The 124945-nt window shown below is 39.0% G+C and overlaps 2 protein-coding genes across 2 annotated transcripts in view; both read right to left on the bottom strand.

Annotated features, from left to right (window-relative positions):
• Positions 1-18211: 18211 nt before the first annotated feature.
• On the bottom strand, positions 18212-103933 carry LOC142662675 (uncharacterized). The gene is made up of 17 exons (XM_075840887.1): positions 103858-103933; positions 100514-100870; positions 99437-99733; positions 97245-97274; positions 93480-93734; positions 92416-92530; positions 90309-90399; positions 81386-81553; positions 69985-70064; positions 67100-67155; positions 65798-66151; positions 64764-65063; positions 62583-62852; positions 58225-58494; positions 55630-55738; positions 20111-20255; positions 18212-18304 (listed from the first exon to the last, which is right to left on the bottom strand). The coding sequence occupies exons 1-17, from the start codon at positions 103931-103933 to the stop codon at positions 18212-18214; spliced, it is 3066 nt and encodes a 1021-aa protein (XP_075697002.1).
• An 8887-nt stretch (positions 103934-112820) lies between these two features.
• LOC142661617 (sialic acid-binding Ig-like lectin 16) overlaps positions 112821-124945 on the bottom strand; it is a 19791-nt gene continuing 7666 nt past the window's right edge. The window contains exons 4-12 of the mRNA XM_075839036.1: positions 124936-124945; positions 124628-124678; positions 122785-123039; positions 121775-121816; positions 120441-120689; positions 118302-118592; positions 117593-117695; positions 116083-116173; positions 112821-113073 (exon numbers count right to left, since the gene is read on the bottom strand). The exon at positions 124936-124945 is cut by the window's right edge and continues 20 nt beyond it. Coding sequence (XP_075695151.1) covers positions 112897-113073; positions 116083-116173; positions 117593-117695; positions 118302-118592; positions 120441-120689; positions 121775-121816; positions 122785-123039; positions 124628-124678; positions 124936-124945 — 1269 coding nt within the window. The 3' untranslated portion in view covers positions 112821-112896. The remainder of the gene's footprint in view (positions 113074-116082; positions 116174-117592; positions 117696-118301; positions 118593-120440; positions 120690-121774; positions 121817-122784; positions 123040-124627; positions 124679-124935) is intronic.

The raw sequence follows: 124945 nt of genomic DNA, 5'->3' as shown, positions 1-124945 counted from the left end.
AAAGATAGTTAATACTAGTAAACAACTTTCCAAAGTAGCCAAAATACTTTGATCCACTCATTATCTTAAGGGAGTACCCCTTTATTTTAGGATTAGTGACTGACATGATATGCCGATATCTTCTGTTTCCGGAAGACAATGCTGTGCTTCAATAGAACCAAAATTCTTCTCCAAGGAAACTCACCTGTAACATTTAGAAGAACGCTATTACTTGTAGTCACATTACTTTCAAAGCTGACTATACAGGTCAGTAAGAGTTGATTATCTTTAATTGATGGAACAAATATGACATTGGATCGATATGTGGTGGTGCCATCTCCATTGCTTATTGCGTCCATATACTCGGTCTTCATTTTAGCTTTTCCTTCCCATGTGATTAGCGGAGGTTTGCCAGAACATCTCCCGGGACTTGTACAAGTCAGTGTTACCTCCTCACCAGCAATTATCCTTCCCACGGGAGATATCTCCGGTTTATCGGATAACTCTACCAAAAATTAAAAAGAGATCAATGGGTTGTGATAATTATTAGAACATATTTATGTGTGTTTTCAGTCATCGGTACTCAAGGTTTGAAATATGCTGGAATCCCATTGTCTTACTATTCCACTAGATCAGGGGTCTCAAGCACGCGGGCCGCGGGCCGCATGCGGCCCCTGAGGCTGACATCTGCGGCCCGCGGGACACAGAGCCGCTAGTATCGGCTCTGCTCCGAGACTGGAATTCCCTGACATCGCTGTCCACATATGAACAGTGATGTCTGGGGCTTCCCCAGAGCCGGAGTCCCGAGCAGAGCGCTGGTGTCGGCTCTGATCCGGGACTCTGTGGAATTCCCTGACATCGCTGTCCACATATGAACAGCGATGTCTGGGGCTTCCCCAGAGCCGGAGTCCCGAGCAGAGCGCTGGTGTCGGCTCTGCTCCGGGACTCTATGGAATTCCCTGACATCGCTGCCCATATATGGACAGTGTGTCAGGGTCTTGCCCAGAGCGGAGCAGAGCGCTGGTGTCGGCTCTGCTCCGGTACTCTGTGGAATTCCCTGACATCGCTGTCCACATATGAACAGTGATGTCTGGGGCTTCCCCAGAGCCGGAGTCCCGAGCAGAGCGCTGGTGTCGGCTCTGCTCCCGGACTCTGTGGAATTCCCTGACATCGTTGACCATATGTGGACAGTGTGTCAGGGTCTTCCCCATAGCGGAGTCCCGGGCAGAGCACTAGTATAGGCTCTGCTCCGGGACGCTGCGGAATTCCCTGACATCGCTGCCCATATATGGACAGTGTGTCAGGGTCTTCCCCAGAGCGGAGTCCTGGGCAGAGCGCTATTATCGGCTCTGCTCCGGGACCCTGTGGAAGCCTCTGACATCGCTGTCCATACATCGACAATGATGTCAGGGGCTTCCCCAGAGCAGGAGTCCCAGTGATGTCAGGAGCACAGCTGGAGTCCCAGGAAGAGCCTACTAGCGCTCTGCCTGGGACTCCAGCTCTGGGCAAGCCCCTGACATCACTGGGGCAGCTGCTACAGAGGGCACTGGGGCAGCCTCTACAGAGGGCACTGGGGCAGCCTCTACAGAGGGCACTGGGGCAGCCTCTACAGAGGGTACTGGGGCAGCCTCTACAGAGGGTACTGTGGCAGCCTCTACAGAGGGTACTGTGGCAGCCTCTACAGAGGGTACTGTGGCAGCCTCTACAGAGGGCACTGTGGCAGCCCCTACAGAGGGCACTGTGGCAGCCTCTACAGAGGGCACTGTGGCAGCCTCTACAGAGGGCACTGTGGCGTTATCTACAAGTGGGTGTGTGGCAGTATCTGAAGAGGACACTGGCATTATCTAGGGGTGTGTTGCATTATCTACAGAGGGCACTGTGGCCTTATCTACAGAGGGCACTGTGGCCTTATCTACAGAGGGCACTGTGGCCTTATCTACAGAGGGCACTGTGGCCTTATCTACAGAGGGCACTGTGGCCTTTCTACAGAGGGCACTGCGGCCTTATCTACAGGGGGCACTGCGGCCTTATCTACAGGGGGCACTGCGGCCTTATCTACAGAGGGCACTGCGGCCTTATCTACAGAGGGCACTGCGGCCTTATCTACAGAGGGCACTGCGGCCTTATCTACAGAGGGCACTGCGGCCTTATCTACAGAGCGCACTGCAGCCTTATCTACAGAGGGCACTGCGGCAGCATCTACCGAGGGCACTGCGGCACTATCTAAAAAGGGGCTGCCCAATCTTGACGTGTGCTAACTGAGCCGCCGGACTGCATTTAGCGACACTTAAACTGGAAAGCTGGATTGTTGAAATAAGCACATGGAGAAATATCTCAAATTTTAAACCTAGCGCTATTATTATAGTAATGTAGTATTATTATTATTATTATTATTATTATTATTATAGTAATATAGTGTTATAGTAGTTCAAATAACTAATTGATTAACAATAATTTTGTATTGTATCACATTTGAAAGTAATGCGGCCCGTCAACTTCCCATTTTTTCTATATGCGGCCCACTTACCCGGCCGAGTTTGAGACCCCTGCACTAGATAGTATCTGATAGGTAAGAGCAGATCCTATTCTGGTTGACTTGGACAGATATTACATGGTCGCCCATTCATTTCAGTGGATGCCATATTATATTAAGTCTCCTCAGCTGTGGCCACTTTAGGGGAAGTGTAAGACCAGATTAAACTACTCCCGGCAGACCAGTTGTGATTAGCTGATCACCAGGACTGCTGGTTTTTGGAGAAGGGGTTGTCTTGATAAGATAAACCCTTTACATTGAATCACAATGTGGCAAAGACATGAACAATATGATTGTGTAAGCCACAAATGGACAAATGATATCCAAAAGAGGACTTTACATGCCCCATATCTCCAACACCAACTTTAGGTTGAAAACTAACTGGGATCAAAGTTCTTAAATGGTGGAAAGAAGGTCCATAGGGCTTATATGGTTCAAAATTGCATGAAGACCAATTGTTTTGGTGCAAGAAAGTTGGGCATGTTAAAGTGCCAATGACAGGTGGAAAAACAAAAAAAGAAGGGTAAGATTTAATAGTGGGAAAGGGGACAATACTGCAAAACAAGGGAGGCTTGGCTAGCTAATGGAAACGTGAGATGTTGGACATGAACGTGATTTAGAGAAAAAATCTCTAGGACTCACAGTGCTTTTTAGTTGGCATCCTATGATGAGCAGTTCTTTATAAATTACTTCATAGTATTATTGAGAAGGGTCATTAGGTATTCACTGGTGCATATATCCTTTATCCTTGATTGCAGGTCTAGGAGAGCGTGGAGAAGACTTCTTCTATAATAATGTTGTAAGACATATAAAATCCTTAAAGGGGTTGTCCACTACTGGACAACTGATGACCTATCCACAGGATAGGTCATCAGTGTATGATCGGTGAAGGTCTGACACCCGGACCCCGCAACGATCAGCTGCTCCGGCTTCCTCCGGGCACCGGACGTCCATGCAGATGGAAGCAGATGGCTTTGGTCACGAAATAGCGGACGAGCTGCAGTACTGCACCTCTGCTCCTATCCAAGTGAATAGGAGCAGAGTTCCTGTTCTGCAGCATGACTACTATGCAGTAGTCAGAGCCATCTGCTTCCGGCTCCGTACACTGCATACTGTGTAGTAACATCTGGCACCCGCAGGCACCCGGAGCAACTGATTGGTGCGGGGTCCAGGTGTCGGACCCGCACCGATAATATACTGATGACCTATCCGGTGGATAGGTCATAATTGTCCAGTAGTGGACATCCCCTTTAAGTATGTAGAGTAGTTTTTTTTTCCATCCAGGGTTCCTTGGACCCTGGTCAGGTGTTCCCGAGAACATAGCAGCAGCAAGACCTGCCACTTTGATAGTAAGGATGGCAAGCTGATTTCATCCTGCTCCTCAATGCTTGACAAAGTAGCCAACTAACCTCATGATGTTGCACTGGGATAGAATTATGGGATTCTTTACCTGCCTCTACAGCAAGTTATATTAATGAGAGCAGTGGTTCTCTGGAAGGTGAAACACTTTTCAGGGGTTCCCCTGAAAGTATTAATTATTGGCAATCACTAATCTAAAAGCCTGGAATAGGTTTCCAACAGGGGAAGATATGCCATATGTGCCACCTCTGCAGCTGCACAGGGTCCCTAGAAGGAATGGGGCTTTTTGCTACCTCAAAAGCAGCTAGTGGAATCCTACTGTATATTATATTGCATGAAAGGTACTGAGCTAATGAATTTCATGGCTCACAATTGCTGGTGAATTATCGGACATATTTAAAGGGGCCACTGTCTCATTTGAAAGCAAGGGACCACTTAAACTGTTCTTGCACAGGGTCCTACTGCCGCCTACGTCCATCCCTGGTTCCCAACATAATCCTAGGTTGAAGGGTTGGTGGGTATGTTATTGAATCAAGAAGTAGGTTTAGTATAGGTTTGATGACTATAATTAAGGATAGACCCCCTATCATAGACAGGTTGATTCATGGACCCCATTATGTTCAACATCCCATCTTTTTTTTTGGTTGTTTGTTTCTCGATAAAAGTCTGTTGTCAAATGTGTAGTAAGCTTGTTATTTTCCAAGGACTGAGAGACTAAGCAGTAAATCAGTAACTTAGGTAAGAGTGTTGGGTTGAGCGTCCATACTGGAGTGTGTACTGTCTAGCAATATGAGAAGATAACTTGACACAATGGACACGTTGAGATAATTTACTCACCTATCACTCTCACAAAGGTTCCGATTTCATTAAAGGTATATTTAATGTTTCCATCTTCAATTCTAAAAGTATAATAATCTGTATCTTGTTGTCTTGCATCGTTGATCATCAGAGAACATTGTCCTCTCCAAACATCTCCAGTAAGAAAGATCCTCTCTCCTTTATGCAGAACTTCAGAACTACTCTTAGAAGCCACGGATTTCATTGCCAAGACATTTCCTTTAAACCAGATTCCTCGGGTAAAACTGGAGAGAGTGTATATTGTTGGAAGTTTAAAAGTGCATGGAATATGCACACAGAGTCCTGTCTGGACTTCGACATTTCTTGGAGCATTTACATTGAATCCTGGTATAAACTGGGAGCTTACGTCTAGACAAGAGAAAAAAGCATTAAATACGTGTACAAAAAAATCCAAGAGGTTGTCCAGAAAATGCCAAAATTGCATTCACTTTTATTAGAAAGATCGAAGAGCATGATATTTGCCTCTGGAGAAGGTCTACTTACAGAATAGCTTCCCTAATAATAGCATTCCCCCAACAGCAGGATATCTGAATTTCCCAGAACTAGCCGTTCTATGGCGTACAAACTGTGTAAAAAGTGGTTTTCCCACTGTGATTACACTGTAGTAATGCTTATCTTTGTAGAAAATTACTAAAAGAGTATCTTTAGAACCCACGTCATATTCAACACAGATTCCCCTACTAAAGGGAAGACTCAGTAGAATAAAAACGGCTAAGAGAGTGTCTCTATAGATCACCTGATATTTAACACAAATTTCTAAAGGGAAGACTCAGTACAAATAAAAATAAATAAGAGTGTCAATTGAATCCACATATTTTTCACACTTTTTCACATTAAGAAAATATTCAATACAATGAAAACGACTTAAAGAGTGTCTCTAGACTCCAGTTTAATATCTACTCACCCTTCCACTTTAAAGGACAACTCAATACGATGAAAATAACTAAGAGAGTGTGCCTAGACTCTACTTTATAATAAACTCTCTTTTCCACAGTAGGTGAAAACTCAGTACAATGAAAATGACTAAGAGAGTGTCTTTACGATCACCTCCTATTCTACACACATTTCTAAAGGGAAGACTCAGTACAATATAAAAAAAAAGGCTACAAAATTGTTTTTAAAGACAACTTCATATTTAATACAGCTTTTTATACTAAAGGACACAATTAGTACAATAAAAATAACTAAGAGAGTGTCCATATAGATCACTTCATATTTAACACAAATTTCTAAATGGAATACTCTGTACAATAAAAATGAGTAAGAGAGTGTCAATTCACTCCACTTCATATTCTACTCACCTTTCAACTTTAAGATAATACTCAATACAAGGACAATGACTTAGAGAGTGTCTCCAGACTACAGTTTAATATTTACTAACCTTCCACTTTAAAAGAAGTCTTAATACAATGAAAATAACTAAGAGTGTCCCTAGACTCCACTTAATAATAAACTCTCCTTTCCACAGTAAGTGGAAACTCAGTACGAGGAAAATGACTAAGAGAGTGTCTCTACGACTACTTCCTATTCTGCACAAATTTCTAAAGGCAAGACTCAGTACAATAAAAAAAATGTTGAAGAAAGTGTTTTTAGAGCCAACTTAATATTTAACACAACTTCTTATACTAAAGGGGAATTCATTACAACAGAAAGACTCAATTGACTCCACTTCATATTCTACACACCTTTACACTATAAGAGAATATTTAATACAAGAAAAGGGTCTCTAGACTCCAGTTTATTATCTACTTACCTTTCCAGAACTCAATACGTTGAAAATAACTTAGAAAGTGTCTAAAACTCCATTTTATTATCTATTAACCTTCCATTTTAATGGAAGATGCAATACAATGATAATGACTAAGAGAGTGTCTCTTTTGATCATTTCATTTTCTACACAAATTTGTAAGGGGAATACTTAATATGATAACAATGACTAATAGAGTGTTTCTAGACTTTATTTCATAAACTACTCACCCTTCCACTATTACGTAACACTCATTAATGTAAAATTACTAAGATGGTGTCTTTGAACTCACCTTTCCATAGTAAAGGAAGAATCAGTATTATTGCTTTATAATGTAGACGGCAGTCAGCCATTGGTCCCATGTTGTAGTTGAGCACCGGGTAATAGTCTCTAAAATCAGTAAAATATTAGTAATCAACATTATTTCCATTAATCATCCAACACTGTGTAAGTAGTATACATTCTATAGCAGTCACATTTTATTAAACTTTCTGCATCATTGACTAAGAATTGCATAGATGTTCATGGAATAATTTTAAGGCTCTTATCTCTACTTTGATGGTGCCAATGACAGCAGGACCTTCACCAAACCTTCATAACATTATATCAATGTGATCACACATATTTAAAGCGGCAGAGTGCAAATATGAGATGCTTTACGACTTGGACTAGTCAGTAGTTAGCCACTTTAGCCATGCATTCGAGAGGACATGACTTTCAAGTACCTTAAATCTTAACTCTATACCTACCTTCAGTATTATTACACACCTACAAACACCAACAATATAATGGATGGAAAAACTGCAAACATCGAGTGGTAGTAACAAGCCCATGGGAGAGCTGTGCTGTCGTGTAGCTAACAATACGAAGATTACGTTTGGGACTAGCCACTTACTCAAGTTGTTCATAGGAGGTGCCATGACAGCACACAACCATATCAAACTCCAACTTTTACCATGGATGGGATAAATGGGAACACCAAGAGGGCAGTCTTGCTACTAAAAAAGCTTTGCTGCTACCTTTGGCCATAGGGAGGGATGAGCACTCCTGTATTTAACAATGAGAAGCCTAAGGCTTGGACTAGCCACCTACTTGAGTCATGCATTGACAATTCCATGTCACCACACTATCATATCAAATCCCAACACTTCTCAAGTATGGGACAATTCAAAACAAAAAGTGGGTAACCTTGCTACTACAGAAGCATTCCCTTCTGTGCCTGGACCATCGGAAATTGGGTGCCGTAGTATAACTAATAATGGGAAGCCTAAAGCTGAGCCCATCGCCTACTTGATCCATGAACTTGAAATATCATGACAGCAAACAATCACATTGAATCCCAACTCTTTCCATTTCGGGACAACTGGAAACTCCAAGTAGGTAGTTTTGCTACTACAGAAGTATTGCCAGCTCCCTTGGTCAATGGTCAAGATGACCTTTCATGTTTTTCCTTCACCATTTTTTTTTTGTGTCCTGCAACATGTAGGAAGTAGGGAGGGAGGGAGGGGTACATAAAATGCACTCGTTCCTTCACCCCTTTACTATTTTATAGATTAAAAAATAGATAAGAGACTCATGTCTTATTGGCTGATTGGCTCACTTGTGACCTCAATTCCCGCCCTTCAGCTTATAAGTTAGAGGTAACACACTAGGTTTTACTATGGAGCTCCCACTTAAACAATGCTGTCCATGTATAGAGTCTGCCCCGAACCCACTCATGTATTTATGTTATGAACCCTACGTCATGTTATGTCTTGCAGCTGTCTTGGTATAAGGAGAACAGCTTCTCTTCCATAGAGCACTACAGGTTTGGTATGGATGGGACTCTGTGAAGGCACACTAGGGTCAGAGAACTATTTTGGAATGTGGTGTACCTTTAAAAAAGGGGAATAACCTTAAAAATAAATGTTTTATTTTTTTTAGAGTGACAGTTTGTAAGTGATGGAGGAGGGAGACAGAAAGAGTGATGTGAGTGGGATGACCTGGAGAAGAAGAAAGAAGTCAGTACAGAGAAGATGGATTTGCCGAACGGGGCACCAGCCGCTGTTGCATATCCGGGCAAGGCAAGAGCTGCCAGATTGGATTGCTGGGTAGGGCCAAAGTTTCCAAGTGACTGATCCACCACAAAAAAAATTTGTATTGCTAGGCTGAATGGCGTTTTGTCAGCCACAAACAAAACAGAGATCCCCTGAACCACAAGTATAACTAGAAACCGGACCATAGCCAACATGGCGTCCATTGTTACCAGTTATATCAGAAACCGCTTAGTGAAGCCGTCAAGCTTATGTGCCAATTATTATAACCATGAAGATTGTGCCACTGTTGGAGTAAAGTTCTGTCATCTGAAGTTCTTGCTGCGCCATTTCCTCTACGTGACGGTTACCATCCTGAACCCTCTCCCACCTTTTACACATAAACTTGTCTGTATATGTTGTCATGTCTATCTCTTGTGTCATCGTCTCCCACCACAAAAAAATTGGAAAGGATTCAGATTAAAATTTCCAGAAATATGACGCAACTTCCTTCGTTTCTTCCTTTTTTATACTGTATGTAAAAAATATAAACTCCAATATTTCACATTGCGTTAGAGTGTGACGAAAACACATTGACAGCTGACAATATTACCTGCTGGAAAATATCTCTAACTCTGGAAAGAACTCATCCTCGGGCGGCTTTCACACGAGCAGAATATGGAAGCTTTATTGGGCCCGTTTTACGGACGCAATACCAGGACCTCCCACCGTGCATGAGAACCGGAGATAGAGCACAATAGAAGCCTATGATGCTTTAACTCCGGTTCCGGTGAGCTACGGGAGGTCTTGGCTTTGTGTCCATAATACGGGCGCAGACAAGGACCCGTATTAAGCTCGGGTGAAGCAGCCTTAAAGGGGTTTTCTGGTTTCAAATAACCAAAGCTTAAAGGGACCACAAAACGTTCGACAAACTTCTGACATGTCATAGTGACATGTCAGAAGTTTTGATTGGTGGGGGTCTGAGCACTGAGACCCTCACCAATCTCTAAATCAGAGCGGCAGAAGCGCTCAGCCGCTTTGTTTCTGTTGGGCTTTTTCCGGAAAGCCGATGTAGCGGAGTACGAGCTCATAGACTTTCTACTGAGCCCGTACTCCGATACTCGCCATATTCTGAGATTGAGCGTTGTCACGGCTTATTTTTTTGCAGGGCGAGCTGTAGTGTTTATTGGTACCATTTTGGGGTACATGCAACTTTTTGATCACATTTTTCCATTTTTCGGTGAGCTAAAGAGACCAAATAACTGTGTTTTTTATGGCGTTCACCGAGCGGGTTAAATAACATTATATTGTAATAGTTCAGACATTTACGGATGTGGCGACACCAGTTATGTTACCTTTTATTTTTTTTAGCATTTCTTTAGAAAAAAAATGGGAAAAGGAAGTTTTTTTTTACTTTTAATTTTAACGTATTTTAATGTTTGTTTTTTACTCCCCATAGGGGATTTGAACCCGCAACTGTTGGATCACTTAGATGATGATGAAGCCCTGCTGCTAAGTATGGAGCGAGCTCAGCCTGTGAGTCCGCTCCATACTGCCCCTTAATGGCTGCCATGTACATGAACGTTAGCTCACAGAGCATTGTCTAGACTGGAGACAACTATATCCACATTTCAGCTGATAGCAGGAGGAGCTTTATGTACAGGCTTGCTGCTTGTAAACAAGAGTGTTCTCATTCACTGACAGCAAACTATTATCATTAAAATGCCCTATATTTATTAAGCCGATTAGGCAATTTTTTGGTGAGAACATGCCTAAAAAAATTGCAAATCAGAGTGCAGGGAAGAGTGGGAATGGTTTTCAGATTTATTTAGAAGAAAGACAGAAATGTTTCACATTTTAGAGCTGATGAACAGACATAGATTTAAATTTCCGACTTTTAGACAGTCCAAAATGAACCAAATTTATTAAGTGGCGTTCTCCTTTAAATTTGACGCAAATCACGCCAACTAAATTTTTTCTTAGATTGGGGTTAGAAATGTGGGCGAAAGTATATTCGAAAATTCCGAGCACTGCAACTAATAAAGTGTAAATTTCACAAAAACCCCACGACAGGCAGTACAAAATGTAATGTATGGATTATCGCCCAGTCCCCTCTCATCAGTCTCCAGTAACACCAGTACCATGGCTAGAAAAGAGGGGGCCCAATAGCAAAGAACAGAATTGGGCCCCATGTTGCTGGATTTTGTCAACCAAGACAGAAGGGTTTGGTGTTTGCTTGCCCCTTCGGACCCTTTTTTTGCCCCTCAAGACCCTTTATAATGACCCTTGAGGCAATTCCATTCCCCCATGTTTGCTATACATGCACTTCTTCTGGAAAAAGGGGCACTCTGCAGGGTATTTCTTACCTGTGGTATTGCAGAAAATGAAGGTTGAATTCTTTGTCGTGATCTGCGGCTCTTGATATATTTCTTCACCACATGATCATACACCTCGGCCTCTCTCCTCCGCTCCCGTGACTTTCTCCTCTTACTTAGATTATCTCTGGTTATAAATGCACAGACTGGGCACAGAGTGGAAAGCAGAAGTGTCGCATCCTCAGCCCCTTCCATTATTGCAGTACAAGTGACTTAGTCATAAGGAGGGAAATATGAGGCAAGATAATAAATATTTATATCATTAAAACAAGATGAAAAACGTTGTCACGTGTAGTGGCCATTATAGGACACGTTGTCATGTGTAGTGGCCATTATAGGATACAATGTCATGTGTAGCGGCCATTATAGGATACATTGTCATGTGTAGTGGTCATTATAGGACACGTTATCATGTGTAGTGGTCATTATAGGATACGTTGTCATGTGTAGTGGTCATTATAGGATACATTGTCATGTGTAGTGGTCATTATAGGATACATTGTCATGTGTAGTGGTCATTATAGGATACATTGTCATGTGTAGTGGTCATTATAGGATACGTTGTCATGTGTAGTGGCCATTATAGGATACATTGTCATGTGTAGTGGCCATTATAGGATACATTGTCATGTGTAGTGGTCATTATAGGACACGTTGTCATGTGTAGTGGTCATTATAGGATACATTGTCATGTGTAGTGGCCATTATAGGATACATTGTCATGTGTAGTGGTCATTATAGGACACGTTGTCATGTGTAGTGGTCATTATAGGATACATTGTCATGTGTAGTGGCCATTATAGGATACGTTGTCATGTGTAGTGGTCATTATAGGATACATTGTCATGTGTAGTGGCCATTATAGGATACATTGTCATGTGTAGTGGTCATTATAGGACACGTTGTCATGTGTAGTGGTCATTATAGGATACATTGTCATGTGTAGTGGCCATTATAGGATACATTGTCATGTGTAGTGGCCATTATAGGATACATTGTCATGTGTAGTGGCCATTATAGGATACATTGTCATGTGTAGTGGTCATTATAGGACACGTTGTCATGTGTAGTGGTCATTATAGGACACGTTGTCATGTGTAGTGGTCATTATAGGATACGTTGTCATGTGTAGTGGCCATTATAGGATACAATGTCATGTGTAGTGGCCATTATAGGATACATTGTCATGTGTAGTGGCCATTATAGGATATGTTGTCATGTGTAGTGGCCATTATAGGATACATTGTCATGTGTAGTGGTCATTATAGGATACATTGTCATGTGTAGTGGCCATTATAGGATACGATGTCATGTGTAGTGGTCATTATAGGACATGTTGTCATGTGTAGTGGTCATTATAGGACACGTTGTCATGTGTAGTGGTCATTATAGGACACGTTGTCATGTGTAGTGGCCATTATAGGATACAATGTCATGTGTAGTGGCCATTATAGGATACATTGTCATGTGTAGTGGCCATTATAGGATATGTTGTCATGTGTAGTGGCCATTATAGGATACATTGTCATGTGTAGTGGTCATTATAGGATACAATGTCATGTGTAGTGGCCATTATAGGATATGTTGTCATGTGTAGTGGCCATTATAGGATACAATGTCATGTGTAGTGGCCATTATAGGATACATTGTCATGTGTAGTGGCCATTATAGGATACATTGTCATGTGTAGTGGCCATTATAGGATACATTGTCATGTGTAGTGGTCATTATAGGATACGATGTCATGTGTAGTGGTCATTATATGACACGTTGTCATGTGTAGTGGTCATTATAGGATACATTGTCATGTGTAGTGGTCATTATAGGATACGATGTCATGTGTAGTGGTCATTATAGGACACGTTATCATGTGTAGTGGTCATTATAGGATACGATGTCATGTGTAGTGGTCATTATAGGATACGATGTCATGTGTAGTGGTCATTATAGGATACGATGTCATGTGTAGTGGTCATTATAGGATATGTTGTCATGTGTAGTGGTCATTATAGGATACGTTGTCATGTATAGTGGTCATTATAGGACACGTTGTCATGTGTAGTGGTCATTATAGGACACGTTGTCATGTGTAGTGGTCATTATAGGACACGTTGTCATGTGTAGTGGTCATTATAGGATACATTGTCATGTGTAGTGGCCATTATAGGATACGATGTCATGTGTAGTGGCCATTATAGGATACATTGTCATGTGTAGTGGCCATTATAGGATACGATGTCATGTGTAGTGGTCATTATAGGATATGTTGTCATGTGTAGTTGTCATTATAGGATATGTTGTCATGTATAGTGGTCATTATAGGACACGTTGTCATGTGTAGTGGTCATTATAGGACACGTTGTCATGTGTAGTGGTCATTATAGGATACATTGTCATGTGTAGTGGCCATTATAGGATACGATGTCATGTGTAGTGGCCATTATAGGATACATTGTCATGTGTAGTGGCCATTATAGGATACGTTGTCATGTGTAGTGGCCATTATAGGATACATTGTCATGTGTAGTGGTCATTATAGGATACGATGTCATGTGTAGTGGTCATTATAGGACACGTTGTCATGTGTAGTGGTCATTATAGGATACGATGTCATGTGTAGTGGTCATTATAGGATACATTGTCATGTGTAGTGGCCATTATAGGATACGATGTCATGTGTAGTGGCCATTATAGGATACATTGTCATGTGTAGTGGCCATTATAGGATACGTTGTCATGTGTAGTGACCATTATAGGATACATTGTCATGTGTAGTGGTCATTATAGGATACGATGTCATGTGTAGTGGTCATTATAGGACACGTTGTCATGTGTAGTGGTCATTATAGGATACGATGTCATGTGTAGTGGTCATTATAGGATACGATGTCATGTGTAGTGGTCATTATAGGATACGATGTCATGTGTAGTGGTCATTATAGGATATGTTGTCATGTATAGTGGTCATTATAGGACACGTTGTCATGTGTAGTGGTCATTATAGGACACGTTGTCATGTGTAGTGGTCATTATAGGATACGTTGTCATGTGTAGTGGTCATTATAGGATACATTGTCATGTGTAGTGGCCATTATAGGATACGATGTCATGTGTAGTGGCCATTATAGGATACATTGTCATGTGTAGTGGCCATTATAGGATACGATGTCATGTGTAGTGGTCATTATAGGATATGTTGTCATGTGTAGTGGTCATTATAGGATACATTGTCATGTGTAGTGGCCATTATAGGATACATTGTCATGTGTAGTGGTCATTATAGGATACGTTGTCATGTGTAGTGGTCATTATAGGATACATTGTCATGTGTAGTGGCCATTATAGGATACGATGTCATGTGTAGTGGCCATTATAGGATACATTGTCATGTGTAGTGGCCATTATAGGATACGATGTCATGTGTAGTGGTCATTATAGGATATGTTGTCATGTGTAGTGGTCATTATAGGATACGTTGTCATGTATAGTGGTCATTATAGGACACGTTGTCATGTGTAGTGGTCATTATAGGACACGTTGTCATGTGTAGTGGTCATTATAGGATAAATTGTCATGTGTAGTGGCCATTATAGGATATGTTGTCATGTGTAGTGGCCATTATAGGATATGTTGTATATCTAGTGGTCGTTATAGGATACATTGTCACGTGTAGTGGTCATTATAGGATACATTGATATATGTAGTGGTCATTATAGGATATGTTGTCATGTGTAGTGGTCATTCTAGGATATGTTGTATATCTAGTAGTCATTATAGGATATGTTGTGATGTGTAGTGGTCATTATGGGATATGTTGTCATGTGTAGTGGTCATTATGGGATATGTTGTCATGTGTAGTGGTCATTATGGGATATGTTGTCATGTGTAGTGGTCATTATAGGATATGTTGTGATGTGTAGTGGTCATTATGGGATATTTTGTCATGTGTAGTGGTCATTATAGGATACGTTGTTATGTGTATATATCTATTTTGTATATATCTATGTTCTATTTATCCATCTGTACTGTATTTCAAAATACATGTCTATAACACAAAGTTGAAAATAATGAATTTATTAACCAAACTATATAAAGTGTCTTGATATTTAATGGCGCTTGTCACATATTATCAGAGCAAACAAACGTATACCAAGTTGACATACAATCCTGTCAACACTTTTTCGAATGAACTTTGTAGGATTTTGAATATAGCTCATGACAAAGGAATATTTCCTAAAAAGATCTTGGAAGGCTTAATTGTAAGATACCCTAAAATTCTGACACCGTATTTCCTTCCGAAAGTTCATAAAAACCTACTAGATCCACCTGGACGCCTGATAGAGTCAGGTATGGGAGAACACTGCGACCCAATTTGTATTTTTTTTTTTACTACTATTTAAAACCTATGGTTGAGTGTCTTCCTTCTTTTTCTAAGGATACAACTGATGTTTTGACAAGAATTGAAGGTATTTACCTTGATTCTGGCATGATTCTTGTTACAGCAGATGTAGAATCCCTGTACACAAGTATCAGATATAAAGATGATATCAACGCGGCTTGCCTCTTCCTGGGGATGACCAACTGGGACAGCCAAGTATGTGAACTCATAATAGACTTATTACAGTATGTCCTTACGCATAATTTTTTTGTGTTTAAGGATGTATTCTACTTACAAAAACAAGGCACTGCCATGGGGGCGGCGTGCGCGCCATGGTATGCAAACCTGTTTCTCGGTCTCTGGGAGGTTTTTTATGGTGACAGCGTCTACGCTGTCAATCATGTGCAGTGTTGGTTGAGCTACATTGATGACTTGTTGATGATATGGCAAGGTACAGAGGTGGAACCGCAGCATTTTATGCAGCAACTCAACATTAATAACTTCAACATTAAATTGGCAAACACCTCTGATATACAAAAAAAATATTTTCTGGATATTTCAACTGTGATTGATGAGAGAAGATGTTTACAAACCAATGTCTTAAGAAAAAAGACATATGTGAACTCTCTTCGGCGCATACCCCATCAACAATTAAGGCCGTCCCAGTTGATCAGTTCCTTAGGATGAGGCGAATCTGCTCCTCGGAAACATACTTTGAGGAACAATCAAGTGATTTGATAGATTCTGTGTGAGAGGCTACAGCAACAGATGTATCAAACAGGGATAAAGACGCGCTAAAACCAAAGAACTCAAATCATTATTGCACTCTTTTGTAAAGAAAAAAGCAGGTGATAATACCATTCGTTTTATCTCAACATACAATAACCAGTGGGAATCTATGAGATCTATTCTGAGGAGATATTGGCCAATATTACAAACTGAACCTACATTAAATGCAACCCTTCTCCCAAACACCTCAAATGGCAGCGAGAAGGTGTAAGAACCCCAAAGATATGTTAGTTAAAAGCCAATATGTTCAGAAACAACCCAACCCCTTCTCCACCAGAGGCCCAACTTGGGGCTGCTATCCATGTGGGGACTGTGTGTCTTGTGCTAATATTACACGCACAAATGTCTTTAAATCAATGGATGGTGGATGGGCGACTTTTAAAATCCAGCATTACGTCTCCTGCAGCACCACGTGCGTGATTTACTATGCAGTCTGTGGAGGCTCAAAAGTATATATAGGATTAACCTTAAGGCAACTGCGCACCAGAATTAGGATCATGTACGGGATATTATTGCTTTCAGGGCTTGGGGGATTGATAGGATACACTGCGGTGTCAGAGGCGGAGATGTGATGAAACTTTTGTCCCAGAAGGAATGTAAATGGATTATTACCCTTGGAACAATGGCCCCTTTAGTCTCAATGAAAAACTAAGTTTTGCCTCAATTTTGTAATTCCTCTGCCTTTCTTTTTAAAATATTTTAACTGTGTTTGTACTAATTTTTGTTTGTTTTCAGTTTATATTTTACATTTCCTCTTATTGCCCAATTGTGCTGATACTTCATATCTAAGCTGATCCTCAAATAGATTCGATATGATGACCAATGCTGTTCCTAAAAAACTCCTAACCCTGTTTTGGAGTATAACAAAAGATGTCTTATAGAATAGTGACTCAACTGTATATATATATATATATTTACATATATTTACTGAGTGTAACTTTTTTCACTTTATTTAATACACCTTTTAATTTGCATCACGTTTATTGTTTTATTTTGTTTTATTATATTTGTATCTATAACTCAATATTTATCACACTTATGACCATCATTTTTTATATTATGATGCCAACATACTGTATATAATATATACACTGCAAATACACTTTGTCACCAATTCAGTAATACTTTTTATGTTTACTGCTATTCACATTAATGATATTAAAAACAAAAAAAAATCTTTCTAATTCCATTCATTAGGAAAGAGGTAATTTATTTATTCCATCCTAGTCCTTGGTTTATATGGATAATGTATATATGGTGAATCTTGACTAATTCATATTCTCGCTGTGATTCTCCCAGGGTTAGCGCATGCGCGGTGACCTGTCTTGCGGAGTTCTTCTCCTGGCCGTCTTTCCTGACTGTTTGCGCATGGACGGCCGGGAGCTGCGCATGCGCGATGGTGTCTGACGGCCGGGATGTTGTTCTCGCGTGACTACGGGTCGCGCGCATTTGCCGTAGACCGGGTTTCTCATTGGTCTGGAAACCATCCCCTGACACCGCACGTTTGGCATTTAAACCTGTCACAAACACTTCATATGAACCCCTTGATAAAGCTACTTGTGAAACGCGTGTCAGGGCGCTTTCTAGGCACAGCTCCACCACACCTATGGGTAAGATATTGTTTGTATATCTTTATTCTTAGATGTATTCCTACCTTTTATAAGCATTACTTGCTCCCCATATACCCACAGGTGTTTTCACCTTATACCTCCTTTTTATTTGGATTTACCTCTATTTGGATTTACCTCTATCCTATTTTTGAATGCAATTACCACTTTGCATTGTTACAAACCCTTTTTTGGACAATACACTGGTTTTACATGTCCCCTTTGTATTCATTTCACTAATATCTATCCATTGCATTGATATTACATATGTGATTGCATATTTATGCCCTCATTAAGTGGTGTTGTTTCAAAACTATTTTTGTGTAGCCTATATACCGTTTTTTTGTGTTTGGAGCTCCCGTATATTTTAAACTTTTTAGTCTTTTTTCTACTAATATACATGACTCCGTGTCCTGTTATATACATTATCAGAGCGAGGTTGCCATGAAGAATGGCACATTATATGACTGCGCTGAACGATTCCTACAACTACAGAAGTGTAAGGACAAAAGTTGACTATACACAAAGTAACCAAAATGTTTAACTAAATGAGATCATACAACAATAAATGCAGTCAGCAGTTGGTATAGATCCTTTCTTCTTCTTCTTCTTCTTCTTCTTTTACATTGACGTAAATTTCTTCAGAATCTTCAATATTGGTTTTATTCTGCACAATAAAGATATTGGTGTTGGAAGAGTTAAGTTACAATAAACTTCAGAGAATCTAAAATATCGACATTTTATTTGGCATCTATAAAACTATTGGTGAGACGATCACCCCCCCCCCCTCCTCCATCATCTTTATCCACACAGGGCATCACCTCACTTCTTCAACCCTCTGAGGGATAATTCCTACATATCATATCTGCTGAGGTCTCTTCATCTTGTTGACTTCCATTCAATCCTATGCAATCCCTATCATTTCTCCATTGACCACAGCCCTCTTGAGTCAAACCATCTACTTGTCCATGTCTGGTCTAGACTTCCTGCAGAACATACCAAGCTCTCTGCTGTTATGAGCTCTCCATCTGGGGTTAATTAGGGATCGGTAGGGTCAGACTGGCCCACCAGAGTACAAGAGGATCCTCCGGTGAGCCCAGGCTTTAGTTCAATTATTGACCACAGAGGTCCAGCAGAAGACAACCCTGTTTGGAGATAACTTTGGAGCAATCACTTACCACTAGGGTCTATTTCTTATGGGATGATTCACCAATAACCTATTAGACATTATTGATGATACATCCTTTGTACAATAATACCAACAATGATTATGATGCAATTAAAAATGGATGTGTATATGTTTTGTGTAGATGCAACCCCTGCTTGTTCAGTGTCTGCACTGAGCTTTTCTGGTGATTTGCATTGCGGGAAGTGTTGTCTTTACACGAGATTCTGTACCATAATCCGCTGTAGGGAAAACTAACTGTCCAAAAGCTTACTGACTGTTTCTAATAACAACAAGGTGGAAAGGTTTTTTTTACAGTTAGAGTAGTCAAACTATGGAATTCCCTACCCCAAGATGTAGTGATTGCAGATACTATGTCAGCATTTAAAAAAAAAAAAGGCTAGCTGCTAGTTTACTGACGAATGGCATTGAGGATTATAATTAATCAAGCAATGAATGAAGGTTAATTAATAGGGAAAGGTTGAACTTGATGGACCTGTGTATTTTTTTTAACCTGCGTAACTTTGTAGCAAGCAGAATTATGAATACAGCTCTGGAATGCAAAACATATAACTCAGGATCAAGATAAGTAATATAATGCATTTGCCACGTTTCTCAACTTTTCAGATTATATGGATGTATTTAACCCCTTAATGACCAGCCTATTTTAGACCTTAATGACCAAGCCCTTTTTTTACGTTTCTCCATCGTCTTATTCAAAGAGATATAACTTTTTTATTTTTGCGTCGACATAGCTGTACAAGGTCTATTTTTTTGCGGGACAAGATGTACTTTTTAATAGCACCATTTTGGGGTAAATAGAGTTTATTGATTAACTTTAATAACTTTTTTTGGGGGGTAATAGAAAAAAAACTGCCATTTCGCCACACTTTTTTGCGTCCTACATTTACGCCGTTTACCGTGTGGTATAAATAACACAATAGCTTTATTCAGCGGGTTGTTGAGATTGCAACGATACCAAATTTGTATAGATTTTGTATGTTTTACTGCTTTTACACAGTGAAAACCCTTTTTTTCTAAATTATTTGTTGTTGCGTCTCCATATTTGAAGAGCCCCTCATCCCCATACATAGCTCCTCGTGACAGGAGCCAACGAGCGCCGATCAACCAGTTGTCTTGTTAATCGGTGCTCATCTATACGGCCTTCGTCGGGCCGTGTAATAGCACTTTTAGTTCTGCTAGATCTGTAGACTGATTTCATTCCTCATATCTTTATGCTATAGATAAGCATTAGGCTTCAATGTGTTAAACAAATGCTGAGTTACTAGAAGATAGGAAATACTTTACCTCAAACGAAACAGCCGCAAATACATGGTCAGGGTTTCTGTTTGCACATTTCCTAATCTTTCCATAATTGGTATTGCCAACAATGTTATATTCTGTATTATCCGTTATGTAGTTGTTTGGTTTCAATGTTTCCTTTTCCCTTGATCTAGAAAAAGTATAAGAACGTTAAATGGATGACTAAAGTATAATTTATAATATGCAGCATAGACTTCAGTCTATGAGTACCCCAAAAAATAGTGTCAGGGTGCCCAGATAAACAATGCCAGTATGCACAATAAACAGTTCAAGAGTATCCAGCCAAACAGTATCAGTAAGCCCAGCGTAATGTAGGCGCAGCCGTAATGAAGGAAGCGCATGACTAGGTGTTTGGGATTTTTAGGCTGCTATGTTTTGGCTACTAGGTTTTAGACTATGTTATAGGGATTGGAGGGCTAAGGAAAAGGGGCATGGGGCAAAATGTATCTATATGTGGTGGGTGGAGAGTAAAGTATATAAGTCCATGCGGGGAAGAGGCAGCCCTCTTTCCCGCTGGACAACAGGAGAAAAATTTGTCCTGTTATTACATTTAAAAAATATATATATATATATATTCATATTTTTCACTTACCTGATGGACGCGGCGATGGAGACCACGATGGCCAGGATCCGGGATGCAGCGATGCAGCACGGCGTGGGATGGCTGGATGCGCTGTTTGCCGGGGCTCTTCCTCCAGTTCCAGCGGCTGGAGAGGAGAGTGAGGGACGCAGCAGCAGGCTTTCCAGGCCTCAGGAGAGGCCTTCATCAGCAGAAACACCTCGGTCTGGTCGGCGCCGAGGGAGCCCCTCCAGGGACCCTCCTCCTCCTGCTGGCCCAGAGCTGCACCCTGGCGACGGGCCGCGGAGGTCTGGGAGGAATCCCATCACCATCAGGCGGGCAAGACCGGAGGTGACAGGAGGGGGGGGCCGCGGCGGCCATCTTCCTCCCTCCTGTCTGCAACGACAAGACCGGAAGTGGAGGCGGGACCGGAAGTGCACGCTGGACCGGAAGTACACGCTGGACCGGAAGTGCACGCTGGACCGGAAGTGACGGCTTTCTCCGGCGCCGATGTTCCTGGTGCCGGAGGAGCTCTTCAGACGTCCGGACATCAGACCCGATCCGGAGGAAGAGGCGGGCGGCCTCCAGATGGGGAGCGAGATCGCCTCCTGCTGGAGCAGGGAGGCGTGTGGCGGCGGCAGCGACCGGAAGGACCCGGGCAGCTTCGGTGAGCGACGCCGGGCCCCATCCGGACAAGGGGGGGCAGCGGTCTGCGAGACAAGTGACGAGCAGAAGATTTATTTTTGACAGCCCTGCCGATCCAGTCCTTCTGCAGGGCTGTCAAAAATAAATCTGTCAGTCTGAATATGTCGCGCCACCAGCGGGTGGCAGGATCGTGGACAAATATGTCGCGCCACCAGCGGGTGGCAGGACCGTGGACGGGCCGCGTTACGCTGGGCCTAGAGCTTCACCGACCAGAAGTGCGCGGAGCTACGGGGAGCGTGGGGTGCAGGAGCACCACTCCCCAGGATCGTCACGTTTAGAGGGATGCAGGAATATTTTATGAGAATTGTGCCAGGCGTAGAGCAGTCGCCAGCGAGGGTATGGGGCGCTGCTAGTGAGGCGTCTGCTAGTGCGGCGGGGAGTGCGGTTGCTAATGAGGCGATTTCTGGTGCAGCTGCGGCAGGGATTGCGGGTGTTAGTGAAGTGGCGCCGATTGTGGGTGCCATAGTGGCGGTGGAAAAAGCGGTTGACGCGGCGGCTAGTACAGCTAAGAAAGTGGTGGAGGATGTGCGTTTGGCTGACGTGGCAAAAGGTGAGGTTTATGTGTGCTTTGAGGGCGCGCTGGGGGCACATTTGAAGGTGGAGATTAGGGAAAAGATCTGGAAAGATGAATATGTGGAGATTTTTTCTTTGCTGCCGTTAGAAAAGTTTAATTTGGACAGGTGGAAACCGGATGAAAGTAAGAAGGAGGAGGAGGAGCAGCGGCGGTATCGCTTGATTCCTCGGACTTTTGCGAATTGGCTGCAGGCCTTCGCTATCTTGGCTAGTGTGGTGGGTGAGAAGGCGCCGGAGAACTGTTCGGCGCTATTCTGTTATATGGATTCGGTAGGGGAGGCGTATCGTGTATACGGTGGTAATGCATGGTTGCGGTATGACGAACAGTTTAGTCAGCGGAAGTCGGTGCGCCCGTCGTTGCGATGGGACCACAAAGATATCAGTTTGTGGATGCGTTTGATGTCTGCGCCAAAACAGGGGCAGCAGCCCTTTCGGGATGCGGCCGGCGGTCAGGGGTCAGCAGCGGGTCGGTCAGGATCCTCAGGAAAGGGGTGTTGCTGGCAGTATAATGAGGGGCATTGCAAGTTCGGCCCAGACTGCAGGTACAAGCACGAGTGCTCCGGTTGCGGAGGCGCCCATGGTTTGTCCAGATGCTTCAAGAAGCATAAGGGCAGGCAGGGAGATGCTGAGCAGAAGAGGGGCGACGCCGGTGAGGGTGGAAAGGATGCTCACGTTTTTAGGGGGCTATCCAAATAGGAAAGTGGCGGAGTTGTTATGGTTAGGATTTTCAGAAGTTTTTCGGATTCCTTGTACGTCGGTTGGACGTGATGGGGTAGTCCGTAATTTGTCGTCTGCTTTGGCGCGGCCTGATCTGGTTACGGATAAGCTGCTAAAGGAGGTGGCTTTGGGCCGCATGGCGGGGCCGTTTTCCTCCCCGCCTGTTCAGAGTTTGCGGGTTTCCCCGTTAGGTTTGGTTCCAAAAAAGGAGGTGAATAAATTGCGCCTTATTCATCACTTGTCTTATCCGGAAGGCGAGTCGGTGAATGACGGCATTGATCCGGCATTGTGCGCGGTCAGTTACACTTCCTTTGATGCGGCGGTTGTTTGGGTTCGCAAATACGGGAAGGGCTCTCTGTTAGCGAAAACTGACATTGAGGCCGCTTTTCGTTTATTGCCGGTGCATCCGGATAGTTTTTGTTTGCTGGGATGCTATTGGCAGGAGGAATATTTTGTGGATTGTTGCCTCCTGATGGGCTGCTCCATTTCATGCGCTTATTTTGAGATGTTTAGCACGTTTTTGGAGTGGGTGGTCCGTCGGGAGGCGCAGGTGCAATCTGCCCTGCATTATCTGGATGATTTCCTGTTTATCGGGCCGCCGGGTACCTATATGTGTGCAGGATTGCTACACACTATGGAGAGAGTGGCAAAGGATTTTGGGGTACCTCTGGCGCCTGAAAAAACTGAGGGACCCACGACGGTCATTAAGTTTTTGGGAATCATGATTGATTCAGATAATATGGAGTGTCGCTTGCCTGATGATAAGTTGCTGGAAGGTTGGTGGCGAGTGCGCTGCGCAGGAAGAAGATACAGTTGCGGGACTTGCAATCCTTGTTGGGGCATTTGAATTTTGCTTGTAGGATTATGCCCATGGGGCGGGTGTTTGCAGGCGATTGGCGAGTGCTACCGCAGGGGTGCATTCCCCTCATCATTTCATTAGGTTGTCGGCGGAGTTGAAAGCTGACTTGTTGGTGTGGGGGGAGTTTTTGCAGACCTATAATGGGCGGTCGGTGCTCATGTATCAGCCGGTGTCTAGTGTGGACTTGGAGCTGTATACTGATGCATCAGGTGCTTGTGGATTTGGGGCTTATTTCCAGGGGCAGTGGTGTGCAGGAGTTTGGCCAAAGGCATGGCATGAATGTGGTTTTGTCCGTAACTTAGCTCTGCTGGAACTGTTCCCGATTGTGGTGGCTGCGGAGTTGTGGGGGGATTGTCTGCGGGACCGGAGAGTGCGTTTCGTATGTGACAATCTGGGTGTCGTTCAGGCTGTTAATGCGCAGACAGCTAACTCTCCGCCAGTCGTGCGACTATTGCGACATTTAGTTTTGAGAGGTCTGATGTTGAATGCGCATTTTGTGGCAGTACATATTCCTGGGGTGCTGAATTCTGTGGCTGATTCCCTTTCTCGTCAACAGTGGGACAGGTTTCGTCTGCTGGCGCCGGGGGCGGAGTCTCATGGCCTGCCTTGTCCAGAGCATCTGTGGAAGGTGGTGTGACAATGGCGATGTCGCTCGTGGAAAAGTCGGTTAGTGCGTTTACGTGGCAGAGGTACAGTGCGGTGTGGCAGGTATGGGAGGCTTTGTTAGAAAATGCAGGTATTGCAGATCGGCCGGCGTGTTTGCTGTATTTTATAGGAAATGCGTACAGTGAAGGGGCGTCTGCAGCAACGGTTGCTCGGAGTTTGTCGGCCTTGGCTTTTTGGTTTAAGAAGAAAGGTGAGGAGGACGTGACTAAGTCCTTTCTGGTCAGGCAGGCAATGAAGGGTTTCAGGAGGGGTTCCGCAGTTAGGGACCACAGGTGTCATTTGAGCTGTTGGTAGCAATTTGTGATTTGTTGAGGGTGATTTGTGTTTCGGGGTTTGAAGAGCGGCTATTTACACTGGCCTTTTCTTTGGCTTTCTTTGGGGCGTTCCGGATATCGGAGTTGGTGTCGGCCAGTAAGAGTGTGGCAGGGGGCTTATTGTACGCGGATGTGGATTTGGATGGCTCCTGCCTTTCTTGTTTGCTTCGTAGATCTAAGACAGATCAGGAAGGGAGAGGTTTTGTGGTGCGTTTGTATGAGTTACCAGGGTCGCAGGTGTGCCCGGTCCACTGTTTTCGGGAGTTTGTTGCGGTGAGGCCCGAGGGGCCGGAGTCCTTGTTGGTTCATGCAGACGGGTTGTCTTTGTCAAAATTCCAGTTTTCACAGGTGTTCAAGAAATGTATCCTGTTGTCTGGCAGAAGGGGGGCAGGTTTTAGCTCTCACTCTTTTAGAATTGGCGCAGCTACGGAAGCAGCGCGGTGGGGTTTATCCCCGGCGATGGTTAAGAAGATCGGTGGGTGGGAGTCAGACCGATATAGGTTGTATGTGCAGCCTCACTTACTTTGAGGCGGTGGTGATAAGATGTGCTGGAGGTGGATATGGAGTAGTTACGTTGCTGTTTTGTGTTGTTTTAGGTGCAGGTCCCTGCTTGATTTGGATTGTTGGGCACTCCTACGTGCACTGGGGAGGTGTGCGTGCAGATGTTCGTCCGGCCGGACGGCAGTTGGGCCTGGATCACGCAGAAGTGCAGGTCAGATGGTTGGGTCTGCGGGGCATGCTGTGGTGTAGGTTGCTACCAGAGGTCCATTTTTATGCAGGTTTGGACAGGGCGCCGGATATTTTGGTGGTGCACCTTGGCGGTAATGATTTGGGCATTCGGTCGTCCAGGGATTTGGTGAGGGATGTTAAGATCGATCTGTTGCGGTTGTGGTCGTCTTTTCCAGGAGTGGTGATCGTATGGTCGGATATTGTGGCTCGCAAGGTGTGGCGGCAGGCACGTTCCGTCCATAGTTTGAATAAAGCGCGAGCAAAGGTGAACAAGGTGGTTGGCAGGTTTGTGGCTCGCAATGGCGGTGTTGTGGTGCGGCATAAGGAGTTGGAGGGCAGAGAGGTAGGTTTCCTCAGGGCGGATGGTGTTCATTTAACCGAGGTGGGTCTTGATATCTGGACCCTGGACATCAAGGAGGGCATGGAAAAAGCCCTGCAGTTGTGGAGGGACAATCATGTGTAAGGGGTCACACATGATTGTCGTGGCGGTAGGAGGAGGGGTCTTTGGAGGCACGTAATGGTAAGAAGGAGAAGCAACAATGGAGATTGTTGCAAGAGAACTCGGGGCGTTTAACCCTGGATAGTATTGGAGGGCTGGGGAGTGGTTACCCAGCTGATATGGCATATATTCCTGATGGGCAGGGTCCCCAGGAAGGGAGAGAGAGGTCTTGGACATGGTTGGTGCCCTCGGGTCAGGTGCAGAACGGCTGTAGGGTAAGGGGTCCAGACCTAATAAGGAAACGATGGAGTTTAATGATTGAAGTGCCTTCAAGGATCCTTTATCTGGAGTTGGGAAATAGAGCAGGATGTTATCATGGAGTTATGATGTGTTTATGGTTATGCTCTTTTATCAGAAAAAAGGTGTGTTTAATAAATGGCTGCTGTGGCCTTTACACCAAAATTCATGTGTGGTCTCTTATTGGGGTTTGGGGTGTGTAAGGCCGTAGACAGCGAAAGTCATCAAACATACCTTAAGTCATGACGTATAAAAGTGTGAGAGTCAGAGAGTACCTTATAAATCATGCCATGGACTCTGTCAGAGTGACCAGATAAACGGTGCCCAAGTACCAAGATAAACAAGACCGAAGTCATCAGATAAATAGTGCCAGAGTGCCCAGCAAAGCTGTGTCAGGGTGCCCTATAAACTGCTCCAGAGGGCTCTCAAAAGTTTTCTATCTAGAAAAACAGTTCCAGAAAGTTCTCAAAGACAATGAGAGAGTAAATAGTGCCAATATGTAAAGATAGATGGTGACCAGATAAACAGTGAAAATATGCCCACATAACTAGTGCAAGCCATAAAATCACCAATCAGCAGTCCCTCTATGAAAAGTGTCAAAGTACATAGTCCCCTGTGAAATTCAGAAGGTGGATAAATTAGTGGTGCATATCAATATATACAGCGAGCCCCCTAGAGTGACAATACCCATCTCTACAGGAAGGTGGAACTCTCGGGTGCATATGTTCACATCACCGCCAATTTTGCTCCCAGGACATCTCTTTGTCTACATTATATTAGAATCTACCAGACAATTAGTTCTGGACGAGCTGCAAGTTTCATAATTACTCTCGGACACAAGAAAATAATCCCTGATTTCACATATACAACTATTGCCGGATATTAAAACATGTGTGTTATGGAAAAAGTAAAAATAAAAGCAAGAAAAAAGTATGAAGTGATCTATTATTAATATAGGAGAACAGTCCCCCGACAGTAACCAAGCTGCAAAGAGAACAGACAAAGCAAATCAGCACGAAGTGAATCGCATATCCTAATCTAATTTCAGATCCAAAGCACTTTATATACCTGCACCTTATATGACTGTACAATATATACCTGCACCTTATATGACTGTACAATATATACCTGCACCTTATATAACTGTACAATATATACCAGCACCTTATATACCTGTACAATATATACCTGCACCTTATATAACTGTACAATATATACCAGCACCTTCTATAACTGTACAATATATACCTGCACCTTATATAACTGTACAATATATACCTGCACCTTATATAACTGTACAATATATACCTGCACCTTATATAACTGTACCATATATACCTGCACCTTATATAACTGTACAATATATACCTGCACCTTATATAACTGTACAATATATACCAGCACCTTATATACCTGTACAATATATACCTGCACCTTATATAACTGTACAATATATACCAGCACCTTATATACCTGTACAATATATACCTGCACCTTATATAACTGTACAATATATACCAGCACCTTATATAACTGTACAATATATACCTGCACCTTATATAACTGTACAATATATACCAGCACCTTATATACCTGTACAATATATACCTGCACCTTATATAACTGTACAATATATACCAGCACCTTATATAACTGTACAATATATACCTGCACCTTATATAACTGTACAATATATACCTGCACCTTATATAACTGTACAATATATACCTGCACCTTATATAACTGTACCATATATACCTGCACCTTATATAACTGTACAATATATACCTGCACCTTATATAACTGTACAATATATACCTGCAGCTTATATAACTGTACAACATATACCAGCACCTTATATAACTGTACAATATATACCTGCACCTTATATAACTGTACAATATATACCTGCACCTTATATAACTGTACAATATATACCTGCACCTTATATAACTGTACAATATATACCTGCACCTTATATAACTGTACAATATATACCTGCACCTTATATAACTGTATAATATATACCTGCACCTTATATAACTGTACAATATATACCTGCACCTTATATAACTGTACAATATATACCTGCACCTTATATAACTGTACAATATATACCTGCACCTTATATAACTGTACAATATATACCTGCAACTTATATAACGGTACAATATATACCTGCACCTTATATACCTGTACAATATATACCTGCACCTTATATAACTGTACAATATATACCTGCACCTTATATACCTGTACAATATATACCTGCACCTTATATACCTGTACAATATATACCTGCACCTTATATAACTGTACAATATATACCTGCACCTTATATAACTGTACAATATATACCTGCACCTTATATAACTGTACAATATATACCTGCACCTTATATAACTGTACAATATATACCTGCACCTTATATAACTGTACAATATATACCTGCACCTTATATAACTGTACAATATATACCAGCACCTTATATAACTGTACAATATATATCTGCACCTTATATACCTGTACAATATATACCTGCACATTATATAACTGTACAATATATACCAGCACCTTATATAACTGTACAATATATACCTGCACCTTATATCACTGCACAATATATACCTGCACCTTATATACCTGTACAATATATACCAGCACCTTATATAACTGTACAATATATACCTGCAGCTTATATAACTGTACAATATATACCAGCACCTTATATAACTGCACAATATATACCTGCACCTTATATACCTGTACAATATATACCTGCACCTTATATAACTGTACAATATATACCTGCACCTTATATAACTGTACAATATATACCAGCACCTTATATAACTGTACAATATATACCTGCACCTTATATACCTGTACAATATATACCAGCACCTTATATAACTGTACAATATATACCTGCAGCTTATATAACTGTACAATATATACCTGCACATTATATAACTGTACAATATATACCAGCACCTTATATAACTGTACAATATATACCTGCACCTTATATCACTGCACAATATATACCTGCACCTTATATACCTGTACAATATATACCTGCACCTTATATAACTGTACAATATATACCTGCACCTTATATAACTGTACAATATATACCTGCAGCTTATATAACTGTACAATATATACCTGCAGCTTATATAACTGTACAACATATACCTGCACCTTATATAACTGTACAATATATACCTGCACCTTATATAACTGTACAATATATACCTGCACCTTATATAACTGTACAATATATACCAGCACCTTATATAACTGTACAATATATACCAGCACCTTATATATCTGTACAATATATACCTGCACCTTATATAACTGTACAATATATACCTGCACCTTATATAACTGTACAATATATACCAGCACCTTATATAACTGTACAATATATACCTGCACCTTATATAACTGTACAATATATACCTCTACCTTATATAACTGTACAATATATACCTGCACCTTATATAACTGTACAATATATACCAGCACCTTATATAACTGTACAATATATACCTGCACCTTATATAACTGTACAATATATATCTGCACCTTATATAACTGTACAATATATACCTGCACCTTATATAACTGTACAACATATACCAGCACCTTATATAACTGTACAATATATATCTGCACCTTATATAACTGTACAATATATACCAGCACCTTATATAACTGTACAATATATACCTGCACCTTATATAACTGTACAATATATACCTGCACCTTATATAACTGTACAATATATACCAGCACCTTATATACCCGTACAATATATACCTGCACCTTATATAACTGTACAATATATACCTGCACCTTATATAACTGTACAATATATACCTGCACCTTATATAACTGTACAATATATACCAGCACCTTATATACCTGTACAATATATACCAGCACCTTATATAACTGTACAATATATACCTGCACCTTATATAACTGTACAATATATACCTGCACCTTATATAACTGTACAATATATACCTGTACCTTATATACCCGTACAATATATACCTGCACCTTATATAACTGTACAATATATACCTGCACCTTATATAACTGTACAATATATACCTGCACCTTATATACCCGTACAATATATACCTGCACCTTATATAACTGTACAATATATATCTGCACCTTATATAACTGTACAATATATACCAGCACCTTATATAACTGTACAATATATACCTGCACCTTATATAACTGTACAATATATACCTGCACCTTATATAACTGTACAATATATACCTGCACCTTATATACCCGTACAATATATACCTGCACCTTATATAACTGTACAATATATACCTGCACCTTATATAACTGTACAATATATACCTGCACCTTATATAACTGTACAATATATACCAGCACCTTATATACCTGTACAATATATACCTGCACCTTATATAACTGTACAATATATACCTGCACCTTATATACCTGTACAATATATACCTGCACCTTATATAACTGTACAATATATACCTGCACCTTATATAACTGTACAATATATACCTGCACCTTATATAACTGTACAATATATACCTGCACCTTATATAACTGTACAATATATACCTGCACCTTATATAACTGTACAATATATACCTGCACCTTATATACCCGTACAATATATACCTGCACCTTATATACCTGTACAATATATACCTGCACCTTATATAACTGTACAATATATACCTGCACCTTATATAACTGTACAATATATACCTGCACCTTATATAACTGTACAATATATATCTGCACCTCATATAACTGTACAATATATACCTGCACCTTATATAACTGTACAATATATACCTGCACCTTATATAACTGTACAATATATACCTGCACCTTATATAACTGTACAATATATACCTGCACCTTATATAACTGTACAATATATACCTGCACCTTATATACCTGTACAATATATACCGGCACCTTATATAACTGTACAATATATACCTGCACCTTATATAACTGTACGATATATACCTGCACCTTATATAACTGTACAATATATACCTGCACCTTATATAACTGTACGATATATACCTGCACCTTATATAACTGTCCAATATATACCTGCACCTTATATAACTGTCCAATATATACCTGCACCTTATATAACTGTACGATATATACCTGCACCTTATATAACTGTACAATATATACCTGCACCTTATATAACTGTACAATATATACCTGCACCTTATATAACTGTACAATATATACCTGCACCTTATATAACTGTACAATATATACCTGCACCTTATATAACTGTCCAATATATACCTGCACCTTATATAACTGTACAATATATACCAGCACCTTATATAACTGTACAATATATACCTGCACCTTATATAACTGTACAATATATACCTGCACCTTATATAACTGTACAATATATACCTGCACCTTATATAACTGTACAATATATATCTGCACCTCATATAACTGTACAATATATACCTGCACCTTATATAACTGTACAATATATACCTGCACCTTATATAACTGTACAATATATACCTGCACCTTATATAACTGTACAATATATACCTGCACCTTATATAACTGTACAATATATACCTGCACCTTATATACCTGTACAATATATACCGGCACCTTATATAACTGTACAATATATACCTGCACCTTATATAACTGTACGATATATACCTGCACCTTATATAACTGTACAATATATACCTGCACCTTATATAACTGTACGATATATACCTGCACCTTATATAACTGTCCAATATATACCTGCACCTTATATAACTGTCCAATATATACCTGCACCTTATATAACTGTACGATATATACCTGCACCTTATATAACTGTACAATATATACCTGCACCTTATATAACTGTACGATATATACCTGCACCTTATACAACTGTACAATATATACCGGCACCTTATATAACTGTACAATATATACCAGCACCTTATATAACTGTACAATATATACCTGCACCTTATATACCTGCACAATATATACCAGCACCTTATATAACTGTACAATATATACCTGCACCTTATATAACTGTACCATATATACCTGCACCTTATATAACTGTACAATATATACCTGCACCTTATATAACTGTACAATATATACCAGCACCTTATATAACTGTACAATATATACCTGCACCTTATATAACTGTACAATATATACCTGCACCTTATATAACTGTACAATATATACCTGCACCTTATATACCTGCACAATATATACCAGCACCTTATATAACTGTACAATATATACCTGCACCTTATATAACTGTACCATATATACCTGCACCTTATATAACTGTACAATATATACCTGCACCTTATATAACTGTACAATATATACCTGCACCTTATATAACTGTACAATATATACCTGCACCTTATATAACTGTACAATATATACCTGCACCTTATATACCTGTACAATATATACCAGCACCTTATATAACTGTACAATATATACCTGCACCTTATATAACTGTACAATATATACCTGCACCTTATATAACTGTACAATATATACCTGCACCTTATATAACTGTACAATATATACCTGCACCTTATATAACTGTACAATATATACCTGCACCTTATATACCTGTACAATATATACCTGCAGCTTATATAACTGTACAATATATACCTGCACCTTATATACCTGTACAATATATACCTGCACCTTATATAACTGTACAATATATACCTGCACCTTATATAACTGTACAATATATACCTGCACCTTATATAACTGTACAATATATACCTGCACCTTATATACCTGTACAATATATACCTGCACCTTATATACCTGTACAATATATACCTGCACCTTATATAACTGTACATATATACCTGCACCTTATATAACTGTACAATATATACCTGCACCTTATATAACTGTACAATATATACCTGCACCTTATATAACTGTACAACATATACCTGCACCTTATATAACTGTACAATATATACCAGCACCTTATATAACTGTACAATATATACCTGCACCTTATATAACTGTACAATATATACCCGCACCTTATATAACTGTACAACATATACCTGCACCTTATATAACTGTACAACATATACCAGCACCTTATATAACTGTACAATATATACCTGCAGCTTATATAACTGTACAATATATACCTGCACCTTATATAACTGTACAACATATACCCGCACCTTATATAACTGTACAACATATACCTGCACCTTATATAACTGTACAATATATACCTGCAGCTTATATAACTGTACAATATATACCTGCACCTTATATAACTGTACAATATATACCTGCACCTTATATACCTGTACAATATATACCTGCACCTTATATACCTGTACAATATATACCAGCACCTTATATACCTGTACAATATATACCTGCACCTTATATAACTGTACAATATATACCTGCACCTTATATAACTGTACAACATATACCTGCACCTTATATAACTGTACAATATATACCAGCACCTTATATAACTGTACAATATATACCTGCAGCTTATATAACTGTACAATATATACCTGCACCTTATATAACTGTACAACATATACCTGCACCTTATATAACTGTACAATATATACCTGCACCTTATATAACTGTACAATATATACCAGCACCTTATATAACTGTACAATATATACCTGCACCTTATATAACTGTACAATATATACCTGCACCTTATATAACTGTACAATATATACCAGCACCTTATATAACTGTACAATATATACCTGCACCTTATATAACTGTACAATATATACCTGCACCTTATATGACTGTACAATATATACCTGCACCTTATATAACTGTACAATATATACCTGCACCTTATATACCTGTACAATATATACCTGCACCTTATATACCTGTACAATATATACCAGCACCTTATATACCTGTACAATATATACCTGCACCTTATATAACTGTACAATATATACCTGCACCTTATATACCTGTACAATATATACCTGCACCTTATATAACTGTACAATATATATCTGCACCTTAAATAACTGTACAATATATACCTGCACCTTATATACCTGTACAATATATACCTGCACCTTATATAACTGTACAATATATACCTGCACCTTATATACCTGTACAATATATACCTGCACCTTATATAACTGTACAATATATATCTGCACCTTAAATAACTGTACAATATATACCTGCACCTTATATACCTGTACAATATATACCTGCACCTTATATAACTGTACAATATATACCTGCAGCTTATATAACTGTACAATATATACCTGCACCTTATATAACTGTACAATATATACCTGCACCTTATATACCTGTACAATATATACCCGCACCTTATATAACTGTACAATATATACCCGCACCTTATATACCTGTACAATATATACCGGCACCTTATATAACTGTACAATATATACCTGCACCTTATATAACTGTACAATATATACCTGCACCTTATATACCTGTACAATATATACCCGCACCTTATATAACTGTACAATATATACCCGCACCTTATATACCTGTACAATATATACCTGCACCTTATATAACTGTACAATATATACCTGCACCTTATATAACTGTACAATATATACCTGCACCTTATATAACTGTACAATATATACCAGCACCTTATATAACTGTACAATATATACCTGCACCTTATATACCTGTACAATATATACCCGCACCTTATATAACTGTACAATATATACCCGCACCTTATATACCTGTACAATATATACCGGCACCTTATATAACTGTACAATATATACCTGCACCTTGTATAACTGTACAATATATACCCGCACCTTATATACCTGTACAATATATACCTGCACCTTATATAACTGTACAATATATACCCGCACCTTATATACCTGTACAATATATACCGGCACCTTATATAACTGTACAATATATACCTGCACCTTATATAACTGTACAATATATACCTGCACCTTATATACCTGTACAATATATACCCGCACCTTATATAACTGTACAATATATACCCGCACCTTATATACCTGTACAATATATACCTGCACCTTATATAACTGTACAATATATACCTGCACCTTATATAACTGTACAATATATACCTGCACCTTATATAACTGTACAATATATACCAGCACCTTATATAACTGTACAATATATACCTGCACCTTATATACCTGTACAATATATACCCGCACCTTATATAACTGTACAATATATACCCGCACCTTATATACCTGTACAATATATACCGGCACCTTATATAACTGTACAATATATACCTGCACCTTGTATAACTGTACAATATATACCTGCACCTTATATACCTGTACAATATATACCTGCACCTTATATAACTGTACAATATATACCCGCACCTTATATACCTGTACAATATATACCGGCACCTTATATACCTGTACAATATATACCTGCACCTTATATAACTGTACAATATATACCTGCACCTTATATAACTGTACAATATATACCTGCACCTTATATAACTGTACAATATATACCAGCACCTTATATAACTGTACAATATATACCTGCACCTTATATAACTGTACAATATATACGTGCACCTTATATAACTGTACAATATATACCTGCACCTTATATAACTGTACAATATATACCTGCACCTTATATACCTGTACAATATATACCTGCACCTTATATAACTGTACAATATATACCTGCACCTTATATAACTGTACAATATATACCTGCACCTTATATAACTGTACAATATATACCTGCACCTTATATAACTGTACAATATATACCTGCAACTTATATAACTGTACAATATAGACCTGCACCTTATATAACTGTACAATATATACCTGCACCTTATATAACTGTACAATATATACCTGCACCTTATATAACTGTACAATATATACCAGCACCTTATATAACTGTACAATATATACCAGCACCTTATATAACTGTACAATATATACCTGCACCTTATATAACTGTACAATATATACCTGCACCTTATATAACTGTACAATATATACCTGCACCTTATATAACTGTACAATATATACCTGCACCTTATATAACTGTACAATATATACCAGCACCTTATATAACTGTACAATATATACCTGCACCTTATATAACTGTACAATATATACCTGCACCTTATATAACTGTACAATATATACCTGCACCTTATATAACTGTACAATATATACCTGCACCTTATATAACTGTACAATATATACCAGCACCTTATATAACTGTACAATATATACCTGCACCTTATATAACTGTACAATATATACCTGCACCTTATATAACTGTACAATATATACCTGCCCCTTATATAACTGTACAATATATACCCGCACCTTATATAACTGTACAATATATACCTGCACCTTATATAACTGTACAATATATACCTGCACCTTATATACCTGTACAATATATACCAGCACCTTATATACCTGTACAATATATACCTGCACCTTATATAACTGTACAATATATACCTGCACCTTATATAACTGTACAATATATACCTGCACCTTATATACCTGTACAATATATACCTGCACCTTATATAACTGTACAATATATCTGCACCTTATATAACTGTACCATATATACCTGCACCTTATATAACTGTACAATATATACCTGCAACTTATATAACTGTACAATATATACCAGCACCTTATATAACTGTACAATATATACCCGCACCTTATATAACTGTACATTATATACCCGCACCTTATATAACTGTACAATATATACCTGCACCTTATATAACTGTACAATATATACCTGCATCTTATATAACTGTACAATATATACCCGCACCTTATATAACTGTACAATATATACCTGCACCTTATATAACTGTACAATATATACCTGCACCTTATATAACTGTACAATATATACCTGCACCTTATATAACTGTACAATATATACCTGCACCTTATATAACTGTACAATATATACCCGCAACTTATATAACTGTACAATATATACCGGCACCTTATATAACTGTCCAATATATACCCGCACCTTATATACCTGTACAATATATACCGGCACCTTATATAACTGTACAATATATACCTGCACCTTATATAACTGTACAATATATACCAGCACCTTATATAACTGTACAATATATACCTGCACCTTATATAACTGTACAATATATACCTGCACCTTATATAACTGTACAATATATACCTGCACCTTATATCACTGCACAATATATACCTGCACCTTATATAACTGTACAATATATACCTGCACCTTATATAACTGCACAATATATACCAGCACCTTATATAACTGTCCAATATATACCTGCACCTTATATAACTGTACAATATATACCTGCACCTTATATAACTGTACAATATATACCTGCACCTTATATAACTGTACAATATATACCTGCACCTTATATAACTGTACAATATATACCTGCACCTTATATACCTGTACAATATATACCTGCACCTTATATACCTGTACAATATATTCCAGCACCTTATATACCTGTACAATATATATCTGCACCTTATATAACTGTACAATATATACCTGCACCTTATATAACTGTACAATATATACCTGCACCTTATATAACTGTACAATATATACCTGCACCTTATATAACTGTACAATATATACCTGCACCTTATATAACTGTACAATATATACCTGCACCTTATATAACTGTACAATATATACCTGCACCTTATATAACTGTACAATATATACCTGCACCTTATATAACTGTACAATATATACCTGCACCTTATATAACTGTACAATATATACCTGCACCTTATATAACTATACAACATATACCTGCACCTTATATAACTGTACAATATATACCTGCACCTTATATAACTGTACAATATATACCTGCACCTTATATAACTGTACAATATATACCTGCACCTTATATAACTGTACAATACATACCTGCACCTTATATAACTGTACAATATATACCTGCACCTTATATAACTGTACAATATATACCTGCACCTTATATAACTGTACAATATATACCTGCACCTTATATAACTGTACAATATATACCTGCACCTTATATAACTGTACAATATATACCTGCACCTTATATAACTGTACAATATATACCTGCACCTTATATAACTGTACAATACATACCTGCACCTTATATAACTGTACAATATATACCTGCACCTTATATAACTGTACAATATATACCTGCACCTTATATAACTGTACAATATATACCTGCACCTTATATAACTGTACAATATATACCTGCACCTTATATAACTGTACAATATATACCTGCACCTTATATAACTGTACAATATATACCTGCACCTTATATAACTGTACAATATATACCTGCACCTTATATAACTGTACAATATATACCTGCACCTTATATAACTGTACAATATATACCTGCACCTTATATAACTGTACAATATATACCTGCACCTTATATAACTGTACAATATATACCTGCACCTTATATAACTGTACAATATATACCAGCACCTTATATATCTGTACAATATATACCTGCACCTTATATAACTGTACAATACATACCTGCACCTTATATACCTGTACAATATATACCTGCACCTTATATAACTGTACAATATATACCTGCACCTTATATAACTGTACAATATATACCAGCACCTTATATAACTGTACAATATATACCTGCACCTTATATAACTGTACAATATATACCTGCACCTTATATAACTGTACAATATATACCCGCACCTTATATAACTGTACAATATATACCTGCACCTTATATAACTGTACAATATATACCTGCACCTTATATAACTGTACAATATATACCTGCACCTTATATAACTGTACAATATATACCTGCACCTTATATAACTGTACAATATATACCTGCACCTTATATAACTGTACAATATATACCTGCACCTTATATAACTGTACAATATATACCTGCACCTTATATAACTGTACAATATATACCTGCACCTTATATAACTGTACAATATATACCTGCACCTTATATAACTGTACAATATATACCTGCACCTTATATACCCGTACAATATATACCTGCACCTTATATAACTGTACAATATATACCTGCACCTTATATACCCGTACAATATATACCTGCACCTTATATACCTGTACAATATATACCTGCACCTTATATAACTGTACAATATATACCTGCACCTTATATAACTGTACAATATATACCTGCACCTTATATACCTGTACAATATATACCAGCACCTTATATAACTGTACAATATATACCTGCACCTTATATAACTGTATAATATATACCAGCACCTTATATATCTGAATAATATATACCTGCACCTTATATAACTGTACAATATATACCTGCAGCTTATATAACTGTACAATATATACCTGCACCTTATATAACTGTACAATATATACCTGCACCTTATATACCTGTACAATATATACCTGCACCTTATATACCTGTACAATATATTCCAGCACCTTATATACCTGTACAATATATATCTGCACCTTATATAACTGTACAATATATACCTGCACCTTATATAACTGTACAATATATACCAGCAACTTATATACCTGTACAATATATACCTGCACCTTATATAACTGTACAATATATACCTGCACCTTATATACCTGTACAATATATACCTGCAGCTTATATAACTGTACAATATATACCTGCACCTTATATAACTGTACAATATATACCTGCACCTTATATAACTGTACAATATATACCTGCACCTTATATAACTGTACAATATATACCTGCACCTTATATAACTGTCCAATATATACCTGCACCTTATATAACTGTACAATATACACCTGCACCTTATATAACTGTACAATATATACCTGCACCTTATATACCTGTACAATATATACCAGCACCTTATATAACTGTACAATATATACCAGCACCTTATATAACTGTCCAATATATACCTGCACCTTATATAACTGTACAATATACACCTGCACCTTATATAACTGTACAATATATACCTGCACCTTATATACCTGTACAATATATACCTGCACCTTATATAACTGTACAATATATACCTGCACCTTATATAACTGTATAATATATACCAGCACCTTATATATCTGAACAATATATACCTGCACCTTATATAACTGTACAATATATACCTGCACCTTATATAACTGTACAATATATACCTGCACCTTATATACCTGTACAATATATACCTGCACCTTATATACCTGTACAATATATACCTGCACCTTATATAACTGTACAATATATACCAGCACCTTATATAACTGTACAATATATACCAGCACCTTATATAACTGTACAATATATACCTGCACCTTATATAACTGTACAATATATACCTGCACCTTATATAACTGTACAATATATACCAGCACCTTATATAACTGTACAATATATACCAGCACCTTATATAACTGTACAATATATACCTGCACCTTATATAACTGTACAATATATACCTGCACCTTATATACCTGTACAATATATACCTGCACCTTATATAACTGTACAATACATACCTGCACCTTATATACCTGTACAATATATACCTGCACCTTATATAACTGTACAATATATACCTGCACCTTATATAACTGTACAATATATACCTGCACCTTATATAACTGTACAATATATACCTGCACCTTATATAACTGTACAATATATACCTGCACCTTATATAACTGTACAATATATACCTGCCCCTTATATAACTGTACAATATATACCTGCATCTTATATAACTGTACAATATATACCTGCACCTTATATAACTGGACAATATATACCTGCACCTTATATAACTGCACAATATATACCTGCACCTTATATAACTGTACAATATATACCTGCACCTTATATACCTGTCCAATATATACCTGCACCTTATATAACTGTACAATATATACCAGCACCTTCTATAACTGTACAATATATACCAGCACATTATATACCTGTACAATACATACCTGCACCTTATATAACTGTACAATATATACCTGCACCTTATATAACTGTACAATATATACCTGCACCTTATATACCTGTACAATATATATCTGCACCTTATATAACTGTACAATATATACCTGCACCTTATATACCTGTACAATATATACCAGCACCTTATATACCTGTACAATATATACCTGCACCTTATATAACTGTACAATATATACCTGCACCTTATATAACTGTACAATATATACCTGCACCTTATATAACTGTACAATATATACCTGCACCTTATATAACTGTACAACATATACCTGCACCTTATATAACTGTACAACATATACCTGCACCTTATATACCTGTACAATATATACCTGCAACTTATATAACTGTACAATATATACCTGCACCTTATATAACTGTACAATATATACCTGCACCTTATATAACTGTACAATATATACCTGCACCTTATATAACTGTACAATATATACCTGCACCTTATATACCTGTACAATATATACCAGCACCTTATATAACTGTACAATATATACCTGCACCTTATATAACTGTACAATATATACCTGCACCTTATATAACTGTACAATATATACCTGCACCTTATATAACTGTACAATATATACCTGCACCTTATATAACTGTACAACATATACCTGCACCTTATATAACTGTACAACATATACCTGCACCTTATATACCTGTACAATATATACCTGCACCTTATATACCTGTACAATATATACCTGCACCTTATATACCTGTACAATATATACCTCCACCTTATATAACTGTACAATATATACCAGCACCTTATATAACTGTACAATATATACCTGCACCTTATATAACTGTACAATATATACCTGCACCTTATATAACTGTACAATATATACCTCTACCTTATATAACTGTACAATATATACCAGCACCTTATATAACTGTACGATATATACCTGCCCCTTATATAACTGTACAATATATACCAGCACCTTATATAACTGTACAATATATACCTGCACCTTATATAACTGTACAATATATACCTGCACCTTATATAACTGTACAATATATACCTGCACCTTATATAACTGTACAATATATACCTGCACCTTATATAACTGTACAATATATACCTGCACCTTATATATCTGTACAATATATACCTGCACCTTATATAACTGTACAATATATACCTGCACCTTATATAACTGTACAATATATACCTGCATCTTATATAACTGTACAATATATACCGGCACCTTATATAACTGTACAATATATACCTCCACCTTATATATCTGTACAATATATACCTGCACCTTATATACCTGTACAATATATACCTGCACCTTATATAACTGTACAATATATATCTGCACCTTATATAACTGTACAATATATACCTGCACCTTATATAACTGTACAATATATACCTGCACCTTATATAACTGTACAATATATACCTGCACCTTATATAACTGTACAATATATACCTGCACCTTATATAACTGTACAATATATACCTGCACCTTATATAACTGTACAATATATACCTGCACCTTATATAACTGTACAATATATACCTGCACCTTATATAACTGTACAATATACACCTGCACCTTATATAACTGTACAATATATACCTGCACCTTATATAACTGTACAATATATACCTGCACCTTATATAACTGTACAATATATACCTGCACCTTATATAACTGTACAATATATACCTGCACCTTATATAACTGTACAATATATACCTGCACCTTATATAACTGTACAATATATACCAGCACCTTATATACCTGTACAATATATACCTGCACCTTATATAACTGTACAATATATACCTGCACCTTATATAACTGTACAATATATACCTGCACCTTATATAACTGTACAATATATACCTGCACCTTATATCACTGTACAATATATCTGCACCTTATATAACTGTACAATATATACCAGCACCTTATATAACAGTACAATATATACCTGCCCCTTATATAACTGTACAATATATACCTGCACCTTATATAACTGTATAATATATACCAGCACCTTATATAACTGTACAATATATACCTGCACCTTATATAACTGTACAATATATACCTGCACCTTATATAACTGTACAATATATACCCGCACCTTATATACCTGTACAATATATACCTGCACCTTATATAACTGTACAATATATACCTGCACCTTATATAACTGTACAATATATACCTGCACCTTATATACCTGTACAATATATACCTGCACCTTATATAACTGTACAATATATACCTGCACCTTATATAACTGTACAATATATACCTGCACCTTATATAACTGTACAATATATACCTGCACCTTATATCACTGTACAATATATCTGCACCTTATATAACTGTACAATATATACCTGCACCTTATATAACTGTACAATATATACCTGCACCTTATATCACTGTACAATATATCTGCACCTTATATAACTGTACAATATATACCTGCACCTTATATCACTGTACAATATATCTGCACCTTATATAACTGTATAATATATACCAGCACCTTATATAACTGTACAATATATACCTGCACCTTATATAACTGTATAATATATGCCAGCACCTTATATAACTGTATAATATATACCAGCACCTTATATAACTGTACAATATATACCTGCACCTTATATAACTGTACAATATATACCTGCACCTTATATAACTGTACAACATATACCTGCACCTTATATAACTGTACAATATATACCTGCAACTTATATAACTGTACAATATATACCTGCACCTTATATAACTGTACAATATATACCTGCACCTTATATAACTGTACAATATATACCTGCACCTTATATAACTGTACAATATATACCTGCACCTTATATAACTGTACAATATATACCAGCACCTTATATAACTGTCCAATATATACCTGCACCTTATATAACTGTACAATATATACCAGCACCTTCTATAACTGTACAATATATACCAGCACATTATATACCTGTACAATATATACCTGCACCTTCTATAACTGTACAATATATACCAGCACATTATATACCTGTACAATATATACCCGCAGCTTATATAACTGTACAATATATACCTGCACCTTATATACCTGTACAATATATACCTGCACCTTATATAACTGTACAATATATACCTGCACCTTATATAACTGTACAACATATACCAGCACCTTATATAACTGTACAATATATACCAGCACATTATATAACAGTACAATATATGCCTGCACCTTATATCACTGTACAATATATACCGGCACCTTATATAACTGTACAATATATACCTGCACCTTATATAACTGTACAATATATACCTGCATCTTATATACCTGTACAATATATACCAGCACCTTATATAACTGTACAATATATACCTGCACCTTATATAACTGTACAATATATACCTGCACCTTATATAACTGTACAATATATACCTGCACCTTATATAACTGTACAATATATACCTGCACCTTATATAACTGTACAATATATACCTGCACCTTATATAACTGTACAATATATACCTGCACCTTATATAACTGTACAATATATACCTCCACCTTATATAAGTGTACAATATATACCTGCACCTTATATAACTGTACAATATATACCTGCACCTTATATAACTGTACAATATATACCTGCACCTTATATAACTGTACAATATATATCTGCACCTTATATACCTGTACAATATATACCTGCACCTTATATAACTGTACAATATATACCTGCACCTTATATAACTGTACAATATATGCCTGCACCTTATATAACTGTACAATATATACCTGCACCTTATATAACTGTACAATATATACCTGCACCTTATATAACTGTACAATATATACCTGCACCTTATATAACTGTACAATACATACCTGCATCTTATATAACTGTACAATATATACCTGCACCTTATATAACTGTACAATATATACCTGCACCTTATATAACTGCACAATATATACCTGCACCTTATATAACTGTACAATATATACCTGCACCTTATATAACTGTACAATACATACCTGCACCTTATATAACTGTACAATATATACCTGCACCTTATATAACTGTACAATATATACCTGCACCTTATATACCTGTACAATATATACCTGCACCTTATATAACTGTACAATATATACCAGCACCTTATATAACTGTACAATATATACCAGCACCTTATATAACTGTACAATATATACCTGCACCTTATATAACTGTACAATATATACCTGCACCTTATATAACTGTACAATATATACCTGCACCTTATATAACTGTACAATATATACCTGCACCTTATATAACTGTACAATATATACCTGCACCTTATATACCTGTACAATATATACCTGCACCTTATATACCTGTACAATATATACCTGCACCTTATATAACTGTACAATATATACCCGCACCTTATATAACTGTACAATATATACCTGCACCTTATATAACTGTACAATATATACCTGCACCTTATATAACTGTACAATATATACCAGCACCTTATATAACTGTACAATATATACCAGCACCTTATATAACTGTACAATATATACCTGCACCTTATATAACTGTACAATATATACCTGCACCTTATATAACTGTACAATATATACCTGCACCTTATATAACTGTACAATATATACCTGCACCTTATATACCTGTACAATATATATCTGCACCTTATATAACTGTACAATATATACCTGCACCTTATATAACTGTACAATATATACCTCCACCTTATATAACTGTACAATATATACCTGCACCTTATATAACTGTACAATATATACCTGCACCTTATATAACTGTACAATATATACCTGCACCTTATATAACTGTACAATATATACCTGCACCTTATATACCTGTACAATATATACCTGCACCTTATATAACTGTACAATATATACCTGCACCTTATATAACTGTACAATATATACCTGCATCTTATATAACTGTACAATATATACCTGCACCTTATATACCTGTACAATATATACCTGCACCTTATATAACTGTACAATATATACCAGCACCTTATATAACTGTACAATATATACCGGCACCTTATATAACTGTACAATATATACCTGCACCTTATATAACTGTACAATATATACCTGCACCTTATATAACTGTACAATATATACCTGCACCTTATATAACTGTACAATATATACCTGCACCTTATATAACTGTACAATATATACCTGCACCTTATATAACTGTACAATATATACCTGCACCTTATATAACTGTACAATATATACCTGCACCTTATATAACTGTACAATATATACCTGCACCTTATATACCTGTACAATATATACCTGCACCTTATACAACTGTACAATATATACCAGCACCTTATATAACTGTACAATATATACCTGCACCTTATATAACTGTACAATATATACCTGCCCCTTATATAACTGTACAATATATACCTGCACCTTATATAACTGTACAATATATACCAGCACCTTATATACCTGTACAATATACACCTGCAACTTATATAACTGTACAATATATACCTGCACCTTATATAACTGTACAATATATACCTGCACCTTATATAACTGTACAATATATACCAGCACCTTATATAACTGTACAATATATACCTGCATCTTATATAACTGTACAATATATACCAGCACCTTATATAACTGTACAATATATACCTGCACCTTATATAACTGTACGATATATACCTGCACCTTATATAACTGTACAATATATACCAGCACCTTATATAACTGTACAATATATACCTGCAGCTTATATACCTGTACAATATATACCTGCACCTTATATACCTGTACAATATATACCTGCACCTTATATAACTGTACAATATATACCTGCAACTTATATAACTGTACAATATATACCTGCACCTTATATAACTGTACAATATATACCAGCACCTTATATACCTGTACAATATACACCTGCAACTTATATAACTGTACAATATATACCAGCACCTTATATAACTGTACAATATATACCTGCACCTTATATAACTGTACAATATATACCTACACCTTATATACCTGTACAATATATACCTGCACCTTATATAACTGTACAATATATACCTGCACCTTATATAACTGTACAATATATACCAGCACCTTATATAACTGTACAATATATACCTGCATCTTATATAACTGTACAATATATACCAGCACCTTATATAACTGTACAATATATACCTGCACCTTATATAACTGTACGATATATACCTGCACCTTATATAACTGTACAATATATACCAGCACCTTATATAACTGTACAATATATACCTGCAGCTTATATACCTGTACAATATATACCTGCACCTTATATACCTGTACAATATATACCTGCACCTTATATAACTGTACAATATATACCTGCAGCTTATATAACTGTACAACATATACCAGCACCTTATATAACTGTACAATATATACCTGCCCCTTATATAACTGTACAATATATACCTGCACCTTATATAACTGTACAATATATACCTGCACCTTATATAACTGTACGATATATACCTGCACCTTATATACCTGTACAATATATACCTGCACCTTATATAACTGTACAATATATACCCGCACCTTATATAACTGTACAATATATACCCGCACCTTATATACCTGTACAATATATACCTGCACCTTATATAACTGTACGATATATACCTGCACCTTATATACCTGTACAATATATACCTGCACCTTATATAACTGTACAATATATACCAGCACCTTATATAACTGTACAATATATACCAGCACCTTATATAACTGTACAATATATACCTGCACCTTATATAACTGTACAATATATACCTGCATCTTATATAACTGTACAATATATACCTGCACCTTATATAACTGTACAATATATACCTGCACCTTATATAACTGTACAATATATACCTGCACCTTATATAACTGTACAATATATACCTGCATCTTATATAACTGTACAATATATACCTGCACCTTATATACCTGTACAATATATACCAGCACCTTATATACCTGTACAATATATACCTGCACCTTATATAACTGTACAATATATACCAGCACCTTATATAACTGTACAATATATACCAGCACCTTATATAACTGTACAATATATACCTGCACCTTATATAACTGTACAATATATACCCGCACCTTATATAACTGTACAATATATACCTGCAGCTTATATACCTGTACAATATATACCAGCACCTTATATACCTGTACAATATATACCTGCACCTTATATAACTGTACAATATATACCTGCACCTTATATAACTGTACAATATATACCTGCAACTTATATAACTGTACAATATATACCTGCACCTTATATAACTGTACAATATATACCAGCACCTTATATAACTGTACAATATATACCTGCACCTTATATAACTGTACAATATATACCTGCACCTTATATACCTGTACAATATATACCTGCACCTTATATAACTGTACAATATATACCTGCACCTTATATACCTGTACAATATATACCTGCACCTTATATAACTGTACAATATATACCTGCACCTTATATAACTGTACAATATATACCTGCACCTTATATAACTGTACAATATATACCTGCACCTTATATACCTGTACAATATATACCTGCACCTTATATAACTGTACAATATGTACCTGCACCTTATATAACTGTACAATATATACCTGCACCTTATATAACTGTACAATATATACCTGCACCTTATATAACTGTACAATATATACCTGCACCTTATATAACTGTACAATATGTACCTGCACCTTATATAACTGCACAATATATACCTGCACCTTATATACCTGTACAATATATACCTGCACCTTATATAACTGTACAATATATACCTGCCCCTTATATAACTGTACAATATATACCTGCACCTTATATAACTGTACAATATATACCTGCACCTTATATAACTGTACAATATATACCTGCACCTTATATAACTGCACAATATATACCTGCACCTTATATACCTGTACAATATATACCTGCACCTTATATAACTGTACAATATATACCTGCACCTTATATAACTGTACAATATATACCTGCACCTTATATAACTGCACAATATATACCTGCACTTTATATACCTGTACAATATATACCTGCACCTTATATAACTGTACAATATATACCTGCACCTTATATAACTGCACAATATATACCTGCACCTTATATACCTGTACAATATATACCCGCACCTTATATACCTGTACAATATATACCGGCACCTTATATACCTGTACAATATATACCTGCACCTTATATAACTGTACAATATATACCTGCACCTTATATAACTGTACAATATATACCCGCACCTTATATAACTGTACAATATATACCCACACCTTATATACCTGTACAATATATACCTGCACCTTATATAACTGTACAATATATACCCGCACCTTATATAACTGCACAATATATACCTGCACCTTATATACCTGTACAATATATACCTGCACCTTATATACCTGTACAATATATACCAGCACCTTATATACCTGTACAATATATATCTGCACCTTATATAACTGTACAATATATACCTGCACCTTATATCACTGTACAATATATACCTGCACCTTATATAACTGTACAATATATACCTGCACCTTATATACCTGTACAATATATACCTGCACCTTATATAACTGTACAATATATGCCTGCACCTTATATAACTGTACAATATATACCCGCACCTTATATAACTGTACAATATATATCTGCACCTTATATAACTGTACAATATATACCCGCACCTTATATACCTGTACAATATATACCTGCACCTTATATAACTGTACAATATATACCTGCACCTTATATAACTGTACAATATATACCTGCACCTTATATAACTGTACAATATATACCTGCACCTTATATAACTGTACAATATATACCTGCACCTTATATAACTGTACAATATATACCTGCACCTTATATAACTGTACAATATATACCTGCACCTTATATAACTGTACAATATATACCTGCATCTTATATAACTGTACAATATATACCTGCACCTTATATACCTGTACAATATATACCCGCACCTTATATAACTGTACAATATATACCTGCACCTTATATACCTGTACAATATATACCAGCACCTTATATAACTGTACAATATATACCTGCACCTTATATAACTGTACAATATATACCTGCACCTTATATAACTGTACAATATATACCTGCACCTTATATAACTGTACAATATATACCAGCACCTTATATAACTGTACAATATATACCTGCACCTTATATAACTGTACAATATATACCAGCACCTTATATAACTGTACAATATATACCTGCACCTTATATAACTGTACAATATATACCTGCACCTTATATAACTGTACAATATATACCTGCACCTTATATAACTGTACAATATATACCAGCACCTTATATAACTGTACAATATATACCTGCACCTTATATAACTGTACAATATATACCTGCACCTTATATACCTGTACAATATATACCTGCACCTTATATACCTGTACAATATATACCTGCACCTTATATAACTGTACAATATATACCTGCACCTTATATACCTGTACAATATATACCTGCACCTTATATACCTGTACAATATATACCTGCACCTTATATAACTGTACAATATATACCTGCACCTTATATAACTGTACAATATATACCTGCACCTTATATAACTGTACAATATATACCTGCACCTTATATAACTGTACAATATATACCAGCACCTTATATAACTGTACAATATATATCTGCACCTTATATAACTGTACAATATATACCTGCACCTTATATAACTGTACAATATATACCTGCACCTTATATAACTGTACAATATATACCTGCAACTTATATACCTGTACAATATATACCTGCACCTTATATACCTGTACAATATATACCTGCACCTTATATACCTGTACAATATATACCTGCACCTTATATAACTGTACAATATATACCAGCACCTTATATAACTGTACAATATATACCTGCACCTTATATAACTGTACAATATATACCAGCACCTTATATACCTGTACAATATATACCTGCACCTTATATAACTGTACAATATATACCAGCACCTTATATAACTGTACAATATATACCAGCACCTTATATACCTGTACAATATATACCTGCACCTTATATAACTGTACAATATATACCAGCACCTTATATAACTGTACAATATATACCTGCACCTTATATAACTGTACAATATATACCTGCACCTTATATACCTGTACAATATATACCTGCACCTTATATACCTGTACAATATATACCTGCACCTTATATAACTGTACAATATATACCTGCACCTTATATAACTGTACAATATATACCTGCCCCTTATATAACTGTACAATATATACCTGCACCTTATATAACTGTACAATATATACCTGCACCTTATATACCTGTACAATATATACCCGCACCTTATATAACTGTACAATATATACCTGCACCTTATATACCTGTACAATATATACCCGCACCTTATATAACTGTACAATATATACCAGCACCTTATATAACTGTACAATATATACCTGCACCTTATATACCTGTACAATATACACCTGCACCTTATATAACTGTACAATATATACCTGCACCTTATATACCTGTACAATATACACCTGCACCTTATATAACTGTACAATATATACCTGCACCTTATATAACTGTACAATATATACCTGCACCTTATATAACTGTACAATATATACCTGCACCTTATATAACTGTACAATATATACCAGCACCTTATATAACTGTACAATATATATCTGCACCTTATATAACTGTACAATATATACCTGCACCTTATATAACTGTACAATATATACCTGCACCTTATATAACTGCACAATATATACCTGCACCTTATATAACTGTACAATATATACCTGCACCTTATATAACTGTACAATATATACCAGCACCTTATATAACTGTACAATATATACCTGCACCTTATATAACTGTACAATATATACCTGCCCCTTATATAACTGTACAATATATACCTGCACCTTATATAACTGTACAATATATACCTGCACCTTATATACCTGTACAATATATATCTGCACCTTATATAACTGTACAATATATACCTGCACCTTATATAACTGTACAATATATACCTCCACCTTATATAACTGTACAATATATACCTGCACCTTATATAACTGTACAATATATACCTGCATCTTATATAACTGTACAATATATACCTGCACCTTATATAACTGTACAATATATACCTGCACCTTATATACCTGTACAATATATACCTGCACCTTATATAACTGTACAATATATACCTGCACCTTATATAACTGTACAATATATACCTGCACCTTATATAACTGTACAATATATACCTGCACCTTATATAACTGTACAATATATGCCTTCACCTTATATAACTGTACAATATATACCTGCACCTTATATAACTGTACAATATATACCTGCAACTTATATAACTGTACAATATATACCTGCACCTTATATACCTGTACAATATATACCTGCACCTTATATAACTGTACAATATATACCTCCACCTTATATAACTGTACAATATATACCTGCACCTTATATACCTGTACAATATATACCTGCACCTTATATAACTGTACAATATATACCTGCACCTTATATAACTGTACAATATATACCTGCACCTTATATAACTGTACAATATATACCTGCACCTTATATAACTGTACAATATATACCTGCACCTTATATAACTGTACAATATATACCTGCACCTTATATAACTGTACAATATATACCAGCACCTTATATAACTGTACAATATATACCTGCACCTTATATAACTGTACAATATATACCTGCACCTTATATAACTGTACAATATATACCAGCACCTTATATAACTGTACAATATATACCTGCACCTTATATAACTGTACAATATATACCTGCACCTTATATAACTGTACAATATATACCTGCACCTTATATAACTGTACAATATATACCTGCACCTTATATAACTGTACAACATATACCTGCACCTTATATCACTGTACAATATATACCTGCACCTTATATAACTGTACAATATATACCTGCACCTTATATAACTGTACAATATATACCTGCACCTTATATAACTGTACAATATATACCTGCACCTTATATAACTGTACAATATATACCAGCACCTTATATAACTGTACAATATATACCTGCACCTTATATACCTGTACAATATATACCTGCATCTTATATAACTGTACAATATATACCTGCACCTTATATAACTGTACAATATATACCTGCACCTTATATAACTGTACAATATATACCAGCACCTTATATAACTGTACAATATATACCTGCACCTTATATAACTGTACAATATATACCTGCACCTTATATAACTGTACAATATATACCTGCACCTTATATAACTGTACAATATATACCTGCACCTTATATAACTGTACAATATATACCTGCACCTTATATAACTGTACAATATATACCTGCACCTTATATACCTGTACAATATATACCTGCACCTTATATAACTGTACAATATATACCTGCACCTTATATAACTGTACAATATATACCTGCACCTTATATAACTGTACAATATATACCTGCACCTTATATAACTGTACAATATATACCTGCACCTTATATAACTGTACAATATATACCTGCACCTTATATAACTGTACAATATATACCAGCACCTTATATAACTGTCCAATATATACCTGCACCTTATATAACTGTACAATACATACCTGCACCTTATATAACTGTACAATATATACCAGCACCTTATATACCTGTACAATATATACCTGCACCTTATATAACTGTACAACATATACCTGCACCTTATATAACTGTACAATATATACCTGCACCTTATATACCTGTACAATATATACCTGCACCTTATATAACTGTACAATATATACCTGCACCTTATATAACTGCACAATATATACCTGCACCTTATATAACTGTACAATATATACCAGCACCTTATATAACTGTACAATATATACCTGCACCTTATATAACTGTACAATATATACCTGCACCTTATATACCTGTACAATATACACCTGCACCTTATATAACTGTACAATATATACCTGCATCTTATATAACTGTACAATATATACCTGCACCTTATATACCTGTACAATATATACCTGCACCTTATATAACTGTACAATATATACCTGCACCTTATATAACTGTACAATATATACCTGCACCTTATATACCTGTACAATATATACCTGCACCTTATATAACTGTACAATATATACCTGCACCTTATATACCCGTACAATATATACCTGCACCTTATATAACTGTACAATATATATCTGCACCTTATATAACTGTACAATATATACCTGCACCTTATATACCTGTACAATATATACCAGCACCTTATATACCTGTACAATATATACCTGCACCTTATATACCCGTACAATATATACCTGCACCTTATATAACTGTACAATATATACCTGCACCTTATATACCCGTACAATATATACCTGCACCTTATATAACTGTACAATATATACCTGCACCTTATATAACTGTACAATATATACCTGCACCTTATATACCTGTACAATATATACCTGCACCTTATATAACTGTACAATATATACCTGCACCTTATATAACTGCACAATATATACCTGCATCTTATATAACTGTACAATATATACCAGCACCTTATATAACTGTACAATATATACCTGCACCTTATATAACTGTACAATATATACCTGCACCTTATATAACTGTACAATATATACCTGCACCTTATATAACTGTACAATATATACCTGCACCTTATATAACTGTACAATATATACCTGCACCTTATATAACTGTACGATATATACCTGCACCTTATATAACTGTACAATATATACCTACACCTTATATACCTGTACAATATATACCTGCACCTTATATAACTGTACGATATATACCTGCACCTTATATAACTGTACAATATATACCTACACCTTATATACCTGTACAATATATACCAGCACCTTATATACCTGTACAATATATACCTGCACCTTATATAACTGTACAATATATATCTGCACCTTATATACCTGTACAATATATACCTGCACCTTATATAACTGTACAATATATACCTGCCCCTTATATACCTTCCTTTATATACCTGCGCTTTGTATATTTGCACTTTCTGATCGCACAGACTGCACCTGTAATACACAATATCAGGAAAGCCAGAATTCCTCCGCCAATCAGAATTAACTTTGTCCAGTCCACTATAAAATAAAACATGGGGTCAGTTATTACATCAACTTCTAATTGCCACTACAGACAGGATGGAATTTTTATGAGAACAAACTTTATCTGTAAATGATTACAATCCTAATATACGTCTAAAAAAAATCTAATTTTCAAATACCCTATTAGAACATTTGGAGTTAATAAACTTCTCTGTTTAGGAGCCTCATCTCTTTAGCCAGTGGGGAAAGTGGCATCAAAAAGTGTCTCTCGCTCTGGAGGACCCAGCACATATTACATGGACAGCCCATTGATTTAAATTAGAACAGTGTAATACCTCATTTCCCCTGTGGTGGCACTGTAGATACATTTAACACTTACAGTCGGGTTTCCCCACAGATTACAACTGATCCATGAGGTTACCAGCAGTAGGACATGTTGTGATCTGTTTATTGGTGGCCGACTATTCCTACAACAAGGACTAATCCAAAATCGTCAACCCCTTTAAAGATGTCTAGTTTATATTTCCGCGTATATGGAGACTGCATACAACAGTGCCTCCATTATTCCTTGCAGTGCACCAGATTTTTCCAGGAAGATTTACAGTTCCTTCAATGGTGGACACTGATTTGTTTCCACTTTCAGAAGTTGTCACTGTAAGGGTATGTGCACACGATAACGTCAGTTACGGCTGAAATTACGGAGCTGTTTTCAGGAGAAAACAGCTCCTGAATTTCAGACGTAATTGCTCGTACTCACGTTTTGCGAGGCGTCCATTATGGACGTAATTTGGAGCTGTTCTTCATTGAAGTCAATGAAAAACGGCTCAAATTACGTCCCAAGAAGTGTCCTGCACTTCTTTGACGAGGCTGTTATTTTACGCGCCGTCTTTTGACAGCCACGCGTAAAATTACAGGTCGTCGGCACAATACATCGGCAAACCCATTGAAATGAATGGGCAGATGTTTGCTGACGTAGTCGAGGCATGTTTTCAGACGTATTTCGAGGCGTAAAACGCCTCCAATACGTCTGAAAATAGGTCGTGTGAACCCAGCCGAAATCCTTCCATTGTCTGATTTATAAGGTGGTCACAAATGCCTCCAGCAATGGACACAGAGGAGTTGGTGGTCACCACCGCACATTGCCAATTTATGAAATTTAGATTGTGTCTGCAATGGGATTCTAGAAAGGACCAAAATATCACCACGTGCTCATTCAGATGGCTTATTGTACCCGTTTCTGATGTCACACCCAGACCTCTGGCGGTTCTATAAAGGCCAACTTAGAGCAAAATAGTGACTCCATGAGAAGAAAGGTCCCCTTTGCATTGTGAATTTTCATTGATTTGCTCTTTTCTATTACTTACACTGGAGAGTTTTACGCCTTCAAACAACTTGGACCAGTTTATCAACACAATAAATAAACTTTTAGTAACCGCGGTTTTTATATCCATATATCCTGTATATATTGTTTTGTTTTTACCAAGATCATCATGACAGTATATGTATCTGTGATTTTAGAAGTACAAGTTTGCTCATTTAGTTAAGGCCCCATGCACATGACCGTAATTTTGGTCCGCAATTAAGGACTTTTTGCAGATCAAAATACAGTTCCATTCATTTCTATGGCCTACGGTCAACTTCCCGTATGTTTACGAATAGGTGTCCGGGCCGTAGAAAGCTTCCGTAAAAAATAGGACATGTCATATTTTTATATTGTTTTTTAAGATCTCTGCTTGCTGTTTACACCCAAAGATTGAAAACCTGTACAGATCGAGTACTTCTCACAGTATCCACTCTATACAATCCTCTGTAAATGAAACAATGAGAACACCAGACTGATACATTTCCTGCACAGATACATTGTAGCAAACAATTTGTCATGTATTTGGCTCACAGAGAACTGTCTAGACTGGACACAATTGTAGGAAACTCTCAGATGTGAGAAGTATTAGATCTGAATGAGCGTTCAGTCTCAACACTGTTTCCATTCATGCACATGAAACAGAGAACTTGAAATGGTGTGAACTTAGATTATAAAGTTTATTGAGAGGTTGTCACTGCTCCGCCCCCTGCAAATTACACAATTACATTTACTTTGTATCTCCTGAGGGTGATGGAGAGAACACAAGTCTGTATAACATAGAAAGGCAGTGTATAGTACAGCAGACAGAACAGCTCAGGTACCCAAATGATGGTCACCCAGGGAGGAAAGTAAGTGTTGCTAGGCAACATGAAGTATCCAATCCTACAGAATATTTTAAAGAGAAATGCAAGCTGGAAAATCTAGTGCATGTTATACTATGTGTGTGTAGTTACTGTTGTGTACTTAGTCTTTACCTGCTGTGTGTAATTTTGAAGTAGAGATGAGTTTGACGTATCACACGTTTTCTGTGGTTTTACATAGGACTGCTAGTAAATCTACTGAACTTTCCTAATTCAGAGATCCAGATAAATAATTAAGTTACTGATTCAGTTCTGCTGTATATTTATCGCAATACTTAGTTTTTACTAGTCTGTATTACCAGCAGTAGGTAGGTGGAGATCCATGGAGCCTTCTGTGTTGCTGGCTTTACACAAAAGACCTCCAGGGGGCATCACGGTTCCTTTAAGCCTGGACACTGTTTTAGAGCCATGAGATGATGAATTTATGGAGAATCCAGACGTCTCGGTGACATTGATATCAGTGCTGTGCCAGGTGATAATTGCTGGCGGATTAGCTATCGCCGCACACTCGCAGTAAATTGCGCTCAGTTTCCTCTTGCATTGCGATTTCTGGAAGATATCTGGTTTTTCTGAAATATTAGGAGATAAGGTTATAGCTCAATAACTAAGATAAAATAGATAAAAGTTAAGGATTCCATATCAGGGGTATAGCTAGGAGGGAGCTGGTGGGGTGTCACAGTTTGTGGGTATGTGGACCCAATAGGCCGCACCGCCATAGAGAGGAGGCAGCTGGCCAAACAACAGAGGAGGTGGGTGCAGCAGGTTATGGCAGACGTGGCGGATAACAGCAGGTGCCGCAGGTTGCGCCAGATGTGGTGAATCACACTGGACGTGAAAGATAACACTGGACGTGGCAGATGACACAGGTTGTGGCAGAAGACGCAGGATGTGGCAAACGACAGCAGGTGCAGTAGACACGACTCCAACACTAGTAGGCACAGGAACAAGAACACAGCACGGGATACAGGAGCAGGTAACAGGGCACGGGTAACAACTGGAACGGAAAAACACTAACGGACCATTTGCAATACTGACATGGGATACACAAACAATGCTCAGGCAAGGATCAGAAGGGCAGGGCCCTTCTTATAGTCCAGGAAATCATGTGTAGTTGATGATGATTGTTCACATGTGCGCACGCTGGCCCTTTTAAGCCCGAGCACGAGCGTGCGTGCGCACCCTACGGGACACAGCGGACAGGAGCGAAATTCAGCGCTGGCGTCTCCTAGAAAGGAGATGCGAGCCAGCAAACACTGATCCATGGCTGCGGGCGTCGGGAGGTGAGTAAGCCAGACGGCCCACGGCCATGGACGCTACAGCATCCCCCCTCTTACGCCTCCTCTTCTTAGGGCCAGAGCGAGAGAGAAATTTCTTAATGAGAGCAGGGGCACTGAGGTTCTCTTACGGCTCCCAGGACCTCGCATCAGGACCAAACCCTCTCCAGTCCACCAAATAGAACATCCTTCCTACTACCCTTTTGCAGTCCAGCATCTCCATCACCTCGAACACATCAGAAGAACCGCTGGGAGCAACAGTGGAACTGGAAGTCTTACTCTAGCGGTTCAGGACCACTGGTTTCAGGAGGGACACATGAAAGAAGTTGGGGAATCTGAGGGCAGGAAGTAGCTGCAGCTTATAGGAGACAGGGTTTATCTGTTGCAGAATCTCAAAGGGTCCGAGGAACCAGGGAGCAAACTTGTATGAAGGCACCTTCAAACGAATGTTCCGTGAGGACAGCCAGACTTTGGTACCTGGAAGATACTGAGGCGGCTCTATTCTTTTTGTATACGCTTTTCACTTCATGCGATCGGCTGCCAGCAAAATAAAGGACTGGGTCTGTTGCCAGATTAGCAAAAAGTCCCCAAATGCAGAGTCAGCAGCGGGTACCTGAGATGTAGTCGACACAGGAAGAGGGACTCTAGGATGTTGAATGCACACAATGTAAAACAGAGTGGAAGTGGTGGACTCACTTGTGTGGTTGTTATACGAGAACTAAGCCCAAGGAAGAAGCTGCACCCAGTTGTCATGCTGTAAGGAGATGAAGTGGCGGAGATAATTCTCCATGATCTGGTTGATCCTCTCGACTTGCCCATTGGACTGCGGGTAAAAGGCTGAGGAAATGTCCAATTTCACATCCAGGAGTTTACAGAGGGCTCTCCAGAATTTTGAGTTAAATTGAACCCCCCGATCGGATACATTGTGAAGGGACAAGCCATGCAAGCGGAAGATATGCTGAATGAAGAGACTCGCTACTCAGGGAGCAGAAGGTAGGCCGGTCAGCGGGATAAAATGTGCCATCTTTGAGAACTGGTCCACCACCACCCAGACACTGTTGCATCCTGCCAAGGGAGGAAGTTCTGTGACAAAGTCCATCGCAATGTGCGCCAAGGGGCATTGGGTACAGACAGAGGTTGAAGCAGGACGGCAGGCTTGGAGTGAGTAATCTTGTCAGTAGCACACACCGTGCAGTAAGAGACAAAGTCCAAGACATTTTTGGGTAGCGTGGGCCACCCGAAGTGATGAGCAATCAGGTCTCGGGTCTTACGAACATTAGCGTGCCCAGCCAGTTTAGAGCTGTGTCCTCAGCAGAGAATTATTCTACTGTCTGCCAAGTGAAAAAGTCCTCCCCGGGGGGATGTCCCTAACCTGCAAAGGATTGGCAGTGACAATGCAGGACGGGTCTATGATACTTTGAAGGGACTCTATAGATCCTAATATAGTGCTCCACATATAGCCCACCCCTGTATATAACCCCCTGTAGATAATGCCCCTCAAAATTTGATTAGGATAAAAAAATATATATATATTTTTTTAACACACTCCCACTAATCCCGTTCCCGCGCCATCCAGTGGCAATGCAAACCTGCTTTCTTCTGATCAGGTGTGCTGGGGTTGAACTACGCAAGCGGCGTGATGACGTCATCGCGCCTCTTGCGTCTATGAAAGGAGCTGATTGACAGGGCGGAATGACTTGCCCTGTCAATCAGCGCCTTTCAACAATGCAAGCGGCGCAAAGAAGTAATCGCGCCGCTTGCGTCATTGAAAGACGCAGGTACAATTAAAGTGCAGGAGGGGGTGGCGGCTGGATTCAGTAGCGCCGCCGCCTCCTCAGAGAGGCAGCAGGCCGCCATCATGGATGGTGCGGCAGTGGCGCCCCTAACTACGCCCCTGAATTCCCTGCACTTCTGACTTCTGGACCTCTTGGAAACTGACCTCGTCTGGTCTCTTGTTAACCCCTTGTTTGCTGATTTGGACTATCTGCTCCCGGCCTGTTCTGACCTCTGCTATTCCTGATATCCACTTGCTTGCTGATTTGGACTTTCTGTTTACCCTCTGGCTGTCTGGTTCCTGTTGAGGTTTGCCTGTTATCCAACACTGAACTCTGCTAAGGCAACCTGGGTTCTATGCAGCAAAGACCATCCCACCTTGCGATGGGCGCTGATGAAAACCTTAGACTAGCCTTAGACTCTGTCAATCAGAGTTGTGATGGATTTGAGGTTGCGGTTTTATTTGCACGCTCTCTCCTGGCTGTCTCCAGCAGCCTTTAGGGAATCACTCAACTTGCAATTCCATAACACTACTATGTTGAAGGTATTTATCTACAGGGCAAAAAAAGTGAGTACTTGTCCTGGGTGAAGGAAAGTCTAGCTATGACAAGCGTACAACTGTAGAGAACACACAGGAAAGTGAACTTAAACTTAAGGATGGAGAATTTTAGAGAACAGACTGTTTTCTTTTGCTCTCCAGAAGGGAAAATCCGGTGCTTTTTTTGGTGTAAAGTTCTATAACTTTTTAATATACTTTGTGTTTCAATTCCTCATAATTTTTAAGATCTCTGCTTGCGCTTGCACCAAAAAGTTGAAGACCTGCTCAGACCTAATACTTCTCACAGCAGAGGATTTGCTACATTTGTATGCACCCTAGACAATCCTCTATGATTTAAACAATGTGAATTCCAGACTGATACATTTTACCTGCACAGATACATTGCAGCAAACTATTTGCTACGTATTTGGCTCACAGAGGACTGTCTAGACTGGACCCAATTGTAGCAAACTCTCAGATGTGAGAAGTATTCATTTGAATGAGCGTTTAGCCTTTGAACGTAAACAAAACTGTTTCCATTCACGCACATCAAACAGAGACCTTGAAATGGTGAGAACTTAAAATATTACGTTTATTGAGAGGTTGTCACTGCTCCGCCCCCTACAAATTACACAATTACATTAACTTTGTATCTCCTGAGGGTGATGGAGAGAACACAAGTCTGTATAACATAGAAAGGAAGTGTATAGTACAGCAGACAGAACAGCTCAGGTACCCAAATGATGGTCACCCAGGGAGGAAAGTAAGTGTTGCTAGGCAACATGAAGTATCCAATCCTACAGAATATCTTAAAGAGAAATGCAAGCTGCAAAATCGAGTGCATGTTATACTATGTGTGTAGTTACTGTTGTGTACTTAGTCTTTACGTGCTGTGTGTAATTTTGAAGTAGAGATGAGTTTGACATATAATGTGTTTTCTGTGGTTTTACATAGGACTGCTAGTAAATCTACTGAACTTTCCTAATTCAGAGATCCAGATAAATAATTAAGTTACTGATTCAGTTCTGCTGTGTTTTTATTGCAATACTTCATTTTTACTAGTCTGTATTACCAGCAGTAGGTAGGTGGAAGTCCTTGGAGCCTTCCGAGTTGCTGGCTTTACACCATAGACCTCCAGGGGGCATCACGGTTCCTTTAAGCCTGGACACTGCTTTAGTGCCACGAGATGATGAATTTATGGAGAATCCAGACATCTCGGTGACATTGATATCAGTGCTGTGCCAGGTGATAATTGCTGGCGGATTAGCTATCGCTGAACACTCGCAGTAAATTGCGCTTAAGTTCCTCTTGCATTGCGATTTCTGGAGGATTTCTGGTTTATCTGAAATATTAGGAGATAAGGTTATAGCTCAATAACAAATATGAAATAGATAAAAGTTAAGGTTTCCATAGCGGCATATCTAGGAGGGAGCTGGCGGGGCATTTGTACCGGGTTCAAGATGCCGGTTGGGGCACCAACAAGTTTCTCTACTATTTCCAGGGTATTTATGTACGGTGCAAAAAACGGAGTACTTGTCCTGGGTGAAGGAATGTCTATCTATGACAAGTGTACAACTGTAGAGATCACACGGGAAAGTGAACTTAAACTTGAGGATGGAGAATATTAGAGGACAGACACTTTGTTATGCTCTCCAGAAGGGAAAATCCGGCGCTTTTTTAGTTCTGGAGAACAGGACAAAATACTGGAGTACGGGGTTGATAGGATGCATAAGAACGTAAGTCGAAATTAATTGTTGGCTGATTGTCGACACGGGAAAACAATAAACCTGGAGTTTCTTGAAAACCATTTAGGGGTCTAGGCCCAGGTACTATTTCAGACACGGATGTTCGCCCTTAAGTGTAGATTTGTAATCCAGGAGATTGTGCAGATTTGACTGTGTAACCCACCAAGGAAAACTACAACCTAAGTCTCGCAATCCACAAAGGTCGACACGGAAACAGAATGGAAAATTCAGTATCAAATTGTAATCCACAAACGGTAAAAACACCTCGTTCACCTCTTGCAGACCAACTGAGGTTATTAGTACCACAGCCAATGTCCATGAGCTGCAATAGGGTAGAACAATGGTAAAACCCCTCACTAATGCTGGTTGCCTCCAGAGTTGAGAATAAGGAGCCGATGGGACCTTAGAGGTGATATAGAGGTGTCGGACATGGACAGTAGCCAAAAACAATAGGTGGAGCAGCTTATGTGGTGAAGGGTCATTGGTTCTAAGAGAAGGGAAGGAGGGTGGGGGTAGTGATCCACTGTCTATGTAGTGCCCACTCGTTCTTGCACCCCGTAGATCTGGCCCTGTAGTCATTTACTTTCTTGGTGCTGCTGCTCTGCTCTTCACAATGCTCCCACACCTCCGGGCCTGTCTGCCTTTTTTAAAATCTTTTTATCCCTCTCCGTCCTCTTAACCACCACAAAACAGACTCTGCCTTCAGCCTCTTTTCCACGTCTCTGATGTCCCTGCGTCCCTCTCGGCCGGTCATTGACTACTCCTGTCACGGTGAAAACAATTGGGATTGGCTGCTGTAGGTTCATAATTTTTTCCTGGTAATGACTGCATGCCGGCAGCGTTACATGGGTCTCCCTCTTACACGACTATCTCACACTTTGTGAAGGGAGCTGGACTGATGTAGCAGAGCGACTACATAATCATAATGCAATGAGACATCATGATTTCCAAAAGGAATCAATAAGGTCAATAAGGCCAATCACAAATTCAGCTCTGTTACATCGGTACAATACGAAACCTCAGTAACCCCAGTAGCAGTTATCATGTCAATAAAAAAACAGAGGGCTGTGGAAAAGTTCTACCCACTTTCATCTTATGAAGAGGAGGTATGTGCTGTGCAGCGGAGGCTGGGAGGTAAGTATAAAGTTAGGCACCCACAATAGTCTTACAAACATAGAGGTGAGGGGCCCCAAAGCAAATATTAAAATGGGTCACCCTTTCTGGTATTGATTATGTTTACTTTACCCGAAACCATATGGGACAAGAGCACTTGGTGCTTGTTTGCCCCCTATCTTCTTAATATGATCCTAGTGTGTGCTAATGAAGTGTCCAAGGGAATGAAAATCTCAACATAGGTTCTTACCACCCATTAAAATAAGAAATTCAGCCAGCATGTCTGTGCCCCCTTTCTCCAGCGGCCCAGCAAAAGCCACATGGGCTTCCTCTATGGTACATATGACCTTGAGTGCAAGCAATTTTTAATATACTTTACAATAGTTTCATCTTACAGCTGATGCTTAGATTTCCTTTCACGACTTGTGACTTGGCCCCTGAAGGGTAGTTTGCGTGGCAGCTGAGGGTTATCCCATCATGATTTCTGGATAGCTGAAAAACTTGCTTAGATTCCACTTTCCACAGACCTTGACCCTGATAGTTGTGTGTAACATTGACTTGTCCTTCATGAGAAGACCACACCAGATCCGGGACATTGAATGAGCATGTGTAGGTTGTGGAACATTTCAGAGTAACTTCTGTAGCCTCTGATATGGTCTGACTGGGAAAGACCAATATTGGACTTGGCGGGTCATCTGAAGTCATACAACGAAAAAATCATTAGTTTATCATCTGAAAAAATAATGTCCTCCAATAAATACCCACCTGTCCCAACATATCAAACATGACTGAGCTAAACAGGGGAAAAGTCTTAAGTTATGATACCAGACCATCAAACAATCCATGTTTGTCAATGGATTCCAATAACTTGTAGCTGGATATAGAGAGTCTAACCTCTTTATTGAATTGTATTCAAGATGGTGCCTCACAAGATGACAGATGGGAAGAGTAGTATAACCCTTAGCCATCCTCATTGATTTAATTATTAATGGTAGGGCCCTCAAAACTTAAGCATATTACTATATTTTGCTGGTTCCGGACTTTGACTCTGCCTGAAGTACAGCCAGCTTATAATAATATGTGGAAGGAATGCAGAAAGTGAATTGCCCTATAAAGAGTTAAATGGGTTGATTGGTTTGACAACCCCTAGTTAGGATGGAGGACACCTGGAAATATATGGATTATGGTGGTCCAAGCTTGGGAAGTTTCTTTAACTAGGGGGAAGATGAAGCATCGGAAGGTGCCCAATGACCTCAATGGGTGGTCATTGACTTCAATAGAGACCAACAGTTCTCTAGAGCAGGGAGGTTCTGGATATAGAAGAGGGTCCTTTAGCTAAGTAAACTCTAAGGTCAAATAAGAAGGATTTGTCTGTAGAGAACAACCCTCTTAAAATAGGAGCATCTTAGAAATCCCATAATTCATTTACCTAGAACATTCAACCGAACAACATTCTTGTATGAGAACTTGAAATGTTTCATTTCTACCCGGAACATGTAGTTCTTCGAGTTTTCAGACTGGATATTATCGATTTTTATGGAGCAGTCACCATTGCCCAAGTCCCCTATGAAAGACGCAGTGTTTTTCGGAGTATTATTCCTAATAAATACTTTATCATACTTGTCTCCGTCAATGCCGCTATACCATATTCCCAAAATTCTCCGACTTGATAGTTTAGGATTTGAATACGTATAACTACAGGGGATAACCACACAGGAGTGTTTCATTGCCCAAAGTTTCTGGGGAATTTCCAGGTAATACTCGGCCGCATTGCATTGAAGGCCTGGAAAAGAAGAAAAAAAATACTTTTAAAAATTTCAAAAGACAAAACAAAAATAAAGAATATTTCAAAGTTGATTATTTTACATCACCTACTTATTTTCTTCTATTTTTTAGTTGTTACATTTTCTGTTAAGATTGTTCTCACTTGTTTTAGAGAAGTTGCGTGACAACCAATATGGCTACCACTGCAGCTCTCATAGCACTTATCAAAAACATTCCCAGATTCCTTAAAGGGGCTTTCCAAAATGAGTGTTTTTTTTAACGTATAAATATATCTGTCCATCCCTCGATCTGTGCTGCTGTTTTACCCATTAAAGAGGTTGTCCCAAATTGACAACCCCTTTTTAAAATGCAACCGCTCAGGCAATGGGCCAAATTATAGCATAGGTAAAAGGAGCAAATTCCATTGGTTCCCACCATTTAAGGCTCTTCTTCATTCCATCTCTACCTGAAGCAGCCTACTCTAATCTTCCTGTCTCTAATTTCTATCAATGTGACAGTTGTTTGGGCTCTGCTTTTTGGGTTCTACATGGTAGTATTTTGTAGCCATTACATGGCCATATTATGTGGGCACTTTTTGTTGCACTTATGTGGTGGCATTATGTAGGCAGCGTAAGAAAAACTATTTTGGGTAGTATTATAGCAGTACAACCAACCATTTTATCTCCCTTCCTTCCAAATTTGTGGGAGGGCCTCCATATATCTTTTGCTTAGGGGCCACTACCAATCGGGTGCTGCCCGTTCAGATAAGGTGGCCATGTTATACATGGTTGTGTTGAGTTTACCAGTGCCGAAGCTGCTCTTTACTCTGGCTCATAGAGGAAGGCCCCTAAGCGGGGAACCCCTTTATAATGTTTTGTGTGCCCTAATTGAGAACATGGAAAGGGGCAACTACTTTAAGGGGTTTCACGGTCTTAATTAACGTAAGAAAATATATAAAGTTGGGTACCTTTTAATAAGACTGCAATAAGTAAAGATAAAGCTCTTCTGTGGTCCATTGAAGAGCTTGAGAGAAAAGAAAGACACATAATAAATAGGTAGATTGCAATATTTCAGTGCATGAGTATATATAGTACCCTGCTTTAATTTTATCAGCTTGTTGCATCCATGTTCACAACTTGCTGTATCTGATAGAGCCTAGATACACTAATGTTGTATAAAGTAAAAAATATATACATCACAATTTGTCAAGTATATACAGGGCGTGTAAAAGCAAATTATGATGTTTAATATGGTATTCTCACCACTAGGTGGCGCTTCTGAGAATTCTACTATCTCCACCTCAGTGAATGTACTTTATGTTACATGTTATCCCGTTTTCTGGAGATCGTTTCTACCAATATTTTGAATAAAAAGCCTAATGCTGCAAGAGTTGTTCTTGTTGTTGTTGTTGTTGTTGTTGTTGTTGTTGTTGTTGTTCTTGTTCTTGTTGTTGTTGTTTTTCTCAGAAGTGGTAAGTAAACCTGTAAATGATAATTTTACATACTTTTCTACTATGAATAATTTTCAGAGAGACTTGAGATGCAATTTTTTTCTTTGTTAACCCTGTCAACAATACAGACCAAGCCTCCATAACAACAGCCATAGTGGCTCCATTAACAGTGCTAGCAGAGTGCCCCACATAGTGCCAATAAAGTGCCTACAAGAAACAGTAGTGTCAGCAGATTATACCATATAAATGATGCCAGCATTGTGCCAACAAGGAGCCCTCAATAGACAGTACTGCCAGCAGAGTGTCCACCTGTAAACAGTTCCAACAGAGAGCCCCTAATAGACAGTACTGTCAGCAGAGTGTCCCACATAAACAGTGCCAGAAAAGTGCCCCCAATAAACAGTGCCATCATGGAGACCTTAATAGACAGTACTGCCAGCAGCGTGTCCACCTATAAACAGTTCCAACAGGGAGCCATTAATAGACAGTACTGTCAGCAGAGTGTCCCACATAAACAGTGCCAGCAAAGCTCCCCCAATAAACAGTGCCAACAGGGAGCCCTCAATAGACAGTACTGCCAGCAGAGTGTCCACCTGTAAACAGTTCCAACAGAGAGCCCCTAATAGACAGTACTGTCAGCAGAGTGTCCCACATAAACAGTGCCATAAAAGTGCCCCCAATAAACAGTGCCATCAGGGAGACCTCAATAGACAGTACTGCCAGCAGCGTGTCCACTTATAAACAGTTCCAACAGGGAGCCATTAATAGACAGTACTGTCAGCAGAGTGTCCCACATAAACAGTGTCAGAAAAGTTCCCCCAATAAACAGTGCCAACAGGGAGACCTCAATAGACAGTACTGCCAGCAGAGTGTCCACCTGTAAACAGTTCCAACAGGGAGCCATTAATAGACAGTACTGTCAGCAGAGTGTCCCACATAAACAATGCCAGAAAAGTGCCCCCAATAAACAGTGCCATCATGGAGACCTCAATAGACAGTACTGCCAGCAGCATGTCCACCTATAAACAGTTCCAACAGGGAGCCATTAATAGACAGTACTGTCAGCAGAGTGTCCCACATAAACAGTGCCAGAAAAGTTCCCCCAATAAACAGTGCCAACAGGGAGACCTCAATAGACAGTACTGACAGCAGAGTATCCACCTATAAACAGTGCCAGCAAGTAGCCCTCCATAAATAGTACTGTCAGCAGAGTGCTCACCTATTAAGCAGTGCAAATACGGAGCCCTCAATAAACAGGACTGTCAAAAGAGTGCCCAACTATAAACAGTTCCAACAGGGAACCCTCAATAAACAGTACTGTCAGCAGAGTGACCTACATATTTAGCAATCCTTATCTTGGCTCTAGTAAATTGCTGCAGCGTGATAACTTACCACTCCTGCCATTGAAAACCAATATAAAATTCAAGTTAAAGTTTCTTGCCACTGTAATGATTTTATTCTGACTGCCTTCAGCTATCACAAGGGGGAACTCACCGTTTACATATTAAAGTCAATAGGAGCAATATAGAACTATTTCAAGGTAGAATTACCCGCTTTGCTGTGAGTACATGCAATCTCCTGTGGGGTCACGTGACCGATGGCATGTTTATTCCTTTTCTACTTAGTGTATGAATGCTGTTCCGATTAGCAGTAGGGCTGCTGATAATGAATGATTTCTGTTATCTCTGTGTTTGGACGTTGCTAGCCAATACTTTTTAGTCTGGATTTGGTCATTATTTAGCTTTGCCTGGTTAATTAGAGCAGAGTACTTTTCTTGGGTTTATATATATTTCAGGCCTGGATTACTCACATGCTGGTTTTACTGTTTTTAGCATGTGCTAAACTCTTTCCAGATTCTTGTTGGTGACTTTGTTCTTCTCTATGTGTTTGTGTGTATTGTGGGACCTGTTGGTCCTCTGAGAGATCTAGTCTTTGTATAGTGTTTTATGTGTATCCTGAGATCAGTAGTAACACTGGTTTGTTTGTTTGCCTTCCCTGTGTATTTGGTCTGCTGCCAAGCAGTTTTCTTACCCTTTTGTGGTAAAGTGTTCAGATAGGGTCAGTGAGTGTGGTTAATGTTTGTCCACTGTCTATTCATCTGTTTAATGCTTGCATGCTATTCATCGCCCATCCATTCTATTTACGCTTTGTCTCCATCATCTACTACCTTTTGTATTCAGTTCCGCTCGTCCACAGGTGAGTTGTGCCTTTCGTTTTCTGTGAGTTTTCATGCGTGCGCCACTCTTGTGAAAGCGATAGTCTGGTGTTTAGGTCTTGAGCACAGCCAGCGGCATAATATAATATACCCCTCTAACACATGTTAATCATTATAATCAGAAATATTGGATCTGATAAAGCACAAATTTCACTCTAACTTTTGTTTAGAGGTAATACATACTTACAGAATGGAGCAATTCCACACGACTGCAATGGGATTCCCAGGATAAGCGATTGTCTCCTCAGTAATTCCTTTCACTCTGTTCTGCAAGTTGGGATCAATGTTAAAGGTAATTGAAAGCATCTAAGGGGGGATATATAATAATGCCAATCACTCTGGATCCAAGAGCTTGCAATCTACTCAACACAGAACTCATGAAACACCAAATATAACCTAACCGGTGTACAGACTCATAGACTTTCTATTGAGCCTCTAAACCTCTCCAAGGAAAGCCGATTAGAAAGGAAGCGGCCCAGCACTCACCCGAGTGCTTCTGCCACTTCATTTAAGCGATCGGTGGGGTCTCAGTGCTCGGACACCCACCGATCAAAACTTCTGACATGTCACTATGACATGTAAAAAGTTTTTTAAAAGTTTAGTTACACTTTGACACTAGAATTGAATTTAATGGAAGCTGTATGAATCTGTATGCAGTGAGCTCCCCCTAGTGGTGGCTGTAGATATACAGAATTAAATCATGTATTTGTCTGTGTGACGTGAACAGGGGATTGAAGGCTGTATAACAGAAAAACAGACTTATGACCCCTATAAAAATATATTATAAAATGAATCAACACAGAATTTTTCACCTATTTAAAGTAAATACCCCTTCATTCCTATACTGCCCTATACCAATGCAGATAATACCATTAATCCCCTTTATTATTCTAAATCACCATAAATAGAGCATCATTACTATTAACCCCTTCACTAGGGGGTGAAGAATATTACAATTCCCCTCATCCCTACCCTAAAATAATTGATAACAGAAAACAATAGATTATATTTACCTACACAGGAAATAGAAATAAGGTGGGAAAAAACCCTGATCCTCCGACCCAACCGTTCCCAACTTCACGACTGCAATGAGGAGGAGTTTCAAGACAGGATGTCACACCATTCAAACTTAATGGGTGTTAAAGTCACAGCCGAGTGCAGATGCAGCAGAGGGGAGTTTGTAAATACACAAAATTATGATTTCCATCTCTCACCATTGTTAATATTACAACTCAGGTTTTACATAGGGCTTCAAATTAACCTTCTGCATTACCATGATTCATAAAGAATGCAATGTAAAAGAGTTAAATGGCAACCTCAGCTCTGCTACATCTGTAGATCATCGGAAAGCAAACACTACTATTACCCAACTGCATCTTCTCACATGGACTATTTTTAAACTGGTAGAATAATTTCTCATATTCAAGGGGTTTTCCAAGCTCTATTATCTTGCTCATATTCACTATATACATATATCCCACACCGTATACTTATCACAGGACACAAAAGAAACAGTTAAATGACAAATTTAGATAATACTTCCATTAAAAAAAAATTGGCCTGAAATTTTACACTAGAAGGTTGTCAGTGGTCCAGGCGATGGACTCCCAACGACCCGGAAAGAAAGAGCTATGGCGGTTGGTAATGAACATGAAACCATTTGGTTGACATTTCCGTAAGTTCCAACTCAAAGGGTTCATACCAAAAGTAAACAAAATTCAATGGCCCATCAGTTTAATCCCATATGATGGAACACAGTCAATGTCATCTTCTAAAATGTCTCTACACAATACCAGGAGATCTTGTAGAGAAGAGCAAACACTGTAGAAGAGAGCTTCACCTAAGGTTCTCGATGTCATAGAGCCATGCTAGAAAATAACATTGGGGCAACCATGAGAAGGAAGGTCCATAGATTTCCATGGTACAGTATAGAGCAGTGGTGGTCAAACCACTACATTTTGGGGGCCTCAGATTGACCCTGGGGTCTAAAGATGATATATTGTGCTTCACAGACAGACAGACACAATATACAGTGCACAGATGGAGGAGAGGTCCCCGGGCCACACTGTGAGCACTCACGGGCCACTAGTTGCCCATCACTGGTCAAGAGTAGGTGCAAAAAGTTGCCGCGAGAATCAATCCTACTTCGAAAACATCAATGTGAGGGAGATTCCAATGACAGATGTCCCTGCCCAGTGCCAAAGGTCCCTCCATTCTGAAAATAAGTGGGGGAGGGGTCAAGCTTAGAGACCCCGAAGTGGTGAAAAGTGGAATTTACCTTTAAAGCTACAACCATAACTAATAAAACTTACTGCTAATAGATTATAGTATCTTACCCCCGGGCTGCAGCTTTCGTGTCTGTAATATATTCTTCCTTCGTTTGGATTTATATGTTTTACAGATTTGATAATTTTTTTATGTTGTAAAGCAGAAGTCATGAGATCACTGAATTTAGCATAAAACCACATAGAAGTAATTCAGCTGATTCATCAAATGTATTGTATAAAAGGAACTGAGCTCTTAGGCCCTCTGCACACGAACGTGCCCATAATCCCTGTCCATGATTAAACGGAACAGCCAGCCGCTTAAGACTGCGGGCAGCCACTCGCATTTGCGGGTCATGCTCCCATATAAAGTATGGGAAAACAGTTAGTAAAAAGCAAAAAATAGGACATGCCCGATCTTTTGCAGGGCCTTTCTACGGCCCAGACACCTTCCTGTGAATATACGGGAAGGTGTCCATGGGCAATAGGAGTGAATGGGTCTGTAAATACGGACCGTAATTACAGAAGAATTCTACGGTTGTGTGGATGGGGCCCTAGATTAATCTGTTATTTGCATTGCACTGTTTTTTTAATTATTTATTATAAACTTTTTGTTGTTTTAACTTATTTGCCTTTTTTGCCATTTATTTGTCTTTTGTGTCTAATGCTAGCTGGAAACGATAACCAAGTAGGCTTGTAGCTGCTGATGGATCTTTTAATAGGATGTGTGTATCTCAATTTAGTACTTTGAGTGCACAAGGGTGAGTTAAAGGTGGTGTATGTCTGTATGTATGTGAGAAGTGATATGAAGGTGGGGGTGTATGTCTGTATGTGGGAAGTGATATGAAGGCGGTAGTATATGTCTGTATGTGGGAAGTGATATGAAGGCGGGGGTGTATGTCTGTATGTGAGAAGTGATATGAAGGCGGTGTATGTATAGATGTGAGAAGTGAATTGAAGGAGGTGGTGTATGTTTGTATGTTAGAAGTGATATGAAAGTGGTGGTATATGTATGTATGTATGTATGTATGTATGTGAGAAGTGATATGAAGGCAGTGGTGTATGTCTGTATGTCAGAACTGATTGAATGTGGTGGTTTATGTCTGTATGTGAGAAGTGATATGAAGTTGGTGGTTTATGTCTGTATGTGAGAAGTGATATGAAGGCGGTGGTGTATGTCTGTATGTGAGAAGTAATATGAAGGTGATGGTGTATGTCTATGTGAAAAGTGATATGAAGGTGGTGGTGTATGTCTGTATGTGAGAAGTGATATGAAGGTGGTGGTGCATGTTTGTATGTGGGAAGCGATATGAAGGCAATGATGTACGTCTGTATGTGAGAAGTGATATTAAAGTGGTGGTGTATGTCTGTAGGTGAGAAGTGATATGAAGGTAGTGTATGTATGTATATGAGAAGTTATATGAAGGCGGTGTATGTCTATATGTGAGAAGTGATATGAAGGTGGTGGTGAACGTTTGTATGTGAGAAGTGATATGAATGTAGTGTATGTCTGTTTGTGAGAAGTGATATAAAGTTGGTTGTGTATGTCTGTATGTGAGAAGAGATATGAAGGTGATGGTTTATGTCTATGTAAGAAGTGATATGAAGGTGGTGGTGTATGTCTGTATGTGAGAAAGATATGAAGGTGGTGATGTATGTCTGTATGTATGTGAGAAGTGATATGAAGTTGGTGGTGTATGTCTGTATGTGAGAAGAGATATGAAGGTGGTGATGTATGTTTGTATGTGAGAAGTGATATAAAGGTGGTGGTGTATGTCTGTATGTGGGAAGTGATATGAAGGTGGTAGTGTATGTCTGTATGTGGGAAGTGATATGAAGGTGGTGGTGCATGTCTGTATGTGAGAAGTGATATGAAGGTGGTTTATGTCTGTGTGTGAGAAGTGATATGAAGGTGATGGTGTATGTCTATGTGAGAAGTTATATGAAGGTGGCGGTGTATGTCTGTATGTCAGAAGTGATATGAAGGTAGTGTATGTCTGTTTGTGAGAAGTGATATGAAGTTGGTGGTGTATGTCTGTATGTGAAAAGAGATATGAAGGTGATGGTTTATGTCTATGTTAGAAGTGATATGAAGGTGGTGGTGTATGTCTGTATGTGAGAAAGATATGAAGGTGGTGATGTATGTTTGTATGTGAGAAGTGATATAAAGGTGGTGGTGTATGTCTGTATGTGGGAAGTGATATGAAGGTGGTGGTGTATGTCTGTATGTGGGAAGTGATATGAAGGTGATGGTGTATGTCTGTATGTGATTAGTTATATGAAGGTGGTGGTGCATGTCTGTATGTGAGAAGTGATATGAAGGTGGTTTATGTCTGTGTGTGAGAAGTGATATGAAGGTGATGGTGTATGTCTATGTGAGAAGTTATATGAAGGTGGCGGTGTATGTCTGTATGTGAGAAGTGATATGAAGGTGATGGTGTATGTCTATGTGAGAAGTTATATGAAGGTGGCGGTGTATGACTGTATGTGATTAGTTATATGAAGGTGGTGGTGTATGTCTGTATGTGAGAAGTGATATGAAGGTGGTGTATGTCTGTATGTGAGAAGTGATATGAAGGTGATGGTGTATGTCTTTTTGAGAAGTGATATGATGGTGGTGGTGTATGTCTGTATGTGAGAATTGATTTGAAGATGGTGGTTTATGTCTGTATGTGAGAAGTGATATGAAGGTGGTGGTGTATGTCTGTATGTAAGTAGTGATATGAAGGTGGTGGTTTATGTCTATGTGAGAACTGATATGAAGGCGGTGGTGTATGTCTGTGTGTGAGAAGTGATATGAAGGTGGTGGTGTATGTCTGCATGTGAGAAGTGATATGAAGGTGGTGGTGTAGGTCTGTATGTGAGAAGTTATATGAAGGTGGTGGTGAACATCTGTATGTGAGAAGTGATATGAAGGTGGTGGTGTATGTCTGTATGTGAGAAGTGATATGAAGGTGACGTATGTTTGTGAGAAGTGATATGAAGGTGGTGGTGTACGTCTGTATGTGAGAAGTAAAATGAAGGCGGTGGTATATGTCTGTATGTGAGAAATGATTTTAAGGTGGTGGTTTATGTCTGTATGTGAGAAGTGATATGAAGGCGTTGGTGTATGTCTGTATGTGACAAGTGATATGAAGGTGGTTGTGTATGTCTGCATGTGAGAAGTGATATGAAGGTGGTGGTGTATGTCTGTATGTGAGAAGAGATATGAAGGCGTTGGTGTATGTCTGTATGTGAGAAGTGATATGAAGGTGGTGGTTTATGTCTGTATGTGAGAACTGATATGAAGGCGTTGGTGTATGTTTGTATGTGAGAAGTGATATGAAGGTGGTGGTGTATGTCTGCATGTGAGAAGTGATATGAAGGTGGTGGTGCATGTTTGTATGTGGGAAGCGATATGAAGGCAATGATGTACGTCTGTATGTGAGAAGTGATATTAAAGCGGTGGTGTATGTCTGTATGTGAGAAGTGATATGAAGGTAGTGTATGTATGTATATGAGAAGGGATATGAAGGCGGTGGTGTATGTCTGTATGTGATAAGTGATATGAAGGTGGTGTATGTCTGTATGGGAGAAGTGATATGAAGGCGGTGGTGTATGTCTGTATGTGAGAAGTGATATGAAGGTGGTGTATGTCTGTATGTGAGAAGTGTTATGAAGGTGGTGGTGTATGTCTATTTGAGAAGTGATATGAAGGTGGTGGTGTAAGTATGTATATGAGAAGTGATATGAAGGCGAGTGTGGAAGAGGCAATAGTGGGTGAGGTGGCCGAAACCTTATGGGTGAAAGTTCAAATAGCGTTAAACACTAAAAAAGTAACTTTGGGTATAATCTACAGATACACTGATACATATGTATTGCAATGTTTTGTACCAGTGATTAAAAATTACTTGTTTAGTTCCCTAAGGGGACTAAAAAGAAAAAAGTTAGGCACATGCGCGGAAAAGGTCCGTGTGTCATCAGCATATGGTGCGAGGCTGCGTGATTTTCGCGCAACTGGCTTCACGATGACACTCTGGTTTAATGTTTACAAACAGAAAAGCACGTGGTGCTTTTCTGTTTTCATTCAGAGTTTTTACTACTGTAGCGCGCATCACGCGCGGCACCCGGAAGTGCTTCCGAGAGCCGAGCGCGATTTGCACGCACCCATTGACTTCAATGGGTGCGTGCAGTGTGAAACACGGGCAAAAATAGGACATGTCATGAGTTTCACGAAGCGCACTTACGCTGCGTGAAATTCACTGACAGTCTGAACGGCCCCATTCATTAACACAGGTCCATGCGATGCGCGTGAAAATCACGCGCGTAGCACGGACGTATTATACGTTCGTGTGAATAAGGCCTTAAACAAAGTTTTTAGTCATGTACAAAATAATAAAAAACAATGTTAAAAAAGAACCAACATTTTCCACTAAATTAAAAAATAAAAACAAATATGATTGGTATTGCCGCATCTAGAACAAGCCTGATCTATTACAATATAACATTATTTATTCCACATGGTTAATGCCGTAATAAAAAAAAATCTTGTTTTGTCACCTTTAAAGCCCCCCCCCCAAAAAAGTGATCGAAAAGTCGTATGTACTCAAAAATGGTACTAATAAAAAGTTCAGCTCTCCGCGTAAACAGGTTCTTGCAAAGCTCCATCAACAAAAAAATAAAAAAGTTGTTGCACTCTGAACAATTAACAAATAGTTTTTTTTCTTTCAGAAGTTTTGCAGTCTATTGTACCAGCGATCTAATGAATGTTTACTCAATTGCCCTAGGGGGACTAAAAAAAATAAAAAAACTGTTAAATAAACTTTTTATTAATGTACATGAAATCTAAAAATATTTAAAGTTTAAAAAACCCATTTCGTTCCTCACATAGTGTAACAATTACAAATATAAAGATGATAGGTATTGCCAAGTTCATGAAGGTTCAAACTATTACAAAATAACATTATTTACCCTGAGGATGAACACAGTAAAAAAAAATATATATATCTAATAAAAAACACCAGAATTGCTGTTTTTTGGTCATCTTAGCTCCTAAAAAAATTGAATAAAAAATAATCAATAAAACTACAGCTCATCCAGCAAAAAACAAGCCCTCACACCTCTCCATCGACGTAACAATAAAACATTTCTGTCTCTCAGAATATAGCGACACAAGTCTATTTTAACAAATAGTTTTTTTCTTGTAAAAGTTGAAAAGTAATAAAACATGATTTTTTTTTTATAAATTTGGTGTGGCCATAATCATATTGAGCCACAGAATAAAGTGAACAAGTTATTTTTAGCGCATGGTGAAACGAAACCCAAAAATCCATGAAGGAGGGGCTGTTTTTTTTCTCATTCCACCCAACAAAGATTTTTTTTTCAGTTTCCCAGTAGATTATACGATACAATAAACGGTAATGTGAAAAACTACAAGTCGTTTTGCAAAAAAGAAGCCCTCACACGGCCATGTCGATGGAAAAATAAAAAAAACTTATGGCGTTTAGAATGCAAGGAGGAAAAAAAGAAAAATTATAAAGCCGAAAAATGGCTGCGGCGGCAAGAGGTTAAAGGGGTTGTCCAGCTTCTGACAACTGATGACCTATCAGTATGTCATCGGTGCGGGTCCGACACCCGGTCCCTGCACTGATAAGCCGCTCCGGTGGCCTGCGGGCATCGGATGTTGTGGTGCATAATTCTATGGACGGAGCCCAGAAGCAGTTGGCTGAGTCCAATGCATAGCGGCCGTGCTGCAGAACTGCAGGTCCGCTCCTATTCACTTGAATAGGAGCAGAGCTGCAGTATTGCAGCTCGGCCGCTATTCCGTCCCCGGAGCCAACTGCTTCCGGCATGTACGTCCGGTGCATGGAGGCACCGAAGCAGCTGATCTGTACAGATCACGTACTGATGACCTATCCGGTGGATAGGTTATCAGTTGTCAGAGCCTGGAGAACCCCTTTAATGATATAGAGGATGGGAGTAGTAGTGATGTTTCTATTTTTGCATATGACACTAAGCTATGTGGTATTGTTCAGTCTATGGAAGATGTTCGTAAATTACAAGTCAAATTGGCTCTAAGGTTTACCCACATCCCTTCCCTTTCTCCCATCCCTTGGTTGAACTTGATGGACATATGTCTTATTTCAACCGTATTAAATATATATCAAGCACAGACACTAGCAACAAAGGCCAGAAATGCATGGGCCCACTCAGGCGCCATAAAACTTTAACCCCTTCCTGACATCAGCTGTATATATATATGGTGGAGGTCAGGTGGGGGGAGTATGGAGCAGGCTCACAGGCTGAGCTCAATTCATAGAACCATCGTGTCCACTGTATAAAACATCCACCACTTCAGTGCAATGAGCAGGATCCCACTAGTTTAACCCCTTAGATGCCGCAGTCAATAGGGTCTGCGGTATCTAAGCCGTTAGATTGAGGGGACCGGCTCCCCCTGACAAGCCATTGCCCCCCCCCCCCCGCGCCGTGATCGCGGGGTGCCGGTGGTCGTCCTGGCAGCCTGGGAGCATAATAAGGGCCCTCTGCTCTGCCATCTTTGTAGACCTATTAAGACCTGCTTGAGGCAAGGCTTAATAGGTGCCGGTCAGAATCACGATAAACTATAGTGATAAACATAGTGTAAGTGATTGCTAGTTCAAGTCCCCTCGGGGGACTAGTAAAAAAAAAAGTTAAAAGCAGTTAAATAAATCAAAATATTAAAAGTTAAAAAAAAATTCCCCCAAAGGCAATGTAAAAAGAGAATAAATATAAATGATATCTCCGCGTCGGTAAAAGTCTGAATTTTAACAACATAACATTATTTAATCCGCATAGTGCACGCTGCAAAAAAAATTAAATGTAAACGCCAAAATCACTGTCTTTTGGTCACTTCATCTCCCACAAAAAAAGAATAAAAAGTCATCAAAAAATCTCATGTATCCCCAAAATGGTACCAATAGAAACTAATTTTATTTTTAAGAATTGGTCTTTTCATTGTAAAAGTGGTAAATCATAAAAAATGAACATAAAAAATGAACACCATAAAAACAAAACCCCCCATGTTATAATAAATGGTGCCAAGAAAACCCACAACTCGTCCTGCAAAAAAGGAAAATCAAAATTCAAAAAATTGCTGCGGAGGGCTATATATACACTTCAGTGACACTTATGGACACTTACCTCTAGTGCTGACCTGTCAAGCAGAATGTTGACTGTCAGAACAAAGTCATCTTCTGTAGATACAATGCCACGGCCTCACCATCTATAACCAATACCCACCTGCCAATGCTAAGCCAAGTCCCTACTCAGATCCACATGAACCCCGCTCCACTCCAAAACTCCCTCCACCCAGCTCAATAGTGCTGTCACAGTTTTATAAAACAGGGTAGCCCTTAGGGACTGACTGTTGCCCAGTCCCTTCCTCCCCCCCCCCCCAGTCCTCACTACAGATATTAATATTCCTGGGAAGGACTGCCTTGCCCTTGGGGTCCCATGAAGTTGAACAGCCGGTCGCGTCTCTGTCCTTGGATGGTCTTATCTAAATTTTTTGAAATTGAGGAACCATTGAAAAAGACAAAAGGAAATGGCACAGGAAGCCACCGGTTTCTAAAAATTGATTTACTGTAGCCGAACGGAAAACTTCACAGTGTTAAAATCACCCAAAGCGTGTGAAGGTCGTAAGTGTGAAGTAGAAATATGAGAAATAGGAAAGTTTATACAAGTTACTCAGAAAGTATTAATACTGGACAGTGGTGTATATATAAACAAAAAGCCCCATAGCAAAGATCAAACTGAGCCACCCCTCTATTATGGTGCCCAGGACAGGTGGTCCTAGTGTTTGTTTCCCCCTCCACACCTTTTCTAAGCCCATTGGGCCATTTCCCCACCCCCTTGTTTGCTTACAATAAAGTTTTTCTAGAGATTTCAGTCCTGCAGAGCTTCTCATCAACTAAAACCCTTTGGAGGTGGGTCCAACCAAGGCTGGGCCCCCTCACTCCAAGGGCCCCATAGCCGTTGGACAACTATATTGCATTGAAAGTAATGCAAGGCCAGAGGGGTACTTGATATTTTATTGAACTTGCAAATGACAATTACATTTTTGTCTATTTTTATGTTCTTTTATGTTTGTTTTTTGTTTTTTTAATATTCCATTTAAACCATTTCTGATTGAAAAATCTCTTCTTATACGGAATGGACCAGAATCATTGGATAATACACACTACAGCTAAGATTTGTATAATGTTCACATTCAGATTTCAAAAAAACTATACAGAGATAAGCGGTGCTACAAATGTGCCGCTTATCTCTTCTGAATTACTTCTGGTACTGGTTTTTGTTAGCATGACATCCCTGTAACAGGAAAGGCTGGTACTTGTTGATCTTTCTCCTCTTCTCTTGCATAACACAAAAAAAAAAACCCGTGGCCCTTGGTTGCTTTCTCGTTTTCCTTATTTGCTAGACGAATTATAGGGCAACCTGGTTTTGGCCCCTTTTATCATGGGCCCCATAGCAGTCGCCTTGTATGCCTCTATAGTACAGATTGTAAACTGACTGTAAAATGTAAGAGCGTTGATATAAAAAAGTCCTAATACAGTATTGTCCATATAAAAATAAAAATAATCATCTGGAAAAAGAAATATATGCATTTATTTATCTTTTATATTTCAAAAATCCCAAAAACGTTTTTATTTTTCATTTTGTTTTTTGTTGTTTTTTTTGCATAAAATGTAATACTGTAACTTGGTGAAGATCAAAGAAAATAAATAAATACATGGACAGATGGTGCTTTGTTGTCTTGAGACAGAGACATCTAGTGGTCGGTTTATTCCTTTTCGGTCTAATTTAAAAATTTTGGAGATTTTTTGTTTTTAACTATATGCTCGTATGGTTCCTCATCATATTAATGCCAGGAGTTTGACTTTGATCATCCATTCCCCACCATGACTTACATAGTACCATGCAGTAGTAGGAGGTTATGAAGATGACCTCTACTGCCAAGAGAGTTCATTGTGGGTATATCTTGCATTAATATGGGGCAACAAAAATAATAAACTCATGGGGCACAGACAATTTTGATTTCTTGTTTCTATTTCAGGCAAAACACACTGTTGTTCTACTAAAGCCTTATTAGAGTCAATAAGCGAAGGCGTAAATTTAATCTTCGGGACCCCAATGAGAAACATGTAAGAGGATCCCAAACATCCATATGCCATTTATGATAATAGTGTCTCCTTAGGTGACCGAGCTTGGATACCAGGGTAGTTAGATACAGGTATGGGGTAGCATATATTTTGAGGTTCAACTTTTGTTCTTTATGCACCTTAGTTTCTTGGTTCAATTGTATTGTGTTTTCTTTATTTCTGAGTATTCCGTCTCCTTGTCTTCTGGGACAACCTTAGGTTTCAGTTTTGAGAACTCTATGCATGAATACTGTATATCATCAGGACACGAATACACCGAGTCATCCCCAGATTGAAAGTCTATTTGTATGGTCTTTTCTGGTATATGAGCTTCCTATATGGGGTTAAGAGATGCAACTGGTTAACAGCGGAATACATATTTAAATCAATAAAGTTCAACCCATTTTATATATATATATATATATATATATATATATATATATGTATATATTTTTGTAAGCACTATTATAGTAGTTATATTCTTGTATATAGGGGCAGTATTATAGTAGTTATATTCTTGTATATAGGGGCAGTATTATAGTAGTTATATTCTTGTATATAGGGGCAGTATTATAGTAGTTATATTCTTGTATATAGGGGGCAGTATTATAGTAGTTATATTCTTGTATATAGGAGCAGTATTATAGTAGTTATATTCTTGTATATAGGGGCAGTATTATAGTAGTTATATTCTTGTATATAGGAGGCAGTATTATAGTAGTTATATTCTTGTATATAGGGGGCAGTATTATAGTAGTTATCTTCTTGTATATAGGAGCAGTATTATAGTAGTTATCTTCTTGTATATAGGGGCAGTATTATAGTAGTTATATTCTTGTATAAGGGGCAGTATTATAGTAGTTATATTCTTGAATATAGGGGCAGTATTATAGTAGTTATATTCTTGTTTATAGGGGGCAGTATTATAGTAGTTATATTCTTGAATATAGGAGCAGTATTATAGTAGTTATATTCTTGTATATAGGGGGAGTATTATAGTAGTTATATTCTTGTATATAGGAGCAGTATTATAGTAGTTATATTCTTGTATATAGGGGCAGTATTATAGTAGTTATATTCTTATATATAGGGAGCAGTATTATAGTAGTTATAGTCTTGTATATAGGAGCAGTATTATAGTAGTTATATTCTTGTATATAGGGGACAGTATTATAGTAGTTATATTCTTGTATATAGGGGTAGTATTATAGTAGTTATATTCTTGTATATAGGAGCAGTATTATAGTAGTTATATCCTTGTATATAGGGGGCAGTATTATAGTAGTTATATTCTTGTATAAGGGGCAGTATTATAGTAGTTATATTCTTGAATATAGGGGCAGTATTATAGTAGTTATATTCTTGTTTATAGGGGGCAGTATTATAGTAGTTATATTCTTGAATATAGGAGCAGTATTATAGTAGTTATAGTCTTGTATATAGGGGGAGTATTATAGTAGTTATATTCTTGTATATAGGAGCAGTATTATAGTAGTTATATTCTTGTATATAGGGGCAGTATTATAGTAGTTATATTCTTATATATAGGGAGCAGTATTATAGTAGTTATAGTCTTGTATATAGGAGCAGTATTATAGTAGTTATATTCTTGTATATAGGAGCAGTATTATAGTAGTTATATTCTTGTATATAGGAGCAGTATTATAGTAGTTATATTCTTGTATATAGGGGACAGTATTATAGTAGTTATATTCTTGTATATAGGGGTAGTATTATAGTAGTTATATTCTTGTATATAGGAGCAGTATTATAGTAGTTATATTCTTGTATATAGGGGCAGTATTATAGTAGTTATATTCTTGTATATAGGGGCAGTATTATAGTAGTTATATTCTTGTACATAGGGGCAGTATTATAGTAGTTATATTCTTGTATATAGGGGGCAGTATTATAGTAGTTATATTCTTGTATATAGGGGGCAGTATTATAGTAGTTATATTCTTGTATATAGGGGCAGTATTATAGTAGTTATATTCTTGTATATAGGGGAAGTATTATAGTAGTTATATTCTTGTCCATAGGAGAGGATAGACGTGTGCTTGTGAGCTCCCTGTTAGGAGTATGCATGGCTTCTGACCCAGGTGGAGGGGAGGGGTCCTGGGCTGATGATCCTGGGAAAGCCCAGAGTCTGGAGTTTGGCCTGCAGCATGGAGATGGTGGAGGTGATGATCTGGAAATGGTGGCTGGTGAGTCAACTGAATCTCATGATGTTGGTGAATTGTGCACAAAAATGACAAAGAAAAATATCTTTAAAATGGAAATGCAAGTTCGCAAATTGAGAACTGAAATTAACCAAGAGACTGATCCAAAGGCAAAGCTGATGAAATGTGAGTGTCTGGATGTTTGCACACGTGAGCTGGTGATATTGAAGGAGAGATTGCAGAAAGAATCATGCACAGTACCCAAAATAAAGAACTGGGAAATTGAGAACAAAAGGGAGACCAGAGCCCAAACTGTGAAGAGAAAAAATATCATTGCAAAAAAAGACACTGACTATAATATTGTGGCACAGGGAAACCCTGGAAGATATGAGTGTGCAGTGGCTGGAGGATCACATCTCTCATCATGTGTGGGGTCTGTGCAATCAGCCAACACAAATGCTGCTAAAGCTGCAGAGAAATTTGTGCCAGCTGACGAGGGGTTAACTGTAGTAGACTCTATGTGCAGTACTGATGAAGTGAATGCGAGTGGCACTCCTGGGAGTGAGCAAGAAAGTGCTGCATATACTGACATTGTAAGTGAGACCTCGCTCAGCGCGGTGATTGACAGTCTGATATCGGATGAACCAGCGGCACAGGCTGAGGCGGACATTGCAGACCCTGTTCTGGAGGTTCAGCCGTCCGCAGTGTCAGTGAATGGAGTGCAGGTTACACAGCGATCAGGAGCAGACACAGGAGGATCTGCAGTACAATCAGCTGAGGAAAGGTCCAGTCCTGACCCACCTGCTGACAGACCTCAGTACAGGAGACTGTTCTCCAGCGTCACAAGACCGACTAACCCCGCACCTCAAAGGAGGAACGCGGTCAGAATCAGGTACTCGGGACCAGAGGAAAACCTCCCCTCCAGACTCTACATTGGGAAAGTTTTGCTGAAGGAGTTTATGAAGTTTAAAGTTTCTGAGGTGTTCGCTCTGATCCACGTTCCCTCCAGCAGAAATTATGACATCAGTTTCAAGCTGCAATATAGTCTAGCCTTGTTCTGGAGTATTTATAACGATACAAAGGAGCACGCGATGTGGGAGCATCTACATGTCATCCAGCTGACTAAACCCCAGGTAGTCACTGCCACCGTCCTGTTCCAGTCTGAGGTGGTGGCTCTGGCAGATTTGCAGCACTGGTTGAGCAGATATTGTGAGGTGAAGAGACTGCCAACAAAGATCTATGATGAGGAGGAGATCTGGAATGGAGGATATTCTGTCAAGATCCAGCTGGTTCAGGAGAATGGAGTGACCAGACATCTGCCGCACTCCTTCTACCTGGGCTCGGAGAGAGGCGTATGTTACTACCCTGGTCAACCGCGACTGTGCCATAGATGTGGGGGTAGGCACCTGGCATTCAACTGTTCCCGTATTAAGTGGTCACTATGTGGTCAGTTTGGGCATGTGAAGGACGATTGTACAGGACCTGTCATCTGTAACCTGTGCTTAGGACCTGGACATACATTCCGGGAGTGTCCACATGCAGAACATAATAAAGAGGAGACCTTTAAAGAAGCCATGGAGGAAGAGCAGGAGGATGTCTCCATATGTGTAGATACAACCCCAGAACCTGGAAGTCCCAGCGATGATGTGAGCCGAAGTACCAGAGACCCTGCTCCAGAGACGAATGTCCCATCTGTGGATGCTGCACAAGTGTCACCAGCCACTGTAAATTGAGGTCATGCTGAAAATAAAATATCCAGTCACTCTGTCACCAAAACATCTAAACATCTGCCCAACACCAGTAAGGAACCAGCTGATCCAGCCGCAGCGGCCAGTAAAAAAACAGCTGGGCCAGCCGCAGCGACCAGTAAAATAACAGCTGATCCAGCCGCAGCGACCAGTAAAGAACCAGCTGGGCCAGCCGCAGCGACCAGTAAAATAACAGCTGATCCAGCCGCAGCGACCAGTAAAGAACCAGCTGGGCCAGCCGCAGCGACCAGTAAAATAACAGCTGATCCAGCCGCAGCGACCAGTAAAGAACCAGCTGGGCCAGCCGCAGCGACCAGTAAAATAACAGCTGATCCAGCCGCAGCGACCAGTAAAGAACCAGCTGGGCCAGCCGCAGCGACCAGTAAAATAACAGCTGATCCAGCCGCAGCGACCAGTAAAAAACCAGCTGGGCCAGCCGCAGCGACCAGTAAAATAACAGCTGATCCAGCCGCAGCGACCAGTAAAGAACCAGCTGGGCCAGCCGCATCGACCAGTAAAAAACCAGCTGATCCAGCCGCAGCGACCAGTAAAAAAACAGCTGATCCAGCCGCAGCAACTAGTATCGATGAGGAGGGATTTCAGACGGTTAAAAGGAGAAGTAAAACAGATGATTCTTCTAGGAAAAAAATCACTGCTGCAAAGAAATCACCGGAGCCTCCAGTGCTGGCGATAACTGGGGGACGTTACTGTGCGCTGGGGGAAGATGACCAGGAAGAAGAAGCAGAGATGGAGCAAGTCTCCTCACACATCCCAGATGACGAACCTCAGGATGAAGATGCTGACCCCCCAATGTCCACCAAAAGATGGGGTGTTACAGGACATAGTAGTGGAAGAAGGAAAAAAGTAGGAAAGACATGTAACCAGGATGAGGCTGAAAATCACCTCCTATTAATGTGAACAGTGTGAAGAATAGGAGCAGGAGGCAGGTGATATTCCAGCGTCTGTCTGACAACAAAACAAATGTCCTCTTTATATAAGAGACTTATCTACAGAGTAATGTCCCTGCTGTGTCCCTGCAGTCACCACATCTAGTGGGACAGTGAAGCTCTTTGCTGCTGTATGGAGACTTCTAGCCCGAACTCAGTTTATATCATAGAGGTTTCCTATATGTCATAAATGTGGTGACCGTGTACCATCTGTGGTGTGCGCGATGCTGCCTGGTCACCAATAAAGAAGAACTCTCCTGTAATACTGTCTAGAATAATATCATGAAAAATAGTTGAAACAATCTATACTGGAGCAATATTCATATATTATGGTTTGTTTAATTGTGATGTTATTAAGAGACAAATGTTTATTTTCTTTATCTGTTATGAGTGTATTGCAAAGGTATTGTAATAATTTGTTGCAAGTTTTCAAATAAAAAAGATAATTATAGTAGTTATATTCTTGTATATAGGGGGCAGTATTATAGTAGTGATATTCTTGTGTATAGTGTGCAATATTATAATAGTTATATTCTTGTATACAGGAGGCAGTATTATAGTAGTTATATTCTTGTATATAGGGACAATATTATAGTAGTTATATTCTTGTATATAGGAGCAGTATTACAGTAGTTATATCCTTGTATATAGAGGCAGTATTGTAGTAGTTATATTCTTGTATATAGGAGCAGTATTATAGTAGTTATATTCTTGTATATAGGGGCAGTATTATAGTAGTTATATTCTTGTATATAGGAGGCAGTATTATAATAGTTATATTCTTGTATATAGGAGGCAGTATTATAGTAGTTATATTCTTGTATATAGGGACAGTATTATAGTAGTTATATTCTTGTATATAGGAACAGTATTATAGTAGTTATATCCTTGTATATAGAGGCAGTATTATAGTACTTATATTCTTGTATATAGGAGCAGTATTATAGTAGTTATATTCTTGTATAAAGGGGCAGTATTATAGTAGTTATATTCTTGTATATAGGGGCAGTATTATAGTAGTTATATTCCTGTATATAGGAGGCAGTATTATAGTAGTTATATTCTTGTATATAGGGTGCAGTATTAAAATAGTTATATTCTTGTATATAGGAGGCAGTATTATAGTAGTTATATTCTTGTATATAGGGACAGCATTATAGTAGTTATATTCTTGTATATAGGAGCAGTATTATAGTAGTTATATCCTTGTATATAGAGGCAGTATTATAGTAGTTATATTCTTGTATATAGGAGCTGTATTATAGTAGTTATATTCTTGTATATAGGGGCAGTATTATAGTAGTTATATTCTTGTATATAGGGGGCAGTATTATAGTAGTTATATTCCTGTATATAGGAGGCAGTATTATAGTAGTTATATTCTTGTATATAGGGTGCAGTATTATAATAGTTATATTCTTGTATATAGGAGGCAGTATTATAGTAGTTATATTCTTGTATATAGGGACAGCATTATAGTAGTTATATTCTTGTATATAGGAGCAGTATTATAGTAGTTATATCCTTGTATATAGAGGCAGTATTATAGTAGTTATTGTCTTGTATATAGGAGCTGTATTATAGTAGTTATATTCTTGTATATAGGGGCAGTATTATAGTAGTTATGTTCTTGTATATAGGGGGCAGTATTATAGTAGTTATGTTCTTGTATATAGGAGCTGTATTATAGTAGTTATATTCTTGTATATAGGGGCAGTATTATAGTAGTTATGTTCTTGTATATAGGAGCAGTATTATAGTAGTTATATTCTTGTATATAGGGGCAGTATTATAGTAGTTATATTCTTGTATATAGAAGCAGTATTATAGTAGTTATATTCTTGTATATAGGGAGCAGTATTGAAGTAGTTATATTCTTGTATATTGGAGCAGTATTATAGTAGTTATATTCTTGTATATAGGAGGCAGTATTATAGTAGTTATATTATTGTATATAGGGGCAGTATTATAGTAGTTATATTCTTGTATATAGGGGTAGTATTATAGTAGTTATATTCTTGTATATAGGGGCAGTATTATAGCAGTTATATTCTTGTATATAGGAGCAGTATTATAGTAGTTATATTCTTGTACATAGGGGCCAGTATTAGGGCAGATTCACACGAACGTTGCGTTTTTGCGCACGCAAACAACGCGGCGTTTTGCGAGCGCAAAAACCATTTGACAGCTGCGTGTGTCATGCGTGTCTGATGCGCGGCTGCGTGATTTTCGCGCAGCCGCCATCATAGAGATGAGGCTTGTCGATGCCCGTCACTGTCCAAGGTGCTGAAAGAGCTAAATCTTTCAGCACCCTCGACAGTGAATGCCGAACACAACAGCGAAAAACATGTAAAAAAAAAGATAAAGTTCCTACTTACCGAGAACTTCCCGGCCGTTGCCTTGGTGACGCGTCCTTGGTGACGCGTCCATGGTGACGCGCCTCTCTTGACATCGGGCCCCACCTCCCTGGATGACGCGGCAGTCCAAGTGACCGCTGCAGCCTGTGATTGGCTGCAGCCTGTGCTTGGCCTGTGATTGGCTGGAGCTGTCACTTGAACTGAAGTGTCATCCCGGGAGGTCGGACTGCAGGAAGGAGACAGGAGTAATCGGTAAGTTAGAACTTCGTTTTTTTTTTACAGGTTCATGTATTTTGGGATCACAAGTCACTGTCCATGGTGCTGAAACAGTTTAACTCTTTCAGCACCATGCACAGTGAATGTCTCCCGACGTCGCGGACCGGAAATTTTTTGGCCGAGTTCGGCCAAAACGAGTTTGGCCGAACCCGGTGAAGTTAGCTTCGGTTGTCAGGGTTCGCTCCTCGCAAAGACACTCCGTTTGGATGCTTGGAAACAGAAAAGCACGTGGTGCTTTTCTGTTTCCATTCATCCTTTTGACAGCTGTTGCGCAAACACGCAGTTCACACGGAAGTGCTTCCGTGCGACATGCGTGGTTTTCACGCACCCATTGACTTCAATGGGTGCGTGATGCGTGAAATACGCAGAGTTATTGAACCTGTCGCGTATTTTGCGCAGCGAACAAACGCTGCGCAAAATACACGGACTGTGTGTACTTCCCCATAGACTTCTATAGGGCATTGCGTGCCGCGCGAAAACCACGCGCCCTACACGCTGCCAAATCACGCTCGTGTGAATCCCCCCTTATAGTAGTTATATTCTTGTATATAGAGGCAGTATTATAGTAGTTATATACTTGTATATAGGAGCAGTATTATAGTAGTTATATTCTTGTATATAGGAGCAGTATTATAATAGTTATATTCTTGTACATAGGGGGCAGTATTATAGTAGTTATATTCTTGTATATAGGAGCAGTATTATAGTAGTTATATTCTTGTATATAGGGGCAGTATTATAGTAGTTATATTCTTGTATATAGGGGCAGTATTATAGTAGTTATATTCTTGTATATAGGGGCAGTATTATAGTAGTTATATTCTTGTATATAGGGGGAGGTATTATAGTAGTTATATTCTTGTATATAGGGGGCAGTATTATAGTAGTTATATTCTTGTATATAGGGGGCAGTATTATAGTAGTTATATTCTTGTATATAGGGGGCAGTATTATAGTAGTTATATCCTTGTATATAGGGGCAGTGTTATAGTAGTTATATTCTTGTATATAGGAGCAGTATTATAGTAGTTATATTCTTGTATATAGGGGGCAGTATTATAGTAGTTATATTCTTGTATATAGGAGCAGTATTATAGTAGTTATATTCTTGTATATAGGAGCAGTATTATAGTAGTTATATTCTTGTATATAGGGGCAGTATTATAGTAGTTATATTCTTGTATATAGGAGCAGTATTATAGTAGTTATATTCTTGTATATAGGAGGCAGTATTATAGTAATTATATTCTTGTATATAGGAGCAGTATTATAGTAGTTATATTCTTGTATATAGGGGCAGTATTATAGTAGTTATATTCTTGTATATAGGGGGCAGTATTATAGTAGTTATAGGCTTGTATATAGGTGGCAGTATTATAGTAGTTATATTCTTGTATATAGGGGCAGTATTATAGTATTTATATTCTTGTACATAGGGGGCAGTATTATAGTATTTATATTCTTGTACATAGGGGGCAGCATTATGGTGTTTATATACTTTTTTTTAGCTATAATGTGGCACATGCCTTCCTCACATCTTCTGGCAGCTCATACAAGGACACTTATAGAATGGTTAATATACTGATCTGGCACACTTACAGGTACAGTAAATTCTGGATCGCAGTATATAGCATCTATATCATTCATACTCTTGTCTTCCAGATTTCCATCAGTATTTCTTTGTCTTTTCCTTAAAATAAAAAACTGTATATGAGTATTAAACTTAAAATATTGAAACAAAAATTAAAAGTATATAGTAATAATAATAATAAAAATAATAATTGTAGTAATAATAATACATATTAGTCAATTATATATATTCTTTGTATATTTACTCAAACATTTTGATTTATTGGTGCAAGTTTTAGGCATGAATTAAAAAAAATCGCCATCACTATAGTAACTGTAAGTATTTAAATTAACAGTAATTTTCAGGACATTCGGCGGAAATTTAAATCAGCGTCATGTATAGTACTGTCTACCACTTTTCTTTGAGAAATGACTTGATTTTACCCGTTGACACATGAATACATGAAATTAGCCACATGTGGGCGCAGTGTGAGGCTGGGTTCACGTGTGATGGTATTGTTGTGATTTTAGAGCGGTTTTCAATTCAGTATTTTATAAAATTACAGTAAAATATTCTAGCGTAATATCAAAAGCCGCGACAGTACCAGCAAGCTTAGTTTTGACCGTAAAAATATAAAGAGGGCGAGGCCCCTGCCTGCTATACCTGGCTATCTGCAAAAATCATATGTGGGTCTCTCCCTTTTTGTAGTTCCTGTTTACTAAGACAAGTACTGATCTAACGGGATTGTCAGGACTTGCTGTTACCCCAAGAACCTTCCAAAACTGATTTGATTGAATTCTTCTAACGTTATTTTTTTATATTACGTTAAAAAATTCATGTGTTCATCGGGTTCAGGAAGCTGAGAAATGAGAATCTGTTTACTGAGGTCAATAAAAGGAAATAGTCAGTGACCACATTGTTCCTTGTGCCACAAGGACGGCAAAAGCCGCTCTATAGGGTGAGAAACCAAATATACAGATTCTCATTTCTCAGCTTCCTGGACCTCAGTTCATGTAATACAGAAAGGAAATACTAAATTGGGGTAAATGTCTGTCCCATTTTAATTCTCATGTTGACACCATGTCAGTGCCCGACGCCAGAAGTATATGTTGGGTGGACTCCCATTAGGGGGGACTGTCAGGGATAATTAATATGTATATTGTCCTCACACATATGTATATACATTTCAGTTCTTTGTGTAATATACTGATATATAACAAGTTCTTTGTTCATGTCGGACACACCTATGGAAGACACCGCCCCCTGGAATGCAAGAAGAGTGAGTCTGAGAACTTGCACCTGAGAAGCCGGTGGGGGCTTGGGCACTCCCACATCCCTAGGGAGGGGTCTTTCTGTGTGTTTCTTTGTTCTGAATAAAGTTAGTTCGCTTCCTGTCTGATTTTGGAAAGCTGTGTACCAACATCTCTGGCTGGTTTACTTCTTTCCAGGCATGCCTTCAGCTTTCAATTTACAGAGGTGGTTATTCGGTGTGAAATAACAGGGGACGGAAGCCACCCTGAAATACGGACCTGATATGTCCGATGTATGTACTGATCATACTGTAGGGCCAGAATCTCATGTGGACAGCCAGCCTCGATGTATTGTGTGCAGAGATTATGTTTTTGAACTAACGAGGCAGAACAAACAAGCTCAACGCAGATGTTGACCTAGGTTGGATATGAATGTAGGACCCTAGCGCTGAAAGTCAACACTGAGCCACCATGATGCCCCTTGACTAATCCTACGTCTAAATACTCTGATCAATTCATAGTGGCTTTATAGTACCCTCCTGGCACCCTCCTGGCACTCTGCACACGAAGGACATGGTTTGTTTATAGGTTATATTTTGTATATTTAGGGCTCTTGCACACGACTGTCTGCCACTCCGACCGTTTTTCTTGGCATCCGAGTGGCACCCGATAATTTTAACAGACCCATTCACATTAGTGGGTGAATTGTGTCCGTGAAAATGGACCCGACTCTCGGATCCGTGGAAAGATAGAACATGTCCTATCTTTCCCCGGATCACAGACGGGACTCGGGCGTCACATATGGTTGTGTGCAAGAGCACTAACTCAAATATTTTGAGTTATCAGTACAGGGTTTAGCCATGAATTCCATTGGAGCCAGACTTACTTTCTGAAGAACATAAAAAGTAAGGTTCCTGTCACGATTATCAGCAGCAGAAAAACGACTCCGCTGACTGCAGCCACCATCGCAGTATTAAATAGTACAGATGCTTCGAAGGCACCTAAAAAGAAATGATCATTTTTTTTAATTATTATATTATAATTAATATGGTCATGTAATAAATTGTAATTATTATTTTTTTTCTATTGTTATAATGACTAAGTGGAGGGGGGGTGGTTGCAGTTGCTATTAAAACCTGAAGCCCATAACCCTACTTAAAGGGTAACTAAACTTTTTTTTAAAAAACTTCTGACATTTCAGAAGTTTGATCGGTTGGGGTCCGAGCACTGAGAACCCCGCCGACTTTCCAAGAAAAGCCGATCAGAAATGAAGCGGCTCAGGCACACCCGAACTCTTCTGCCGCTTCGTTTTAGCGATCGGTGGTGGTCTCAGCGCTTGGATTCTCACTAATCAAAACCTCTGGCATGTCACTTTGACATGTCAGAAGTTCTTTGAAAGTTTAGTTAGGCCCCCTGCACACGGGCGTAGCTGTGTGTACGGTCCGTGATTACGGCACGGACACGGCACAGAGTCATCCGTGGGCCGTCCGCAATCACGGACTGCGCACACAGAAGATGGGCATTGCGTTCAATGAGCCTGGAATGTGGACCGTATAACGACGTCCTATTTTTTTGAGGTCCGGGCTCCAGGCAATGCATGGACCGTGGAAACCACAGTGGTGTGCATTGTCCATAGGAAGGGCATACATTCTATACTATCTGCAATTGCAGTTCCGCAAGTACGGATCATATACGGCCGCAAAACTGCGGTCGTGTGCATGACGCCTTACCCTTTAAGACCTCATTCAGACGAATGTTTTGAACCAAACTTACCACTCTATAAATCCCTAAAACATGGCTACAATAAATCTGCCTGAATAAGACCCAGTCCAATTAGTTATTGCACAGCACAAAAGGAATAGTTAAATGACAAACTCAGCTCTACTATATCTGTAGCTATCAAAGAGAAGCAATAGCTTTTCACATGTGATAAGGATGTTTTATACTTACTTTGATATATGATTTCCATCCTCCGGTGAGTGACCCCATGTTCATTCTCTGCAGAACACTGATATTTCCCAGCATCACTTTGTGTAATGTTGATGAGTTCCAGGGTGATCGTCTGATCACTTACATTCTGGTGAATCACTGTGTCTTTTTTATACCAAGTAACTGAAGAGTTAGGATTACTGTCGACAATGCACCTCAGAGTTATATTATCCCCGTCCTTCACAATCACAGAGGTGGTAACATTTGTATCAATACCTAAGAGAGATATATACAATTATTAATTAAATCATCTATCTATCTATCTATCTATCTATCTATCTCATATCTATCTATCTCATATCTATCTATCTATCTATCTATCTATCTATCTATCTATCTATCTATCTATCTATCTATCTATCTATCTATCTATCTATCTATCTATCTCATATCTATCTATCTATCTATCTATCTATCTCGTATCTATCTATCTATCTATCTATCTATCTATCTATCTATCTATCTATCTATCTATCTATCTATCTATCTATCTATCTATCTATCTATCTATCTATCTATCTATCTATCCAGTGGCGTAACTACCGCCGTAGCAGCAGTAGCGGCTGCTACGGGGCCCGCGGCATGAGGGGGCCCGTGTCGCCCGCCGGCACGGGCCCCCACCATGGCCGGAGGCTCCGCTAGCAGCCGCAATGGCTGCTACAGCGCGACGCCATTGAAAACTACGGCAGAGCAGGGAGGTATCTTCCCGCTCTGCCATTAAGCAAAAGACATGTATCCCCTCTCCACAGGACAGGGGATACATGTGTGATCGCTGGCAGCGATAGGGAGAACGGGGGACTGAAAGTCCCCTGAAGTTCTCCATCACAAACCTCGGACTTCCGGGGTCTGTGTCGGCAGCTCCGTAGAAATGAATGGAGCGCCGGTCGTGCTTGTGCGCATGCGTGACCAGCGCTCCATTCATTTCTACAGAGCTGCGCAGACGCCGGAAGTCAGAGGTTAGTCATGGAGAACTTGGGGGGACTTTCAGTCCCCCGTTCTCCCTATCGCTGCCAGCGATCACACATGTATCCCCTGTCCTGTGGATAGGGGATACATGTATTTTATTTGCACAGTGTAGGTCGCATTTTTTTGGGAGGGGGGACGCTGTATGGCGTTCCCTACAGGGGGGGGCTGTATGGCGTTCCCTACAGGGGGGGGCTGTATGGCGTTCCCTACAGGGGGGGGCTGTATGGCGTTCCCTACAGGGGGGGGCTGTATGGCATTCCCTACAGGGGGGGACGCTGTATGGCGTTCCCTACAGGGGGGGACACGCTGTATGGCGTTCCCTACGGGGGGGGACGCTGTATGGTGTTCCCTACGGGGGGGACGCTGTATGGCGTTCCCTACATGGTGGACGACGCTGTATGGCGTTCCCTACAGGGGGGGGGACGCTGTATGGTGTTCCCTACAGGGGGGGGACGCTGTATGGCGTTCCCTACATGGTGGACGACGCTGTATGGCGTTCCCTACAGGGGGGGGATGCTGTATGGCGTTCCCTACAGGGGGGGGATGCTGTATGGCGTTCCCTACAGGGGGGGGGACGCTGTATGGTGTTCCCTACAGGGGGGGGACGCTGTATGGCGTTCCCTACAGGGGGGGGAAACGCTGTATGGCGTTCCCTACAGGGGGGCTGTATGGCATTCCCTACAGACCCCCCCTGTAGGGAACGCCATACAGACTCCCTGTAGGTAACGCCATACAGTCCCCCCTGTCGATAACGCCAGACAGCCCCCTCTGTAGGGAATGCAATACAGCCCCCCCTCTAGATAACGCCATACAGTCCCCCCTCTAGATAACGCCATCCAGCCACCCTGTAGATAGCGCCATACAGTTCCCCCTGTAGATAGCGCCATACAGCCCCCTCTGTAGATAGCGCCATACAGCCCCCCTCTAGATAGCGCCATACAGCCCCCCTGTAGATAGCGCCATACAGCCCCCCTGTAGATAGCGCCATACAGCCCCCCTGTAGATAACACCATACAGCCCCCCTCTAGATAGCGCCATACAGCCCCCCTGTAGATAGCGCCATACAGTCCCCCCCTGTAGGGAACGCCATACAGTCCCCCCCTGTAGGGAACGCCATACAGTCCCCCCCTGTAGGGAACGCCATACAGTCCCCCCCTGTAGGGAACGCCATACAGTCCCCCCCTGTAGGGAACGCCATACAGTCCCCCCCTGTAGGGAACGCCATACAGTCCCCCCCTGTAGGGAACGCCATACAGTCCCCCCCTGTAGGGAACGCCATACAGTCCCCCCGTAGATAACGCCATACAGCCCCCCCGTAGATAACGCCATACAGCCCCCCCGTAGATAACGCCATACAGCCCTCCGTAGATAACGCCATACAGCCCCCCCGTAGATAACGCCATACAGCCCCCCGTAGATAACGCCATAGAGCCCCCTCTGTAGATAGCGCCATACAGCCCCCTCTGTAGATAGCGCCATACAGCCCCCTCTGTAGATATCTACAAAGGGGGCTGTATGGCGTTATCTACAGGGGGGCTGTATGGTGTTATCAAAAGGGGGGGTTTGTAAAAAAGGCACTATCTACAAGGGGGGGGGGGTTGTGTGACACCCAGGGGAGGGGGGGGGCCCCAGTCAAAAGTTTGCTATGGGGCCCAGTCTTTCCTAGTTACGCCCCTGTATCTATCTATCTATCTATCTATCTCATATCTATCTATCTCATATATATCTATCTATCTATCTCATATCTATCTATCTATCTATCTCATATCTATCTATCTATCTATCTATCTATCTATCTATCTATCTATCTATCTATCTATCTATCTCGTATCTATCTATCTATCTATCTATCTATCTATCTATCTATCTCGTATCTATCTATCTATCTATCTATCTATCTATCTATCTATCTATCTATCTATCTCATATCTATCTATCTCATATCTATCTATCTCATATCTATCTATCTCATATCTATCTATCTCATATCTATCTATCTCATATCTATCTATCTATCTATCTCATATCTATCTATCTCATATCTATCTATCTCATATCTATCTATCTCATATCTATCTATCTCATATCTATCTATCTCATATCTATCTATCTCATATCTATCTATCTCATATCTATCTATCTATCTATCTATCTCATATCTATCTATCTATCTATCTCATATCTATCTATCTATCTATCTCATATCTATCTATCTATCTATCTATCTATCTATCTATCTATCTATCTCATATCTATCTATCTATCTCATATCTATCTCATATCTATCTATCTATCTATCTCATATCTATCTATCTCATATCTATCTATCTATCTCATATCTATCTCATATCTATCTATCTATCTATCTCATATCTATCTATCTCATATCTATCTATCTATCTATCTATCTATCTATCTATCTATCTATCTATCTATCTATCTATCATCTATCTATCTATCATCTATCTATCTATCTATCTCTCCTCTTGCCGTATAGACAGAAATGTATATTGTATTATGACAGAATACTATGAAGAAAGATAGATTCTATATTTTCGGAAAAATATTTTCCTCTACAATGAAATCAAATTATAGAAATTTTTACGTCTTCCTCTTTTGCAAGGTCTTCAACAATATTAGTAATTATTAGTATTTTTTTCTGGACTATCTAGCTGACGAGATTTTTCTTGGCAATCACAGTCATACACCCCTGTATCCGTATTACTTATTATCTAGACTAAGTTATTTTCATTAATTTACCTTCAATGATGATATTTATAGAAGGAGAATCTGGGGGAAAAACAAACAAAAAATTGTAATAAAGATGTCTGGGAACTTTATTTATAACGTAAGTGACACAATATGCTGCTCTCAATATAATACAGGTCAATGGGACACGCAGATTGTTCAGAGTGAAACACTGGCACACTGTTACACATCCCCTACTCTGAGCAGAAGCTTCAGCCTCCAGTGACAAGGTCTTTCCGGCCCCGCAGCTAACCACAAGACAGGTCCTAGTAAGGATGTGTTCCCACGTCGCGGATGTACCACGGCCAAGTTAAGCCACAATGCGGCTGAAACCACGGCGGCATGTACTGTAGGATGGCATCATTTTCCAAAAAGGCACTTTTTACGGTATATCTACAAGTATCGCGAACACTGCAGATTTTCCGCAACGGATTTCACTGCAGAAAATCCGCAGTGTAATGCAGTAGTAGCAGAGAGGATGAGGTATGAACAAATCTCATCCACGTGCTGCGTAAAAAATATGCCGAAAAAATATTCATAAATTGACCTGCGATGATTTTTTTTAAATCCGCGGCATGTCAATTTATGCCTCGGAATCGCTGATTTTCTGCTGCAGGTTTCCAATATTCAATTCAATGGGGAGGTAAAACCCGCAACATGTAGCAGATGTTGTGACTTTTGCAGCAGAAAAGCAGCGATTCCAACGCAAAAATCTCATAAAAAAATAAATAAATCTTATACTTACCCAGATCTCTCTGACGTTTCATCCCATGTGACCGCTGTAGCCAATCACAAGCTGCAGTGGTCACATGGGATGAAACATCATCCCTGAAGGCCAGGATGCAGGACGTCAGAGGGACGCGTCACTATGGTTACGTGTAAGTATAGGCTTTTTTTTTTTTTACCTGCTGTTTTCCGTAGCGGACATTCCGGCCGAAAAACTGCACCACAATTCGGTGCGGTTTTTAAGCCGGAATTCCCTGCGGGGACCAGGGGGAAACGCTGTGTACTTTTACGCAACATATCCGCCCTGTGTGACCATAGCCTTATTCTTAATTCACACGCAGTAAACTAGTTTTCCTGCATCATCGCGTGAATGAAAGTGATTTTACCTACAGGCAACATGCAAACTTCACTGGTCTATATGTCAGCGCCGTTTCGGACACATCGTGGGCGTACCTCGGCCGTGGTGCATCTGCAACGTGAGAACCCAGCCTAAAGAAGAATACTTGGTGACAGGCATGACTGGATCAGCTGCTCAGCGCACTTAGGACATATGTGGTGGAAATTTATTGCTGTGGAATTTTCCGCAAATTTGCAACAATTACGCAACTAATCTGATGCAAAACTTGCATGTGTGAGGGTTCATCTAGATGTGGTGGATCTCGGAGCGGGTGTGTGTGTGTGTGTGTGTGGACACAATCCTTTGTCAAGGGAAATAGTAACACCTAGTTGTCAATAAATTCAAACATTTCCAGGCAGAATTACAGAGGGACGTCACAACTCAGCGATCTAAGAAAGGATGCTGCAGAATTTCATGGAGAATGTAAGTATTTACCCAAACAGACATGCCAGTAGAGCTAACGGGTCCACTTTAATGTTGTCCTCCTAGTGTAATGCTTAGTTGCATCTATGGGGTTCACACTTTCTCAAATAAATTGGGTTTAATTTTAGGACTAACTGTGGATGTCCAGGATCATTATTTAGGAAGAGGAAGTAGAAAGCACTTGCATTTTGTCCATCTCTGTAATGCCCTATGGTGTGCGGTCTTCTAGTGTACAAATAACCAGACCATACGGTGCCTAAATAACAGCGCCAATTGTTAGCGAAACACCATTTCCATTCAGTTTCCTAATTACCAACACCATACGGTACTGCCACCACCAGACACTGCAAAAATAATATACTGTACCGTGTCTAAGCAGCAGTGCCGCACAAAAAATACCGCCATACAGTGCTCAAATATACCATTAAACACTGGCCAAATAACAGAAAGTAATCTAATACAATGTATCAAATAAAAAAGATAAAGTACAATACAATGTATAAATAATGCTACTATATAATTAATTCATGATGGCCATAGACATAAGGTACCAGACTATCGGTGGCGCCCCCTTCAGCAGGGGTAGCTGTGTTACGCTCCTTCCCAAATCCAATTCTTGTGTAAAGGAATATGTGACACGACGATGAGTTTGACTTACATTCAACATCTAACGTTTGCTTCTCCATTGTGGTCAAGTCGTGTTGAAAAGTCACTCTACAGAATAATGGGGAATTGTTGTGTGACCTTCTTGGTGTAAATGTGAGGTTGGAATGGTAGGTCCGGCTGCCATCTTCATAGGTGATATTATAGATCTTCTCTCTTATGCCAGTCATGGTTCCTTCCCATGAAATATATGATGTTATATTCCGGCATCTACCAGGACTTGTGCAAGTCAAAGTCACCTCCTCTCCATCCACCAGCCTCGTAGAGGAGATTGTAGGTTTATCTGTGAGCTCTACAAAAAAAAAAATTTTGGGAAAAGAGATCAAAACATTTTATACCGTTACATTTAGTGCATGGATCCTTTCTAAGTGGGGCTTAGAAGCTAAATTCTCATCTTTATACATACAGTACGTATACGCACTGGACCACCTTGGGCTATCCCAAAATTGTAATTCAGAATAGAGAAATTTCAAAAACAGTTTGTACCTTTAACTCTAGCACTTCGATTCCTATTTTAACCTGTTTTTGGGCATACAGAAATTAATTTCTGAAGGAGGTTCATAGGTAGAGCTACATGCAGGTGCCTGACGAGGGTTAGATAGAGTACGTGGTCGAATAGGACGCCATTGAGTATGTCGGGGGTCAAAAATATGGGGGGATCCTTAATTATTGTCCATTCCACAGCTATCATGCTGAACCATAGGGATCGAGGGAGGGGGACAATATGAAACACATGACGTGTATGTGCCAGATTTATTATGCAATTTAGACACTTTTTTTGTGTCTACCTCATCAGCACTGTATTCACTACTTCCTAAATTGGCGCATCCTACGACGCTGTAAAATTTTTACCCACAGTGAAAAACTGTTGTTATGGTTTCGCAACCAAGTCTTTCAAATTGGGAAGACCCAACATTAGTTCACGAAGACGAGAAGTTGGGTTGTGCCATTGCCTCAGTGCAATGTACACTGCCGATAGTTTCATACAGATACATCCATTGTGGCTACATTCGATGAGGCCTACAGATGCTCTAGACAATATTTTAAAATAACTTCATATTATAACACTCACCAGTTACATCCACATGAGGCTGGATATCTCCATAGGTGAACCTTAAGGCTCCATCTTCGAATCTGAAATAATATCTGCCCCCATCTATGGGCAATGGTTGTTCTATGTAATATGAGCAGTCTCCTCTGGCCACATTTCTAGTCATTAAAAATCGTCCATTTACGCTACGCTGTAAATCATGTCTAGAAGCAACAACAGGTCCATTCGTATTATGCCATATCCCAACGGTACGTATGGATAACTGTACATTCCTTGGCACGGTAAATGAGCATGGAACATGAACACATAGACCTCTCTGCACCCTCACAGATGTATTTGTATTTATATTATATCCAGGAAAACGTTGACAGACTGTATCTGTATAAAAAAAAAAAAAAAAAAAAGAAACATTTTTAATAAATTAGTCTGGAGTTGGCACTGCTGTAGGTACTTTGCGCATGTGATTATTCCCTTAGATTGAGCTATATTTAGGCTACCACAATCTGCCAGGAAGGAGCTACAGATATAGGACTAAGACAAATGAAAATTAACAGGAGAGGCTGCTGCTGTGCCATGTGCAGCAGCATGCAAGTCACAAGCAGTGTGCAAATACAGCCCACTGCAGGGAGGAGCGGAGATAATTGGTTGGCTACAGCTCTAAATCATTTAATGAAAACTGGATGCAGCCTGGAAGAAATTTAGTGACAATGGTCAAATATACAGGGAGAAGATATATAGTTGTCACTTGATTCATTCTTGGATTGTTTTGTTGATATGTAACAGACCAGGCACATTCTGCCTCATGTTTTATCATTCAGAAACCTGCAAGACACAGTAGTGTCATCAGACATCATGATTACAGATGAGAATTCACATGGCAAACTATGATTTTCACCGGAGTTTCCCTTAAAATTGGAAAAAATCAAGGTATTGATGAACCAATCTGTAAGGCAATAAAGGCATATGGATCGGTATTTCACCCTCCATTGTCTTAATGTGTGGGGGGGGGGCTATAGGAAATTATCTTGTCTAATATTATCAAAAATAGGAATTACGCCTTAGATTTCGAGCAGTGAAGTTTACAAGAAAACTTTTTGGCTCATGTTTTAACACTTTCAAAATAACCATTAGAGTAGGTGTGAATAAAGAAGCCACAACTTTTTGAAATTCTAGTAACCGTAATAATAGGTATATTAATAGATAATAACCATAATAGAGATGTTCGTTAGAACGCAATGCTCTATAACGCGGTAAAAATTACATAATTACATAGTTCATACGGTTGAAAAAAGACACATGTCCATCAAGTTCAACCAAGGGACGGGAAAAGGGAAGTAAAAAATTTCTACACATAGGAGCTAATATTTTTTTGTTCTAGGAAATTATCTTTGCCTTTTTTGCAGCATCTCCTGTCCCTGCTGTGACGGCTCCTGCGGTGACTATTCCATAGATTCACAGTTCTCACTGTAAAGAAGGCTTGTCACCTCTGCAGGTTGAACCTTTTTTTCTCCAGACGGAGGGAGTGCCCCTTGTTTTTTGAGGGGGTTTTACATGGAACAGGATTTCACTATATTTTTTGTATGTGCCATTAATATATTTATATAAGTTAATCATGTCCCCCCTTAGTCGTCTCTTTTCAAGGCTAAATAGGTTTAATTCTTTTAACCTTTCCTCATAACTTAGATTCTCTATGCCCCTTATTAGCTTCGTTGCTATTCTTTGTATTTTTTCCTCCTTTCTATGAACTGGATCCCAGAACTGAACTGCATATTCTAGATGAGGCCTCACTAATGCTTTGTAAAGTGGTAATATTATATCCCTGTCTCGCGAGTCCATGCCTCTTATAATACACGACAATATCCTGCTGGCCTTTGAAGCAGCTGATTGACATTGTGCTGTTATTTCGTTTATACTCTACAAGTACACCCAGATCCTTCTCAACAAGTGACTCCCCCAGTGTAGCTCCCCCTAGGACATATGATGCATGCAGGTTGTTGGTATCCAGGTGCATAACTTTACATTTATCTACATTAAACCTCATTTGCCAACTGGATGCCAAAACACTCAGTTTGTTTAAATCCGCTTGCAATATGATTAAATAATTACCCAAACATAATGTTCCTGCAGACTTGCGTCAGGAAAGGAAGTATTGTGTGATATTTGTGTTAGCAAATTGCATTTTCAACATCATATCTTGGTCTCTTTAGAGGAATCAAACATATACATAGTAGCAATTTACTTCTAGTAATAACCACAAGCAACTAAGGCTCTTTTCATACCAGCGTCATAGATTCCACTTTCCTATTAGCCAATATAGCACAAGAAAAATTGGCTAATAGGAGCAAGACTCATAGTTAGTCTTATGAGTCTAGTGTATTTATGATGCAAGACATCCCCCCGCCTCTCCTGTGGAGATACACAGCAGCCAGCCATCAATCACTGTCGAGAAGGGCGGAGGGAGACCGGGAGAGATGGGGGAGTGCTCCCCTTTATCAATACACCGGACTCATAACTAAGAATCCAGTGTGTTCTTCAAACTCTCCTATTAGCCAAAAGGCACAATATTTATTATGTGCTGTTTTGGCTAATAGGAAAGCTGACTGGCCCCACTCTATGGTGTCCTCACATAGGGCAGCATTGTCTAATGACAGATTTGCTTTAAGTCGAGCCCATACAGCTGTTGAGACTTCTTCTCTTTGCTTATGATGCATGGAGACATCATAGAGTGAGCTCTCCCACTTTGAACCCCCTCTAGATCATCTGGAAACGGCAACTCTCGATCTGGTGGACATTGTGCGACCATGCTTTACGCGGTCACTTAACCATTTGAATGGGCACCAATTGCATATACAGAAGCAGCTTCTCTTGGTGTCGACTTCTAGTCATTGGGGGCTACAATTCTAATGGGGATTGTCCTCCCTTTAAAGGGGTTTACCCATCATAGACTTATATGGCTCTCAGCTGTTTCTATATTATCCTATAATGGAGAGCAACCATCCTTTCCAGTGGGGGTACCAATGGGTGCTGCAGGGGAAAAGTAGTAATACATGGTGCCCAATGAATGGGTAATTTTGTAATATAACGTCGAGCCGAGTCCACCAGGGCGAAAGACGCTTTTTGCAGCTGCTCTCCACTCTGATTGATGGGGGAGCCCAGAGTCAACCCAACCTACCAGACATTTAAGGCATTTTATCTACATTTTATGTTATTTTGGTTCTATAGAACCAATTTCCAATAAGTTTTGGTTTCAAGTTACAACGTTTTCATCTTTCAATGGTCATCCTGCCACAAATTCATTTTGTAACTTGATGGACCTCGGTTATATATATTTGTAATAAGACAAAGAAAGTACAACTCATACTTACTGCTCCACAGCTGAGATTCAATAAATATAAAAGCCAAAAAATAATCCACAAAAATACGTATTCTTTTAAACCACATATTCTGTGTTTCGTAGTTGCATTCTCTATAGCCTATGGTAAAATATATGATATTGAATGGAAATAATGGCATGAGAGTAAAAAGAAATAAAACTTAAATCTATTATACTACAATATATATAAAACACATCATATTTAAAAATTTAAAGCCCATGACCACCATTGAGCCCCAGCTTACAGTTACATATATAATTATTCTACATAATCTGTTGAGTCACTTTGTACGTATGTTAAAGGGTTATGGGAAGACCAAAAATTATTATCAGTGTAGTCCCTTTAGTATGTGAGAACACTCATTAATATACATTCCGGTCCCTCATCACGCTGATTCTGAGATTTTCATAGAATTTTATATCGCTGCCGGGGAACCGGTAGTCCAGTTGCACAGCCTTCTTGGATGACGATACGGCTCTTTGTCACGTGAACGGCCTCGCTGTACTCTATGTAATCGATGTACTACTGCTACTGCTTGTACATAGATTACAGCGGGGCCGGTCACATGACAAAGATGTATCGTTATCAAAGAAGACTGTGCCACTAGACTTCCGGTCCCCCGCCATCGCTACAAAAATGTATGAAAATCTCAGAATCGGTGCGACGGAGGACAAGAATATATATTAGCAAGTGCACTCATATACTGCAGTGACTACACGCTAATCATTTTGGTCCCCACATAACCACTTTAATCTTGAGTTGAAGCCTGTATTATACCCCAGAGCTGCAGTCACTAATCTACAAGCTTCAGAGCTGAAATCTATTAATATTGCTTATCGGCTCAATGTCTGCATGATTTTTATTGTAAAAGGTTACATCTTTACATCAAATACTGTGCAGTAATCTAATATAGGACAAACTACTACCCCCTTCTCACTGAATAATAGGAGTTGTTCGGTGCCCTAGCCCTGTATCTTAATATTGGGCTGGCTTATAGATGTCCCACCTTGCCCCCAGTCCCCCGACTTGCCAATAGATAAACCATAACTGTAGTAATACATTAGGTCCTATACAGTTCAGTAAGCAATGCTATCAAAATTACCTCAATATCCCGTGTTATTGGGGGCATCGCTTTCTTACCTTGAATATCTTTTTACAATTCCCGTTCTTGGTCCGACTCTTGTTTTTATTCTTCCATTGCTATGTATTATAAACCATTGTCTGTCTTCTTTATAAATCTTGTGACCATCCAGACTAAAATGAAGAAGTATATTGGGGGAATGAAGAAATTTCCGTCTTATCCTGCCATTCGGCTCGCCCTCCTAACCACATGGAATTATGCAAATATTACCCCACCATATAACTGTAGACATAAACTGCAACAATGTCCTGGTATCCATTACAGTAAAAAAAAAATAATCTAAACATCTGATTTACTGTTTTTTGGACATTCTATCTCCCTAAAATAAGTTTAGACCCTGAAAAAAAAAAATTAAATCTATTTCAGAGTTTTTATACAGAATGTATATGACTTGCATGGACCCCAAAATGGTACCAGCAAATTCTACAGCTCGCCCAGCAAAAAACAAGCCCTCATACTGCTCATTCAATGTAAAATTAAGAAGGTTATGGTTTCAGAATGTGGCGACACAAAACAAATTTTTAGGTTTTCTTTGTAAAAGTACTAAAACATAGAAAAAACCTATATAAATTTGGTATCGATGTATTCACATTGACCCAGAATGAAGTTAACATGTTATTTTTACTGCATGGTGAACGCCCTAAGAAACGAAACCCAAATAACTATGAAGGAATTGCTGTTTTTTCCCAATTCCACCACACAAAGACTTTTTCTTGGAGTTTCCCAGTACATTATAGGGTACAATAAATGGTTCTGTAAAAAACTACAACTGGACTTACAAAAAACAAGCCCTCTTACGGCTCTATCGATGAAAAAAATAAAAAAACGATTTATTTTGGAAAGCAGGGGGGGGGGACGACTAAAATGGAAAAGTTAAAAATGACTGTGGCGGGAAGGGGTTAAGAGGAACAGTAAATGTAAAAATGTATAATACAATTATACAGAAGAATTGCTTCCCATCAGTATTGGCCAGACTACAAAAAAATTCTGCAGCTCCTGAAACAGTCTTGTATAAATTTGGGAGATAGTTACATAGTTCGTACAGTTGAAAAAAGACACGTGTCCATCAAGTTCAACCAAGAGATGGGAAAAGGGAAGGGATGAAACAAAAATTCTACACATTCACATAGGAGCTAATATATTTTCATTCTAGGAAATTATCTCGTCCTTTTTGATGCCATCTCCTGTCCCTGCTGTGACGGCTCCTGCGGTGACTATTCCATAGATTCACAGTTCTCACAGTAAAGAAGGCTTGTCGCCTCTGCAGATTGAACCTTTTTTTCTCCAGATGGAGGGAGCGCCCCCTTGTCTTCTGAGGGGGTTTTACATGGAACAGGATTTCACCATATTTTTTGTATGGCCCATTCATATATTTATATAAGTTAATCATGTCCCCCCTTAGTCGTCTTTTTTCAAGGCTAAATAGGTTTAATTCTTTTAATCTTTCCTCATAACTTAGATTCTCCGTTCCCCTTATTAGCTTCGTTGCTCTTCTTTGTATTTTTACCTCCTTTCTATGAACTGGAGCCCAGAACTGAACTGCATATTCTAGATGAGGCCTCACTAATGCTTTGTAAAGTGGTAATATTACATCCCTGTCTCGTGAGTCCATGCCTCTTTTAATACACGCAGTGGCGGATTATCATATGGGCGATTCGGGCGGCCGCCCGGGGCCCGAGGCTCCCAGGGGGCCCATGGCAGCCCGAACCGCACATTATCGTACAAAACTATTCAGCGCGCTAGCGCTGCTAATTTCCGAAGATGAGGAGGGGAGGAGCAGGGAATTGGCCGGGAAAGGGGTAGGACACGCCTCCCTGACAAGTGCGGGCGCCGCCATGAGTAACAGAACAGCGACGGACGGCTGTTCTGTTGCTCTAAAGCTGCAAGAGAAGACCCGGGCGGGCGTTCACCGGCGCTGAGGTTAGTCGGCTTATCCTCCTGCCCAACTGGTTCCCGACCGCTGGCTGTATTTTTACGGCCAGCGGTCAGGGACGGGTCCTTAAAACCCGAGCCATAGACTTTCTACGGCTCGGGTTTTAACTTGCTGCCCGCGCGATTCGGCAGCTGAATGTCGGGTCTCCGGCTGTCAGTGACTGCCGGGGACCCTGAGGAGAAGACAGAAGCAGCTTTCGCTGCTTCTGTCTTCTCCGATGTCTTCTTACACAGCGTTCAATGAACGCTGTGTATAGGAATAGAGACAGCAGCAGCGGCACTGTCTCTATTCCTCCCGGTGATCATGTGACTGGTCACATGATCGCCGGGTGCCGTTACTAACATACTGCTGCTGGGTCTTACTAGACCCAGCACAGCCCTATTAGTGACAATCGTCACTATGAGAGGGCTGATTTCCCCTGTAACTGGGGCTGCTGTGCAGCTCCAGTTACAGTGGAAAAGATGGTGTAAAAGAAAGAAAAAATATATATAAAGTTCCCCAAAGGTCTTTTTTGACCTTTGAGGAACAGACCATAGTAATAAAAAATAATAAAGTAAAGTGCAAAAAAAAATGAAATAATAAATACACATAAAATACCCACCCCAAAAAAAAACGTTCCCCCCCGCCAATCATTGTTGTAACGCTAGCGCTGACCCAATTACCCTAATATAGACATGTAATATATTAAAATTTACGGTAAACAATGACGATTACAAATAAAAGGTCTATTTTAGGGTAAAACTATGTTATTACCAAAAAAAATAGCTGAAACGTAAAAAAGCTTATTTTTTTTACTATTATTTTCAAACTTTATGAATAAAAATTCTAAAATAGCAAAAAAGTGTGCATAAAAAAGGAAACCTGCATTGTCTACGGAAAAAAACGTTGCAAAAATCACGTCTTTTTTTTTTTCTTTTTATAAAAATGTGTGTTTGGTGCAACTTTGTAATTCCGTTTTATTAAAAAATATTTTCACTTTTTGAGATACAGCTGCTTTGTATCCTGTATCCGTCAGGTCAGCAGGACTGACGGGATCAGTGAAACGGGCCTTGCGCTAAATTATAATCTTAGATGTGATAGATTTGAGGTGGATCCTGCGTGTCACTGATCCTGTCAGTCCTGCTGACCTGACGGATACAGGATACAAAGCAGCTGTATCTCAAAAAGTGAAAATATTTTTTAATAAAATCAATCAATCACACACATACTAATATATATATATAAAATTATGATAAAGTTTTTAAATGTGTACATAACCTTGTGGCACTATATACAAGGGGGAGCGCTGTGTGCCACTATATACAAGGGGGATATATACAAGGGGAGTGCTGTGTGGCACTATATACAAGGGGGATATATACAAGGGGAGTGCTGTGTGGCACTATATACAAGGGGGAGCGCTGTGTGGCACTATATACAAGGGGGAGCGCTGTGTGGCACTATATACAAGGGGGAGCGCTGTGTGGCACTATATACAAGGGGGAGCACTGTGTGGCACTATATACAAGGGGGAGCGCTGTGTGGCACTATATACAAGGGGGGGCTGTGTAGTGCTATCCACAGTGGTATGTGTGTGGCGCTCTTTATAGGGGGGGCTTTTTGGTGCTATTTACAAGAGGGGGAGGGCTGTGTGGCGCTCTCTACAGGGGGCTGTATGGCACTATCTATATGGGGCTGTGTGTAACACTCTCTACGGGGGGATGTGTGATATATAGAGGGGGCTGTGTATGGCGATATCTATGGGGGTGTGTAATATCTACAGGGGCTGTGTGTGGCACTATGTACAGGGGGCTGTGTGTATGTGGTGTTTTACAGTGTGTGGTATTATTATATTCAGGCGCGCAGTGTTTGGTGCTATTATATTTAGGGGTACAGTATGTGGCACCATGATAACTTTATTTTCGTTTATAGGTGTGGAAATGTTGGAAAAGTGAGGAGACGTCTGAGTGGCAAATTCTGCAGAAATGAGTCATGGCCGGGAGAAGTCGTCATGAGTGCTGGACCGGATGGAGAAGAAAAGAGGAAAAAAACTACTAGAATCTGAGACGTCGTCACCTGTGAGTCACTAGATTTATAGAGAATCTGTCACCTCTCCTGACATGTTTATTATAGGAATCCTTGTATTTCACAAAAAGTCTGCAGTCCAGGACTGATAGACAATTCCCCTTATCAGGAGGTTGTGTCCCTGCACAGTGTGATACTGTCAGTATGTAGGGACACCGCGCTGTGACAAGGGAAATCGTAACACTGTTAATGCTTGCCCAAAAAGGTAGTGTTAAAAATAGTTACGGCAGGGCGGCGGTGAGGAAGGAGGGCCCAAGTTTGGGTAACAGCCCAGGGCCCATGGTCTACTTAATCCGCCACTGAATACACGACAATATCCTGCTGGCTTTAGAAGCAGCTGATTGACATTGTGCTGTTATTTAGTTTATGATTTACAAGTACACCCAGATCCTTGTCAACAAGTGACTCCCCCAGTGTAGCTCCCCCTAGGACATATGATGCATGCAGGTTGTTGGTATCCAGATACATAACTTTACATTTATCCATATCTGCCAAGTAGATGCCCAAACACTTAGTGCGTCCAAATCAGCTTGCAATTTACGAACATCTTCCATAGACTGAACATTACTACATAGCTTGGTGTCATCTGCAAAAATAGAAACAGTGCTATTAACCCCATCCTCTGTATCATTAATAAATAAGTTGAATATGATGTTGTTCATTTTCTTCTAATTCCTTCTATTTTCCGCTGACGGGCTGTAAGGTGAAACTATCGTAAGTGTGTGGTGCTTAGTGTTCCTGGACTTCTATTGTAAACAAAGCATTGGGGAAGGGCTCCTGCTGCAGCCAGTTGCCATAAAAAACTATACTTTGCCATTTCCGCTCTATCATTATTAACTTTTTTTACTAATCAACTAGCAGGGTAATCGTTCTTATTAAATATAAGGCATTTACAGGTATTCAGAACCTGTAAACTTAATCATAGAAGATTAAAATCTTCTGAAAAAATTATATTCTACACATTTTTAAGAGATTATTCTGTATTTTACTGAACAAATCCAAGAGAATATGTAACAAACTGAAATTGATTAACAGTGACAAGTATTCTTTAATATAAAATTTTCACAATGCAAAGTAGCGCAATTTATATTTCTCAAAAAGTAGCATGTACGTTTGTGAATTAGGTAATGCCAAATGGTCTAGAACAAACTAGTACATTGTATGAGTGATCTGAGCTGTCGTAACTTCTATTCACTTTACAAATAGTCTAACAGGCATCCTGCATGCAGAGCAATATAAAAATGGAGTAACTCAGGATCAGTACAAGTTAAGTAAAGTGATGTATATACACAGTTACTCCACCTGCAGAATAGTGAGTGCAGCTCTGGAGTATAATACAGTATAGAACTCAGGATCAGTACAGGATAAGTAATGTAATGTATGTACACAGTGATTCCACCAGCAGAATAGTGAGTACAGCTCTGGAGTATAATACAGTATAGAACTCAGGATCAGTACAGGATGAGTAATGTAATGTATGTATACAGTGACTCCAACAGCAGAATAGTGAGTGCAGCTCTGGAGTATAATACAGGATGTAACTCAGGATCAGTACACGATCAGTAATGTCATGTATGTACACAGTGACTCCACCAGCAGAATAGTGAGTGCAGCTCTGGAGTATAATACAGGATGTAACTCAGGATCAGTACAGGATATGTAATGTAATGTATGTACACAGTGACTCCACCAGCTGAATAGTGAATACAGCTCTGGAGTATAATACAGGATGTAACTGAGGATCAGTACAGGATAAGTAATGTAATGTATGTACACAGTGACTCCACCAGCAGAATAGTGAGTGCAGCTCTGGAGTATAATACAGGATATAACTCAGGATCAGTACAGGATAAGTAATGTAATGTATGTACACAGTGACTCCACCAGCAGAATGCTGAGTGCAGCTCTGGAGTATAATACAGGATGTAACTCAGGATCAGGACAGGATAAGTAATGTAATGTATGTACACAGTGACTCCACCAGCAGAATAGTGAGTGCAGCTCTGGAGTATAATACAGGATGTAACTCAGGATCAGTACAGGATAAATAATGTAATGTATGTACACAGTGACTCCACCAGCAGAATAGTGAGTGCAGCTCTGGAGTATAATACAGGATGTAACTCAGGATCAGTACAGGATAAGTAATGTAATGTATGTACACAGTGACTCCACCAGCTGAATGGTGAATACAGCTCTGGAGTATAATACAGGATGTAACTGAGGATCAGTACAGGATAAGTAATGTAATGTATGTACACAGTGACTCCACCAGCAGAATAGTGAGTGCAGCTCTGGAGTATAATACAGGATATAACTCCGGATCAGTACAGGATAAGTAATGTAATGTATGTACACAGTGACTCCACCAGCAGAATGCTGAGTGCAGCTCTGGAGTATAATACAGGATGTAACTCAGGATCAGGACAGGATAAGTAATGTAATGTATGTACACAGTGACTCCACCAGCAGAATAGTGAGTGCAGCTCTGGAGTATAATACAGGATGTAACTCAGGATCAGTACAGGATAAGTAATGTAATGTATGTACACAGTGACTCCACCAGCAGAATAGTGAGTGCAGCTCTGGAGTATAATACAGGATGTAACTCAGGATCAGTACAGGATAAGTAATGTAATGTATGTACACAGTGATTCCACCAGCAGAATAGTGAGTGCAGCTCTGGAGTATAATACAGGATGTAACTCAGGATCAGTGCAGGATAAGTGATGTAATGTATGTACACAGTGACTCCACCAGCAGAATAGTGAGTGCAGCTCTGGAGTATAATACATGATGTAACTCAGGATCAGTACAGGATAAGTAATGTCATGTATTGTACACAGTTACTGCAATTTTTCAATAAATCCATTCATTGAAAAACTGTATAATGGTTCTCAAAGATGAACATACCCTTAAAATTTAAATGTTTCCATATACCTAAGCATCTAATCTAGATTAAAACTGTTTATTCCATATATAAGTTTCACTGACGTACATAAATTTGGAGCTTCCAATACTAATGTAATGCTTAACCCCTCAAGCACTAGCCTGTGCGATGAGTTCTAGTTTGTGTCGACACCATTTGTGGGGGGAATATAACTTATTAATATTTTTTTTTTCAATGAAGAGCTATTCCTTATATTATTTTTGTAACATTTTTTTTACTATTTTCATATATAACCAATATCATATATATTTTTTTTTTTTTTTTTTATAGTTTACTCTTTTCAGGGGCGTAACTAGGGTCCGGGTCACATGCCATCAGACATTAAAAAAAGCCATTCACTCACTGCTCCTGTTTACAGGGCCCACTCCGTATCCCCCCAGGCTGCCACATCAGATTCCGACATACAAGGTCTGTGCCGCTGCCTGGTGTCAGTACCATAAGAGCGTAGCAGCATAAACCCTGTGTGACGTGTCGGGGCCTGATGTGGCAGCCTGGGGGATCCAGAATGGCCCCTTATGTGCCCACTTTCCCTCTGAGTGCAGGGAATGTTGGGAGATTTGAGCATAGAAATCTGCAGAATTGTGAACACAGCTCTGGAGTACTTTATATACAGATTATGTTTTATGTAAAGTTATATTCATAGGATAATTTTTTTGTACTTTCGAAAGACAAACTATTTACTTGTAATTGTGATGTAGGATATTGATAAGAATCATGTATTTATTATTTTAATTTTTTTACACATTTTTATACATTTAAGGGGAGAAGTTAACCAACAATTATTATAAATTAAGAAAAAATAAATACAGTCTTATTCTTATGCCGATGACAATACATAATATAAGAATGACATAGCCTTTGGGTGGCAAAACAAGTAAAAGTGCATGATAAGAGCACGGACGGATTCTCGTTGACCACGCATAGATATTTTATACATAGAAGCTACTTCTTGATTTCTGCATATTCAACTTCGATGTTTTCTGAAGCAATCTTAGGTTTCAGCTTTGAGAAATGAATGGTTGCATACTGCACGTCTTCAAGGTTCATATATAAAGAGGCATCACTGCTGTCCTGTACGGTACAGACTGAATTGGTCCCAATCTCTGTCTGTTGGTTACCCTACAATAAATACAAGGTGCAATTTAAATTGTAGTGTAAGCATCTTTATTCATCATCATTCGTCAATTATATGGTCCCATTAAAGGGTTTGTCGAATCAGACACAGAATCCCCCCTTTATTGGCCAGAGTCAAAAGGCTGTACATAGAGTGCATCTCGCCCTGGAGGCACCATCTCATTATTTTTGCCCCTCTCCAATCAACACATTATCAAGGGACCATTCATGTTCAAACCAGACAACTCCTGAAGGGTCTAAATGGCTCTAAGCGCCCTTTTACACGGGCCAATTATCGGGCAAACGAGCGTTGCTCATTCCCGATCATTGCTCTGTGTAAACAGGGCAACGATCAGCCGATAAAAGAGCAAACGCTCGTTTATCGGCTGATCATATCGTTTATGCAGCCGAAAATATTATCATTGTCGAGAAGCATATCTCCCTGTGAAAACAGGGAGCTGTGCTGCCGACATGATGGTAATGTATGGGGACGAGCGATCGCAGTAACGAGTGGTCGTTCTCATACATAGCTCCGTGTGAAAGGAGCAAACGATGTCTGATTGATCGATGCTCGATTACACGGCCGTATAAGAGGACCCTGACTGTCATTACCCTACATGAAGCACTCACCCATACACTAATCTCTCGGGGCTATAAAGTCTTATAGGGGTATTCCAACCAAATAAAAACAAACAGATTTATGCCATACCCGAAAGACTGTTTTGCTCCAATTTGCAGTCATCATAGACGGACTTGGATTGCAAAACGGGGGTCCCAAGATGCATGTTCTCCTGATAGGTGAGGGTCTTAGGGGTGGGATTCCTATTTATCAGATGGCCTATACTATACATTGTTCGCAATGGCCCTTTAAAGACCCTCAGCCACATAAGAAGATGTTAGTACTATAATTGGCATTTCATGGTTTTGGGGCCCCATGGTGATTATTCCTTGGGGTGCAGGAGCTTCAACCTTTTCCTCTGTATGTTGTATATGAGTATACATGTATACATTGGAGAAATATTGTTACTTGGTGTTTACCCTGAAAAATAAGGAGCTGCTCAAATCTGATTATTATTATGCTTTATTTATAAAGCACCAACGTATCACGTAACATTGTTCGTTGTAAGATAGTGGAGTGCAAACAAAGGCTACAACAATACAGAAACAAAAACACGATGAATGAGAAGAACCAATACATTGGATTTAGTGGTTGAGGGTGGAGGAACTGTGGCTGGTGGTCAGACGTGTAACTTGAAGCTTCTGAGCCCCAAATCAGTGATAGAGCCCACCACCGACTATGTGCCATTGTTATTACTGGTATTTATGTGGCATATGGAATTTTGTGCCCCCCTCAAACACCAGGGTCCTGGTGACATTGGTAGCTTTGCACCTTCTACAGCTATAATAAAGATGGTAGTGCTTTCTTTTTGAAACATAAGTTAGAGTTAAGAGGGTGATGGATAGTGAGATATAAAGTGACGAGTCTTAGGCAAAGTTGAAACTTTTTGAAGGTGGGACCAGTCTACTGGAACAAGGAGAACATTTGAGTGAATGGGGGCTACCAAGTGAAATCATGTAGCCATGGATTTCAAGGAGGTAATAAGAGAAGTTGATTATAGAGGAGTGGAGGGCAGTACAGGGAGTATCTTACGATAAGAACAGAAATGTAGGAGGACAACAGTTGTGAAGGGATATGACGGTAAAAATAACTTCGTTTAAGCCTTGGGTTGACAGAAAGTCAGCGAAGAGACAGTCAAGTGGAGCATAAGAAGAAGAGCTTTGGTAAAAGTAGATTAGACATTGATGTTCATGGCAGAATATAGCGAGAGCCTAATTTGTGGGAGACCAGGTAGGAGAAGGTTGCCGTAGTCAAGGTGAGAAATTACAGTTGCGTGGATTAGGACTTTGGTGGTTTCTTGAGTAAGGGAAAATGTATTTTTGAAATGTTATGTAGACTTGAAGATGTTCTGAATTTGAGTGGTAAATGATAGATCTGAGTCAGGGGTAATATAAAGGTAGTGAGTATGTGGGACAGGAATAATAAGAGAACTTTTCGGGAGATCTTACTAGAAGTTTCGCACAGTGGAGGGTTGATCATGAGCTTAGTTTTGTGTAGATTAGCTTTTAGGCATCCCTCAGACACCTGTGAGTAAAATATGGAGGAGAAACATTCGAAAGAACAGAGAAAGAGAGGTCTGGAGGTAGATCTGAGTGTTGTCATCATTCTAGGTATCTTCCCTTCCCAGTAGACGATCATTGTCATGGGATTCAGTCGTATGGGGGACTACGTGTCTCTTGACCACTACACTCCCTTTCTCCTTGACCTTACTGTCGGGGGTTTCACCTACTTCAATTCAGGTATACCACACTGGTCTTAGACCTTGTTGCCTCTGACACTTACACCAACGTCACAAATGTGATTGTTCAGTGCTTCTGACGTTCCTTATGTAGCTCTGTAGTCTGAGCCTTCACATGGCAGGTGAAGTAGAATGATCTCTCAATGTTTACTCCGCTTCTACTTCATACTGTTCTCAGCAGATGTTCATTCATCGAGCTCCATCATCTGGACACCAGGATTTTTTTTTTCTGTTAGTCCCTGGTCTACCAGGACCATAAGGATCTCACAGTAAACATAGTGACGTTATTATAACACCTGCACAACCAATCCTGTACTTTTTGGGAAAATATTGTGCTGAGCAGGACATATGATTAGAGAGTTTTTTTAATAAACGATATGGAAATAAGTTTTCCAGAGAAAACTTCCATGACATGTCAAAGACATTGGTACCCCACTGATCTTGAGAATGAGGGTACTCCATTCTTTGTTCTCAGTGTAGAAGTAGTCACATATGAGTAGTCACTCTCAATATAAGTGTATGGGGGTTATGGAAACCTTGGAGAGAACATTCGGAGGTCCTTGTAACAATACCTGATGAACAGGTCATGAGCGTTCCCTGGAGAACCTCTTTAATTGAATTATTCTGTAATATATTATCAGCCATCAGGTTCACTTACATAAATGTCCTCTTCTGAGTTGGTATGAACCACACTGCAGTTATCACCATTGATTTCCTTCTTGTCTTCCGGTTTCTGTGCCAACCTCTTCCTATATAGAAAAAAAGTCATTAACTTGATAAACTCAAAATTAATCTTCAGGATTTGTTTCAGTTTTCATATTTCGATGTAAAAAAACAGGAAGAGTGGAGCAGCTGTAAGATGGCAGCAGCTCCTTTCTATCTTCCTGCAATGATTTTGATAATAGGATCAGAAAGACTTGTTGTTGGGATCAGCATGGTTTGGTTTAAACTTCTCACATATATCATCAACACCTGTGGTGGGTCAACTTGCCAGAAAATATGGGGGGGTCTTACTGTTGGGACTCCTCGTGATATATAATTACATTAATCCGCACAAAATTTTGGAGATGAGAATGTAATAGTGGACATAAAAAAAAAAAAACTTTATATATTTCGTAGACCACTAAATGGTAGTGAGGCCAATTCTGTTTCCCTTTGGGGCCCTATTTCTATGTACGCCCCCGTCTGGTGATAAAATGAGTGGAACTAGGGTGCCTACTGAAATTAATAATCGTCTACCACATCCATTGCCTTCAAATCCCGCAGTACCAACAGTTTTAAAGGGGTTGTTCAGGATTAGAAATAAAGGGTCTTCTTTTTTTTTCCAGAAATAGCGCCACTCCTGTCCATGGGCTGTGTCTGGTATTGCAGATTTGCTCCATTTACTTAACCGGTTCAGGACGGGACCAGACACCGTTTAGCCATTTTTAGCATGCGTTAGTTAAACAGCTATTACTTTTTTATTTGTTGGGCTATTGATTTTTGTTTTTACATAACCAATGCAGGTTTCTTTTTTTATACACATCCTTTTTGCTATTTTAGAATTTTTAGGCTTACATTTTGAAAATAATAGTAAAAAAATAAGCTTTTTTGCTTTTTACCTATTTTTTTCTGGTAATAACATAGTTTTACCCTATAATAGACCCTTTATATGTGATCGTCCTTTTCTACCATAAATTTTAATATATTACATGTCTATTTTAGGGTAATTGACTCAGGGGACTTTATTTTTTTACTTTCTTCTTTTACATCATGTTTTTCCACGGTAACTGTGGAAATCAGCCCTCTCATAGTGACTATTGTCACTAATAGGGCTGTGCTGGGTCGAGTAAGATCCAGCAGCGGTCTGCCACTAACGGCACCCGGCGATCATGTGACCAGTCACATGATCACCGGGACCAATGGAGGCAGCAGCCTCTATTCATATACACAGCCTTCTTTGAGCGCTGTGTAGAAGAGATCAGAGAAGGTAGAAGCAGCTGCTTCTATCTTCTCCTTAGGGTCCCCGGCAGTCACTGACAATGATAAGATGTCATACCAGACTCTGGCCTTAGATAAAAATGGTTCTGATACTGGAAAAAAAAAATCTGATTGATTATTCTAACCCTGGGCGACTTCTACATCACTACCAAAACCCCAGTATGTTAAAATATGGAAGAGTAACTTACTTTCTGAAATGATGCATGGCTAAGAAGCCTCCAATGAACAACACAACAATGACAACTATACAACTGATGGCTGAAATGATTTCAATGTTGTAGCCAGATTTAGCTGGGAAAAAAAAAAAATCATCAGTAATTGTATTGTTTCTAGAAACAGCGCCCTCCAAGTCTACAGGCTGTGTTTGTTATTGCAGCTCAGCTCCATTCAAGTGAATGGTGCTCAGTTGCAATACTAGACACAGCCAACTGACATGAGTGGTGCTGTTTAGCTTAGGGTCAGTTCCTTAATTTTCTCCAAGATTCTCCTAGACAATCTCAAGAGTCCATCACTTGAACAGAGAATTTACAGATGTAGCCATCTTTATCTTGACTCTTAATGCATTAAATACACAGTGGCAAGAAACTTTAATTTGAGTTTTTCAATGACTTTTCAATGGCTTTTGTGGTGTGATATCACACTGCAGCAAGTTATCAGAGTCAAGATAGACTTGGCTACATCTGTAGCCCGTGGCTTGTAATATGGTTATCACGATGGTGACACAAAGGTTTGGCCGTAATCAAACAAATATTCTAATGTTGGAAAATTCATTTGTAAATCACATAGGGGCAAAGTGGAACCAATTTCACATTCCAAAATTGTTCCGTTCACTGCAGAAATTAAAATTTTGCAAATTTTTTTGGAGTATTTTTGAACATTTTTATAATTATTACTTACTGTATTCTAACAATAGCTGATCGAGCCTTCCATGCTTATTAGAGCTCATGCACTGGATAGACTTGATATCCGTCCGGCTTGATTTAAGGGTCAGTGTACTGTTAGTCACTGCATTTATTGTCATGGTGAAAATATAAAGTTCTTTATCACTGTGGTTCGAAGAATATAATTTTCCATCAATATTCCATTCAATATCTGCGGTAGGAAATGACTGGATAACGCACACACACTCAATGTGACTTTCATGCTCCCAGCAGCTGGAATTCTTCCCTGTAACAGTTTTGGGTTTATCTACAACACAAATAGAGATTTTTTAGAATTATTTTTTCTTACATTTCAAAAGATTTAATGTCACGCCAATATACCGATATAGTAGATTTGGATTTATCATATGAAGGGGTTTTCCCACTTTTAGAATTGTTGACCTTTTGCTATGACGTGCCCATACCTTCTGATCGTTAGGGTCCCCAACCTGTACCAATGTTTAGAATGAAGGACTGAGGTCCCATCGTTCTCGGGATTAGAGATGGTCCCAGAGGCCGAACCATGAACGATCATAATGTTATAGCATATACTAGAGATATGCTATAACATTTTAAGATGGGAATACCCCTTTAACGTGCATTTTTCCATAGCTCCGTGACTTAAAGGTTTGTTCATTTTGGAAAACCCCTTAGCATATAAACATGGAGGTAATAGAAGGGGGTGCCCAGATTTTAAGTTACCTTTGGAGGCTTATCTACTGTAACCGCCACCACCGCACCTCTCTCCTCCACTTATACTCACCTCTTCACAGTATCGCTCCATTCACGCCAGGCCGCGGCCTGAAGTCCGTCCACAAAGTGCCAGCCCTGGTACATCTACTATTCCTGGTACTACTGAGGACAGCTCAGACAAATAGTTACTTAACTCTCTGCACCTGCTGTCCTTGGCTCTGGAGTAGCAGCATACACTAAGGCTGGATTCACACGAGCATGTTCGGGCCGCAAGTCCCGGACCGAACACACTGCAGGGAGCCGGGCTCCTAGCATCATAGTTATGAATGATGCTAGGAATCCCTGCCTCTCCGTGGAACTACTGTCCCCTACTGAAAACATGATTACAGTACGAGACAGTTGTCTCGAAGCGAGGCAGGGACTCCTAGCATCGTACATATCTATGACGCTAGGAGCCCGGCTCCCTGCACTGTGTTCGGTCCAGGACTTGCAGCCTAAATACGTTCCGTCCTTTAAGGACCGAACATGCTCGTGTGAATCCAGCCTAATTGGTCATCTTTAGCCCTGTTGCTTCCCTATATAACGCTCTGCCAGAGCAATAAGGTTGCTCCCTCTTAAAGCTTGGTTCTGTGTTTGCTGTTATTGATCTATTGGACTGTATCATCGATTACTTTTGTTTGCCTCCTGCCTACCGACACTGGAACGTGACCCTTACAATTCTTCAGTACCACTGCCTATAACTACTGCTACGGATCCGTACTCTAGACTGTTCACCTAAGTGTCATTTGTCACCTCTATTCCGTTGGTTAATTATCGGCTGTTGTATCGGGAGACTATTTCGGGAGATCAGGGGATTCCTCGCCCTGAAGGCCAAGGCCCTATACAAGGGTTGGAGGGTGAAAAGCCTGGTATATATACCCTTATATATATACTCTATACCCTTTGCCGTCCGAAAATATTATTACTACGCTATATTGGACGGAGCCCATCACATCTACTAGATGAATTGAGACTGATAACTTGTTACATTGCCAAGTTTCCTCAAAAAGAGATTGTGGTCATTGGTAGCCACTGCTGGTGTTTTGGATTTCCCTATAAAATAGCAGCTCTGTAAGGTCATTTTTGACTCTCATAACCTTCAAAGACAATATTTTGATTTTCAGAGAAAAAATATCACCATTAGTTCTTGAGGTAGCTATTCATATCTCAGCTTCCTGGACCGAAGGAATTGGGTTAACTGCAGTCAAACTGGAATTTTTAGGTTTTGAGTAGAGCCAGGGAGCGAAAGGAGGAATAATGGAGGAATTATAATCATTATTAACCCATGTAACGAGGCATGACAGCTCATTTCTAGAACTACAAAAGCCCACAATGGCTCATAGTATGATATATTTTTTCAAAAATTTTAATTTTTTTTACTTACAGGTGACTTTGATGTTGACCGAGGACATTGATTTCCCATAATTATTACTGGCTATACAAGTGAACTTTCCTTCATCACTGATAGATAAATAATATAGGGTAAGATGGCCATTGACTTCAGTTTGGTTATTACTTGGCCCCGATGTTTTCCAGGACAAGGAAGCTTCCGGGAGGCTTTCTGCAGTGCAGAGTAAAGAGAAGGTGGACTCCTCCTTGATGTATATCATATGTTGGTCGTCTATAGTACAATCTGTGGTTAAATAGAAAAAATGATGAATAAATAGGGATTGTATTGCATGCTCTCTACTCACATTGGATCTCAAACCGGTAAAAAGTTGTCATTGATCTTCACGATGAATGCTGCTACTCTTGAGAACAACCAAGTTTTCGATGGGGCTAAACTGGACCTTATCTTATTATTATATGATACATTGTTGGAAATAGTGAGTCGGTAAAGAGCCTGGACTACAGCACCAGCTCAGGGACTGGATGAAGGGAGGTCCAGATAGACGTGGTGCTTCCTTTAGGTCACTTTATCTTATAGGCAGATGTTAAACTTGAAGCTCTTAGGCCCCATTGCAAAATCTAAAATAGACCCCCATCTTCCGTAATACAGGTCTTCTTATTTGGCAGAGGGGCTTTTGGGAACCCTCAGGATTCTGAGCCACGATGCGACTGCTATATCTGCACCCCGTACAGCTAAACCCCTGCCTATAGGACAATTTAACATTTCTTTCGAGGAGAACAGTTTGAGGTTGGCCGGAATTCTGCTACATGGGGGTATGGATAATATGATGGGACATAAACTCTACCAATAAGAAGAGTCAAAAACCAAAGACTTGAAGAGACACAAAAACACATTTGGACCATTGAAAAAGGAAAAGGATGAAGGGACCAAACACAGTTCTCCATTACTTCCAGATCCAACAAATTGAATACAGTAGGTTTACAGATACTAAAATAGAAGAAGTGTGAACATGTTTCCAAAAAACAGCCGGTCATTCCAGAAACAACCAGTACAAAGAAAACACAGATAATATTAATACTACAGAACAGAGCAAAAATATAAATATCCTACACAAAAATAATCTTCAACACAAAAATAATCTTCAACACAAAAATAATCTTCAACACAAAAATAAACTACAACACAAAAATATTCTACAACACAAAAATATTCTACAACACAAAAATATTCTACAACACAAAAATATTACGACCGCAAATAACACATGGTGTTGTACAAAACATAATTTATAATGTTAGACTTAATGTGTGCTACTTGTGTATCGATAAAATTAAAACACAATTAAATTAGTAAAGTCATTATTGTACCTTTAGTCGTTGGACAGATTATATTTGGTGTTCTAGGGGGATCTGAAAAAAAAATATATAATTTAAAAAAAAGCAGAAGGAAGGATTATGCATGGGAAACAAATACATCTATTTATTTATTTTTTTGCATTGCTGGTCGAGAGGATTCTTGTGATTCACTCCAGGACTACAACCATGCTTGGTCCTGCATTGAGTCACATGATCCCTCTATACCGGCCAGCAGCACAGAGAGCGGTCAGTGAAGGAATGGGAGTTGCCACATGTGCTCATTTGCATATGCCCACCTCCCCACCCCATTTGTCACTTAATCAGTGGGGGCTCTATTACGGCTTCCTATAGATACCCTAAATTAAATGTATATATCATCAGAAAATGACGTATTATTTCACTCAGATTGGTGGTGTTTTTCTTGTTATGTGACTTTCAATATGAAAAAAAAATTAATAATCCTGAAATATCCTAGCTCTCACACTGGCCAATGGAGCACACTGTTGCCTGACATTTCCTGTTTTCTGAAGCCGATTTTTCAGCTTTGTCGTGTAGACTGGGAGAGAGGCAGCAGTGCCACCTTTTTATCATAGAGGGTTGGGTCAACATAGACCTCTCATTTATAATAGCCATTGTTAGCAAGGTAATTTAATTATCATTAGAGGGCAGGGACAGCAGAGTTATCTCATCATTAGAGGGTGAGGATTTAATGACAAATTACATCTCTATTTTACTTCTGGATGCTTAGATAAGGCAGGATAGTAACACTATACAATATACACATACATAAGGCTCTGTATGCAGCTCCCCTGCAACCTCCTCATCTCTGGGGGAGGGGCTGTACTCCATTTCTTTCTGGAGATTGTATTAGTCTATTGACACTTGTCTGACCATTAACTCTCATTCAGTGAAGCTGCCATAAAGCACACACCCCCTGCTGCACTGTCTATACTATATAGGCAATAGTGGAAAACAATTCATGATTCATTGTAATGTTCTTTGGGTTCTCGGGGTCTACTCACAGTGAACTATTATATAAATGGTCCTGTTTGAGGTCCCATGGTCATTCTTTCCCAAACACAAGTATTTCCCAGCATCACTGAGACTTATATTGTCAAGCCAGTAGATAAGAGTGGGTCCATCAGTTGGTCCTTCTTTTACATCATCACCCACAAACCAAGTAATTTTGGCGATTGGGTTGCTGTCCACCGTGCAGTTTATCATTTTGGTGTCTCCTTCTACGACTGGAAAAGTAAAGTCCTCACTGGTGGCACCGGCTAAAAACAAGTATCATAGGAAAAGCATAAGAGAAATAATTTTTAGTTCGGACTAAGGTAAGGACTAAGGTCCGTTCATTGTAAGCTTTGATATTATCATAGCAAACATAGGTCATATCATCTAGAAGAATTAATCATTCCCAAAAAGTAATAAAATTAATAAATCTCTGGATTAGACTAGTTGTCCAGTACAAAATCTCAAGAGCCCGAATGCTATGTGAACACATCCTTAGTCTGTGAAGTTTGTCATTCTGGAGTTAAATATGTATTAATGTGTACATGTCAAAATATATATGTAGGAGAAACTACAAAGGAGTTAAAGGGGTTGTCCACGATTGGAAAAAAAATAGCTGCTTTCTTCCAAAGACAGTGCTACTCCTGCACACAGGTTGTGTGTGGTATTGCAGCTCAGCCTCACTCACTGCAATGAACCAATTGACTGGTGTGGCGCTGTTTCTTTAAGTAGAAGGGTGTTATAACATGTGGGTACAATGAATACTGGAAAAGATTCTCCCGTCTGGTGAAACTCATACGTTCTTGTCATTAAAATGATACAATTCTCTGATGGGAATTCACCCAAAAACTTTGGGTCCAAAAGGGCAACATAGACAATCTACTACTAAAGATGAGGTGAATTTGTAGGCTCAAGTTATTGACCCCATAATGAATAATTTACATTCACACCCTATATAGGTTCATAATATAGGATAGGAGAATGGTCAAAATATATCTAAAAAAAAAGATCAGAAGAAAAAAGAGAAATTATTTAATAACGTAGGTGCCTAAAATTGTAGAAGACAATATAATAATAAGAAGAAGAATATAAATATCAAAATAAATAAATAACAAAAAAAAGCAAAAAATAAATAAATAAGGAAAAAAGGAAAAATATCAAAATACATAACAGAAAAATAAAACATAAAAAGTATCAAAATAAATAACAAAAAAAGGAAAAAAGCAAAAATATCAAAATAGAGAAAAAAGATAAAAGCAGAAATATCAATATGTCAAAATAAATAAATAACAAAAAAAGGAAAAAAGGAAAAATATCAAAATACATAACAAAAAAGAAAAAATATCAAAATAAATAACAAAAAAGGAATAAAAATATCAAAATAAATAAACAAAAAAAAGAAAAAATGAAATAAATAACAAAAAAAGGAAAAAAGGAAAAATATCAAAATACATAACAGAAAAATAAAAATTAAAAAGTATCAAAATAAATAACAAAAAAAGGAAAAAAGCGAAAATATCAAAATAGAGAAAAAAATGTCAAAATAAATAAGTAACAAAAAAAGGGAAAAAGGAAAAATATCAAAATACATAACAAAAATTTTTAAATAAAAAGTATAAAAAAATAAATAACAAAAAAAAGGAAAAATATCAAAATAAATAACAAAAAAGGTAAAAAAAAAATATGAAAAATAAATAACAAAAAAGGGAAAAATAAAAATATCAAAATAAATAAAGAAAAGACAAGAAAAAAGCAAAAATATCAATATGTCAAAATAAATAAATAAACAAAAAAAAAAGACAAAAATATCAAAATAAATAAAACAAAAAAAAGGAAAAATATCAATATTCTTACCTGGAGAGCCTGGAGGTCCTGTCCGGGGTGGAGAGTATTTTGGGACAGGATCTGGGAGAGAATATAAAATCAGGGCAGTATTATCCGAAAGGAAGAAAAATATAGGATTCAGCAACAACGACTTCTGCAGGTGAAATGTAGTATTACAGGGTGAATTCAGATGACTAGGTCCACCAATTCTGGGTTATAGAGGGGGGTCCCGATTGAGATTTGGTTTATAGGATAAAAGGGCAATTGAGGGATCTCCTTCCTACAGATTATTGTTTTTGGGGATATCACCCGCACATATTAGTGAAGAATGTTATTACCTCTAATGGT

This window comes from Rhinoderma darwinii, chromosome 10 (assembly GCF_050947455.1).
Source record: "Rhinoderma darwinii isolate aRhiDar2 chromosome 10, aRhiDar2.hap1, whole genome shotgun sequence".
Classification (NCBI taxonomy): domain Eukaryota; kingdom Metazoa; phylum Chordata; class Amphibia; order Anura; family Rhinodermatidae; genus Rhinoderma; species Rhinoderma darwinii.
The sequence above is the reverse complement of the archived record's forward strand: the minus strand, read 5'-3'. Positions and strand labels throughout refer to the sequence as shown.

Excerpts from the sequence above, each read along its gene's own strand:
- LOC142662675 (XM_075840887.1), bottom strand. The coding sequence starts at position 103,933 with ATGTGGTTTAAAAGAATACGTATTTTTGTGGATTATTTTTTGGCTTTT. Across the intron at positions 90,400-92,415 it reads CTTTTTATGTTCTTCAGAAA|GAAAAGACAAAGAAATACTG; the intron begins GTAAGTCTGGCT and ends TTTTATTTTAAG. Across the intron at positions 58,495-62,582 it reads CTTCCACCTACCTACTGCTG|AAAAACCAGATATCTTCCAG; the intron begins GTAATACAGACT and ends CTAATATTTCAG.